The sequence below is a fragment of the Brachyhypopomus gauderio genome, chromosome 12 (assembly GCF_052324685.1).
Source record: "Brachyhypopomus gauderio isolate BG-103 chromosome 12, BGAUD_0.2, whole genome shotgun sequence".
Classification (NCBI taxonomy): Eukaryota; Metazoa; Chordata; class Actinopteri; order Gymnotiformes; family Hypopomidae; genus Brachyhypopomus; species Brachyhypopomus gauderio.
In genome coordinates this window covers 22,325,414-22,469,592 of record NC_135222.1, presented here as the reverse complement: position 1 = coordinate 22,469,592, position 144,179 = coordinate 22,325,414, and the positions used below count along the sequence as shown (strand labels likewise).

The 144,179-nt window shown below is 41.0% G+C and overlaps 3 protein-coding genes and 1 long non-coding RNA gene across 10 annotated transcripts; 1 reads left to right on the top strand and 3 right to left on the bottom strand.

Moving 5' to 3' along the window:
• Positions 1-45,004: 45,004 nt before the first annotated feature.
• Positions 45,005-91,170, bottom strand: LOC143528471 (uncharacterized). Its single transcript, XR_013134464.1, has 3 exons — positions 91,044-91,170; positions 65,990-66,082; positions 45,005-45,468 (listed from the first exon to the last, which is right to left on the bottom strand). It is a non-coding gene; the product is annotated as an uncharacterized LOC143528471 (long non-coding RNA).
• Positions 91,171-93,958: 2,788 nt separating this feature from the next.
• On the bottom strand, positions 93,959-104,905 carry mfsd8l1 (major facilitator superfamily domain containing 8-like 1). 3 transcript variants are annotated; one of them, XM_077023866.1, is made up of 11 exons: positions 104,057-104,905; positions 102,213-102,398; positions 101,943-102,005; positions 99,573-99,692; positions 99,312-99,391; positions 98,911-99,220; positions 98,713-98,786; positions 97,713-97,926; positions 97,251-97,373; positions 96,642-96,772; positions 93,959-96,431 (listed from the first exon to the last, which is right to left on the bottom strand). In XM_077023866.1, the coding sequence occupies exons 1-11, from the start codon at positions 104,130-104,132 to the stop codon at positions 96,357-96,359; spliced, it is 1,452 nt and encodes a 483-aa protein (XP_076879981.1). In that variant the 5' UTR covers positions 104,133-104,905; the 3' UTR covers positions 93,959-96,356. The 3 variants fall into 3 exon arrangements, with proteins under 3 accessions (XP_076879981.1, XP_076879983.1, XP_076879982.1); XM_077023868.1 differs by having other exon boundaries at positions 104,268-104,905; XM_077023867.1 differs by lacking the exon at positions 93,959-96,431 and having other exon boundaries at positions 96,638-96,772; positions 97,251-97,323.
• A 136-nt stretch (positions 104,906-105,041) lies between these two features.
• On the bottom strand, positions 105,042-106,820 carry polr2h (RNA polymerase II, I and III subunit H). The gene is made up of 6 exons (XM_077023869.1): positions 106,608-106,820; positions 106,349-106,441; positions 106,042-106,125; positions 105,717-105,810; positions 105,559-105,642; positions 105,042-105,429 (listed from the first exon to the last, which is right to left on the bottom strand). The coding sequence occupies exons 2-6, from the start codon at positions 106,419-106,421 to the stop codon at positions 105,312-105,314; spliced, it is 453 nt and encodes a 150-aa protein (XP_076879984.1). The 5' UTR covers positions 106,422-106,441; positions 106,608-106,820; the 3' UTR covers positions 105,042-105,311.
• A 34-nt stretch (positions 106,821-106,854) lies between these two features.
• Positions 106,855-139,332, top strand: armc9 (armadillo repeat containing 9). 5 transcript variants are annotated; one of them, XM_077023860.1, is made up of 26 exons: positions 106,857-107,225; positions 107,913-107,998; positions 109,339-109,464; positions 110,187-110,357; positions 111,683-111,838; positions 112,011-112,103; positions 113,917-113,941; positions 114,175-114,332; positions 114,481-114,579; positions 115,011-115,046; positions 117,645-117,679; positions 118,281-118,392; positions 118,831-118,923; positions 119,718-119,808; positions 120,113-120,236; positions 121,450-121,589; positions 122,391-122,467; positions 123,064-123,138; positions 123,376-123,466; positions 123,766-123,827; positions 124,495-124,593; positions 125,215-125,324; positions 127,914-128,038; positions 129,548-129,650; positions 130,823-130,977; positions 137,548-139,332. In XM_077023860.1, the coding sequence occupies exons 2-26, from the start codon at positions 107,924-107,926 to the stop codon at positions 137,568-137,570; spliced, it is 2,454 nt and encodes an 817-aa protein (XP_076879975.1). In that variant the 5' UTR covers positions 106,857-107,225; positions 107,913-107,923; the 3' UTR covers positions 137,571-139,332. The 5 variants fall into 5 exon arrangements, with proteins under 5 accessions (XP_076879979.1, XP_076879975.1, XP_076879977.1 ...); XM_077023862.1 differs by lacking the exon at positions 130,823-130,977; XM_077023861.1 differs by lacking the exon at positions 115,011-115,046 and having other exon boundaries at positions 106,858-107,225.
• The last annotated feature ends 4,847 nt before the right edge of the window (positions 139,333-144,179 follow it).

Below are 144,179 nucleotides of genomic sequence, written 5' to 3'. Positions count from 1 at the left end.
TTAAAAAGTGATTTAAAACACCTGTAAAGCTTGCAGTATTCTCTAGAACACTATTACAGAGTTTAGAAACTGTATTAAAAAAGCAATTAAGTTGTAAGTGATTTATGGATTAACAGAATGGCTGGATCCTTCATCTCGGTAAAGCAGCTGGCATGGACTAATGTTGGAGTGTTTACTAGTCACTGCCATACAGTGTCAAACCACATCAGCAACTTTATTATACCGGACATATTATTTCATAGGTCCTGAGAAACACTAACGAAGATAACTTTGGACATCAAACATGTTTTGGTTGACAAACCAGTATGTGGGGTAAGTAGAAAATTGTGTAAATTGGATCTTTCATAAAACTCGTAAACAGATCCTTTAAACAGATCCTTTTAATGACACTCCTTTTCATGCCCACCACAACCCACCTCAAAGTACAAAGTTAGAGAAATGCAGCAGACTCAAATGAAAGAGATATGAGGGTTAGTGTACATTGCCCTCATCATCCCAAACATGTAGACAAAGCAATGGGGCTGTGAAATTTGCCTTCACCTGGATCAAGATGGATGGAAAGGGTTCAGCTTCTTTGTGTCTCCTTCTGTGATAAAGAATCTTCCATTCAAGGTGCCTGCAGTCCTCACTCTACTGAGTACCTCCTCAAAACTAGTACTGCAGAGATATGAAGAGTCTGAAGTCCCTGCTAAGCAGAACAGTGTGTTAATTTTCATTAGTCATGGCTCAAGCGAGAGTCACTCTACCGTATCATAAGAGGAGAGACAGACACAGCCCTCTCACGCTCACTGATCAACTGAGAGGAGAGGCACACACACAGGCATAACTCATTTATGTCTTGTGTTACACCAAAATGACTACTTTCCTATTGTGAAACCAGGTATTGCAAAATAAAGGGCCTTGAATTTAATGACAATATCAAACCTATTATTTTCCCATATAATTTTTCCTTATTAATTTTTTTGAGAACTCACTGTCATTTTACTAGCCATGAATGGAACATATATCATCTTTGCCCAATACATGTTTATTTTTTCAAATAAGATATGAGAACTAAAATTGTGCCTCTGTGAATCAGTCTGAAGTTGTTTGTTTTATATATTTGTCTGGTTCCTAAACAAAGCAGCAGATGAGGAAATTTGATTTCATTGGTGCATGAAACATTTGTATGTATGCAGTTATTACAATTGGGCACTCATACCCAATGACCTTTTAAAAAATTATGATTTTACAAAGCTCGACAAAGACAAACTAGAAAAAGAAAATTTAAAACCAAGTAGTTCCAAAATTGTTACAAAGTTAAAGAGCTCAGAATTTTCTCCGATTGTTCCTGCTACCAGTTTTCAGTACCTTAAACATTCTTGTATGGTATTTATTTTCTGGTGTCTAAAAATGGTTTTACACTGTTTAATGCTTGATTAAGAGTTGACAGCTCTTTGCACAGTCTGCATCTTTGGTCTTGTCTGATGTGATATAACCTGCTTTGACTGAACTGGTGTTTATAGCAGAAATTGTCCGTCACCTTGACTGCCTGTTAGTGGTTCCTTCTATGGCTGGACTAATTCTGCTTCAATAGTATTCATGTCTACCATCTGTTTAAGACACACTGTCCTCAGCTCTGCTTGGAGGCCATGGCTTGGGTGTAGTTATCGATGTGTTGTCTCATCCCAGACAGTGAATTTTACACTTTGTAAGCTCATCTGTTTATGGCTTTGATCTTCTTATTACTCCCATTTGACTTCAAGGCTGTTGAAGACCTGCATTACTCTGTGAATATACTCTGATTTTGGTGTCCTTCTGCTTTCTGCCTCATGCTTCCCATGTGGGCTCTTATAATTGTATTGAATTTATAAAGTCTAGACATTCATATGTCTGTGTGTAGCACTCCATCACATGCTTTTTTATACACAGTTCAGTGAAGACTTGGTTGGTCTGTTTGGTTCTGGTCTAGTCTGTGATCGAAGGCATTCTCCTAGACCATCAGAATAGACCATCAGAATTGCCTTATAGAAAATGGCAGCGTATAGGATTGTATAAAATTAATTTTAATATAGTTTCAGTAAGGACATGATGTACCATGTGGTAACACAGTATCATTAAAATGTTTAGTATAAAATAATGTCAGTTTATGACAGTTGTATCAGTCACTAACTCCGAAGTAAACAGTAAACTTTAGGTCGAATCACTCTTTGTAAAGTTTTGTCTTGTAAACTAAAACAGTGTTCATGAACCATCTTTCAAATTATGTTCAATTCTGAATAAATTGGAGAATAAATTAGTAGCTTTATTTCAACTGTGTAGTTACTTTGCAAACTGTTAATATCAAATTATGCAGAAACACCACTGCTGCTCATGGATGCATTTCATCTACTGAGTCTAGATAAATGGATTTCTGTTTTTATGTTACCCTACAGGGCAGCAAGACTTTTAGTGTTTTTGTTACCTTTCAGGTCTTCTGTGAAAGGTAGATAAACAAACTAGGGAGCCACAGAGACTAACACTTAGGATTAATGGAGAGTGAGTTTTAAGCTTCAACATACATAGTTGAGGATCCTCCTGTTTAACGTTAACAAGTAAACTTCAATAATTCACAGAACATTCAGAGCATAGAATTTATATTAGGCCAGGTTCATATTTCAAAAGGGGTCGATGAAAAGTTCCCCCCCTAAAAGAGAGCAATTACTAAACCCATTTACATTTAGAACAGTGGCTCTCGGCGATTTCCACACGTGTCTTCAGGCGGGCTACGCCTGCTGGTGCAGTGCAGTTTGCAATAACAAGCGCGAGAAGACTGGGGACAAAACCTGCAGGGGAGAGTAATGGCGTCTGTGGGGGTTTAATCAGACCTGGTGAAAGTGTGGCCGTGGCTCTGGGTTGGAGGGCTGCAGTGAAGAGCAGGGTGGGCCTACCACACATCTGCTCACTTTCCCTTTACACATTATTCCTTCCTCCGCTACTTTATCAACTCATTTCAGCCAGCAGACACAGCCATGTCCTTTTCTACCTCTTTCAGGGAGCTTCATTAGGTTCTTTTTGTGTAGTTTTCTAAGGGTCTTACAAAAAACATTTTTTTTATGTTACATTGTATTCTATTATAGGTTTCTAATCTGTTTTTAGGTATTTCCAAATGCATATGTAAATTATTCTCTAGAATCCAACCTAAATCAAAACCTGTGCTCCTGTAGCACATGTTTTGTGTCTTTTGTCTATTGGTCTGCAGGCATCTGTCTTTGCTCTATGTGGAAAGTTCTGTAGGCCTGGAGGAGTTAGAAGTGAATGAGGATGAAATGAAGATAGTGGGGTTGCAGTTTATAAACAGTGTATGTGTTTAATACGCAGTCCTGAAAGAAAGTTCAGGTTGGCTCTAAAAGAGCCAAATGGACAATCTGCTTCGAAAGTCTACAAAGCCTGAGAGGACACTTTTAAAGGTGAGACGGCTTTTCTTTCCCTGACTGCACATACAAGATGGAGCTTCATTTTCACAGCAACGTTTGTGTGCTGCCCACACTCTGATGCGACAGGCTCCAGCTGTTCCTGAACTTTTGCGTCTCTTCCGGTCAGAATGCCCCCTTCGCCCCCTGTGCTGCTGCCCTTCAGGACCCCTTCTCCACTCTGGCATATTTTATCCTCTTAGAAACGCCTGTGCATGCACACTCACAAATCCTCTCCTCTTTCTCCAGGTTCTAGCCCATTTCTACCCACACTGTTGTGCCTCAGTGATCTCTCGTTTCAAGCCACACAGCCCAAATAGAAAAGCATGCATATGTGCCATAGGCTTAAAGGGGGGCTTCTTGGAGAAAAGCATTCCACCCCATTCATTCACCCCGTTCATTTTTCAGTAGTCCGTGCGGTGGTGTGCTTCAGTGCCCGATGCGCACCTAGTGTTTCCTGTACCATAGATGCTATGTCTGCATAGAACTGATTATGTTAGAAAGGCACACATTGTGGGATTTCTCACTCACTGTTAAAACAAGAATACCAATATCAAAAATGGAGGTTTCGTGTCACTGCACAGATCTGATTTTTTGATGAGAAAAAAAAAATCTTTAATTCAATTGTAGTCGGAACCTCCTGTACAGCCACAAAGAAGGAAATAGCTGTCGGTGTCTCCTCTTCTTATAGCATTACTCCCATAGAGACAATCAGACAAAGGGGAAGCTCAGTCAGAAGGAGAATGATGTGCAACCTGTCATAATTTACCCTAACTCCGAGCAGTACCTCATGGCATCATGGGCACGGTGGAGCGAGTTCAGCACGGAGCTGCGTAGTCAGTCTTCTGTATTGCTGCCAGGCAGTTTCAGCATTGAGACTCAGGCAGAGTGACGGAGGACGACCAGCGCTGAGCAATGAGGCATGAGCAGCAGATTAGCCAGACGCCAAGATCACAGCACAGCAGGGACAGTGCTGGGGGGGGGAAACCGATTTAAACGACGTGAGCTGAGAACCGTGACACACCCTGTCTACACAGACGCTGTAGCAGAAACAAATAGAGCCGCCATCCCCAACTGCCCACTTATTCTAGTGTTTAGGTCACACCTGACACAAGTCACCGTCTAATTAACAAAAACTTCGTACATTTAAAAGTGAACGAGTTAAAATGGGTTGCACTGGGCTACTCCAGGAGCAGGAAGACTCGGAAAACAGCTTTTATCATTCCAGCAGTCTCTCTCCGCAGGCATAAACCTTGTTACCTCCCTCACATCAGACGCACGACGTGATGGAACGTACCATGAAAAAAGAGGACATCAGACAGGAGGGGGCTGCTTCGTTCCCCCAGCTCGTCACAAGGCTCCATGCTCATGAATATTTGGTCCTGGCTTGTTGTTGTTTTCATTTATTTATTTATTTTTAGCAGCATGTCTGTTTCAGCTTGGAAGCGTGAGGACCTCTGCATTTTAATCAGCCAGCGCACTCGGGCAGAACAGGGCTGAAAACACTGTAGCCTCTCCCGCCTCCCCCCCCCCACCCATTAAAATTCCCCATGCGGCTGAATGGACAAATAAAAATAAATGAAAATGAAAAGTATGCTTAGGTTAAGTCTTTAATTTGAAGGATGACCTCTGGCTCATGGAGGGATTGGGAGTTATCTGGAGTTGTGGAGCCCCTTAAAGCTTCGTGGAACGGCGGGGTTAATAGCTGCTGGGAGGGAAATGAAGCACTTTAGGTAGCTGCTGGAAAATCAATTTGGTGGCTACGTTGTTCCGTACACCTTTGTCTGTGGTATCTCACCACATCTCTGCATATTTAGGCAGACAAAAATGGACATGCCGACATGACGTGTTTGTTCTGTACTACAGATCCTGTGTGCTGGTGCATTTAAAAGTTCTTAACTGCCCTGATAAAGGAACATAGACTGTGTGACTACGATCACTGTGGTAGAGAACATTCTTCACAGAAGACTACTCGTCCTGACTACTCGTCCTGAATTCACCCGCATGCGCATGTGTCTGGATGTGCACATGTAAGTGTGCGTGTGTGTGTCTGTACAAACGCGTTCTAAATCTGATGAACTGTTGTAATTTTATAGCTGTCCCTTTCTTGTACATCAGTGTTAAGCTGAGCTCGTTTAATGCACCTCTTGTACATAGTATGGTGGCTGTCTAATCCCCCCACACTGCACAACACACCACACTCATGTGTCTGAGACATTTGCACAACCTAGTGTGCTTACACGCAATGTTTTGTCCTATGTATAAAACACTAAAATGGCTTAATCTCTTAATAGGCGCCCAAAACCAGGATCAAACCTCAGCTCTCCTTTGTAGCCTCAGAGCTCACTGTGATTCTCCACGCTGAAGCTGACTTCTCAGTCCTGCTGTGTGCCCTCCAATTTAGCAGCTACTTGAACAAGGCCTCGCACCTGAAGGAAACGCACTCCTGCGTGTGTTTGTGTTTGTGTGCTGGAGAGATGAGACTGGGTTACAGCAAAGCCCACATCTGTGGCTAATCTGAAGATATTTTTTTTATCCACCACACCTCTGACAAGAGAAATGGGAAGATTATGGGGATAAGTGTGGTAACGTGTTATTGTCCCCTCCTGCTCCACTGAATCTGTGGCACAATTACAGTTTTTCTTCTGGTTTCTGAACTCATTGCTGTTTTAGATAATGCAGAGGGGAAAAAAATCTGTCTGGGAAGAAGTTTAATAATACCAGTAGAAAATGCATTAATATTTGATTATGCTTAAGAAATAACATATAAACCTATGAGCCCCCACATTTGGGGATGGATCCTTAAGGGCTAAACCATCTTAAACCAATTAATCACTTGCAAACATCTAATGATATTTTTAGATGCCTTAAATGAACATTACCCATGTGTTGCACACATGTTGCATCATGTTACAACTGACCTTGTTTTTGATGTAAATATTTTGGAGCTTAATTCTTCTTATTTATCCTTTACTGAACTAGAGCTGAAAGGGTCTGTGGTACTTTATGTCAATGATAAACTGGTGTTAATTTTTATTGACGCTCCAGCTAGCAGAAACAACAAGGAAATGGTTGTGGTTAGTGGTCACATACAAACACACACCTGGCAGAGTGGGTTAAGCCCAGCTTAGTGAAACAGGGACCCCACCCAACCCTCCACCACTCAACTGCTCCACCCATCCCCTGCCCCCTCAGAGGACAAGGCCACACCAATCCAATACACCCCTCCATTTCACACCTGAAGGTCAAACGGGGCCTGTGTGGACATGCACTTATTCAACTAAAAGAACCCCGTCTGAAAGCCAGATATGTGAATCCACAGATGGATGTTTACAGAGTGCAGGCCATGGTCAGATCTGGCTTCTATTTTAATTCAAGGCCAGTCAGTGTACTGTTGAAAAATGATGTTAATAGGCTATGATATAATGGCTCATAGCTTAAACAGCAAGTGTTCCTGGGAGACTTACTGCATAACATTTTTTCATACAAGATTAGTTAACTAACCTCAGACACATCCACGTGGTTTAAGCTTTGCTCCTAAAGCACTTTCACCATCTCCAGAATACCGTTCTACTGCTGCTCTACCAGCTGCCCTGAAGGGGGCGCTCCTGAGTCTCTCCAGTAATTTGACTGATTTGCAAGGTTGCTCTCACACATCCTGCGCTAAATAAGTAAGAGACGCACGGTGAAATGGGCCTGAATTGCGGGGCATTACCTCGTTAGGAAAGCCAGGACGCTGCTCTCTTCTCAATGTGCTGTGAACACAGGGCTAATGGCAGCACGACATCAAAGTAATAGTATAGCGATAGAGGCACTCTGCTGCTGCCTCTGTGCTCTTAATGGCCAGTTAAAACATTGTTAATCAAAAGCCGTGAGCACCGCATGCTTATTTATTCCAATTTGCTGCTCACCAGCTGTTAGTGTTAGTGTTCTTTCACACTACATCCCCACGAGGATGAAAATCACTCCCAAGCCCAAAGGCAGGAAGCCATTATTTTTTACCCACTTCTCTCACTGTCCAAACACAATTCACTATTAACTGGATTTACACATAGAAATAACAATTTTAAAGGGAGTACAGATGTATTCATCAAATCGAATATATGAGTAAATGAGTAAACGTAGGTACTCTAATTGTAAGCAAGACAAGTGTAAACAAGACTACTAGGAAAGTCTAGTTTTACTGGACTGCCAATGCCTGCCCAGTGTCAACAGTACGACATCTGAAACGCTAGGAAATCTCCTAAAGAATTTGAGTGGTTCTCTGTGTCTTACTTCTGAGAAAAACGTCTCAGTTCCTAGAGCCCTGCTATCATGACTACTAGTATGTGGCATAGTGTGCCAAAGTGTATTCATGCAACTGCTAATTACAGTCACAGATAACAGCCTTAAACATAAAGGCCCCTTGGATCTCTGGTTTATTTGCATTTCAGAAAACCGAAGTTAGGGACTCCTATAAAAGCAAAGTTAGGCACTCCTACAAAAAGACTCATACATTACCCTTGAAAAAATACAATGATACCCTAGCTTTTTCCCCCCAAAGTGTTTGACCACAGTGTCTAACAAATCATTGATATGTTAGGCTTAGAACCTTCACACATGCGTGAAGGACAGTGAGTAAGCCACACAGCCCAGGTTCACACACAAGTGTAGCAGACGAGCGTAGATGCAGATCACAAAATCATGCAGGGCTTGCTAACATTAGCTGGATAGGAATGGGGCTAGATACCCAGCTACCTAATAGACTGTGCTTAGACTACAATTAGAATTTCAAAGTGACAGCATAGTAGTAAAACAAAAAAAAAAAACACCTATACGTACATGCAGATGCAACCATATGCCGAAACAGGCTCACATCTCTTCATGCAACTTAGACAATAGCATTTACATTACATTTACGGCATTTGGCAGACGCCCTTATCCAGAGCGACTTACATTTTTATCTCATTTTTTTTTATACAAGTGAGCAATTGAGGGTTAAGGGCTTTGCTCAGGGGCACCTCAGTCATGGCCTGGGGATCGAACCTGCGACCCTCCGGTCACAAGACAAGTTTCCTAACCGCTAGGCCATGACTGCCCTTTACATGAAATAGGCCATGACTGCCCTTTACATGTAAAACTGCACACTGACACAAAACTGTTCCATTTTAGCAATCCTCGTGTTTGCAGCTACCACAAAATGACATGAATGTAAGATCAAGTACAGCAGATGTAGACACAGTCTTGTCTTAGTGCATGCTTGTTAGTTGGATACCAAAAATGTTAGATTGCTGAATGTAGAACACACATTCATGTAAGTAAATGTTAAGGTGAATAACAGGTGAGAAATTGCTACACAACATTACTGCCACAGTACATTCACACTACTTCATTTCTTTAGTTTTACCTACTACAATCACATCCCCCTCATTCTTACACTGGCTACCAGTACAATACAGGATAGACTTCAAGGTGTTACTACTGGTCTATAAATCACTTAATGGTGTAGGACCAGTGTATCTATCCGACATGCTGCAGAGCTATGAGCCAGGCAGAGATCTTAGGTCAGTTAGTCCTGCCAAAGGTAAGAACTAAGCAAGGAGAGGCAGCTTTTAGCTAGTATGCTGTTTCTAAATGGAACCAGCTGTCGGAAGACACTAGAAGAGCTCCAACATTAGATGTTTTAAAATCCAAAATAAAAACTTACTTATTTGGACTGGATTTTGTTTAGTGGAGGTAGCGTAAATGTAGCGTATTTTATTTATCTTTTAATTATTATTATTTTCTTATTTACTTTCTCTCAATTTCTAATTTTATTGATTTTTAAATTATTGTCTTAATAAATAAACAAACGCAGCTATATCGCTATATCTATTGACTGTATTGGTATATCTATATCACTATATCTACACTCACCGGCCACTTTATTATGTACACCTGTCCACCTGCTCATTAACGCAAACTTCAAATCAGCCAATCACATGGCAGCAACTCAATGCTTTTAGGCATGTAGACATGGCCAAGACAATCTGCTGCGAGCATCAGAATGGGAAAGAAAGGTTATTTAAGTGATTTTGAACTGCTGATCCACTGGGATTTTCACACATAACCATCTCTACAGAAACTGGTCCAAAAAAGAGAACAGAGGTCAGAGAAGAATGGCCGAACTGCACAACATGTTGAACCTTGAGGTGGATGGGCTACAATAGCAGAAGACCACACCAGTCCTGTCAGCTAAGAACAGGAAACTGACACTCACCAAAATTGGACAATAGAAGACTGGAAATACGTTGCCTGGTCTGATCAGTCTAAATTTCTGCTGCGACCTTCGAACGTTAGGGTCAGAATTTGACATCAACAACATGAAAGCATGGATCTATCCTGTCTTGTATCAATGGTTCAGGCTGGTGGTGGTGGTTCACTGGTGTGGGGGATACACACCACAAACTTTGGGCTTATTAGTACCAATTGAGCATCATGTCAACGCCACAGCCTTCCTGGGTATTGTTGCTGACCGTGTCCATCCCTTTATGACCACAGTGTACCCATCATCTCAGCAGGATAATGCGACATGTCGTAAAGCTCGAATCATCTCAGACTGGTTTCTTGAACACGACAATGAGTTCACTGTACTCGAATGGCCTCCACAGTCACCAGATCCATAAGAGCACCTTTGGGATGTGGTGGAACGGGAGATTCACATCATGGATGTGTAGCTGATAAATCTGCAGCAACTGTGTGATGCTATCATGTCAATATGGACCAGACTCTCTGAGGAATGTTTCCAGTACCTTGTTGAATCTATGCCACAAAGGATCAAGGCAGTTCTGAAGGCAAAAGGGGGTCCAACCCGGTACTAGCAAGGTGTACCTAATAAAGAGGCCGGTGAGTGTATATCGCTGTATCTATATCACTTTATCTATATCACTAATTATTCCTAAAATGACTCAGTGCTTTCTAGCTAATGTTAACTGAGAATCAAATGTGGCTAGATGGATTCCTCCATGATGCATTTCAGCAATGGGAATCAGTCACTCATTAAGCAAAAATGCCAGTTCTAGGGTTAGGGTTCAATATGTGTTCAACCAAACAGACTGTTAACAGCTTGCTGTTGCTGTAACATTACTGGTCCTTTGACTGAGGGCTTTAGCATCCCTTTAATAATGCTGCCACATGCCATACATCTTAACTTGGGCTACTGTAATGTCATTTAACGTCTACCTGTATTTGTATTGTGTTGGCATACAGTGAATGCATCACAACATATTTTCACCACTGTTTCAAAACAGCTAATAGTTTCATGCTATTTAAGGGTTTGTTAAATCAGCCTTAGCCAGGTGAGACTGAAGTGTAGTGATTTATAAGCAATAAAAGACTCCACTGCACACTTTATGATCCTCCTGTGGGGTTTTACTCTGCATGACCAACTGCAAAGCTCCACCAAGCCTCTGGCGTTCCGGCCTGAACACACTGTGCATATTCAAACCACATTCCCACCGTGCATTTTCCAGCAAGCCATTCCCAACAACACGCTTCCCAGTAGATTCCGCTTTTCTCTTTAAATCAATCACTCTTTCGGGAAACTATGAGCGCAGCCACGATAAGAACTCGGTGGAAAAGATAGCCCACGCAGTGGTGGAAGGCAGGCAGCCCACATGTCTCACACGTGCAAACCCCGCACGCAATCGGAGCTCGTAACGTGCGCTCAGTCTGGAGAGAGGAAACGGACAGCGGCGGCTCTCCTGCACGATGAGTGGTGTTGGGTTGGGCTGCGTCACTCACAGACCTTACACAGACACGAGGAAGGGACTGTACAGTCCTGCTTCTTTTGAAGGGGAAGCTCTTACGGCACGCTGCAGGAATGCATGCTGCCGACTGTGTGGCTATGGAAGAGCAGACCCTGATTTACTGTATTTAACGATGGATAAATAGCACGGTCTCAGATGGAATGCTGGATTACACTGCTCAGAAGGGATGGTGCGGAGGGTTTACAATCATTTCTTCAAAGGCAACAGATCTTGACAATGTACAGCAGGTCTCTGATTGATTTTGAAACCTGGCATGCACGTGTGCATTTGTGTGGCGATGTAACAAACTATGTTCTGTGTGTGTGTGTGTGTGTGTGTGAGCACATACTCGTGTGTGTGTGTGTGTGTGTGTGTGTGTGTGTGTGTGTGTGTGTGTGTGTGTGTGTGTGTGTGTGTGAGCACATACTCGTGTGTGTGTGTGTGTGTGTGTGTGTGTGTGTGTGTGTGTGTGTGTGTGTGTGAGCACATACTCGTGTGTGTGTGTGTGTGTGTGTGTGTGTGTGAGCACATACTCGTGTGTGTGTGTGTGTGTGTGTGAGCACATACTCGTGTGTGTGTGTGTGTGTGTGTGTGTGTGTGTGTGTGTGTGTGTGTGTGTGTGTGTGTGTGTGTGTGTGTGTGTGCACATGCTCCTATGTGGGAGTGTTTAGAAGAAAGAGAGAGGTAGCAAAGCCGTGTACGGAGCCATGTATGGCCTGGTAAATGGATGTCTCCATGAGTCATGATCTGCTGCTGTTTAAAAGACAAATTGGAACTTGGTTATAAGAAATGCACCCCAGGCACCCTTTCCAGTCGCCATTCTTTAGGCCGTGATTGAATCGATAGATGGTGCTGGATCCAAGTGGTGTAACACAGCTGATGGCAAGCTCCCATAATTCACCCGCCCTGCCCGAGCTAATGGATCTGCTCTGATGTCAAATGGAAAGGATATGAAGACACTGAGGCAGATAAACCTGCAAAAAAAACAAAGAGCCCAGTGGTAGCAACAGAAGAACCAGCCACCACCACTATACACTGCAAATAACCACGAAGCTCTTCTAGGTCATTTTCATTCACAAAATGTGAACTCAAAGAAAATAAAACAGGAGTGCATTCAAGAAAAGAACTGCGACCTCTAAATCCTCTTACCAAGCCTAAAAAAAAAAATTTCATTTGCATTCATATGTGATTCATCCAATTTCCTGAAAAATTTACGGTTGTGAGATTGTGCCTGCGCAAGATATGCAGATTTACAATCGTGCCATCCTGCTGGAAACAAATGCCAAATATCTGTAGTGCTAGCACTTTAGGAAATAACACATCTAAGCCAAAGTAAATAGGGTTCGGTCGGGAACTGAGTAGGTTTTAGTCTGGTGGGCAGTGTGGAGGACTTCAGTGGTCTTCATATGAGTAAGAGTGATGCTACTCTATTGTTGTGTTTAAAAGCTTTTATTATTGGTTAATTGCATAAATGCACATTAAAACTACACTGGTATTACTAGGGCCATTCCAAGTAAAGTGATTTTCAGGCTTCCCGTGTCCCTGTGTGTAACATCATTCACATACACATCAAACCATACATTGGGGTATGTGTTTACCAGTACGTTTCCTATGGGATAGAGTTGGAGTAAGATTTTTTTTAAATATTATATTTTTAATACAAAGCTCCTGATTTTACACTTTTTTTTTGGTCTAACCAAAAAGCATCTGCGAGAGGTTTTCTGTCGACCAGTCCATGGGTCCATGCTTGGCCTGGGAACCCTCTACCACTCTCCTCTTAAAGGAGAGATGGAGAAGAGGTATTACGGCAGGGGAGGGGCAATTACCTGAGCACAATTACTGTATCTAACAAGCGCTATCCATCATGTCGTCCACCCTTGCACCGCCTGCTCTGGGTGCGTTCAGCCTTCCTGAGGAATCGGACAGACACTCAGTCATCTCAGTCAGACAGCGCCAGCCGCAACATGCCAATTGAAAACATGAGCAGCATTCCAATGCACCTCGCTGTCCCTTCTGAGCACCCCCCCCACCCCCCCCCCCCGCTGAGCTCAGGCAGTCCCGCAGAGGTGTCTGGGAGAGGCAGGACGTCAGGGAAAAGTGAGCAGGCAGGGACGTCTAGTGGAGAGCTATCTAAACGACTCCTGTGGAGGGCAATTTGCTCAGCCCGCCAGCACCTCGCCTATCTCGCACGGTAAAGGCATTGACTTGTGGACTGGAAACACAGTGTCTGCTAATGAAGATGAAAGTGGAGGAGAGATCCTTCACTTTGCTTCCAGATAGGCCAATAATAAAGGACAATAATAAAACTTGTGCTCAGTCGTCTTAGATGTATGCATTCTGTTCCTAATTAGCCCACCACTAAATTCATGCCATATCATTTTAGGAAGCTTTGTGATTTGCTGTTAACAAATGTCTAGCTAAAAGACATCTAGCAATAATCCATCCAAAGAATCAAAATGACCTTGGATAGATGTACGTGGGTGAATGAGATATTCTGCAGTGGGAAGTCTGGGACAGCCAATCATACGGGCCAGTGAGGGAAACGTTGTTTTCCCCTGTAATGGGACAACAGTGTGCTCAGAGACCAGACAGGAACCTGAGACATGGGGCCTTATTTAGGTCACCCACGTTGGATTAGATGAAGATTAGATTGGCAGTACATTCCCCTTTTAATAGCACCTAGAGGACTGCTGTAAACAAGGCAAACCCAATCATCTTTTTTTTCTAACTCCTTCCTTTCTTTTACAACAGCTTGTCTGGGCCCAGCAAAAGGAGGAGAGGAGAATGAGAGACAAGAGTGTGTGGAATACTGATTGGACTTTGGGCAAAGGGAACAGGTGCTGTCAGACACAGGTGAGATGAGGGGTGGTGCTGAATACCTAATGGAGCTTTGAGGTAGCAACGGCTTGCCTGTGATTAATAATTATCCCTTGCTCACTGAAAAATCTCAGTGCGTGTGTGTGTGTGTGTGTGTGTGTGTGTGTGTGTGTGAGTGTTATCCGGTGCCTTAGCTCATCTGCACTCACCTAATACACAGAGCAAGCAGATACATATGTGAACTGTCTTTCTCCACTACGCTGAAGGCTCTAGAGGGAGGCTCACCTCACACTGTATACGGGAGTTTAATTACAAATAGACTCAGAGAAACAGCTGCACACACACACACATGGTCCCTGGCGCATATGTACATTCACACACAACAGCCCGATTGAGCTGATCTCTGCCCCCCGAGGGGCATTCCCTCGAACTCGCACTCCCTTCCCCCCAAACACACATACACACACACACACACCAGCACAATTAGCCCACACAACAAGGTGATGCTATCATAAAGGCAGCTCATGCTTCGCTGTGCATCTTTGTAGGACGCACACACAAACGTGCCCATACACATTCCCTGCCTCCTATCTCCTCACACTTGCAACCATCACTTTTAAAGTTTGATTTTCTGCCATGTCCATCCTGGGGTGAACACCAATCTCCCAGCCTACAACTACAACATATATGCTAAACAATATACAGAGCCAAAATTAAACCAGCACACATCACACTAAACAGACCAAACACAGTTAAGATCTACAACCAACATGGACGACACTAAACAGACTAAACAGACCTGAAATCTTGGAAAGTTTGAGGTCACTAACTGGTATGTGACTCTGTTTGTGAGGTCCGTTTATTGATGATGTATTTACAGAGGGTCCATCAATAACTGGAGCTCAGTCCACATGCATACACCAGCCTTTCCTGTGAACCAGGGATCACATGTTTCAAACAGCTCAGACTAAACAGGCTCAACTTCACTGCTTAGTTGAAATGTTGTGAATTTAGTACAAAATGCTCAATTTCTCAATACTCAATCACTGAGTTGCTAACTCTACACTGACCATTCACCCAGGTTCTGATCTAGGGAGGTTCAATGAAAAAACTCTTTTGCCAGTGCTTATCTGTCTGCCTTAGTATCCTGATAATAATCATTATGCGTGATGTTTACCCATACCTTATCTGTCTAATGCATTTTTGTTCTGTGTCTGTGCTTGGTTGTGTCTCTAAAACAGAACATGCTCTGTAAAGCAGTAGACCATGCAAATTTGGTACTGCAATAAACTCTTCTGTACAGTATATATAATCTATACAGCTACTTAAACCTTGGAGAAACTAAGCATTGGGAAGGGTGAGATGTAAACATAAACTGCTTCTCCACAGCAACATGGTGACAAAATGTTGTGCAATGATGCATGCATGCATAGTTGTTAGTGCACTAATGGCTTATTAGTACACTGATAAACTATTAAGTTCTAGTAGCATGATAAAGTGACTGTGCATATAAAGTGAGTGGAATAGAGTGATAGGCAGGTTAACTCAAGTAGCTGGGTGCATACAGCGTCGTACAACAGGTGAACCTGAGTAGTAGAGCTGAGGTCAGTATGCTCTCAATCCTGCTTCTGTAGAAGTTGCTGATGATGAATGTGTGCAGATTAGCCCTCTTCAATGTCTACAGGTACACTGTTGTACCTTTTTACTAAGGAGGTCTTCTGGATCAGGGGAGATTGTCAGCGATGTTCACTCCCAGGAACTTGCAGCTGTGCAGTCTCCACTGTGGTACCACTTATGTACAGTGAGGTATGAGGCATCTCTGTCCTTCTGAAATCCACAGTAATCTCTTTTGTGTTGCTGACATTAAGAGATTATTGACTTTACACCACAACTCTTGACCTCCTCTCTGTGGTCTCATCATTGTTGAAGATGAGCTCCTCAACTCCACCAACAAACTTTATTAGGTAGTTGCTGCAATGTTTGCTGGAAAGTCTGTTCTGGGTCCTGTATGTGTGATGCCTGTTGCTTCTGGGGTAGGACCACATACTGGTGTGAGTCCAGAGTAGGCAAGATGGAGTCCTTAGTATGAGCCATGACCAGCAATTTGAAGCACTTCAAGAATGCAATTGGCGTATGTGAAGAAATCAGGTAACTTGTGGGCCCACACCTTGAGTAGACCTTCAGAAATGTTGCTTGGACCAGCAGTTTTGCATGGATTCACTCTCTGCAGGGTTTTCTTCATGTCATCTGAGGTCATATGCAGTGCCTGTTCACCAGGAGGCGTGTTCCGCACCAGTGCCTGTTAGATGCTTCAAAATGGGTATAAAAGTAGTTTAGAGCAGAGGTTCCCAACATATTGCAACTCACAGTCCACTGAAACTATAAAACATTCCGCTGCCTATGTAAAATTTAACTGACCATTTAAACCCTAAACAAATACTAATGCTAGCTATTCACAGCTATGCTGTATTTCCTGTGTTTTGGCTTATGCGTGATTTTCTCAGTCAGAGACACAGTGGCTGCATCTCTTGTGGATGGAACAGCTGCAGGATCTTTAGTTGTGAAAGATGCTGTTTTTAACCATTTACCCAAATGATTTGTAAAACTCCCTCAAGGTGATAGAAGTGTTTCACTCAGACTCTCACTAATTAATGTAACTGGTTTGCCAATCCACCATCCAGAGATAGGCACTCGAGTGAGCGGCTCGAGTCAAAGTCACACTTAAGTCTCCTACAAAAAGATTTCAGACTTGAAACTCGTTCCTAATGACTTGACTCGACTCAGATTCGTCCAAAATGACTGTAACGTTCTGCTTAGTGCAGAGCATGGAGGCGGACACAAACGCTGAGAAGAGCGAGATTTATTACAGGGCATTCCATAATCGTAGTCGAAGTCACAGGCAGGGGTCACAACGGGAGAGCCATCCAGATTAGACAGGTACAGGGGCATGATCAAAACAGACACGAAACAGAGCAGGGATACACAGAACAAAGAGCTGATCACGGAGAATCAAAACACAACCGAACATAGAACCACGGGTAACTTCCACGACAGAACGAAACAACTAAACATCCAAAACCAAACATCCAAAACAACCGACGAAGGACAAGGGAGACTCAGGGGCTTATAAACAGGGGCGTGGTAACAAACGGGGAATCACGGAGACAAACGAGCAGGGCGGGACGAACGGGCACGGAGCACAGACATGAGGGAACCCGGAGTGACAGCTAAGGGAGGGGGCGAGGCTATACGTGACAATGACTCATGAACAATAAGAATAAATTCTTTATCCAGGCGCTGTGTGCGAGTTATAGAAAAAAACTTTTATTTTGCCATTAGTGATTTATATATGAAATATATTAAATCAAATATAATTCCTGTTTAAACAGCCTAACTGTAATATGTCTTATTTCCAAAAAGTTGACATGTCAACACTATTTGATGTGATTCCATCACTAAAATCCTCTACATGAGAACTGGACCCTTTACCAAAGTTTAAAGCAGGTTCTGAGCTCATTATCTAATGGTGTTCTAATGATAATCAGTGTCTGCAACTGGGAGAATTCTCTAATATTCTTAAAACTGCAGTGGTTAAACCAGTACTAAAGAACACCAATCTTGATCCCACAATTCTCAATAATTAGCAACCTATATCTAACCTTACTTTTCTTCGCAACATCATTGAAAAAGTTGTGTCATCCCAGTTGAATGATTTTGTTAAAGTAAACCCAATAAATGACACTTTTCAGTCTGGTTTTAGAGCCCTCCACAGCACTGAAACAGCACTAGTTAAGTTAGTAAATGACCTGAGACTGAATAAAGATGCATGCAAACTCTCTTTTTCTAGTAGGTTTAAGCTCCGCTTTTGACACTGTTCATCAAAATACTTGAAATACTAGATCATGAAATACTTCTTGATTGACTACAGAGCTGAGTAGGCCTTAATGGCTTAGTCTTAGGTACTTCCTCCTCCACACATCAAAAAATAAATTGTTGCATCCCCCAGGGATCAATTCTTGGGCCTTTACTATTCAACTTATATATGCTTCTGTTACCAAATATCATTAACAAACATTGTATTAGTTATCATCCATATGCAGATGACACTCAATGTTACATTTCTCTAGACCCTAAAGCCCTAAAAAAATGTACCTCAGTGTTTGAGTGCATGGGTGATATACAGACTTGGATGTCTGACAATTTTCTGCAACTACATAAAGAGAAGACAGAGGTTCTTATTCTTGGTAGTGATACATAAAGGAATGATGTTCATACTTATCTAAATCAAATTAATCTGAAGGCCAAACAATGTGGTAAGAATTTGGTCATCACTTTTGATAATGAGCTCAGCTTTAAATCACACGTCACGATACAGCGGCAGTTGTCCTGTTTTTGTTGCGTTGTGTTCGTCCCTCAAGTGGGTGGGGCCTATCAGCAGGCCATCACTTGAGGGTCGTTTGTCCGTCTATATATGTCTTGTCTTTATACCAGTTGACTGCTGGTTATTGTATCCTTAATTTGGATCATGTCACGGGTCTTTAGTTGGTGCATGTTATCATTAAACCCTCCTTTTTCCCTGAGACTTGGTGTGATCACTTCCTTTTTCATTCTCACTCCTCACCCGTCACAACACACCGCTTATTTTCACCTTTGAAACATTGCTAAGGACGAGATATGCTCTCTCCTGCTGATAGTGAAAAACTTGTCCATGCATGTATTACATCAAGGCTAGATTATTGTAACACAGTTTTATCTGCTCTCCAAAAAGAGCTCTATTTCTGCAAGGGTCCTGACCTGCACTCCACTGCACTGGTTTACCTGTCAGTTTTACAATGGATTTTAAGGTTCTGGTGATGTTCTTTACCTTAGTGAAATGATGGTTACATATGTTCCAGTCAGGTCTCTGTGTCAGGGCTGGCTCGGATGCAGCTCCTCCAGCTACCACAGGAGGGGGCTCGAGAGTCGGCACTAGACAGCGCAGACGCAATCAGCAGTGATCTGTCACACCTGTTGTCCTGGTTACTTAAGGAAGTTTGTAGTGATGGATCACTGCTGAATCGTTTTGGTTGACCTGCTGCCAGTTACTTCCTCTGGTGTCCTTTGTTTCATTTTGACGCGTTGAGTTTTTTCTGCGTTGCTTTTGTTCATTTTTCTCCCATGTTTTTACGGGAAGAACAATTTTTTGTTTCACGTGTTGAGTTTTTTCCATGTCATTTGTGTTTGGTATTTCTGTCACTGTGTGGTATTTCGTATGCTTCACGTTACACTCTCAGGTCTTCAAACAGTGGTGGGCTGACGTCATCACCCACATAGTTCTCTGTGTCCGTGGAGTACAGCAATGGCAGCAGGCCAACATCTTCCACCCCGTAGTATTCGTCTGAGTTTACTGATGGAGTAGGGCTGTTCCCTTCATCTAGGTAGTCCTTTGTTTCCTCCAAGCACACGGATTATATTGCTCTCACTCTCTGAAGCATTGTCAATGGCTTACACAGGGGGGCACGCGGGAGCGTGCACATCGGTGCTGCACCTTTTTCTAACCCCCCGGGCACCTTCCAGCCATGCTTGCCTTTCTGCATCCTGTGCAACTTGTCTTTCTGTCACAGCGAGAGCTAGACAGGATGCCGATACGAATGTACATGCAAATAGACTATTTGCAGAAAGCTGTGCAGTTAATGATTAGCACATGAAAACATTTATACAATGAGAGAGACTTGACACAAAGTGGACTCAACAAAGATGAGCGACATTCATGACACACACACACACACACACACACACACACACACACACACACATATATATATATATATCTTAAAATAAACAAAAATAAACAAGACCACAAGCTGTGAACTGCATGACATTAACGAGATGAGACACAGGTGAGATGGTGGAACGCAAACAAACTGAATCACACCCAAAGGAAATACATATATGAACATAAATACATACACACTACACATACACACACCCAAAGGGAGGGGTCAGGGGCTGTACCGTGACAATCAGTTCAGTAAAATTAAGTTGATATAGTTCAAGATGCTTCATCAAATTTCATAAAATCTTATTAATTAATTATTAAATACTAGGGGTGTGATGAGATCTCACAAGACATAACACCTAATGCGACTAATACGAGCAGGATGCAGAGACATTTACAGCACCACCACAGCTCAGTACTCACATCAACATATCTCACTTGAACAGAGGTAGCAGGGACAGAACGGCGCTTTGGCAAGTTGAGACAGCAACGGATATCGGGAGCAGTGTGGGGATGCTAATATGCTAATATGTGGAGATGCTAATATTCTTAAAAATGAACATGGCAGTGTAGTTGCAGCAAATTCAGTGACATATTTGGTCAGGCTCTGTTTGCACTATTTGCACTCTGTATTGACAGAAAAGAACTTTTTGTTTTGCACATAATACAGTGAGTCCCCACTTAACAACGGGTCCAGTTAACGGCGGATCAGAGTTAAGACCGACTTTTTATTTAATTTCGCGCGGTGCGGTGGGAGCACAGTGGAGTGTTGTGGAGTGTTGTGTATGATAAGCTGAGGCAGCTTAGCTTCCACCGCAGCCCATCTCGGCAACGCGATCTCTCTTTCTCACGCTGTGTGCACGAGAACATTGTTCATTTTTTTCTATACTGTATTTACGATCACAGCGTATCTAAATATACAGTCACGCTTAATGACGAAAACTGCTTTACGACACACTTTTCAGTCTCTAACACATTAAGCGGGGACTCACTGTAATATTGTTTGCGCTTGAAAAAAGGATAAATATTTCATATTTCACTTATTTTATTTGAACTTTTATGAAATTTTAATTTCAATTTGTAGAGGAAGAAGTTATTTAAAAGTACATGCTTATATAATGCATGTTAAAAGATAAAATAAACCATTTCAAAATGCATGTATAAATCAGTTAAATAAAAGTCTGTTGTCCAGTCATATAATTTGTAATTTTAGTGTTCTTAAACCCTCGTCTTGTCTCGTTCTCGTGAACCCAATATCGTGTCTCGTCTCGTCTCGTGAGCTGAGTGTCTCGTCACACCCCTATTAAATACATTTGAGATGACAGAAAGCTTACTTAGTAAACTATTGTTACAGGGTTGCCAACTCTCACGCATTGAGCGTGAGACACACACATTTGACCGTTTTCACACGCTCTCATGCCACACTTACGATATCTCACGCTGAAAAAAAATATGCAGTTTATTTACCTTAGATCCACATATATGATTCAATACGTTACTAGTTCGCTAGCTCTGGCGCCATCCACCGGCGATATAACACTGAATCTGTGTCCATTTTACGTTGCCCCCCCTGGCTCAAGCGAACGTCAAAAGTTGGCAACCCTGTTGTTATGTGTAGCTAGCTAACATTAGCTAGCCATTTAAAAAAATCCTTTAAAACATTGTGGGAAGACAACATGGAAACACAATGCAGCTTTGCACAAAAAGTCACCATACTTTTAACCCAATTCTCACTATTCATCATTGCACCTCTTATATTGGTGTCCCCCACTGTCAGCAGACTCTGTTATGTGTGTGGTATTTATGTTTGGTATTTATGTTTCACAGGTCTGTTTTAATTTATCTCATCACTCCACTCACTTTATTCTCCACACCACCTGTGTTTTATGACTATGTTCTGCCTTTTACAAACCACTTTTGTTGTACTTTGTACATCAGACATACATCAGACATACATCAGACATTGATGTATGTTGCATTTGTTTTTTGTTTTTTTTCATTATTATTACTGCACCTTCAAATTTGTTTTTGTTCTTTTAATTAAACTGCACTTGGCAATCCATTGGATGCCTCTATTTGCTTGCATTTTCAACGCCTGTGACATTACTAAGTTCAACATTACCATCTGGGCACATGAAAATAGCTATAGAAACATAACCTTATAAAACATTGTTGTCATTATCTTTTATTTAGTAAGAGAATCTTGAATTGAATCTGGTATGTAACAGGGAGCCAGTGAAGATCCTGGAGAACAGGTGTAATGTGATCATACGGGTGAAAGTGAGTTGTTAGTTAGTTAGTTGTAGTGGTATTAGTAGTGGTGGTAGTAGTAGTAGTAGTAGTGGTGTTAGTAATTGTAGTGGTATTAGTAGTGGTGGTAGTAGTAGTAGTAGTAGTAATAGCAGTAGTGGTGTTAGTAGTTGTAGTGGTATTAGTGGTAGTGTAATAGTAGTAGTGGTGTTAGTAGTTGTAGTGGTATTAGTGGTAGTGTAATAGTAGTAGTGGTGTTATTAGTTGTAGTGGTATTAGTAGTAGTAATAGTAGTAGTGATGTTAGTAGTTGTAGTGGTATTAGTAGTAGTAATAGTAGTAGTAGAGGTAGTGTAATAGTAGTGGCGTTAGTTGTAGTGGTATTAGTGGTAGTGTAATAGTAGTAGTGGTGTTAGTAGTTGTAGTGGTATTAGTAGTAGTAATAGTAGTAGTAGAGGTAGTGTAATAGTAGTGGCGTTAGTTGTAGTGGTATTAGTGGTAGTGTAATAGTAGTAGTGGTGTTAGTAGTTGTAGTGGTATTAGTAATAGTAATAGTAGTAGTAGAGGTAGTGTAATAGTAGTGGCGTTAGTAGTTGTAGTGGTGGTATTAGTAGTAGTAATAGTAGTAGTGGTGTTAGTAGTTGTAGTGGTATTAGTAGTGGTGGTAGTAGTAGTAGTAGTAGTAGTAGTAGTAGTAGTAGTAGTAATAGCAGTAGTGGTGGTGGTGGTTGAGGTAGTAGTAATAGTAGTAGTGGTGGTGGTAGTAGTAGTAGTAGTAGTAGTAGTGTAATAGTAGTAGTGGTGTTAGTAATTGTAGTGGTATTAGTAGTGGTGGTAGTAGTAGTAGTAGTAGTAGTAGTAGTAGTAGTAGTAGTAGTAACTGAACATCTTGAACCATTTCTTGTAGTGTTACTCTAATTAATATTATTTTGTGAATAAGAGTAATGTATGCAATTAGTCTGATCCACACATGAACTATTTGGTGTGAACAGGAGCTGTGAACAGAGGTTCCTAATTATGTGTCCGGGTCACAGTGGCCCACCCGGGGCCTGGCCTTCTCTCTCCAGCTGTTTCATTACTCCCTAAAACTTAAACAACCTGAACAAACATTATTAAGATTCTGTTCATGTGCTGTTGAGAGAATGGCAAAGGTCACCATTTCCTTAACACTATGACCTAACATGCCCACGGGTCACTGACAGGAGCAGAGTCTCTCTTACTCACACATACTCACACACAGGCAGTGAGACAAGCCAAAGCAGATTGGAAATAAAACCACATTAAAATGTGGTCCGTGCCTGGAAGGCGTGTGCTCAAGGCAAGAACTGTGTTCTGTGTATGGTTCCCTGTTGTTGGTGCTTTCAAGCAGTCCGCACAGATAGGGCAAATTCGAGCCAGGGTAGTACTGTAGCACTCTACCTATGTGCCATCCCCACCACCTGAGCATCAACCCTGGACTTGCGAGAGTTAACCACTGAGATAAGCAGCCAAGAGAAGCAAATGTCAGACATGTTTGAAGTGATTTGCAGTTCATGTCCCTCAGGCTGTATATCGTTAAACAGAACCCAGACTGGAGCGCTTGTGCCGAGGGACAGAGACACACCACCCCGCGCCAGCTGCTGCCACTACTCTGCATGCAGAAGCGGCAGTCAGAGGGCCACCAGTGTACGGGAGACGTGGAAGTTCACTCAACACAGTTTACTGCAAATGCAGCCCTTTCCAACAAACAAACGAGGGTTCTGGAGCTGAAATCCACTCTGTGTTGTCACCATCACCTTAAAAGAAATCGCAGGTTAAAGCCTTTCCACCTCTGGAGACAAAATTCACCCACTGAAAGGGTCCCAGTGTTTCTGTTTGCCAGCAGCGCATAAGTATTTCTCTTTCTCCATGACTCACAAGGCTTCTCTCAGTTTCTCGGAGTTTTGCAGTTTCTCTTGCATCCTCCATATCTCTGGTCACGCCACCTCTTTCTCCACCCTTATCACCCACTTAACTTTGTATCACTCCTTTGTGGCCTAGTCGAAGACAGCCTGTGAAGAAGCACTTTCTGCTAGGTGTCTGAATGCTCTCTGCTTCCTCTCTGTCACTTTTCCCTTTTTTAAGTCCCTCTCTGTGTCTCCCCTTCCCTTTCTCCCTCTGTTTTGCTCCATCCCTCTCTCTGAACTGTCTCCACCTCCCCACAGCAGGTTAGTACCAGGCTACTTCATGGCCACATTACTCAGAGTTATGACTACCGTGTTTACATTTCTACATGACAAATCCGACCCCTTCAAATACAGAGGCTGCCTATCAATTTCCACACAGCAATTACTACTTTTGCAAACAACAGGCATTTGCCCAAAAGTGTATAATGTGCATTAATATAAAAGGGGTCATTAGAACAGAGTATTTGCCTTTCAGACTCCTACAAAATTAATATCAGTAAAATAGTCAGTCTACATTAATGTGGTTTAACTGTTGCTCATGACTGATCTTGATAATAGGAATGATGTTTAATGAAGGACTTTATTATAGAAGTGAAATCAAGTGAAATCCCAACACTGAATTCTAAAATGCAGCAAGAACAACCATATCTATATTATCGATTCAAATCAACTGAGAGAGAAAAAATACACACTGCAGAATAAACAAAATCTAATCTGCCTCAGGTATGCATAAACTAAAACAGGAATCTGATCCCCAAAGCCAAGTTGTGCAGTGTGTTATCAGATGGGGGCTGCTGTGAGCCTGGCACTGTGCAAGAAGTGCACACACACACGCAGCTTCTACCTCCACACTGGCCACACATGGCCATCCCAGATAAGCACAGTGGGGTGTTTTACACACGGTGAGACGCCTGTTGTGTCTTGGGGTGAACCAGCCAGCGTGCGATGCTCAAGAGCAGCACGGTGGATCCCTAGTGCCTTTCAAGTCTCGTTCAGCCAAGCCTACCCTGAGATCTGATTACAAATGGAGCATAAGGCAATTTCCAAGCAAATGTAAACAATGTTTGTCATTCAGTTCAGCTTGGAAGATCATGTGGTAAACCACAGAGTCAAACAGTCCGCACGGATCAAGCCATTCTAACTTAACAGCGCGTGGAATTGCAGAATATGAAGGCAATTCGTGTGCACATGTCACTTTTAAACTTTTAATTTCTGATTCAAGGGGACCTGGTTTTATCGCCAGTGAGTTCAGCTGGCATATCTGAGTAGCAAACCTCTGACCTCGGTGGTTCAACACAACAGACAAAAACAAGCCATAGTTCAAAGACATACTCTCTCAAAGTTCCTTGGGTGTCTGTTTCCTAAGAGGCTGTGCTCGTAATGAACCTGTTGCCAATGTAATAATGATGAATATTTCCCAAGCAGGAAGAAGAGGGGTGTATGTGTGTGTGAGAGAGAGGGGTAGTGTGTGAGAGAGATAGTGAGATACAGACAGAGAGAGAGGGGTAGTGTGTGTGTGTGTGTGTGTGTGTGTGTGTGTGTGTGTGTGTGTGTGTGAGAGAGAGAGAGAGAGAGAGAGAGAGAGATGCAGGAACTGAGATGAGGCCGAGTGAAGAAGTACAGAGATTATGACTGTGGCGTACCTTCATAAATCAAACAGGAGCAGTTCAGCACTGGGAGGCGGTCACTACTATATTACATACTGGGCGGAGCCACACAACACAGGCTTGTCACTGCACCAAGGACTGCTGTGGATGATGGAGTCATGAAGGGGGGATTTTGGCCATTTTAGCTTGTTTACTTTGATTCTGTATTTCTAGATGTTATGTCCTGTTGCAATGATGCCAGGCTTTTTTCATATTAAATGTACGTGCGCTTTAAATCACGGCCACTTCTGAAGTGGCAAGCAGCTAAGTGCAAATTTCCTAAAACCTGCCTTGAACAGCAAACGAAACCCTTGTTGTAAAAGCCATGATATCAGCAAATTTATTTCCTCCACCCACACATGAGTATCATGTCGGCTAGAGAAAGAGAGCGTCAGGGGCCAGGCGGTGCTCTGGGACTGCTCTCATCTTTACCCAAACTCCTCCATACTCCATAACTCCTCCACATGTTAATGGACTCTGGGTAATGTGTTTGATAGGGTTATTATTTCTAGAAGACAACACTGCAATTCATTCCCATTTTTTATGAGCCCAGCACAATGCTTAATCCTTACAGAGAGCGGCACTAAAAGAAACCCAGAGAGCATACCCCAAGGAGGGGGCAGATCAATCATTCCAGCTTGTTTCCGTGTCGAGAATCGAAGGCCGATGCTTCTGCAAGTCAGGGAGGCCCGGCTGTAAATTCACGCCTACTGCTCTCAGTTTTACGATCGCGGTGTTCCTGGCCTGTGTAGGCCGCCTGGGCAAGATGCATCATTCATTTGCTCGGGTGTGTATTTATTCCTTGGCTAATTCAATTACCGACACAGCAAAACGCACCACAAGCTTCTAAACCAGATGATGCCCAGTGAATGATCTTTCGATTCCCTGTTCGTTGGCACGTTATTGAGTGCAGCCTGCGAGCCTAAGTAATACAGAAAAGTTGAAATTGATTTGAAGTGAGAGTTCAATAAGGGCATTGCTTCGGAACAGAGGTTAGTGTACTCATCAATTCTGAGCTGTTAATCTGAAGGCCATCTGCACTGACTCAGCATGTGGACCATAGGCTCTCCATCCTGCACTGGCATTATTTATGTGAGGCCAGAGAGGCTCAGAGAGTAGCCATTGAAACAGCACAGGACATCTGATTTCACTTACCCTGGCCGGCAGCAGGGTGAAGACAGAGATCCTCCCCATTACTGCTGTTGCCTTAACGGCCGTCATGTTGCTTCAGAACTGTTTAATGAAACCCACAAACTGACTCGGGCAGCTTTTCGTCTGCCTCCTCTTTGAACATTTACAGTGCACAGATGATCAAATATGGACTGGCTCAGTCGATAGTGACTATTTGCTGTTGTAGATGGACAGATTTACAGAGCTAATTAAGATGAAACGACATTTGATGAACACTCTGTACAAAGCTCCGCATGCACGGGCTGACTTTTTCGCCTTTGGCCAGGCTTGCTTTTTGAATTTGGAAGTTACGACATTTGGCGTTTGAAGAAAACTAGCAATCAATGACAGTCAAATGTGTATAAACGTGTGTTTACATGTTTTAGTTTGTGCATTTACTCAGATCTCCATGTACTGTGCTGATCAGTGCAACTCTGATTGCAGTTCTGTGGGATTTTCCTAAATGAGTAAAAGACACTGATGTAGGCTGAAATGTCTGCTACATCTGTTCCTTAATATGCTAAGCATAAAAGTAGGGGGTATAATCTTTAAGCAGTTTCCGAGAATAGAAAGCTGCATATGATGTAACCTAAAATTGTCTCGTTTTTTAATCATCAAATAGAATAATAATAAATAATATTAGTAATTGCGTGAAAAATGGAAAACCTTCCAAAATATAAGGATACTATGGAAGCCTAAAGATTGCATTTATGCATCAGCGAAGGTAATACTGTAGAATATCTGACTGAGTTACCATACACTGCTTTACATTAACACCTACCACCAATTTGCACCAAACTGTAGACTCAAATAACCACATAGTCACTGGACACTAAGACAACCCTGAGAGATCATATTACGTTTGCATTGTCTTGAGCTCAGCACAAAATGTAGTTCTTTCTTAAACATGGCCTATTCACCCAGTTTTCAGATGACTCATCTTTACACCTTCCATTCCATTAGTACTGAAAGACGTGTGAAGTGCAAAGTCTCAGTATAGTCACCTGCAGTCTCTCATCACAGCACTGATTTAATCCATGTTAGATTCTGTGCTTGGCTGACAGTAGAACTAGGGGCAAGCCCTGCTGTCATTGGTGAGGTGTCACTTGAAGAGTGAAGGCTCTCGCAAGGCATACTGCTGTAAATCTGGAATAATCTAGCCCCGTAACTCCCATTCAACTACAGTGCAGTCCCTAGTGGACAAGGGCAATTGATATTTGTTATTTGGGATCTGTCATAAAAGAAGATTGAACTTGAAACAAATGAGTACAGTTAGATTCTGAGGTCAAAGTGGAAAATGTAAGGTGTGCATTTATATTTACATTTGGTGAATCATAGAGCCTAGAGGTATTCAAATAACAACCCTCAAGATCAGGGGCGGATCTACGGGCGGGCCTGGGTGGGCCAGGCCCACCCTGATTGGCAGCTGGGCCCGCCTAATCACAAGCTCAGAATACAGTTTTCCGTATGAAAATTAATGAAAATAAACTATAATTGCTGCAGGATGGCGCCTAGCGCACGAGTCATTTAATGACCATACACCCCGCCCACCCCAAACAACTTTCGTTCGCCACCCCCACCCCCCCCCCCCGTCAAAAACTTTCGTTCGTGCTTGCCCACCCCAATTTCACTTTGGCCCATCCAAAAACTGCCGGCTGCATCCGCCACTGCTCAAGATTCTACATATTTTTCACCATCCCTTTAACTAGGAGTCAGGCATGAAGTGGAAAAAATATTTTTATATTTATTTTTGTAGAAGGGATTACAAAATCCACAACTGTTTTGTATTGGTTCAGTTATGAATACCACTTATTTCAGGAAACCATGTTTTGTATTTGATTTCTTGAATACTTTAATAATATATTGTATATTAAAGTTTAATATACACATCACAAGATGCAGAATATGATAACAATACCTATCAAGTCAGCTTTCAGTTCCTGCTTGTTTCAGTTGCTCTCCAGTCTTGTCTTCAGTAAATGCAATGTATGCTCAGTGAGGTCCCGCTTGGATGACTCACTTGAATCTGTTAGCTCAGTTAAAGACATGATCAAAAAACACAGCACCAGTCTTTAAGTCATGTATTCAAGGAAACAATCAACTAGCTTGTAAGCACATACAGAATATAAGCACATACAGTATATTTTCAGCATTTGGGCGATACCCTTGTGTAGAGAAATTAACAGAAGTACTTTGAAGGCTCTATCAAATACATATTCTAATGTTACAATAGATAGGTCAGTGTTAAGAATATTAAAAAGATAAAACCATAGCCAGAGTGGAACGAAGACACTAAACAATATATATTGTTTAGGGGTGGGACGTGATTTAAAAAATTTATCTAATTAATTAGAAGCTTTGTAATTAATTGATCGAAATTAATCGCATTTTAATCGCATTTCAGTATTTATCATGAAATATTAATTTAAGTTTGAATGATGAATGAATCAATGAACATAATCATAAACTTCAACATCTTGTTTATTTTTCCTCCAGTCTACTACACAGACCAATAGATGAGTGCAGAAAACAGAGCAAACAGTTTTCAGAATACTGGAAATTCTGACCAAAAAATGTTGTTTAATTTTGGAAGTTTTGCTCAGGATATTGGAAGAAGAATTGAAGTAAATCAGAAGATGTTTTTTAATGCCATTTTAGATGGTATACTTTTTCTTTAATTTCCCAGGCATCTCCATAGTGCCTAGAAGTGGTCTTTTGCTCAAAGCAAATGACTGGATCTTCCATTCATCATCTATAATATGAGCTGTCACACCAAGATAATTCTTGTTGCTAACAGAGGTCCAGTGATCCCCAGTCAGAGCCACATTTGTGGCGCTCTTCATAATAACCTGTTTTACTTCCCTTTCCTCATCATACAGCTGCTGGATTTTCTTCGACATTGTCTTTCTGGGCGGCAGTTCGTAACTTGTATCAGTTGATGCAATTTGCAGTGCTTCTTGTAAGCCTTTATCTTCGACCACAGAGAGCAAACAACACTGCAAATAATGTGACGTGTCAAGTATAAATGCCTCCGCCGCTCGTGGGAGGTGTGCGAAGTCGCATGCTACAGTCACTCGTGAAAGTTTAATCAGTCTTAATGGTCCAATGAAGGTCATTTAAAAACCATTTCCTCACTTAAAAAAAAAAACCCGGGACGCCCGGGACAGGATGTGAAATACGGACATGTCCCGGGAAATACGGATATTTGGTTACCCTATCGTACTAGGAATACATTTAGCAGCTAAGTACTGACCTGCGCGTTAGCCCCAACATATTTTGCGTTGAGGTAACGAAGGGTGGAAGTGCTCCTATGATAAGCGAACTCCTTCCTACATAAAGTGCAAATAACACTATTTGTGTTTGTACTTCCATTTGGAAGTTCCCATCCACCAGCGTAGCCTCTTCAGTCATCTCCATCATGATCTTATTGTGCGTCCATATAATCTGTCTGCCTGGAACTCATGCACTGAGAAACATTCCACCGTGCAAAAGTGTCTCATGCGTTAAATGCGTTAAAATGCATAATTTTTTTTAGTTCGTTAATTTTCCTGTTTTAATTAATCAAAATTAACGCGTTAACATCCCACCACTAATATACACAGCCCATCTCGGCAACGCGATCGCTCTTTCTCATGCTGTACACATGCACAAGAACATTGTAATAAATAAATAAATGTGCCGTATTTTTGTCATTTGTGATTTTTACACCGCAATCGAAATTTGTCCTCCGCTTTTAACCCATCTGTGCATTTAGAACACACACACACACACTAGTGATTACTAGGGGGCTGTGGATCACACATGCCCAGAGCGGTGGGCAGCCCTAGCCCGGCACCCGGGAAGCAGTTGGGGTTAGGTGCCTTGCTCAAGGGCACCTCAGTCATGGCCTCAGGTCTGGGAATCGAACCCACGACCCTCCGGTCACAAGACCAGTTCCCTACCACCAGGCCATACAGAGTATACAGTTCTTTCTATACTCGGTATTTACGATCAAAGCGTATCTAAATCTAGGGTCATGCTTAACGACGAAAACTGCTTTACGATGGATTTTTCAGTCTCTAACCCGTTAAGCGAGGACTCACCGTACATTTAACTGAACTGATCAGTTTCTGAACGGTGCCTGTAGCATTTCATGTGCGACAGTTTTGGCTTTCAGCCGGTGTTGGTCGAATTCCGACTCCCTCGTTTATCCGCGCATAAAGACGCTACAGACTATATTGTCGATTTATGTTTCTATGCATAAATAGGAGCAACACTTTAATTATCCATCACAGCAAAGCCACACTGGCTCAAGGGTGGTAATTATTTTAAATAAAATACACACTGGCTATACCGAAGTTCACCTCTGACCACGACTTCGCAGTATTACAGCAGTATTATGTCTAAATATCTAGTTAGGACAAAACTAGACTGATCAATGAACTAAGTTATAGTCACTGTAACACCCTAATATCATCTGTAGTGTCTTTATGTGTGTGCAAACGAGGGGACTCGGAATTTGGCACAACACATGTTGGTTTGAAAAATCTTCTCCGTCGTGCCTGCTGCTTGCTTGTGCTAAATGAAATTTAGCACAAGCTGTTGTTCTTCTTTGATTTACAACTTTGACCTACCACCTGATTCACTTTCTGCTCTGCCACCCTGACGGGTGAAGAAAAGTCTACAGAAAAGCCTCACCTCAGTATAAGCCGCATGGTTCAAATCGTGGGGAAAAAAGTAGCGGCTTATAGTCCGGAAAATACGGTACATTCCTCTAAAGACACTGAATCTCTAACCTAGCTAAGTGTCAACTTATTCTGCCATTCTCTTTCCCTACTAGTATCCATAAAGCTTGTTCTATTCCATAATGTGTCTGCCAATTCCTGTGTATGTATCCCACAGAGCTCATAGATACCATCATAGTCATCGCAACACCAAGAACCTAATTTACCCACAACTGTCACCACAAGCACCAATCACATTGACTGGAGGACTCTGGAATTGCCAATCTGCTGTCCAGAAGGCTGACTTCATCTCAGCTATTGCATCCCTCCACTCACTACACTTCCTGGCTCTGATAGAAACCTGGATCACTCCGAAGAACTCTACAACTCCGGCTGCTCTGTCCTCTGCCTTCTCATTTACTCATTCCCCATGGTGCCTTGGAAGGGGTGGTGGCACAAGTCTACTGTTATCTCCACGGTGTCGTTTCACCCAACTTTCCTTCTCAGCTCTTTCAAATTCTTCCTTTGAGTTCCATGCTATCAGTGTATCATACTAATCTTCACATCATTGTGATTTATCGCCCTCCAGGTTCCCTTCAGAACTTCATTGATTACCTTGATACCCTCCTCAGTTAATTCACCATTGAACCAAACCCGTTCATTCTCCTTGGTGACTTCAAACTTCCATCTGACAAACTATATTCATCTTGCATCCTTCCATTGCTGTCGTCATTTGACCTCACCATCAACCTGTCCCCTTCGACTCATTCTGGACCTGGTCTTTACATGAGCCACCAGAACATCGGACATCACAGTCACCCCACTTCCCCTATCAGACCAGCACCTTCTATCCTTTTCTTTATCCCTACCTGCTATTTCCACTTGCACTTCCTCCGTACATTCTTCTTACTTTCACCCAAATCTACGCTCCATCAATCCCTCAACACTTGCTGCTACTATTTTGTCTTCCCTGTCTCACCAGAACTGTCTGTCTTCTCTCTCCCTAAATACAATTACCAATACTTTTCTCTATATGCTCTCTTCATCCATCACTCTTCTGTGTCCTCCCTATTTCAGGCTTAAGAGATCTGTCCCATCTATCCCCTGGCTAAGTGAAGTGCTACGCAGCTACAGGAGAGATCTAAGAACTGCAGAGACATGGTGGAAGAGAAATTGCCTAGATTCAGACCTCAGCTCATATCAATCTCTCCTTTCCAAGTTCCCTTTGGAAGTCACATCAGCAATGTCAGCCTACTACAGCGTGAAAATTTAATCATATGCATCCAACCCACGCAATATATTCAGTATTTGTCCTTCTCTCCTTAACCCTCCATCACCCCCTCCTCCATCCTCCTGACTCCTGTCATCTTCTTTGAAGAGAAAATTGCAGCAGTGCGTCAGTCCTTCTCCCCAGTTCCCAACCTTCCTACTAGTATCTCTAACGCAACACTCAACTCCTTGGCTTCTTTCTCCCCTCTCTCCTCAGACAAGATACATCAATGTCTGACTTCCAGCAATCCTACTATGTGCCCGCTGGATCCAATTCCTTCCACGCTTTTCCAGAATAAGTCAAGAGATCTCCTTCCATTCATCTCAGCAATCATCAACAACTCCTTAGTTTTGGGTCATGTACCTACCGTGTTCAAGACAGCAAGGGTGGTACCAATCTTGAAAAAAGCAACACTTGACACCTCTGACATGGACAACTACAGACCGGTATCACTTCTTTCTTTTCTATCAAAAACTCTGGAACGAGCGGTCTATGACCAATTATCTCTATTCCTCAACCAGAACCAACTCTATGATCCTAATCAGTCTGGCTTCAAATGGGCACATTCAACAAAAACGGCCCTCAAAGCAGTGAATGAGAAGCTCCATGCTGCCAAGGCTAATAAGCTATCACCAGCTTTAAATTCTAGATTTTTCTGCAGCCTTTGACACGGGCAACCACAACATCCTACTCTCCGTTCTTTCTAGCCTCGGTGTGACTGACTCTGCTTGGAAATGGTTCCTGTCATATCTAGAAGACCATTCCTATCAGGTAACATGGAGAGGATCCACATCCAATCGATGTAAACTCTCCACTGGAGTCCCCCAAGGCTCAGTCCTAGGCCATCTTCTATTTATATACTCATTCCCTTGGTGACATTATTTTATCTCATGATTTCTCTGATTTCATCATTGCTATGCTGATCCAACTAATTATTTCCAACTAATTATTTCCTTCACATATTCTGACACCCAGGTTTCTGGGCATATATTGGCATGCTTGGCAGATATTGCTTCATGGATGACTGCTCACCACTTGAATCTCAACCCTAGCAAAACTGAGCTTCTGGACATTCCAGGAACCCCAAACCCACACAACGACCTCACCGTTTCATTTGAGAACACATTGTTAACACCATCAGAAACTCACCATCAGAAGCCTGGATGTAATGTTGGACAACCAGTTGCCTGCTCAACATGTTTCAAAGCTGACCAGATCCTGCAGATTCTCCTCTGCAACATACGGAGAATACAACCCTTCCTTTCACAGGAAGCTACTCAAGTTCTTGTGCAGTCTCTAGTCATCTCAAAGGTGGACTACTGCAATTCCATAATTGCAGGTCTTCCTCTACAGGTCATCAGACCTATACAACTAATTTAGAATGCTGCAGCACGACCGGTCTTCAATCTCTAAATCTGCTAAATTCCATAAATGTAAATTATAGAGATGGAGATGGTCTGGCTTGCCAGTGGATGTGCTGATGCCTGTCAGGGCTGGCTCGGATGCCGTTCCTCCAGCCGACACTAGAGGCTCCCCAGTCAGTCCCAGACTCAATTAGTTCAATCAGCAGTGATCCGTCACAACTAAAAGATAAATAGACGGTTCAATCAGCAGTCCCTGGCTACTTAAGGAAGCTTTTTGTGACGGATCACTGCTGAATCATTTTGGTCATGCTTCTATGCTTTCAGGCCTTCTCTGCATTCTTTATCGTTGCGTTCCGTTGCAAGGTGTCTCACCACCTTTCTCTCTCTTATTATTCTGTCACTCAAGTCTCTATCTCCTGCGTCACACCCTGGCCCATCTCAAGTTTTCCTCCACCTGTTTTACTTCCTGTCCGTTATACCTTTATTTTGGAAAGGTTTTATTTGTTGCGGCATGTACTTACTTACTTACGTACGTACTTACTTCCGTTTTACATACTTACTTCCGTTTTTCCAAGTCTTTTGAGTTGCCTTTGTTATTTTTCTCTTGTCTTTCTACGGTTGAGTTTTGCTTTGCACGCGTTGAGTTTTCCATGTTGGATGAATGAATGAATGAATGAATGAATGAACGTTCAATTTATATAGCGCCTTTCAAGATACCCAAGGTCACTTTACAATTTTAACATGGGTACCATTCTAACACAACCAATCACACACTGGCGAGAAGCGGCAGCCAGCAGCCCCCTGGAGGACTGAATGAGGTGCAGGAAGGGGGTAGAGAGGACAGACCCTAGTGACAGAGCACCATCCACACCCTACAGAATCCAAAACAGAATTGATAATAGTTGGGTCTAGGGCTGCGAGAGACAAGATACATAATGCAGCATTGAATCTACATTCTTTTAATATAACCCCCAGCGCAGAGGTAAAGAACTTGGGCGTCACAATAGACCCAGATCTCTCGTTCGATACACATATTAATAATATAACTAGGGTAGCGTTCTTTCACTTGCGCAACATTGCCAAAATTAGAAACATTAAATATTAGTGATGCAGAAAAACTAATCCATGCATTCATATCCTCTCGTTTAGATTATTGCAACAGTCTCCTAGCTGGATGTTCTGGTAAATCGATAAACAAACTCCAGCTGGTTCAGAACGCAGCAGCACGAGTTTTAACAAAAACTAAAAAGTTTGATCACATTAGTCCCGTACTATCGTCATTACACTGGCTGCCAATTAGATTCCGTATTGACTATAAAATACTTTTATTAACATATAAAACGCTGCATGGCTTAGCTCCAGACTATCTTAGTGAACTTATTGAACAATATAACCCAGCGCGTTCACTTCGCTCGCAGGACGCTGGGTTATTAACTGTTCCTAGGATCAAAAAGATCACAGCAGGTGGAAGAGCCTTTTCTTTTAAAGCTCCACAATTGTGGAATAATCTTCCTGCCTCTATTCGGGACTCAGACACAGTCTCAATGTTTAAAACTCGATTAAAGACTCATCTGTTTAGTTTGGCCTTTGATTAATCTGTTACATATTTACTACATCTCGTATCTTTTCTCCGAGGTTCACCTGGAGAGTAACATTGCAGTCGGAGCCTACAATACCAGCATCGCTGCTCCGACACGGAATGAAAGCCTGGCGTTCATCAACAGACATTTACAGTGACAATATCATAACCCAGAACTTTCATTTTTACCTTTACTTAGTCTGATTGTGTGATTTGTGTGTGACTTGTGTATTTGTCTGTATTTTGTGTAATCTGTGTGTTAACGGGCCGCCCAATGGAGGATGGGTTCCCTTTTGAGTCTTGGTTCTCCCGAGGTTTCTTCCTATTCCCCACTATCTTAGGGAGTTTTTCCTCGCCACTGTCGCCCTTGGCTTGCTCATTAGGGTTCTGGACCCGTAGTATTGTTAACCTTTTAAATCCTGTAAGGCGCTTTGTGACAACATGTGTTGTGAAAAGCGCTATACAAATAAACTTTGATTGATTGATTGATCCACCACTGGGCATACAAGCACACACACATTCATGCAGACACTGAGACAACTGCTTTTTATTGAACATGAAGAGACACAGACACACTCTGGGAGAATTTGTCATGGACTGCCAATTTACCTAACCTCCATGTCTTTGGACTGTGGGAGGAAACCGGAGACCCCGCAGACACAGGGAGAACATGGAAACTCCACTCAGATAGGGACTTGAACCCCAGACCCCAAGACCCCAGTGCTGAGAAGCAAATGTGCTATGCAATCGCTTTACAATCAGCACAGGTACAACCTTTTTACAACCAATCACACAAGTTGCTCACAGCACACTCTGCACCAGAAACCTTAGCCCCCCAGGGCAAAACCCAGGACAGAGAACCATCCACCTCCATTCTCATACACACAGACAACTATTAGACATGTGACACATTTCTCTTCATCCATGTTTTACTGAATTAAGCCCAGGAGTCAAAGTCAAAGTTAAATTTATTTATATAGCACTTTTTACAACACGTGTTGTCACAAAGCAGCTTTACAATTGTATGGGTGCAGATCCCTAATGAGCAAGCCAGAGGCGACAGTGGCAAGGAAAAAAAAGTCCCTAAGATGGCAGGGATTACGAAGAAACCTCGTGAGTACAAAGACAATGAACCATGACACCTCCAGAAGGCTCAATAGAAAGACGTCCAGCCTCATCCCTGTCCAAATGTCATTTTTAAACTATGCTGCACCTCTTTTAGCACTATGCCACTAACATGTTTAATAGTCATAATCTTTTTTCATATCCAGTATGTACAAATTAGATAGATGACATCAAAAGTTATATAACTGTGTAATTTATTTAATGTATATTAAACTGAAACATTAACAGTTACATTTTAACACATTTATTCAAAAGTAAATTTCTCTTCAAATAACACTGCCTCCAAATGCGTTATTAGATTTTTTGTTTTTAAGAACATGGCCTGTCAAAGTTGGGAACATGGTGATTTTCATTTGCACAAGCAGAAAATGCATTTGAAAAGCCTTCACACTTCTTTTATATTGTTATACTTGGATGCAATGAAAGTTATCGATATTGAAAATAAGCTGTTAATAAAATAATTATGTATGTATCAATGTATGCTGATGCTTGTTGAGAGACTGACATTGCACCCAAAATTGGAAGCAGGCTAATGCAGGATCATACAGTTTTCTCCACAATGAAAGTCATTGTTAGAACAAAAGCGTTTTCATTTGCCCAAGCAATTATCCATATGCATACAGTAGTGACACTGTGCCATTGCCTTGGAGAATTTACAGATTTTGAGACTTTTGTGGCCTTCATCTTTTTGTAATTGTCCCATGTCAGCCTAACAAGAACAAGGACTGAAAGGGTGAGAAAGATAAATTGGTGTGGCTCGGCGCAGTGGTCTTCTCTTTCTCCAAGACTGCTGCAAATCATGGGAGATACAAATTATCCTGTCTCACAAATGAGTTCTGTTTATGTGTCAGGTCCTGGACTGGCTGTCTCCATCTTTTCCACTCACCAGCACTCTGTCTCTGTCTGCCATTGGTTGAGCCCATTATTGGCACTAGTTGGAACCCCCATGTCTTTCAGCTGGAATCTATACAGCTCTTAGATCTGTGGTATGGGGGCCAAAACCTGCACTCAATTACACACCAGCTGGCTACAAATAAAATGCCTAAAGAAAAGCATACACTGCCATACACCAAATAAATAAATAAAAACTTCAGACAATCCATTAATTGCTGTAAAAAGGCTTATTGTTAGGGTGGACTACAGTTTTATATTGTTCATCCTTCTGCTGCTCTCACTAATGAGGCACATAATTATTCAAAAGGGGGAGGAGGCTCATATGGGCCCAGAACATTACTCATTCGGTTTTGTGGTTTGTTTCATCTATACCACTGTTATCTCAAACAGCTCACATCTTCCCAAGCTCTCTCTAACCATGGAACAAATATTTGCATATAAGCCATTGCATGCTTTCACTGTCTCACTATTTCTCTCTTTCTGTCTCTCTCTTGCATTCTTTCTTTTCAAAGATAACATTTTCCCTACCTCCTATTTTTTTTTTCTGGGGAGAGAGAGAGAGAGAGAGAGAGAGAGAGAGAGAGAGAGAGAGAGAGAGAGAGAGAGAGACGAGGAGAGATTATGAAGATGGAGAGTGGAAGGCAATGTTAGGAGAGCTGCAGGAAATAAATGAGTGGTAACCGGAAGTGAGTGAGAGTGAAGGAGGGCGAGTGAAGGAGGGCGAGTGAAGGAGAGAGTGAAGGACAGAGTGAAGGAGAGAGTGAAGGAGAGAGTGAAGGAGAGAGTGAAGGAGAGAGTGAAGGAGGGCGAGTGAAGGAGGGCGAGTGAAGGAGAGAGTGAAGGAGAGCTGCCATAATCAGAGAGACAGTAAGGGTGTGAGGGATGGTGGGATCAGAGTGAGCACAGGACAGGAAATGAAAGGGGGAGCAGGATATATGACAGTGGAGATGAGTGTGGGGAGGCACAAGAGGGGAGATGAAGGAGTTCTGTGGTGTTTATCCTGTCTGTATGTGTCACTAAGCATATGATGATGAATGGGAGGTTAGCATGGCTGAGTCTCCTTAGTGGATGCAAGGCAGTGCTTGAGTCATTTACTTCTAATTAATGCTCACTTAATATAAAGTCTGTTAGTCGCCCTCAACTGATCCATCACTCCACACTCAGGTCTGGGCATCACCCACATTTACAGCTGTTATGCACCATCCATCCATCAAAAGCCCCCAGAAGTCTCTACCTGCCATTAATACCCTACAAGGAAGTATTTTCTCACTGTCCTGGGTTGGAGAGAAACCAAATCTTTCATTCTGCCTTACAACAGTTAGCATAGCAGCTCTCTTCTGCAGTGCTGAAGCTCATCATCACTTAACCCCAACACACACACACACACACACACACACACACACACACACACACACACACACACACACACACACACACACACACACACACATAAACTCAAAAGAAACAGAGCCACAGGCACAAGACACACTACTATGAGGCTGTCAATTATCTCTCCTGAGAGTGTGAGCATACACTGTCACTAATGTTTAGCAATTACCCAGCTGAATGGAAAATGCTCTGTGTATGATTACTAGGTCAGGGCCACAATAATGTCTAAATTAGGTTGGAAAAGCCCACCTGTTTATTACCATTACAGTATTCATTGCTGCCTAAACATCAATAAAAGTGCATACAAAGTAGTACAGTTTAGCTATTAATGAAGCTCCGAAATAATGTGCTCAATTTCTACAAGGGCTTTTTACGGGTCGGATCAAGTCTTAGGGCTGAAGACAGTAAGTAATTAAATGGAACAATTGGGGGGTGTAAAATTAGCCTTCATGTCGTTAGAGCTGGATGAAGAGCGTGTGGGGGGGAAAAAAGACCTGTCTGTGATGACTGATGAGGAGAACCAATTAAAAAAGGCGAGGGGGGGGGGGGGGGGGGGGAACAGGAGGAGCTGTGCGGGTGAAACTGAGGATGGATTTATCTGAGATAATGAACTTCTTAACCTCGACTGATCTCCTGGGACCTACTGAAGGATCCTACAGGAATAGATCTTGGGAAGAACACGTTATTCTGAAGACAGGAACAATACAACCCCTCAGGCTGCCATTTTGTTTGTTGCTGTACAAGGATTTGATAGATCTAGTAGAGAGGACATACTTGTTTTTTACAGCAGAACCTAATAAATAATCTAAGGTTAGATGTTGTTCTGTCTATCGTCCTCAAAGTAAGTAAGATGTCCTGATGAGGTTTCTGAAAAACCATCATAGGGAATACACTATGGTAGCACGGAGTCCGTGAAACGTCCACAAAATAGAAAATATCTTTTTATTCCTGCATTGGCGAAGAAATGCTGGAGATTCTAATTCTGAAGTCAAAAAGCACTGTGTGGGCACTCGTATGACTAGCAGCTAGCCAGTACTCTTCAGCACACAAATGAAACACAACCCTTACAAGTCTCCCACACATGTCTATGCAGTCTGGAGCTATTCCAGTCTCTTCCATGTCACAAAATCAAAGGTGCACTCTAATGCTAACACACTATTTTATAACCAGTCACAGCTCCGTATGACTTTTTCATTGTTTTGTCTAGCCTAACAGCACAAGTGATAATATTCCACTCTTTTCTAAAATGGATACACAACCCCAGACCTGGAGATGTCCTAAAATGCAAAGTTCAGTTCATACTCTAACTCAACTCAAAAATTCCCAGCCTATCGTGATCACATGTGCTCAAATGCTAAAGGATAACACAAAGTAATGCAGACCCTAGTTTATATAGCAAAGTGTTTCCAATTAATAAATGTTTCCAATAAAGTGGGTGGTGAGTGCAGTTTGAATAAAGGCATGTTATTTTATTTCCTGAAGCCAAATTCACTCTGCCATGTTGTGTTGTTAGTTATCGTGTTTCCCATTGTTATTAGCCACATCCATTTTCAATGTCTTATGATATCATTGATCATATTTTGACTGGGTGTTGTATGAGCGCCAGTGAAATGGATGTGCTCAAAATTAAGCCTGCCAAAATCGTGCTAGGAGTGCTCAGAAAACACAGACTGTGCACTGGTGCTGCTCTGCTATCTTGTCTGAAGCTTCAGAATTTGTGTCTGGAAACCATCAGTAAAATGCTGCGACTCCATTTCTTGGACCAGCAACAGCCTACAGAGAGGAGGACTTTCCGTCATAAAAATGATTTGTTTGTCCTCAAAACAATGCAAGACAAATGTGAAGAAAAATGAACAGATCATTAAAAGACCTGCTCTGCCTTTTGTTGCTTTAAGCTCATCACAGAATCCAAAAAAATATCACAGATGAGCCACACCTTTATTAACTGACCACAGAGGAGCCAAATACACTCTTCGTCAATATTTAAGAGATCCAGAGTGTTCTGTCAGCTGCCAAAGAAACCATCCTGAATGTGAGTGTAATATCATTCCCATCTCAAACTGAAGAATGTTGTTAAAGTCAAAGAGTATAGGATAATTGCCTGTCTCCAAAATATTGTAAAAATTCCTTTAAGTGTTTATAGTCTAACAGATTTTGATTCCAACTTCATAACAGACACAAAGTGCTTACAGCAACCCAATAATACTGCTAACTGGACAAGCTCACAAATTGCATTAACTGTACAAAAGATCTCAGAGAAGGCAAAAATTCTACACATATTCATTTCTACACATATTCACAGAGCTCAGGCCAGCTAGCTAGAGCTGAGCCTTCATTAATTTTCACTGTTAGCGTTTTGGTCAAACTTATCTACACGGTGTGAGGTGGTCAAAAGGTTGCTCAAATGATGAATGATGGGAACAGGCTTCTGGCATAGCTCAAATTAAGGCATCTTCAGATGTCTCTTTCAAGACCTTTCTCACATCAACAAGAAAGAGCAGCCATGCTTACTTGACCTTCTGTCAACCATACCTTATCGCTCAGTTTTTGTTTGAAAATGCTTTTCAGTCATTTCAAAACATATCTCCTTCTCACATACAAGAAACACACCAAAAAATACATAACCTTAAATTTCCAGTGGACAAAGTAGCTGACAAAATATTACTGTGGTTCAAACATTAGCACTGACCAACTTAAATGATGATTTGAAACAAATTTACATTAGCTCTTCTTACTAGAACAGGTTCTCATATCAGAACAGGTTTTCAGTCCAATCCTTGAGGACGGCAGCTAGACCAAGTTTTTTAAAGCTTCACCTCCCAATATATAGGATTTTAAGTATTTATAGTTCATGAAATCTGTCTGAAAATACTGTAACGAAGAGCGGTACAGCCCTTGATTAACTAGTTCAGATGCATGAGGGGCTGGAACAGAACAATTACCTGGATTAGCTAGAGGTCATGAATTGCTGGTCTAGGCTGTTATGTGATCATCTAGAAGCTTTTCCTTCAGTTGATCTGGCATGACAGGTGTAAGAATTTATTCTGCCTCAATTATTTATTTGAGTATATGTCAAGTTAGAAGTCATTACATTGCTACCATCTTGTATGTTTGTGCAGATGTAATAGTATATGCAAAGCATCCATGCAGTTTATAAAATTTGCAAGGTTCTCCCTCTGTGCACAAGCCTCCTGTGTGGAGTACATATGGGGGTCACAGTTATGTTTCCCCTTAATGGAAGCTCCCAGCACTGCTGCATGAATCTTTTACGTCAATCACCCTTCTTACTCCACAAACATCTCTGTGTAGTTCTGAACCTCCATAGACTGGCCTTTTCTCCGTGGTATTGTAATGAAAGTAAACAGTGTATTTGTGTCCATCACCCCTCACTGCCATTGTCACAGACCCCGACATCACTCTCTTCCAACCAGGCATGAAAAAATAAGGCCCAGGTGCTCAAGGTGAAAGACTTATGAATATTGCAGGCTGGCTGGCATTAACTATAAATAAGAATAGGTGTGAAGTCCCTGTGACTTTTGTCCAGGCAGAACAGGGCCATACAGACCAAACAGCAAAAAATTAACACAACCAATTGCCTCCTAGAAATTCCTCCATGACCAGTGCTATTCTCAGCATGCAATATTCTTAGTGTCTCATGTCACCAAGCGGTCCTGTTGTACTCTGCTCACAGACCTGGAATATGATCTGAAATTTTGAGGACATGAGGTTACAAATGTTTTCTCTTTTCATTTTTAGTGCTCTCTGTTCTTGTGTTGTCCATTATAGTGCTACACAATTTTTTTTTTTTTTTTGTAATTGCAGTTGCACACACTTACAAGCAGGGGACATTTTTTAAAGGGAATGCGCTGTTTCTTATACATGATTCATCCCTTTGCATTAAACTGTCCTATGACATCTGTGACATCTCTGCTGGGAAGAAAGGACTAAGAAACTTAGAGTGGTACATACAGGAGCCCGAGATGTGTTTTCTCTCTCTCTCCCTCCCTTGCTTCCTGACACTGGTTGTACGAAGCGCAGCATAGTTGCGTCTTGCCGTCTCAGGAGAAGTGCCTCCTGTTTTAGAATGTCACATGAGCACTGGGGTGAGCCGGCTGAGCCCCATTATGATGAAGTCAAAAAATGTCACGCTGGCTCGGCGCAGTTGGTGACTGCAGGGATGAATTGAAAAAGATGATGCAGAGAGATGCATGATTGTCACCATCTCCTCATCCTTTTTGCACTGTATTGCAACTTCTGACAGTCTCCCCTCGCTAAACTTTGCCTTTCTGCCTGTCTGTGACCACCAAGTTAACGCTCTCTGATCCAACATACACACAGATATGCATGCACACTTGTGCACATGCACACACACACACATGTGCACACACACACACACACACACACACACAGACTGGTGCTCTGCAGATAAGGGGGACTGTATCTCTGGAGCCAGGTGTGCTGTCAGCAGTGACTTAAGACAGTAATCAGCCATCTGAGAAAACAAACGACAAAGCTCTGAGCACTGTTTATCTTTTCACTAAATGCAGCCTCTCTCTTTCCTCAGAAAACTGTCTCAGCTAACTACACTTTTAAAGCAACTTAGATTTTTACTTTTTTTTTTACAAAAAGTGGGCTCTTGAGTAATACAAAAACAACATCAGTACTGAAAGATCCTTGTTTACCATAGCCATACCTTTGGTCCAATTTGCTATAGGGCTTTGTTTCACATGGTAGTGGAATCAATGGTCCTCACTGCCAAGTCAATCTTTTGGAAGTTATATCCTGGTTTTCTTCAAAAGCAAAACCATATTTTTTAGGCTACAAAGCAAACCTACAGGTATTTGTGAGAATGACTCAAGCAGAAAATAGAACAATTGGTATACAATGGCAGGCAAATCCCTCATTGGTTCATTCCAGTATGTGTTTGCTAGAAATCTGTGAGATATGAAAATCTGAGGATTTGGTGACTCTGTGTACAGAATTGGACCCTGCTATTGTGGCAAGCCTTCATGGTTACAAAGAGTGGAGTGTTTATGAAGGTGGAACGTAACTTGCCATATCCCCCTTTCTAAGATATGTACTGTGTATTGTTTTCTTTCTCCAAGTGGCCCTTTGGGTGGTGAGAGAAGTATATTACTGCTTTGAGTATCTACCCATGGAAGCACAGTATGACAAGAAGCAGTGGGGTGTGGTGTGCACAACTGAAAGTATACAACATAGGAATGGTCATGGGGGGATAATAGTGTGGCGCTCCCCCCCCCCCCCCCTTATGAGCCAAGTTTCCACCCAGTTTCCTTCCAAGAACATTCCGCATGTTTAGTTATGGACATTTAGACTGCTCAACCTTCAATTCACGTGTTTTCTTTTGCCATTATTTTTTCTTTTCACTTTAGAGTGCTTTATTGGTTTCTTCTTGTTTTGTTTTGTTATTTTACCACCTTATTTGCAATGTATTACAATTTGTTATTTAGCTTGATGATTGCGATGTTTCTTATTGCTACTTTTGATTTTTAACATAATTTGCAAGAGAAATTCTCACCATTTTAGAGTAGTGGCAGATTCATTTGTACATTGTTTTGTACAAGTTAGATGCTTCCTTACAAGTAGATATTTTAAATGGCTTTTAATATGCTGGTTTTAGGCTGATTGTTTCACGAAGTTAGGGACCTTTGGTGATGTGTTTTTCTCCTGCGTTTCTCACCACAGGGTTTATAGTGTCCAATATCTGGCAGGTGCACAGTCCTGGTTGGATTGTTGTTCTTGACTATGCTCCCTGAGATTGAATGAAGGACTATAGAACATATCATAATTCCAGGATGTACTTTTTATTGAAAAAAAGAGACCATCACAGACTCAAGGAATTTAAAAGATAAAGTTTATTAGGTTGTATTGCATTGGCATGTATTGACTGGCTTGAACAGCATTCTGGATTTTGCTTCTCTACAAGTGTGACAATAGAAAGTTGAGGTTGAAGTTGGGAAGGCTCCCTTTAAAACACTTCAGTGGAATTTGTCAACATTAAAATTTTTAAGAACAACTAAAGAATGGCAATGTGCTTAAAGATCGCCTACCTGATTTTCTTACTGCATACCCCCAACAAAGTAACCTTGCCACATTTTTCTTGCCATAGTTCAACAGCATTATCTGATTTACGCCTAGAAGAAAAACCTGTGAATATACAGCATGACCAGGGTGAGTCAGAGGCCAATGTCCAGCTGAGGGAGATTAAGGGTTTAGTTCCAAGTCATTTTGGCGTCCCATATGACTCCATATTTTTAGATTCCACATTTGACCCAGATTTAAGTGTACAGATTCAGGGATACCTCATGGTGAGTGGAAGGCCTGAGTTGAGATATGAAGGTTGGGACAGTTGTGAGGTGCCCTGGAAGAGAAAACAAAAAGGAAGGATTAGTGCTGGATGCAGGTAGGCCATTTTATCATCATAATTGATAATTAGTTGCTCTGCCACAGCTCTCAATTTGGCAAAAACAACAGTGGCACATCAGTGGTAGAGAAGTCTGCAACTTGCTCGATTAACCTTTCACACTAATCGAGTGAAAATTCAAAATAAGGACTCGTCAGCTTACCTTTTGAATTAATCTAATGAGCTTCCAAAATAAAAAGTATTGAGCACATACATGGAAGTATTGCAGAGTTACACAACATTGCATGTTAAATGTCCCAAGGAATGTCCATAGTGCCACACGCTTGTCCAAATGTGGCACACCCTTATCCAAGACACCGGTCCATCATCAAGAGCATGCATCATATATACAGGGCTCTCAAGTCTCACGCATTGAGCGTGTGACACACGCATTTGACCGTCTTCACACGCCACACCTCCGATTTCACACGGCGAGAAAAAAAATCTAGTTTATTTACCTCCGATCCATATCTATGTCGCCCTCCACTGGCAATCGATTGCGATATACAACGTATACAACCCCCCCCCCCCCCCCCCCCCCCCCAACAACTGACGTTCGCCACCCCCCCCCCCCCGTCAACAACTCTCACACTCTGGCATGAATCCAAAACTTGGGAGCCCTGATATATATATATATATATTATTATTTTTTTTGGTAAAACAAAATAACAATGTTGGACATCTTACAGAAAGACCAGAAAATTCCAAATGAAGTTATAATATAAAATTAATATTATGTTAATAATAGGATAGAGATGTCCAAGAGGCTAGCTAAGCTAACCATGCTAGCTAAAACCCTACACCAGGGTTGCCAACTGTCACGCATTGAGCGTGAGACACACGCATTTGACCGTTTTCACACGCTCTCATGCCACTCTTCCGATATCTCACGCCGAAAAAAAAATCCAGTTTATTTACCTCAGACCCACATCTATGATTCAACAAGTTACTAGTTCGATCTGGCGCCAACCACCGGCGATCGATAGATCGCAATATAACACTTAATTTGTGTCCATTTTACGTTCGTCGCCACCTCTCCCACCCCCCCACCCCCCCGCTCAACAATTTACACTCGCCACCTCCTACAGGTTAAAATCTCACTCTAAGCGAACGTCAAAAGTTGGCAACCCTGCCCTACACGATACTGAGGAAGTTCTAAAGTACTTAAATGCTCTAATACTGTTTATCATCTAATATTTGTACTCACAAACGAGTCCTTCATATATCTTCGTAACTGTTGTTCATGCTAACTTCCAGTTCAACTCTGTACTCAAACAACTGGACATAAACTCCAGCCAAAGAAAGCCTTTTCTTTTCAAAAATAATCATGTTCAAAAGTATACGCAATCAAAATATCAACTAACAAAATTATCCACGACTGCTTCAGTTTCGCCAAACAGAGTCAATTTGATGTGTTCTGGAGAGTGTAGCTTATCTTGGCTTAGGCTACCTTAGACTAGCATGTTTACAACCCAACTGTTTTGCGCATGTCTTTGTCAGAGACAAACATTAACTAATCATGGCAAGTGAGGTGTTAATCTTTTCAGCTTGGAGTGAACTATTGGCTAGAACAGCTCAATCACTTCAAAGGCGTCAGTTGGTCGCTGTAGAGGCTTCTTGGTTGACCCACTACCCCTCCCCCTTTCACAACAGCAGGCCGCTGTATCTTTGCAATTCGAGAACAGATGTAACACAACGCTGCGATGTTACTGAGAGGTCGAGAATTGTTTGTTGTTCTCAGCAGAGTATTATGAAATTTTTTGCAATGAAGTGAGCAAGAAAATAAAGGTATTTACCAACATATTATCTACTGTTTTAGAGTGTGATATTGAAGCTTTGTTAGTAAATGAATTTTAGATGACAAATTCTGTGTCCATACCTCGCCCTGGTGCTGTCCCGTCCTGTCCATTCCCTTTATCTACTCCTGCCTCCGGTCCAGCATCCCCCATCCCCAGTGTCTGTCTGCCCAGTCCCTCCTCAGGACTTCACAGCACTGAGTTTGGTCCAGTCTCCCCATGTCATGTCCCCGTCGGCCTCTTTGCCTCCTCCTCCTTCTCTGTGTCTCTCCCTACAATTCCCGACCTCTCGGCGACATCGCAGCATGTTGCAGAGAATTCTCAACATGCTCTGTAATACACTCTAGCCCTTCCAGAGCATTGTTTGTCAGATCCGGTGAAGTATTCATTTGTTTTGATAACAAGGCAGCCAATTCATACAATAATTCAAATGCAACTTGTATGTTGTGAGGGAGTGGTCGGAAGCTGACTCAATTTGAGGAAGTACTACTAAACTGTTATGTCAATACCAAACGATAAGATCAAGTCTAAAGTACGGTTACACTATGCGTAGGACCACCACCACCACCACATTCTGAGTGATACCCACTGAATCAAGAATTGCATAAAAGTTTATTCTAAAATAATCAAGTATATTGTTAAAGTGGATAAACCAGTTTTTGCAGAAGCGCCCTGTTTGTGGATCTGTTTATCCACAAAAAAGAACTAATATCGTCAAAAGTTCTTAAAACTCAAACACATCACAATGATTGTATTTTTTGAACTAGTATCCTGCATACCAACTTTCAGACACCTACACGCAACTGTTTCGTTTCTCGCAATGCGAGAAATCCCATTCTGAACATACCGTGTTTACAACATGTGGTTTACACGTGCAACTTATGATATATAAATACATGAGAAAATAGAAAGAACCTGAATCAACCTGACTCCAATACCCAGAATCCCTCACTTTCCCCAAACTGAACAGCCATAATAAGATCATCTTCACCAGATAATTGATTACAGTTCTGGTTCTGACTTTTGTTTCTGTTCTAGTTTTTGTCCCTACCCGGCTTCCAAGGATTTTGTTGCTTGAATTCACCTGTCATTACCCCTGCCTGTTCTTTACCTGTCTTTGGCCCATCTCAACATTTCTGAATTCAAATTAAAAGCCTTTGATCTGCACGTTTCTCTCCAACTTTGTATCGTTGCAGAATACTTTGCCTCCAAGCAGATGGCAGATCAAGAGGACCTGAGACAGGTCGTCTCCTCGCATGTTGTATGCTTGGACAGCACCAACAACTGCTCGAGGATGTCGGTCATTCCATGAATGTTGTGGTGGAACAGACCGAGCACCAGGCTCAAATGGCGGACTTAGGACAGACCATGCAACAAATCACGTCTCAGCTCCAATCCCTGTCGCTCATTGTGCAGAGAGAGGCGTCATCTGAATGTGTCATACTCACTAATTCTCATCAGGAACCCCTGTCCATAAGCAAACCTGCGAAGTATGATGGTGCCCCTAAGCAATGTTGAGTAGAGGTGTGCCAAAAAATCGATTCATATATCAAAAATCGATTCTCATTTACTATGATTCAGAATCGATTTTAAATGTCCCAAGATTCTAAGTTGTGGTGAAGTCTCAACCTGCCCGGTCTTCATTTAAGGCAAAAATATGGGTTCATTTTGGTTTTTACCGAATGCCGGGGAAGACCGAACTGGACACAATGTAGCTCGTGTGCAAGGCTTGTGTAACGCGGTGAGCACGGGAGCGTTAATATAGAGAAGGGTGAGAGATAATATAGAGAAGGGTGGACCCAAGTGCCGGCTCGCAAGATCAAGACGTTTGACACTCGTCAAATGTATTAGCGAGAGGGAAACGCGCACAGCGACCCAGAACAACAAACAAAACAACACGGAAGACTCGACGCGAGAGAATAGAAACCAAAACCGTGAGGGCACGGAGTAAATAGAATTAAAAAAACAACGCGGAAAATACAACGCGTGAAAAATAACACTCAACCCTAGAGAGACGGGAGGAAGAAACAAAATATAAACAGTAACTAAAATACAGCGCAGATAAATGCAACGCGAAAACGAAACCAAGGACGCCAGCAGAAGTAACTGCAGCAAAATAAAACCCTTCCCAAAAATAAAGGCAAAACGGATAGGAAGAAGCACAGGATTGGGAAAACTTGAGATGGGTCAGGAAGCGATGCAGGAGATAGATACTCTAATAAGTAAAGAGAAAGCATAACAGAGAGAGGTGGCGAGACACCATTAAACGATAAGCAATCACAGAGAAAGCAGAGACTGGCTGAGAACGTACGGTTATGCCGGTTTAGTCTGGGACTGACTCTGGTGGCCCTAGCGACGGCGGGGGGAACTGCATCCGAGCCAGCCCTGACAGCTTGCAAAATGAAGCTCAAGAATTTTGGTAACACAACAAAAACCATTTTATTTTACCAAAGCACTTTATTTTTGTTAATTAAATGAAAGACACTTAATTTAATAAGATCATGCAGATTTTATAGATTGAAGCAGATATTTTTATAAATCAAATCGTTTTTTGAATCAAAAATCATTTTGAATCGAAAATCGATTTTGAATCGAATCGTGGCCCCCAAAATCGGAATCGAATCGAATCGTGAGATAGTAAACGATTCCCACCCCTAATGTTGAGGTTTTTAACTGCAGTGCTCTGTATTTCTCCGGCTACCCCAGCTCTGACCAGGAACGAATAGAGTTTTTCTACTCTTTACTGGTAAGGCTCTGGACTGGGCTACTGCAGTTTGGGATACTGTTCAGCGAATGTCCTATAGTGAATTTAAGGCTTTATTTGATCATCCTTATGAGGGTAGAGCATGTGGAGAGAGGCTCCATAAATTGAGACAGACTAATCGCTCTGTGGCTGAATACGCCAAGGAATTCCGCACTATTGCGGCAGGTAGTGGCTGGAACGACCCTGCTCTTATCGTGGTGTTTTGTAATGGTCTTAACACAGAGGTTTTACACGAACTAGTCTGCTGAGATGATGACCTTAATTTGGACCTTAAAACTTGTTGCGCTGGCCATTCATCTAGACCAGTTCATCAGAGAATGTCGAATCAAAAGATCTGGTCAACGTCCTTATGTTCAAACTGCAAATATTATTACTGATTTCAAATCTATGCCACATTTGAAGAATTCACCAGAGCCCATGCAGTGCAATTCTGCTCGTCTCATGGATGAGGAAGGTGCATAAGAGAGGGTTTCTTGAGCGGGTAGCCCCTGTTTCCTAAGTAATTTAACAATTACCCATGTTTTAAATTAATTATTCTAAGCTGGAAATGTCAAAGGCTTTTATTTAAATGCTTTAAATTTGTTGCTTACCAAGAAGCCACCCTTCACGCACTCTGCTAGCAAACCAAGCTGTTTGTGAATTTCCCCATTGCGGGACTAATAAAGGTTTATCTTATCTTATCTTATCTGTTTGTAAGGATGTACGAATCATGGGTTGATCCAGGCCAATGTGCCACTACATTAGTAAGGCACATTTTTGCATCACAGATTATTTGCACGTTTATGGAATTAAAGTGCTTTCTATTCACATAAGCAAATTTCTCCTCAGATGGTGTCTTTATAGAAATGTATGTTCAGGTGATCGCTCTGATTACATTAGCGAAACTGACTATCGCTGCAAATTGCGCTTTAATGTTTGCCTGGTGAACCGCTTCATATGGGAACTTTATATACCTAGCTGACATGCAAATGATCCCATCCAAAACAGCTGGCATGGCATGGCTCAAAGATGACTGGGACATCCCTGACCGGTGTGCCAGTTCTCTTTGAAACAAGCCAGTTGCCAGGAAGCCGAGCGTTGTCAGCACCTGTAAAGGAACTGGCAATGTATGACTCCACATGTTTCTCTCTCTCGAAAACTGGACCCAACTTAGCACAAGAGGACAGCTCTTGGAAATCTGAAATGGCTTATAAGCCAGTCATCATCATGGGCCAAAATCATAATGGTCACGGAAAACTTGCTCTCGGCGAATTCGGTCATTAGCGATATCTTCCAGTAATGCCAACGCTACCATCTCCCATCTCCTACCATCTCCAGCAAAACATGTCATGCCTGTTAATATAATCTAGACTATATGGAAAAACGTTGAATGATTATTTCATTATTTTACACAATAAGGGCTTACTACAATGTGTTCATTTAATTGCATCACCTCTAAGTGTCGCTAATTGACGAAAACACATTAGAAACATGCGTACGCCTGAAGTGAAAGTGTCGTGGGGGTACGCACTTTCTCACGTTCAAATCACATTTAGCACATCTGACCGCTAGGTTACATAGCGTACTCAATGTTTTTGTATGTACGTACCGTTTGTACATGAGGCCCCAGATCACTACGTGATGCTGGTGGAGGAAAATGTTTCCTGACTCGCTCCTCCAAAACACACCAAAGTGGCTCAATAATATTTAGATCTGGTGACTGTGCCTTCAGGATACAATGTTTGAACCATTGGATGCACATGGTCCTCCAGAATGGTTCGGTAGTCCTTGGCAGTGACATGCCCATCTAGCACAAGTATTGGGCCAAGAGAATGCCATGATATGGCAGCCCAAACCATCACTGATCCACCCCCATGTTTCACTCTGGGCATGCAACAGTCTGGGTGGTACACTTCATTGGGTCTTCTCCACACCAAAACTCTCCCAGATGTCGGGAAAACAGGTGGACTCATCAGAGAACAATACATGTTTCACATTGTCCACAGCCCAAGATTTGCGCTCCTTGCACCATTGAAACCGACGTTTGGCATTGGCACGAGTGACCAAAGGTTTGATTATAGCAGCCCGGCCGTGTATATTGACCCTGTGGAGCTCCTGACGGACAGTTTTGGTGGAAACAGGAGAGTTGAGGTGCACATTTTATTCTGCCGTGATTTGGTCAGCCGTGGTTTTATGTTTTTTGGATACAATCCAGGTTAGCACCCGAACATCCCTTTCAGACAGCTTCCTCTTGCGTCCACAGTTAATCCTGTTGAATGTTGTTCGTCCTTCTTGGTGGTATGCTGACATTACCTTGGATACCATGGCTCTTGATCAGTGTTGCGAATAACGACGTTAAAAATAATGGCGTTAGGTAACGGCGTCATTTTGTCAGTAACGGGATAATTAATAATTAATTACTTTTCCTGTCGTTACAACGCCGTTGACGTTACTGGTCATTAGAAGCGGTGCGTTACTATACTGATATACTAACAGTAATCCGAGCGGACCGCTGCCCAGGCTAGTGAGGAGTAACAGATCTCGATAGGTCACAGTTCTCGGTGTAACACCTGTTTAACTTAACAAGTCAGTAAGCGATTGGCTAATGCAGCATTATGGTAGCCAATCAGAGCCAGTGTTTTTACACGCGCGCCTAAATACTACAGTGACACGACACAAACGGAGAAGAGGCAGAAATGGCGAGTCAGGAGCAAGCCGAGGAAAAATTAACATTTTCAAGGTAGCGATATAAACATTATTTAAGAAAATACTTGAAGTTCCTGAATGTCTACCAGACTGGGTATTTGATTTATTTAATTAAGAATAGAGGTTTTATTGTTAAGTTTACTTCTATTATGAACAAACCAGTTGTCTCAGGTTGAGAGAATTTAATTTAATTTGATAGATGTAAATGCACTTTATATAGTGTAACTGTTTACTTTTGCTTTTATTTTTTACAAAGATTTGGGATTTTAAAGGATTTTATCCTGCACTGGTCTGTGGATGTGCAATAAATATCAAACGTTAAACACCTTCCTGATCTACTCATTTCAACTGACTGTAAAAACTGCTTTTTCAAAAAAAAAATCCTTATTCATTGGCATATAACTTTTTTTAACTGTAACGCAAATAGTTACTTTCCCTGGTAACGAGTTACTTTTATTATAGAGTAATTCAGTTACTAACTCAGTTACTTTTTTGAACAAGTAGTGAGTAACTATAACTAATTACTTTTTTAAAGTAACGTTCCCAACACTACTCTTGATACATCACAAAGACTTGCTATCTTGTTCACAGATGCACCTGTATATTTCTTTCTTTTTGCCGTTTCTCTCTACTTCTCCGCCTCACCTATCAGTTTCTCTATATTTTTATTCTTGTCTTTCGCTAGGTTACATCTTCCGCAAGCTCCCATCCGGTCTCACTTTCAAAGTTAACTGGCTGGGTGGAACCGGCTTGGTGGTATCACGTGGTATATAGCCAAACTTGCATGCAATTAATTCGTAGGTTTCTTTGGACGCGTGACCATTACTGTAAGGACTGTAAAAGCTGCACTGTAAACCATAAAGTGCTCAACAAGATTTTATGTTGTTGTTTCTGTTTTGGTACCAGATCTGGACCGAGGTCCACCTATTAGTGACCTGCGGTATAGTCAATGCAGAGTACATACGTCACAATTTGGAAGAATTTACCAAGGACATAAGCTCCTCATGACCTATTGGGGAAAATAACTCTAAAAGAGCATCAGAGTTGACCAGGAAGCTGCCAGAGTACAGGGTCTGAGCTAGAATGACCATTTTTTCCCCTAATATTATCTTTTCACTACATAACTTCATAAAACTATTAAGCATTCCTGCAGAATTAGGATTTGGGCATGATTCCCAGTCTTGATAGAGTTTAAATATCTTGGATTGTTTTTTATGTTTTTCTATTGAAGATGATATGTATGAAGATGTCCACGTAATGTTGCAAAGATGTCAGCCAGGACAGTCCCACAACATCCAGAGCCTTAAGGAACTTGGGGTGGACCTCATCCACCCTTGGAGACTTGCCATCAAGGAGTTTCACAACTATCCTGGTCACCTGGGCAAACTCTCGTCTGCGTCCCTCAATTCTGTTTCCTCTATGGAAGGCGTGGTGGTGGGATTGAGAAGATCCTCAATGTATTCCTTTTACCATCTAATGACATCCCTAGTCGAGATCTAGCTCCTAGCCTCATTGTATACAGTCGGGAACCGCTTTCCTCTACTGAGTCACCTGGCACTGTATACAAGACAACAAAAAGGTTGAAAATGTCAAAAACCATTTGAGACACAAGTGTGAGATACCAATGTCCTGTTGAATATGCCCCCCCCCCCCCCCCCATACCATTGTAAGCTGAAGTAAATAAGTGCATCTATAATCACTTGAGCTGTTTCTAGAACGTCACAGACAGCTACTGGGTTCTGGTCTATGAGCACATGGTCATCAGATAAACATTTTTATTTGTTTTGTTTCGGTGTTATAAAGGACAGTAATAGAGTTCAAATTGGATGAAGCTTTATGTGAGCATGCATGTACATATAATGGTAGCATGTTATCATCTCTGCTTTTCATGCTATTACCATGTTTACACTTCATATCCTTTGTAAATAAATAACTGTATATGCAACATGATGTAGACCTCATGTCACACTTTGTTAATGCAGACTTTAGTGAATGACCTGCATTGATTGTATTTGTGAAGATAAATGTATTTCCATCAGCATGTCCTTGCATCAGGCTGCCCCTTTACCCTTGGTAACTAAGCAACAAGGGCACATCTTGACATCCTGTCCTCCTCTGCTGCCAGAAGACTCGGACTGGGAGAGGGGTTTGTTTTTCAGCAGGACAGTGGTTCCAGAGAAACAAGCAGGTGTGGTTGAGAGGCCCACTCTGAGTCCAGACCTTAATCCCACCAAAGACACTGATCTCATACTCATCCATCACCACTCAACTAATTACACAGTGACAGCAAGGTTGTCCTTGGGAGGCAAATGTTTTTAAATGACATGAAAGCAATTTTTCCCATTGCTGTTATTTATTTGCATGAATGATTCTATGAAAAGCAATGTGTGGCTCTCAAATCATAATTTTCTAATCTGTTCAGATTTTAATACTCTTATAAGTGAAGAATGCAGTAGGGACTTCATAGCGTCATGTGTGCTGATCTCACAGAGAGGTCAGCATATGAAATCTTCCCCCCCCATCCCCTCCACCCTTTTGAGCAGTGTAACAGGTGTCTTTGCTACAATTTTCGTTATGAATAATTTAAAAGGTCCTTCCAGCTAAAATGAAGGTCCTCACTCTTTAATAATGGAGTACATTTTTACCACATTGTGTGTGTGTTGGGTGGGGGGGGGTCAATTATTTAAAAGCAATATAGCTCGGAAAGAGGTTAATAGAACTTTAGCTGGCACTGAAGTGCATGCTGGCTGGATTGAGGACATGGCTGGGTGTGGAGGTGAGGAGACATGGAGGTATGGAGGTGTGGGCTACTGCAGGGAGACAGAGAGAGACAGAGAGCAGTAGCCTTGGCTGAGAGAGCACGGAGAGTGTTGGGTGAGGGGGCATGCATGAAGAGAGACCGAGCAGAAAGAGAAGAGTGGTCCGGCCCAGCCACTGGAACTGAGAGGTTTGGAGAGTGTTATCAGCTGCTTCCTCTCACAGCACTGCCGATCTCCGTCAGAGCTCCCTGAGCACCGAGGATTGCTCTCGCTGGGCACTGCCTGTCATCGAGATGAGCACACTCCTACTGAAACCTGCTGCCACTGCTAATTAGAGGTCGCCCAGTTCTCTGCTTGTTAAAATGTAAACACACAAGTACACACATACACACACATATTGAGGAATGCACATTACTATATTAAAACACTAAATCTATATTCTTTGTGCCCATTTTTAGTTTTGATCTTATCCTGTATTTGATACTTTCTGTGTGCTTCCCCTAAAAGTCCCCTGAGAGCAACGGCTGAACCAACATTTATCCAGATATGTGTCCATAAAAGTAATCTTTCATCCACTCTAGCCTGCAGCCACAGTCAGTGGGAATTATTCTGTCCCTCTAATCTTTCATTCCTAAATGATCTACTGATCTCTTCCATTCATTATGCAATATACAGAGGACAGAATTTAACTATCCATGTCTATTAATGTGAACATTACACATTAAATGACCTCATTAACGTTAATTAAATTAAAGACAGTCTATATATGGGAATGATTCATTCACGTTCTTGAGTGTAAAAAGTTTCAAACTCTTCCTTACATAATGGCTAAATAAATAATAAATCATGTTTGACCATTTTTATTGCTGAAAATGTTGACACCAGACAGCTTTTTTTTAATTGCTTGAGCCTGGACCGCAGTAATTTTAAAGCAGGCAGAGTCAACTGGAGGCATACATTCAAAAAGCCTTGAGAGCATGTTTTTTTTTCTTTTCACAAGAGCAGTTTAAACCACTTTCCTTATAGTTCTTATTGTTGTCGTTGGATCATGATAGGAAGACAGCATTTGACCAAGTACTGATAAGGGGCAGGAAATGTTTGGACAGTTATTGTAAATCCTGCAGCTCCCCCTAGAGATAAGTCCCTGTAACACGACAGAGAACAGGCAGGCCCTTCCTGACGCTGGCTATGAATAATAATAATAATAATAATTATTATTATTATATTAATAATAATCTTTGCATCTGTGTCCGATATCTTCCAAGGTCTGTGACACCATGGTTCTCACCAGTCATTAATGAATCAGAATAAGAAATACTTTAATGATCCCAGGGGGAAATTGCATTAGCCACATTTCTAAAATAACATTGATAACTTTTTGCCAAATACTATTTATTATCCATCAGTGTCACAGACACACGTCACAAAACACACCAAAATATGGATGTCGGGAGTAAAATAAAATAGAAAATCAGAGACTTGTAATATGGTTGTTCTTCAGAAACAACTTTGCAGAAAGCAGTCAGATCTCACAGTTCAGACCAGTCCCTCGAACAAAGATCAAAGCCTTCCTGTCTGCCGGAAGCTACATTCAGAATACATCTTCTTCACAGCAATTGTGAGTCTCTCTTTGACACTGGAGAGCTCACACTTCAACACAAGTGAGCCTGTTGTTTTTGGACTGGCTCACCAATTGGTCTGTAAAAGTGCTTAAAAAGAAGAAAAGTTTTCTTTATTCCTACTTTCTTCTGAGAATTTTTTTTACTTTTATATATTTTTCCATTTTTGGTTGTGGCTTTATTTTTTTATTTTTATTTTTATTACTTAATCCCTGACATGTTTCTAGAGGTTTTGATTAAGAGACACCAAGGATCCTTTAAAGGCCATTAGAGAAAGGCATGAGGAACATTCCAAAAAGTTATTTGCTCCAGAAGGTTCATGAAGCCATGTTCAACATTGTGTGTGTGTGTGTGTGTGTGTGTGTGTGTGTGTGTGTGTGTGTGTGTGTGTGTGTGTGTGTGTGTGTGTGCGTGCGCGTGTGTGTGCGTGTGTGTGTGTGTGTGTGTGTGTGAACTACTATGTTTTTATAAAGCAGTAATTAATATAATTACTCGAGAATGAGTTCAACCCAAGTCCTCAGCTCACAGCTGAATGTCAGAAATCTCTGTTTCCCTGTTTCCCCAGTAAAATTAGATCAAGGGAGTTGAAACAGCCTGGCGCTAGTTCACTTTTAATGAATGACTCCAATTATTACATGAGTAGCCTGTATCCATTTCCAGCTAAAGGACATTTCAACTACACTGTGGATCACATGCTCAAATAGCACCATGAATTGCACATTTCTAATTCAAATAAAGTCTATCCAAATACAGTCAATCCAAATATAAAAAACATGATGAATAAACAAGGCAATATGAGGAAATATAAAGAACGGTGGAAGATCTTCCCTGCTCTGGTAATGGAAAGAGAAGTGTAGGAGAGAAAGATACAAGAGGAAGGATATGGGGTGGGGGGGGGGGGATGTAAGAGAGAGTCAGAGCACAGAGCATGGAAAAAAGCAGAGAAAGAGGAATAAGCGAAGATAAAGCCTGAAAAAAATGGAGGTCGGCTGGATCCTGTCTCCCTCAGCAGGATAATTTGCCAACAACTTGTTCATAACAGAGGGTGCAGAGTATGTGAAATGACAGGCGACTAGCATAGTCCTGCTATCTCTCACATAGCTGCATGACCCTGACCCCCGATCCCGATTATGGGGAGCCAGTGAGTCTCGGAGAGCTGGCCACACTTCACAGAGTGAGTGAATTAGCCCACTCACCCCACAGAAATGCTACAAAACAGCGTATCACCAGCCTGAGAGGGGAGAGAAGGGAGCAAAAGAGAGAGAGAGTAACATCATTTGTAGTTACATGCCAATCCGAGAGTGGTAAGTACATGTTTCGCCTGGGCTGGGTAAGGCTGCTACGTGTTTGTTTTAGTTGGAACATGGGGGGAGCCTCGTCTGAGCCAACCACACACCTGAGGGCACTAAAATCTAAATCACTCACCAAATTAAAGCTATGTTTACAAAGCCTTGTGACTGCAGTTCATCACCTTTTAATAACATAATGTCTTTTCACTTTTTCCTTCAAGATTTTTTCCAAGGAATACCAGAGGAAGTTGTGTGAGATTGCCCTTGCACAAGCCTGATACAGTCAGACTAAACCTTCATATATATATATATATATTCCTCCAGCCAGAGAAGCAGCCATGTTTGTTCATACAGTGCTCTTCCTGACTGGATAGTGAGTGCTGTGGCCATGAATCCAGCACCCTGTTCTCAGACCAGACTGCCATTAATTATGGCAGAGTGTGACTGCAGTTTGCTATGACACTGTATTGATGAGCTGTCACTAGTGGAGTCTGTTTGACTTTGGATGGACTGCACCATCTGTTCTTCTCTCTGACCAGAGACAGCAATGTAAGCAGCCCAGTGCGTCTTCCAGGTGAGCTGTGTGGAGTTATGCCCACAGATTCCTCTGTCAGCAACTGCAACACACTTACTCACGTTACCTGGATACATGTAATATCTGTCAGTAAAGAGGAGCAAAACTCGCCTGTCCAATCAGTGATCGTTTACAGCTAACACAGTTTGTGTGTGTGTGTGTGTGTGTGTGTGTGTGTGTGTGTGTGTGTGTGTGTGTGTGTGTGTGTGTGTGTGTGTGTGTGTGTGTGTGTGTGTGTGTGTGTCCATGGTGTGTGTCTCCTCTGAGGAACCTTCTGAAAGAAAGGAAAGAGAATGAAATATGTCTTTGCATTTGGCAAGAGGAAGGAGGTATAAATCAAGCTAGGGCTAAGTCAGGGCTCAGGCTAACTCAAGGGAGAAGTCAGACTCCCCTTTTCGCTAAGGGCAACGTGAGTCAGGCAGCATGAACTGCATTATCTCATCCTCTTATCAGCTTTAATGGATACAAGACTTAATGGCTAGTCAGTTGAGGAAATGCCCTTTGAGATGGGGCCAGATTCTCTGAGATGCGTGCGTGTTGTCTTCACAGACTGTTGGGGGCCATTTGGCGTGTGTGTGTGTGAAGTTGACTAGCCAAATGTGGTGAGTTATGAAGGCCCTGCTGTGGCTAGCAACTGTGTTCTAGAAAATCCTGTCATCAAAGCCGAGATGCTGCCATATTTTCTCTTTATGATTCGTATTTCTCTCCTGGGCATACTATACATATACATATATTTACTGAGAGCCTGCATGGTATTAATTTAGAAAAAAAGTGGTACAAATGAATAATTTGAATGGAAATATGTGGATGCCCTATCAGAGGCCCCATGAGCAAACTGATCTGTGTAAAATGATCATTTCTGTAACTGTAACTGGACTCTGCTACATTAAAAGTTCTGAATGTGCTGAAGATGTTAGAGCAGTTGAAAATGTAACATAGTCCACCAGCATCATTTCATTATTACCATGTGAGCAGTTAGCCAGGACTGCCGTCCATATAGATCCACATCGGGATCCAGCCGCGAGTGTGTTGTCCCGCACAGAGGCCTGCGGGACCACAAGAGAACGCGACGTATTGAGGGTCTCGGAGAGTGGGAGGTGATGACTGAGATCCATAATCTCCATTTACCAAAGGCCAGTGAGGGTACAGCTCAGGGAGAGAGTGACGAGTGAGGAGGAGTGAGGGAAAATAAATAAATAATGAGGAGGAATGAAAGCAAAAGAAAACAGTGACAGAGGGGTTATGGCTTTCCTTTTCATGACCGACTTCAAACAGAAGGATGCTGAGGAGATCTATTGTATGGAGGAAAACAAAGGCGAAAAAGAGCATGGGGGATTAACATTTTAGGGGACATAAAGCAGAGAACAGATGTAAAGAGTGTGAGTGGCTTTGCTATTTAATGAGTATTTTTTGAAGACTGTGCTTTAATGAAAATGTGAATAACATAAATGAGTAAAGATGTCCACAAATACATGTGGGGTTTTAAAGAAAAATAAATGTAAAAAAGCTAACAAATTTACAAAGTGGAATATTTTTATGGTTTAAAGCTGCATATGTTTTGCAAAACTTTTAGTTCCTTTCAAATTATATTGAATATAAGGTTTTACAAACAATATTATTAATCTTCTAGTTTATATATATATATATTCTAGCTGACCATTAATTTGTGTCAGCAAAGCTGATGCAGCTTTTTCTCCTTTGCAGGCCTTTCAAGATGCACGATTAAATGTAGTGAGCAGTGATTGGCTGTTCATTCTAGTGCAGCTGTGCTAGCACACAGTCATGAAACTGGTCTTAGCAGGCAGGCTAGCCAAAAGATTTACATGGTCATCAATATTTTATACAGCTGTACATTTTGTACCGTTTTGTGTAAATTATTGATTACCCACTACATATAGAATATTAGTGCTGATGGCGTTCTGAACTCAGGATCTCAGTATATTTCAGTACTAAGGGTGAGATCCGAGCCTTTGAAAATATAAATAAATGGTGGCCACCATCAGGGGATCTGGCAAGTATGAATATGATCAAAGTCTTCATGCCATAAAGAGATCTCCACCTTCTGCTTTAGATATAAAGTATCTTATAAAATTTAAAGGACAATGTTTAACTCTGAAACATTCAGAGTACACAAATCTGAGGGACTAGAAATTTCAAAATGTTAGTGATACACAATACCTTAATCACTTTCAAAAGTCACTTTCTGGGTAACAGAGTAGATTTTCATATACAGTAGAATGAACTGGAAGGATTCACAATCCAAATCAAATCATGTTTTGATTTGTTTTTTAGTTTGAATTTAAATTAGACATGTTGTTTTCAGAACTAGCTTTAACTTAAGGCACTAAATAAATGTGAAATGTAAATGTGCCATATTTTGTCAATTGTGAATTTGTCCTCCGCTTTTTACCCATCTGTGCAGTTAACACACACACACACACACACACACACACACACACACACACACACACACACACACACACACACACACACTAGTGATTACTAGAGAGCTGTGGTGCACACATGCCCAGAGCGGTGGGCAGCCCTAGCCCAGCGCCCGGGGAGCAGTTAGGGTTAGGTGCCTTGCTCAAGGGCACTTCAGTCATGGCCTATTCAATTTTATTGCTGTTTCATAGTTTACATTTTGCACTCTGACTGAAAATTTCCAGAATACATTAATTAAATCTGCTATCATGATGAACATCCTGCCTAGTGCAAACTAGCCCCTGCCGTTTATGTGCTTACACAATCTCTTTAAAGAGGACACACGCCTGCATGCTGCAGAGTGAGGGGTTTAGTGTTGTCATATCAGGATCATTAGTTAAATGCAAAAGCACTGCTGTGCTGAACATTACATTCAACACACATCTTCTACAAGTGTGTGTGTGTGTGTGTGTGTGTGTGTGTGTGTGTGTGTGTGTGTGTGTGTGTGTGTGTGTGTGTGTTTCTATAGATTCTACAGACAGCAAGGTTAATGGTACAAAAATATATAAAATACATACCAAGGAATTTATACATTATCTGATCTGTGAAATTGCTTAATAGTAATTTAATTCAATTAGGTAAGCAGTTCATTTTATTATGCTGAAGTAAAATGGTTGTAAGTAAAATGCTGGATTAAAATCTGGTTGTAATTAATATCATTATTTAGTGTGTGATCTGGAGCCTACAGATTGCAAAACTGATTTTATATCTGATGCATTGGGAGCTTATGGACAAACAATATTAAATGATTATAGCTATTCAGAACTGGTGTTGTATGCTGTAGCAACCCCAAGGCACAGTGCTGGGAAAATTTAAGTACATTATAAAGTAATAAAAATTACAACAAATAACTGATCAAATTACCAAATGTTACCAAAAGAGTAGCTTAACTGTTCAATTGACTGAAGTAGATTTCTAACTCTGGAGGCTGCATGGAACCTGTTAAAGCTTCATCTGGAAATATTTATTTGGAATTAATTTTATTATTCTGACTAATTCCATTGTCCAAGGTTGGGAAGAAAGTGGTAGTGATCCACCAGCTCCTCTCTGCATGTACTAGAACAGGGGAATGAAATGGCACAGTGTGAGAAAATGCCTCTCCCTGATCTATACAGTGTCACAGCGTCTGAATTTGCTGTGTTTGTGCGGTAGAGGATTTTAAGGGTGAGGTAAGAGGTAGAGTGAGCTGGATGGCAAACAGTTCATCCTGAAGGTCATTACTCCTCTCCCTCTTCATGTCTGGGTTCGAGCTCTCACTCCACGGTGTCTGTCCCCACCGCAAACACTCCACATAGTTTAACGACTGTCAAGGGCCTCCAGCCCTGCGAACCCTTGCAACGAAACCGAACGTTCGCGAGCTGGAGAGGAAGTTCCACGTATAAAAATTTCCGGGGGGATTCAGAGCGGCTCCGGTTTGTGGGATTCGCAGTGCACTCGGGCAGAGGGGAGATGTCTGGGCCACCTGCCACCCCAGGAAAACTAAACACTTGAGTACGCTGGAGATGTTGGGAAAGAGGGAATTAGCCATTTTGCACATTCCTCATGTCCATGTGAACATGCTTGAAGTCTGACCACCCATTCACTTTTCAAGCTGGAGAAAATGTGCAGACCCAACAAATCAAGTTTCAGTGACAGAGTTAAGAGAAAACAATAATAAAACTGGTCAAAATTCACGAATGCCTTATCTCTCTGTCTTTCTCTTGTTTCTTTTTAAAGCTGACTGGGTCTGCAGGGCAGAGGAGAAGAGCTAGTCTAGAAGCCAGGGGTCTAGAGATTGATGGTGTGAGTCTGCACAGTGTAAAGTCTGTGTGTTTTTTATTTCTCTCTCTCTCTCTCTCTCTCTCTCTCTCTCTCTCTCTCTCTCTCTCTCTCTCTCTCTCTCTCTCTCTCTCTCTCTCTCTACAAGCTGTTCTATAAACACACACTGTCCTGCTCTACAGATGACATGGAGATGAGGCCAGGACCCCTTAGTGTTTATTGAAGCCTGAGCTGTTTGAAGATCCGTTTTCTTTCCTCCTTCCTCTATGTGAAGCTTCTCCTCAACAGCAAACCCTCTTTAGTTTGTTTAGTGTGAAGAAGTCACTGGGGCCAGGAGAATGTGTTTGTTGCAGTGGGTGGGGCCAGGAAGTCATCTTGCATATGTGTGTGTGTGTGTGTGTGTGTGTGTGTGTGTGTGTGTGTGTGTGTGTGTGTGTGTGTGTGTGTGTGTGTGTGTGTGTGTTTTGCAGTGGGTGGGGCCAGAAAGGGTGGGGCAAGTCTGAGCTCTAAGGAGAGTGTTGTTTTTGCTCAGCTTTGGGATTGTTGCCATGGCAACTGTTTGCTCGTCCTCAGGTTTATTGGGCTTCAGAAACGCACCTCGGTAAGGAGGTGTGTGATTTTCTGTGGCTTGTTCAGGGATGGCTGTACAGCAGCCAGAAAGCGTTCAGCACATGTAGCCATGCCTTGGGGCTGACGCGCTGTGCTGGGAAGCAAAGTAAACTGCAAAGCAAGTCACATCTGGCACGCACAGAACAGCAATGAGGACATGTACTGTACGCATGCGAGCAGCAGGGGTAAGAGAACACAGTAATGAGGGCATGTAGCATATGCTTCTGAGCAACAGGGATAACAGAACACAGTAATGAGGGTATGTATGGCATGTGTCTGAGCAGTGCAGCTAACAGAACACATCATGCCAACTTTGTGAATCAACTTATAGCATAAACAAACTCATTCTATAATGTCAGCACATTAAAACGTGGAAAATAATGTGCATCATAGCTCGCAGTGTTTGATATATTCAAATTAATCACTGTATAATATCAAACCTCCATGTACAAAACCAAATAATACATAAATAAATATATTCTGTAGTAACAGATATGGCCACAGTGAAACCAGATTTAAAGACTAAGGGGTTTGTGGGATACTTTGCCTGTTGCTGTGCAGGGCGCAAGGCTTTAGCATGAGCTAGAGGATTGCACACACGTGGTGAGACACTCTGTGAGACTCTGTGTTTACATACAAGGGGTTAATATGGAATAGAAGTTAAATGACACATATAACATACAATAAGTCTGGAGATTATTTTATATTGGTTTACATAATTAATTGTTTTTGGCCTTTTGTACTTTGTGCTTGTTAGTTTGTAAATTAAAAAGCTAAATAATAATAATTTGAAAATAATAAATAAATCAACAAATAAACAAAACATGTTTAGTTTTAAAATTTTAAAGAAATGTTTAAGTTCATTAAGAACTAGCTGAAGACGACCAGAAACAATCGGTAAGAAATAAGCTGAGCATGGAAATCCCAGTTAACGGAAATACCAAATTCTTTTCTAGTGTTTTCTAGACTTCAGAAGATGAAAATTACTAGCATGCCAATATCTTAACCACAGCTATGCATACACACACAATAGAGAGAGATGAGAGAGTTATGTTAATCAGACGATCCACACCTATACGTTTTTCAGTGTGTCATATCTCATTCCATATCTAGCACTAACCATATGTGCTATGTTTTGCTGTCTTCAGAATGCACGTAAAAAGACTTGCACACCATCTCCCCACATCTCCACTCATCCACCACTCCAGTTCTCCTTTGATGGGATTAACAGTTTGCTGACGTCACCCGGCGTGCTGCACAGGAACGTTCTGGATGCTTTTAGAGTTCTGGCACATTTGGAGTTTGGTTCAGATCCCGCAGAGTTCCTGCGCTGCCTGAATTAACACAGGCTGAGAAACAACAGCAGCAATGGGCAGAACAAACACACCGTGGAGGAGGGAGAGCAGCCGGACTTCAGCCTTCGGCTTCTCAACACCCCAGGATAGTAAAACTGTCTGTGTGTGTGTGTGTGTGGGTGAGAGAGAGAGAGAGAGAGAGAGAAAGAGAGAGAAGGTCTAATCATGAACATACTGTGTGGATTCCCCCTCTAAATACCTCAGTGGCTGCTCTCATTCCCAAAAGGGCGAGGGTCACCTGTCCATCAGCAGCTGAAATATGGCCACTTATGTTGGCCATTTTCTCATCTGCCAGGGTTACTCGTCAGCAGTGCTGAGGGACATCACATGGAGACCAGGACACACCGTTTACTGGAACTCCCTGGCCTTCCTCTCTTTATTATCAAACTCGTGAAGTAATTGAGGTCACATCTAATGAAGACATGAAGATAAGCCTAAGATGACATTGTCCCCGGATTCTGAGTTGGTTAAATCAATGCCGCTGTCCTCGACCCAAGGCACTGCTTTATTTCTCTTCTGTGTACTTACAGTACATCCTTCAGTTCGTTTCACTAGTACAATAGTTGTGCTACAGTCAACCTAAATTCAAATTCAAATGGAATTCAAATGGTGGTCATTATTTTATTTGTAAACGTCTTTAATGTTGAGTGATAAAATATCTGAGCACATAACCACAAATTTCTAATCATTTCATCATTGTGGCAACAAGCCCAAAACACTAGCTTTTGTTTCAACATTATTGCATCATTAAACAGGCCATAACTGATTTTCAGTTTAGTGTTCTCACCTTATTCAACTCAGCAGGTCATCATCAATACCCCGATGGGCTCAGTCAGGTGTACCAATGAAGAGAGAGCTCCACGCTGTGCAAAGCTGTGGCCTACCAGGAATGAGAAAGACGAAAGTTGCCCCATAGAGCCAAAGGTCAAAGATGAAGGTCAACTGTGTGTGTGTGTATGTGTGTGTTAAAAGCCTGGCTGGTCTGCAGGGGGAGAACTGATGGAGCTCTGGAGTTTGTATGCTGCTGGGAGCCAATGAACATATCTCAATGTCATGCAGGCTGTCACTGGCAGCTCTCTGAGTGTTTATGGAGGTGTAATTGTGCCAGAGGTTTGACATCACATGATAAAGGCCAGGCAAAGAGCTTTGGGCTGGTATGGGCCAGGTTGTTCAAGGGAACATCTTTACAGTATGTATTCTCTCCTTCTATCTCTCTCTCTCTCTTTCTCTCTGGAGCTCAGTCACACACACAAATACACGTTCGTGAGCTTGAAGAACCGCTCTTTGTACGATGTCAAAAGAGCTTCAGATTATACTGAGTGATTGTTCAGAGGAGAGTCCAGAACAGTCCATTATATGAGTTACTTCTGCCTATGGCCTCTATAGCAGCTGAGGTAAATAAGACAAAATTAAAAAGAATATCTGTAAGTAATTAGAGGAAGGATTTTTTTTTTTTTTTAGTATGCTGTAAAACCGCCAAAGTTTTTTGATATTGATATCTAAAAAGAAAGCTGTTCAAATGATTTCACCATAAGCAACATTAAATACTGTATACTGTGGTAATTGAGAAAATAAACATTAGCAAATGACTTCATTTAAAAATGTAATCAAACATGTAAAACAACACAAAGAAATCGAAGAATTCTAGGTTTTGAGAAGAAAGCAATTAGATTTAACAGTTTTGTTTGTATTCGTGCTCTAATTCTGGGTCCAAAGATTGGAAATGTAATGTTTATTTATATTCAAGCATGAGTTTGCACTGGTTCAAGACATCTGCAGTTCAAAATATTTGTTGTAACCATTTAATTAACTGGCTGATTAATTAAACAATTCTGTAAAAAAACAATATGGCCTTGTATAAAATCTGTTCACCTGTTGTGAATTTGGTATGTTGATTATTTTCATATATGACATGAAAAACTAATTTATTCTTTTTCTTTCTTGAATACATACTGTCTTATTAACTTAATATAGTTCTCATATGCTTCGTTTATTGTGCAGTACAGAATAGGATTTAGCAGAAATGCTGTCATTCTCACACCAGACGTGTGTGTATGTGTGTGCGTGTGTGTGTGTGTGTGTGTGTGTGTGTGTGTGTGTGTGTGTGTGTGTGTGTGTGTTTAGACCAGCCAGCGTCCCCGTGTCTGCAGAAGGATTTGCAGTTCTCCCTTGGGACTCATCGTCTGAGGCAATGAGTGGCAGCTGCTCGAGCTGCTCGTGTGTGTGTGTGTGTGTGTGTGTGTGTGTGTGTGTGTGTGTGTGTGTGTGTGTGTGTGTGTGCACAGGCTTGGGGGCTGGGGGTGGAGAGTTGCTTTTGCTTGCGATCATCTGTTCTATCGCACAGGTCATTCTGGCACCCCACCCACAGTGTCCACACACACGCATATGGACATGCATACATGCACAAACATTCATCACAAAACATCACACACACCCACACACAGACACCACAACACTTATGACAGAGAACACCGCATGCACATTCATCACACAAACCTCACACATATCCAGTGTCACACATTGACAAATGTCCAGTAAATACTGGCCCAATATTCTCCAACAAATACAAATGTCCAGTAAATACTGGCCCAATATTCTCCAACAAATACAAATGTCCAGTAAATACTGGCCCAATATTCTCCAACAAACTCAAATGTCCAGTAAATACTGGCCCAATATTCTCCAACAAACTCAAATGTCCAGTAAATACTGGCCCAATATTCTCCAACAAACTCAAATGTCCAGTAAATACTGGCCCAATATTCTCCAACAAACTCAAATGTCCAGTAAATACTGGCCCGATATTCTCCAACAAACTCAAATGTTCTTAAAATAGCAATTCTGCAGCCTTTAGAACAAAAACAAAGAACAGCAAAGCCCCCAAAACACAGTGTGGACCAGACAACATATTCTAAAAACATTCCAACAATCACATACAGGTGTAGAACCCCAGCCCAAAGTTTGGGTTTGTTTAATAATGTTTAAACAGTGTCTTCTGTTTTACACATGAATATCAGTGATGGAGGAACAGGTTAATTGATGGTTCTGTTGAAATGTCCACATTATTCCACAGAGACTGTGAAAGGTATTGTGGTATGTTTCCCATCAGAGGGCTTTCTGAGTAAAGCTTTGTTACTATTGCAGTTGCTGCTTGCTGATAGCCGTGTCCTGAGTGGCACCCAGCTTCAGTGGATGCCATTGCAGTGTGTGTGTATGTTGGCAAGAGATCCAGGCAAAGCTTGGAGAACAACAGTAGCGAAGAGGATACTGTGAGAACACCACACACACACACACACACACACACACACACACACTCAGTGCCAAATTACATAGGCCTTCTAATCTGTTCTAATCCAGGTTTGTGCAATGTGAAAGCCCACTCGGCTTCCAGCAAACAAGCAAACAGTGTCTCCCAGAGTCTGAGCCTATGACCTTAGGATATGACAGAACAGTCAGGTTTTTAATTTTTAAAAATCAGCTCAGTTCCGAGACAATACAATTGTCATATTCGTTGGATCATCAAAAGGCAAATCTGCATTGACAATGCACATAAAACCAGAAGCTTCATAATCACCTACTCACCGTTAAGGACACAGTGTGCTTCAGACAAACAATGTTTTTTTTATATGTGAACACATGCGATTGTGTGTGACCAGACTGAAAATAGGCAGATTACCAGAACAAATACCAACTAAAATAAGTGTTCAAATAGGGAGCCTGTTCAGTCACTAAGCAGTCTACTCATAGTTACTGTTGGTTTTAGTCATAGTTACTGTAGTACAACAGTGAATGTTAACAAAATGTGACGAGCTCAAACTTTAATACTACTTTAATTTTTACTGCCAGGCACAAGTATAGAAATATATCATTATTTTTAGTTACGTAAAGAAGAGGAATAACAGTTTAAAACTGTTGTGCCTTATTTTTTTCATATGTAACTGGTTGTGAAACAAGAAAAAAACATATTTGACTGCACTGTGACAAAGTTATGGGCATTGCTCTCTTTAACCTGCTCAAACGATTCTAAGATAATTAGATCATTATTCCAATACCATTTTTTCTGTGTGTCTTCTCCCAAAAACAGAGTGGAAAGCCAACAGTGCCACCAAGAGATATTTGTTATGTGCTCTTTTTTATCATCCTCATTATTATTAATATTTCAGTTATTCCTCACCCTGCACAAACCTTTCTGACATTGTGTTTTTCTGTGGGTACACTGAGCGAGTCCAATTTAAATTGAATTTAAAAAGTGCAGATGACACACAACAGGTGTCATCTTGCACAGATTTCAATAAACAAGGACTTGCTGACAGTATGAAACATGTACAATACACACAATACACAATAGTAAGAGTCTTTATGTCAGCAGACAATCCACAGACAGTCCAAGCCCATCCGATTCAAAGCAATTTAGAAAGTGAATGAAAAAAAAGAAAAAGAATAAGAAATGTGTCATTGTTTGGATTGATTGTTGGAAATATTGAAAATACACAGAGTTTGTGTTTTGCAGGATAGAACTAGCAAAAAATTTAGTTCATCTCTTAAATGACAAAAACAATCAATGTTGCCACTCTGAAAAAGTACATTTTTTTCTTAACATTTTTTAGGAGTTTTGGGGGTACTATGACACACGCAACCCACCCCCCTTCAATGATCGACACACATCGCCGCCACCCCCCCACACAACCACCCCCCCCCCCCCCTCAAAGATCGACACACGCCACTAAAAAATAAATAGGTAGATCTTTCCGACTTGGTCATCTTATAAGTAGCTCGCAAGCTGAAAACTTGTGGGCACCCCTGATCTAAAGTCATTCTATCACACACAGGCACAATACCCCAACCCACCATTTGGGGCTTGTTTGGACAGTGTGCACTGGGCGAGAGTATGAACAGTGCATCTGGGTGCAGCAAGGACTTAATAATAGTGAGATAATAGTGAGAAAGCCAAGCACAACCTCTTAGAATTCCTTTTTGCGTATCAGTATATGATCTGGTGATCTGGTGAAATTAAGTACATATCATCTCATGAACATCATGAAAGTACATGAACAACAACATACAACAGATTCCAAAAATTAAGCCAAAACAAAGAAGTTTTGCAGTTGTGTGAAAACTAAATAGCCTACATGAAGTTCCATGAATTAATAGTTTATGGAACCACCTTTAACGGCAACAAATTGAACTAATCACTTTTTGTATGACATCACTCTCATCATTCTAGTGCAATTTTGCCCACTCTACTTTACAACTGCCACGGTGATCTAGTCCCTCAGCTTAAGGGACATGCCCACATACACCCACACACACCTTGTTTGTATGGGTGTAGAACCTCAAGCTTGGCTCGACTTGAAACTCCATGCTTAAAGTCTCATGGAAGACAAAGCTCCAGACTATTTTCCGTCCTGGCTCCAAGATGGTGGAACGATCTTCCATTAGCTGCTAGGACTGCAGAGTCTATTGCTATCTTCAAGCATAGACTGAAGACTCACCTATTTGTTGAGTTCTTACCAGAGCAATAACTCAGCTGATACCACTTGCCGTGTTCTTAAATTGTATGTCTGTCTATGGTTATTTGTGCTTCTTGGCAAATGCCTAACTTGCAAAACACTAGGTAATGATATTGACTCCTGTAGTTTAGTAGTAGTCTGACTCAATGGTATCTTGAATTCTGGCCTATCTGTACTATTTCGTAGGATGTATTCTGTGATCAGAAGCAAAGCACTTTGTAAGTCGCTCTGGATAAGAGCATCTGCTAAATGCCGTAAATGTAAATGTAAATGTTTGTAGTGCATACTGTGCATTGTTCTACTGTGTTTTCATTATGGATGTGTCAGTGCCACCTTCGCCCTCAGGCCTTCCTCCTGTTACAGAATCTGTAGCCTAACGGGAGCGGTGCAAGAAGGTGACCAGTGTGTCTTTGTGGTATAGTGCAAATTATACTTCGCCTACCGACCGTCTTCGCCCAACCACACCAAAGTCATGTTTGTCATCTGGCGACTCATATGGAGAGCCTACTCCTGGGAGGCGACTTTGGTGTCCGGCTCCACTCCATTGCTGCAGGACCCTGGATTCCTGGCAGAGTTCAAAGGGGTCTTCCACCGTCCTCACCAGGGGAGAATTTGCGTTTGCGGGCAGTCCTTGCTGCGCCTTCGGCCGGGCTCCCTGCACAGCAACTCCAGACACTGGTGGCTGGGACTGGCTGGAACGATCCAGCCTTTGTGGATGTCTTCTGACCCTCAGAGCAGGGAAGAAATCGACTGTATATGTGATCATTTTGTATATCTGGCGATTATCTTGTATATCTGGTGATTATCTGTATGAGGCATTCATCCAGTTCCAATTGCAGCTTCTGCTCCCATGGAGCCAGAGAAGCTGGGCAGCACCAGGTCCTCCCCATCTACATCATGCTGGCAAAGAGGGAGCAGCTGGGTGAGCAACAAGCCATACCGACAGTTTCATACCATTCTTTCGCTGTGCCAATCAGACCATCGTGGCCTGGTCTCCCTTGTGCAGCAAAGTGCATGTGCAGCAATGTCCAGCTCCTCCCGCACCGTGAGTGGTATTGTGCCATCGAGCTAAAGGAAGAGGGGGTACCCCCATGTTTTAGGGTGTACCTGCTGTCCCAGGAGGATGAGCTAGTTATTGAGAAGTACATCAGGGAGGCTTAGCCCAGGGATACATTCACCCCTCCACCTCACCGGCCTCAGCCAGCATCTTCTTTGTAAAGTAAAGAGACGGGTTGAGGCCATGCATAGATTACAAAGGGCTTGGTTTCCTCCTGGTACCTGTACCCACTGGGTACCAGCAGCTCAAGGATGCTAGATAATTCACCAAACTCAATATACACAGTGCCTATAATCTCATCCGTATTGACTGGAGGATGAGTGGAAGATCCCCTTCAGCACAGCCACAGAATATTATGAGTTCCTGGTTCTTCTGTATGGCCTCGCCATGATTCCATCCATCATCCAGGCATTTGGGGGTCCTCAGGGAGTTCTGGGGTAGATCGGTTGTTGCTTACATCAACCACATATTGATCTATTGAAGCACCCACTAAGGAGCCTGTCTCACTGACTCTGGTCATAGGAGACTCTATCGTTCAGCACGTGAAAGTTGCTATTCCTTTAGGGGCTCCAGCAGTTACAGTCAGTTGTTTACCGGGAGCCAGAGCACCGGACATTAGTGGCAACCTTAGACTGTTAGCCAATAAAAGATATTCGAGGATAGTTATACATGTAGGGGCCAATGATATACGTCTGCGTCTATCAGAAGTGACTAAGGCTAACATTAAAGATGTGATTAAACTGGCCCAGATGATGTCCGATGCGGTAATCTGCTCTGGCCCCATCCCAATGCGGCGCGGTGATGAGCAATACAGCAGGCTCACGTCGTTAAACCGCTGGATGTCCAAGTGGTGCTGCGAAAATCAAGTGGGCTTTATTAATAATTAAGTTCAAGGCCAAGCCTGGTCTTTTAGGCAGGGACAGTGTCCACCCCACCCGGGATGGCGCCACCTTGTTATCCTGCAGCATAGCCCATAGCCTGCTAGTTAGTCGGCAGAGAAGTATTAGGAGCTGCTGACAATCCAGAGTCGCAACCAGGCCACAGACAATCGGGCTAAATCTGTCTGCAAGCTGCCAAGAGGCGTCTCCAAGTTCCCACAGAATTGAGACTGTGTCTGTGCCCCGGGTTAAATTAAATCATAGGAAAATAGTCCGTCCTAAGATTTTAACTAATATTCAAACCTCACGTCTGATTATTACTACCAATATGACCGATCTGAAAATCGGATTACTCAATATTCGATCGCTCAATTCTAAAGCAGCTATTGTGAACGAACTTATAATCTACCAGAAAATTTATATTCCATGTCTAACAGAAACTTGGATTCAATCTGGTGATTATTTAACTCTAAATAAAGCCACTCTTGTGGGTACATAGACCAAGCTTGTTAGGCAGAGCAGGAGGAATATGTATAATCTATTGAGATTGTTTAGAAGTTCATCAGAAATACTTCAATATCTCTAATACCTTTGAAATGCTGTCTATAAATGTAATTAGTCCATCTGAAAATAAAAATGCATTTTCCCTGACTAATGTGTACAGACCACCAGGGCCTTACTCAAGACTTCCTAAACCATTTCACCGATTTTGCAGCAAATTTAGCGGTATGCAGTGACAAAATAATAATTGTAGGAGACTTTAACATACAGGATCCACTGACAAGGGCTTTTACTGACTGTCAGCATTATACAAAATGTAATAGGACCTACTCATTACATAATCATACCTTCGATTTAATTTTAACACTGGGTATCGACGTAATATAAATACGCTCTCGCAAACCGCAGCAATCTCCGACCACTATCTAGTCCAATTCGAGCTTCATCTTAACCTAAATACCCGCTCGTCTCCTCAGTAGTGTATAAATCACTTGCTTACAGAATACCTGCATATCAGCTCTAGATATAGTAGCTCCACTCAAATATAAAAAGGCTAGATCTAAAAAGCTTGCCCCGTGGTACACAGACCAAGCTCAAAACTTAAAACAAACAGCACTAAATTAGAGCGAAAATGGTGATCCACTAAGCTGGAAGTATTACACTGCCTGGAAAGCACGCTCAGAGTACTTAGCCTCACTGATAGAGTATAATAAAAACAATCCTAGATTTCTTTTTGGTACTATTTCTAAACGTACAAAAAAATCAAGCAGGCGCAGAACCTCAGATACTACTACTATACTATTACTCACTAGTAATGTATTTATTGATTTATTTGATAATAAAATAGAGAATATTAGACAAAATATAAAACCATTTATTGGTAATCCAACTGGTATGTCATCTGGTTTGGTCTAACAGTATGCCCAAGTCATGTAAATTAGCGGTTATTAAACCTATGATCAAGAAACCAAATCTTGATCCGACTGTACTATCTAATTATAGATCCATTTCGAACACATTATTTGTATCCAAGGTCACAGAAAAAGCTGTAGCCCAGCAATTATGCTTATATTTGCATAGGAGTCACAAATTTCAAAAGTTCCAATATTGATTTAGGCCCCACCACAGTAATGAAACAGCCCTAGTCAAAGTAACAAATGATCTTCTCCTTGCCTCAGATCAAGGTTATATATCTCTGTTAGTGCATCTTGATCTTAGTGCAGCTTTCAACACAATAGATCACAGGATCCTGCTAGAACGGTTAGAACGCTGGGTTGGAATCTCAGGTACAGCCCTTTCATGGTTTTACTCTTACTTTACTAATCACTGTCAGTTTGTAGAGCTCAATAATATTCCATCCAATCGTACAAAAGTGAAATATGGGGCCCCACAAGGCTCCATCTTAGGACCACTATCATTTACATTATATATGCTACCATTGGGCATAGTTATAAACAAACATGGTGTCAACTTTCACTGCTATGCAGATGACACTCAACTTTACATATCAGCCAAACCTGATGACAAACACAGTTTAGGAAAAATTGAGGCCTGCGTAAGAGATGTTAAATGCTGGATGTCTCTAAACTTCCTCCAACTTAATGAGGACAAAACAGAATCATTAGATACATACATAGATAATACTACTAGGATAGCTTTTCTACATCTCCACAACATTGCCAAGTTAAGAAATGCATTATCACAGCATGATGCAGAAAAATTGGTGCACGCCTTTGTTAGCTCCAGATTAGACTACTGTAACTCATTACTGTCGGGATGCTCAAATAGGAATCTAAATAAACTTCAAATAGTTCAAAATGGCGCAGCCAGAGTTCTGACTACAACTAGAAAATTTCATCATATCAGACCAGTTCTATAAGCCCTGCATTGCCTCCCAGTTAAATTTCCATATTTATTTAAAAATTCTTCTAATGACTTATAAAGCACTACATTGTGCTTGCTCCTGATTACCTCCAGGAACTTATTTCCTACTATTAACCCCCACGTCCACTAAGATCACAGGGTGCTGGCCTCTTATTAGTTCCAACAATTAATAAGGTAACAGCAGAAGGAAGAGCCTTTTCTTATCTTTTCTTTGTTTCTCCTCAGCCCATCACCTTAGAGAATTGCATGGCTTATGGGGTGCACAACCTGCTTGACTCCCGAAGACAGGGTAGGCAACGGAAGTAAAGGCAACGTCCTGGGGTTGGCCCCACTCTCGAAGGCTGGTGGGGTCCTTGGAGAATCCATCACAATGAGCCATTCCATCAGCTCAGACACCCACATACACCCACACACTATGTCCCTCCCTCACTCCCAATGACCAATTAATGATTGGTTAAGCAACTGTGGTTGTGGCATTGGAGATCGGCAGCTCCAAAAGAACAAAACAACGAAACCTAAACCTTCCCGTTAACGCATACTACAGTTCCCTACACACTCATACAAAAAGAAAATACACAAAACTTACCTAACTACCTACCAAAAACAAAGATCAATGAAACATCAAAGAGAGCACAGATTCTCCGTCCTCCAAATATACTCTATACATAGATGTATCTAAATATAGATGTGTATCTACATATATCTGGGACAGCCAACACAAGTTCGAGTACGATCTCCCAGCACAAATCAAGTCTGGCAAGGGGGCTGTGTAATCGCCGCCACCATCCAGGGCTCCAGTGCCTTTATACACGTCAGTAGCCAATCCGAAACAACGTGCAGCCAATCCGTACGACACAGGTGGACCGACATGAAGGATGACCAAGGAGCAGTGCTGCCTTTTCCCGTTGCAACAATGTTGAATCAGTTAATTGAATTTACAAACAAAACACGGTTTTTTTTTCATTTATTACTGTCCCATGTCAAATTCCGTGTATGTGAAAATATACTCGGCCAATAAAGAAATCCTGATTCTGATGAGATTTGTGGGCATTTGTGGATACAGGTCTCCAAAGGTCCTGCCACAGCATTTCAATTGGGTTTAGACTTGGTTTGTAACCGCCAATCCCTTGTGGATTTCCTAGTGTGCTTGGGATCATTATTCTGTTACATGACCCAATTCCAGCCAAGATTTAGGTGTCTGATTGATGTCCCAACATTTGATTGTAGAATATAGAATGTTATGCAGAGAGATTCATAGTTTACTCAATAACTGCGAAACAAACATTAATCATTACCCCTCCACCAGCATGCTTGACAGCTGGCATGATGTGGTTGTGCTGACATTTGATTTCACCAAATGTGGCATCACTTTGGTTTCATCTGTCAAAAGAACATTGTTGCAGAAGTCTTCAACTACGTTACTTTGTTCTTTTTAGAAAAAATAGGTTTTCTCCTGGCAACCCTTTCAAACAAGCCATATTAGTTTAGTCTAATTTTACTCTCATGAACTGAGCCATATAAAATCTGAGATGTATCTCTTGGGGTTTTTTTTATTTCTCTGAGTATGGCATGGTCTGACCTTGGTATAATTGCCTTAGGACATACAATCTTGGGCAAATTGGCTACTTTCTTGAAATGTTTTACACTTATAAATACAGTCTTTTTTACTGTAGAATGATGAACTTCAAATTGTTTGGAAGTGGCTTTATAACCCTTCCCAATTGCTTTTTTTTACACTGCTTCTGCATATTTGCGTAGTTGTTGTTCAATAAATAATGACATGGTGTAATTTGTTATGTGTTATTGCTCATCTAGGATTTCTATGTCCTGATATGCAAAACCACTTGCATCTCAAGTCTCCTGGCACTACCCTCATGTTCTTGTTTTGTCCTGCCCCTGGCATGGAGGACTTTGCACAATCACTCATTTCCATGGCCGTTCATTGGCCACAGCCTGTTCCTGTCCCCGGTGTTGTGGACGCCACCCAACCTCTTGCTGTTCCTGGCATTGTGGATGTCACCCAGCCTCTTGCTGTTCCTGGAGTTATGGATGCCAACTGAGATCTCGTTCCAGGTATGGAAGACACCACCTGAGTTCCTGTGGCCATCCTCCCAGCCTGTTTCTGTGCACCACAGCATGCCTGTACCCACAACATGTGACACACCTATGACTACAGTGACTGCGTCTCTGGGCCTGGCGGACGCATCACTGCCGCTGCAGATTCACCACCCTGTGGCCACACCCCACAGATTCACCACCCTGTGGCCACACCCCACAGATTCACCACCCTGTGGCCACACCCCACAGATTCACCAGCCTGTGGCCACACCCCACAGATTCACCACCCTGTGGGCACACCCCACAGATTCACCATGATTCTAGTGTCTCTGCATCCCCAGATCTCTGTGTTGATCCTAGTTCTCATTCATGTGTCTGTTCCTGTGCCCATGTCCAGCCTGTGCTGGTGTCTGTTTGGTCTGTGTTGCATTTATCGTTGCCTCGTCCTGGTTTTCCCCTCTGTCATGCCTACTTCCGCATCTTTTTGTGCTGTGCCCCTTGTCCTCTCAGTCAATCTGTTTTTTTTTGTCCTCTGCCCTTTTGTCATTCTGTTCATGCATCTGCTCCACGTCTGCTCATGGGTCTGCTCTTATTGCTCATTGTTTTGTTTCTGTTGTTGTGTCCTCAAGCTTCTGCCGCTGTCTTGGATCCATTTTGTTTCTACCCCTGATTCTGCTTCGCCTCCTGCTCTGGTGCCTGCTCCTCGTGTCAGCCCATGTTCTGGTCCTGGTCTGTCTGTTCCTGGGTCTGCCTTTTCTGTTCCTGTCCCTTGCTCCACACCTTGCCCAGTGTGATCCTGTCTGTTCTAGTTTTCTTTCAGTTCCTGTTTTGGTTTGTTTGCATGCTTCAGTGCCATCATCGGTGTCTCGGTCTCCTAGGTTACTGCCCTAATGACTTTGGTTTGCTTTGATTGTTCTCGTCCCTTGCATCCGCCCTTTATGAGTTCCACCTGTCTTTAATTTTACTTCATTTAGTTGTGTTTTTATACTCTGTGTTTTTCTGTTTTCCACTGATCATTGTTCTAACCAATGTTGTGTCTCTATGTCACTGTCTCTGTCACTGTGTTTTATTTATGGTGTTTATTGCCTGACGTCAATGTATTCCTGCGTGTACTTGTTCTTAGTTTATTTTTGTTACCATGTTTAGCTTTATGTTTCTGTGATTATATATTCTGAATCTGTTCATCTTGGTGCTGTTATATTTCGCTCTGCTACCCAAAGAGCCCAACTGGGTAGCACTTTATTAACACACTCTCGTCTCTACCGTAGGTACATAACACTCCCGCACATTCGCTGCTTACGGTGACACACCCAATGACGTCCTTGTAACAACAATCACTATTGTAACAGGTGCGCTGATCCTGGACTTATCTACTGACCCTGATTTGCCCATAATAAATCTCACAGCTCTTCACAGTATTTGTGTCCACCAGTTGGACTGTGTATATGTGTATGTTATACACTATATATAATAATAATGATAATGATAATAGTATATATAGAATCCAGGTAAGTAATGGCAGTGTATGTGGACAATATGTAGAGAAATCAAACGTTGTAGTGAAGAACACAAAGTTTCCAGAACAAGACAAACAGATAGAGGCCATTAATCGGCTGTGCAAGCAGAGTGCTTCAAGCACAGGAACTCTGTCCAAAACACCCTGTTTCTATGGAAACTTTGTGTACTTCACAACAATTTCTAATATTTCTAAGTGTGTATATATTGCAACAGCAGCTCTGCAGTAACTGCTTCCGAATGAAGGTCAAATACATCACACAGGCCAGACAGAAAGGCCTAATAAACAAAACAGAGCTAAAGCACAACATATTTAAAATAAAGATCTGAGCATACTCCACATAAATCAGTATAATTATATCAGCAGTATAAGAAAAGTATGATCATGATCATATTCGGAAAACACAAAAAATAGCTCCAACACACACACACACACACACACACACACACACACACACACCTAAACACACACACACACACACACGTATGTATATATAGGTGTTATGCTTTCAAAGCTATCTTCACTTAGACACAACACCACTGCTGTTCCTTAAAATGAGAGGTCAGTAAATCTGCACTGGTTTCCAAGTCAAAAGTTCAGGAGCAATTGTCTTGCAACTGTGACAGCCAGAGCAAATTATTAAGTTACAGCATGAAAGATTAATAGACATTTGAAATTGTTCTGTGTCTGTTTGGTTCTTTTTTAAAGCAATGTTTCCCAACCCATTTCTCAGGGACCTTCAGACAGGCCACATTTTTGTAATATCCCAGCTCCCAAAAACCTGAACCAAGTAGTCAGAAACACTGAATCCATGTCCAGTCATGCTGGCAGCTGGGGGAGAGCAAAAATGTGGCCCAGTGCTGGGGATCCCCGAGGACTGGGCTGGAAACCACTGGTATTGAGACATATTCAACACTCCTTTTATCAGTAGAGTGAAGGTGGTCAAAGGTCATACAAACTTGAGATTCTTGTCAGAATTATTAACATATCATTTAAACCCAAGGCAACTGAGAGGCATTTCAGTCCAAAAGGGAGGAATCTAAGAATCCTTTATCAAAAGAAGAGACACTGTGAAATCACCAATGCAGAATTAACTCTTACAGGGGCTACCTTTTCCCGTGTTGTGAACATTGCAAGTTTTATCTGGTGTTTTTCTGTTGCTTTAAAGTTATAATCTATTTAAACATTCAGTGACACATAAGTTACCTAAAGAAACTTCCCATCTTGGGGAGACTGATAAAGACTCTAAGATATTCAGAAAGTAGTAAAAACAGGCACTGAGACGATCAGGAAGGGATAGTCCACATCAGTGTTTATGGGATGATTAAATACTGTGAAATGTAGCAAATATAATTGCAGTAAAGTCTCATTCTGGGACAATCCAAAAGACAGCTGTTGGCAGTCATAGCTAGTTACTCTGGCTGTCACCTATAATAATAATAATAATAATAATAATAATAATAATAATAATAATAATAAATGAGGAAGAGAAGAAAAAGAAGAAATCAAATGTAATTAGGTATGTTTCGTGTTTGTTGTGTGGGGGTTTTACTGTGTTTTTCTCCTGCCAGGCCTTTTTCCCCTGCTAAAACTGAGTGGCTCCCTTCACCTGCTAACCAGCATTGTAGAGATTCAGGTGCATACAGAACAGTCAGAACTGCCACCCCACAGCGGCTGGATCAGGTGTGTGCCAGGTGGTGCGTGCCCAGCCGAGCTCCTCCCCATGAACTTCTCACCCCGTTATGAGTCCAGGGTGGGGTGGAGCGCCTGGCCTGGCCCTGGTCCAGCCCCCTTTCCTTCGCTTCTCCACTGCCTCCCCCTCCCTCCCCATCACTCACCACAACCTTCAGCACGCCAAGCATTCCTGCTGTTTCCCTGAGTGACAGGTTTTAATAACATGTAAAAATAATTCTCCATTATTAAGGGTCTACTAATGAATTTTTGGGTCCTTGTCAAGAGCAGGAGCTTAGGCCAAGCCAGCGGCTTCTTTGTCTTGGTCTCTTTTTTTTAAAACCCTTGTCAGGGAAGAGTAATGGCCTGGTGAATATTCACAAGTGCTCAAATACCTTCATTGTTAACAGAGCACTCTGTATCTTAACTGTAGCCGTTGGCTCAAGCAGTCTCGCCATAGCAGGTAGCACGTAAACAGAAGCCTTGAGCAGGTCCTGTTGTAGATCCCAGACTCGCATGTGGGAAACCACATGACTTTGGGCTGGCTGGACAACCCGCCCCGAAAACACGGAATAATAGCCACTCTTATTCGGAAATTCGGCATGTAATTTAACATTAACTTAGCTTTAGCTAACAATACGGGCATTACCGCCATGTCTAAGAATGTGTGCTGAGCTGTGATCCCCGCCAGTGATAAGGGCCCATCTGCTCAGATCCCCCATGAGGCTTTAAGTGGATCCAGACCCAGGCCGTCACTTGTCCTGTGCGCCATGAGGCCTGTGGTGGATTAGCCTAGCATCAGCCGGCAGAACTTATTATTGCAGCTTTCCAAGGCTGAGGACTGTCCCTTTCTTCTTCTCTCTAGTTTCCTGGCAGGATTAGAAGCAGTGCTTGTTTCTCTGTTAGCTATCAGCACATCTCTGCAGACTTGCAGAACTCATCAACATCTCTCTCTACCACATTTTCTCTCTCACCAGACCAGCGCCTCTCTGTGTGTTAATTGGTCTGATGTGCCAGTGAGAGGTGAGATTTGCATTTTTTTTTTTTCTGGTTTGGTGGATGAGGTTTTGTGAGTTTTTTTCATGGTAGAGTTTGTGGATCAAAGACTATAGGACAGGCGGTGGTCACCCACCAAAGGCTCAAAGGATATAGGACAGGCGGTGGGCTGTATTTCTGTAGAACCGTTTCAAAGCTCTTTCTCTTTTTCTTAATGAGCCAAACTGCAGCTTATCCTGCACATCAGGAGGAGATATTTATGTCAATTGCCACTCTATTTACCCTGAACATGAGTGCATGTACAGTGCCAGACAGTTTTGCCTTTTAAATCAACCACTCATTCATACAGATTCAAGTGTGCTATCAAATGGTGCTGAATAATGAAAACACAGTCCAAAACATCCAGGGGATCCAATACGTAAGAGCACAGGTGCCACAGATGATTATCCACAAACACACTGACCCCCCCCCCCCTTTTCCCTTTCACCTTCATGTTAGCATATCATCACAAATCATAAACATGACAGAACGCATCTACATGACAAGTCAGGGCCCTGAGTGTGCAATGCCAAAATAAGCTCATCTTGTGGCCAATCAAAAACCCTCAAAAACATGTAAACAGGAGGGTTGCTGACAAGGCATATTAGCAGTGACATGGTATGAGTGGCCAGCCAGAGGGCTTGTGACTCTGTGACCAAGCTCACAGATCTGAGCTCTTGCTGCTCCGCGGTGGCCTGGTCATCCGCCCAGCCCTGTCTGTCGGCCACTCAACCCACCAGCCTGACAGTCAGTTAAGCGACTCTAATTACCTTGGAGAATGGGCTAAAAGTTTACTTTTTTTTCCTACTTTCAGTGCGTGCGTCTGTGAAAGGTGTTTTTAGGGGGATGAGGGGATATGCAGGAACGACAAGGCGTTTTGAGACATGCATGTAGATGTGAGCATGCTTGGCTCTGGCACTTTCTGCTTCAGTCCAAGAAATCGGGTCTGTACCCAATTAGCCACAGTCTAATCATGTGCCTTCCAGCCTTGGCTCATGTTAGCGGGAGTGAGGAAGGAGAGAGGAAAAGAAACAGAAAAAAAAAAAAAAAAAAACTCAAACAGGAACCTGAGCCAGCGAATTGTTCTGTGAGGCGATCTGGCTGGGCAAGTTCAAATAGTCCTAATTGAATCTGCAATGAAAATGCTGGAGGTTCGTTTTGGGAGAGACCACCTTCATCACAGGCCGTGCTGCACCACTCTGACCTATCTCCACCTATAGCTGAAGCACTTGCATGAGGGCCCGATACAACGACTGCTGTCAAAACATGCTGACTGAAATGTGCAGGCCCCGTATCCTTGCACACACACTCGGCAATGCACAATTTCTTTTTCTAATTATCAGGTTTATGATGGCATTTATGCACTTGGCTCTGTTCTGCTGGGATCTTTCCAGATTTGCAGTTCATCATGAGGTCATCACTCACTATACTTCTTTCAACCACTCTCACTCTCTCTCTTTTCCCATCTTTTTTCTCTCAATCTTTTCTCTACATTCCTCGTAGAGACTGAATCAACAGAAATTGAACCTGAAAGCTCACGTTCTTGATGTCAGGTCACATACTGCCCCCTAATGGCCACCTGGATATCATTCATCCACCCTGTTCTAAACACGCAGGAAGAATGCAATGTTGCGCAGTTTATTAAGATTAAAGTTCTGGTCATGGCCTGTTTGTACAACTTGCACTTCATTATGATATATGTTTGTCATCATTATCTATTGACTAAAACAGCAACAAATCAGGATCTTGGCACTGGAGTGTTTGGCACAAACCTTTGGCAAATCCAGAGGGAATATCTGGGCAGGGTAATTCAGTAAAGGTTTAAGAGCAAACTGTTCTATACTCATGCACTTTTGATGAGTCAAAGACAGTCAAAGGCAAGCCCCATTCATTTATTTGAATGCTAGCATGCCAGCACTGTGGCACCATCACTATAAATATATCAAAAATAATCTTGTCGGGATGGCTATTGGCAGAACAGTGTGTTCCAGTATGGTGCAATTATGGCAAAATCTGTGTTCTCCTGGAGCAAGAATGTTAAAAGCACCTGAACTGAAACTAATAATACAAAGTGAGTGGACAGAGTATGTGGTCATTCTCACAACACGTCCAGCTCAGAGTTCAGCTCAGAGTTCAGCTCAGAGTTCAGCTCAGCAACATACCACTGCATGGGAAAATTACAGCACGAACCCTTCAAGAGATTATCTTATAAATATATTTTATTTTTATTAATAAATATGGAGATTTTACATTGTATTCTCATAGGCTGCGTTGTTGACTGTGTTTAATTAGACTGTAAGACCGTTATAAGAGATGATGTCGCTATGTTTGTGATTCGGTTTTTAGTGTGGCTTATGCACATGAAAAACTGAACATGTCTGACATCCACACATACTGTTCGCTGATGGTGGTGGTGGAGTGCAGCCCAAAAGCATGAACCCCTACCACTTACAATCCTCTTCACACCCGCCTGTCAGGCTGAATAAAGAGTTGGCCAGAAACCCATATTTAACATTTTGATTTCATGTAGTTTTTATGTATTTTCTCCTTTTAGGTAATATCTAGTGGATTAATATTATTTGAAATGAATTTGTGACAAATGTAATAAATTAATATTGTATGCTATGTTTCTTATATCCTTCTATAATAAATACTTCTCTTGTGGATTCTTTTTTAGGTTGAAGTTTAATGGGAAGTGAGTGTATAGATATTTTAGGTTTTTGTGTATTTTCTATAGCTTATATTTTTTCAGGACAGACTTTGAAGCAGGCTAAATGTGTACAGATACATTTAAAATAGCACTAATAATAATAATAGCACTAATATTAATAATAATAATAATAATAGTCATTCAGTTCTATAAGTAACTATTATTAAAAATTATACTATTAGTGCAGCAGTTAATTATGAGAGTAAACACTACTAGAGAGAGCACTCCTGAATCACACTCCTTCTCAAAGGGACTTTGTGCACTCTGTACACATCAGCCAACTCTGAACCTTCTCAGAACAGAGAGAGGAGTGCTCCTCCAGATATTCACTCCTATTTGGATTTGGATTAAATGTTTATATAAGCAGAATGTCTTGAAGAGAAATACTTATGAATTATATTTTAATTATTATTATTAATAATAATAAGGCTTATTGCTTACAGCTTATTTTCTAACTATTTATCTACTTCGTTCCTCGGGTTATAATCCAGTGTAGGACATGCACTCTTGTGAATCCTTGTTGTGAACCATAGTTCATGTGTATTTGATCTGAACATCTTGTTCATCATGGTGGTTAAGATTGACAACAAAATAAAGCTTCTTTAATTCGACTAAATAAACTTACCAAGCAAAAATTTAAGAAAGAAAATATACAACACTTATAAACCAAATACAGCACCTTAAAACAAAATACAACACCTATCAATTAACAGTCTGGGTATACATTTTTTCTACACCACTGTACTGTAATTAATCAAGATAGAGAATTTATTTGATATGTGACAAATATGTAATTTGTTAACTTGGAAGTTGTGGGTTATAGATTATTATCCAAGCTCAGACATTCCTTAGGTATTCAGTTGACTACCTTTTAGAGGACTGACATGTATCATAGCAAATACAAAAATAAAATAAATTATACCAATATGTGGCAAACTCTCTCATAGCATACATGGTTCATGGTTCAGCAAAAATACTACACAAAAAAGGACATACATTTCAATTCATTCTTTACAAATGGTACTTTTTGTAAATTTTTGAAAATGCTATTTTTGTTCAAGTCTAAATATAATTATTAACTAATCTTGTGTAATAAATGTGAGCTTATGTGGTTTATTTGTAAACTGCAGCGAAATTTGATTTATTTGCAAACTGTGTGTATTGTGCATGTGTATTTTCTGTGTGGGTTTGTTGCATGTGTGTGTTTTCTGTGTAAGTTTGTTGCGTGTGTGTTTTCCATGTGAGTTTGTTGTGTGTGTGTAGTATTCTCAGGCTCTGGACTGACCTCTGTCTCACCTCTCACGGTGGCTGCCTGCTGTCATTCTATCCATGCAATACACTCCACACATGTGTACAGAGGAACTGGCTCTAGGTCTCTAGCTTTCTCCTGCCTGCTCTCTCTTACACACACACACACCACAGCTTGCCTGTATTACTCATGCTTGGTGGAGCTGGGTAATGGTCATGCCTGTTTGTCAGTATTTGTCATTGTTTCCCACACGCTGAGATACACAAACGTCCTGCGGGCAGGACGTGGCTCAGGGCAAGTGAGCACGCTCAATAAAGCACAAACACAGGAAGAAAGGTACACTGCTATTTTCAAATGTGGGCCAGCCAGCCATTTACGGTGAGAGGCAGGAGTTTGTGCTTGAGCGGACTGCTCCAATTACGCCTGCCTCCCGGTTTACTCCACAATGAATCTGTAGATGGGATCATTTTTAAATAGTGCTTTGAAGACTCTGTTCCCTGTGTGTGTGCGCGCATGTGTGTGTGTGTGTGTGTGGGGGGGGGGGGGGGGGGGGGGGGGGTCCTGTTAGCCTGCAGTACAGTACGGCCCTACAGCGATTGCAAGGGTCTTACTACGGTGGCCTCTCGGACCTGAGTCTAGGCCCCGACACAAAACCATTCAAACTATTTATGCCCAACTCACCCACACGAGGAGAGAGGAGTTACTAATCACACTCCTACTGAGCAAACCTCTTAGAATGTCTTAAAATATGACTCTATTGTATGGGCATAATTATAATCATAAGGCATTTGAAATTTTTTCTGCATTTATTTTAATGTACTATTAAATAAAATAATCCCTTTTTTTATGTACAGTCGGATTACTTAGTTTTACTAACTCAAATACAATTTAGATTAGCTAGAAGATTTCCTAAAACATGACATTTATTTCAGTGAAAATTTATTATTTCTACAGTCATATAATTAGATCCAAATCAGTATATTATCAGTATATCTTATTTTCACCTTTATATATTTCCTATATAGCTTCCTCTGCAATCATAATTGTGTTTCCTAATTTAGTGTGCTATAATAATGTCATACAATGAGCCAGAGAAAACAAGGATCTTAATTAAACTCATTTCTGCATTTTTTCTTTTAATAATAATAATAATCTTTTTTTTACTGACATCTTTCAGAAACACAAAGGAAGTGCAGAGCTGCTGTGATCTGGATGTGGTCATACAGGAGATATAAAATCACAGTTCAGTATGTCATAACGACACCACTGGAGGCCAGACTGCTTTCACATTGCTCACGGATTGCTTAATATAAGTTGAGAGTGATAGCTCCTTAGAGGGTTAGGGTTAGAGAGAGAGAGAGAGAGAGAGAGAGAGAGAGAGAGAGAGAGAGAGAGGAGGGGAGAGAGTGGATAAATAACTGGCACTGGGTTCAAATCTAAGCAGAGCATGAAGTTGAGTTTCTGCACTGCTGTAGTAAGTTACTGTAGTTAGCTGTAATTTTCTGCTCTAGTTATCTATGCAGCTTCTGTAGCTACCAGCTCTAAGTAGGTAGCTCCTGTAGTTAGATGGTTTAGATATATGTTGCAGTTAACTAGGCAACTGCTTTAATTATTTAGTTATGCTTTAGCTGTTGATGTATATGCTTTTATAGTTGATGTATATATTTGTTGTACCTGATATAGTTAGCTAGGTTGATACTGTAGTTATAGTGCACGGGTGGGTTTCCCGAAACGTTCGTAGCGCTAAGTACTTCGTAACCTCGTATGAAACGTACGAGGTTAAGAACTACTTAGCGCTACAAACGTTTCGGGAAACCCACCCCAGAAGTACAAATCATTTCAAAAGTTTGGTTAAACATGGCAGCAAACATATGGGTTAATAACTACAGTGAGCTGCTGTATTTATTAGTCCTAGATATCTAAGTAGTTGTAATTACTGCTATAGTTAGAGCACATGTCCTGTCAGTGAATAGGAACAAAAAAAGAGGTTAGCCTTGATATTTGAAACCTTCTGCATATCATTCTAACCCTTCCTGAAAGAATGAAGAGCAAATGCTCCCATCATCCACCAGCACAGAGAGCAACACCACTACAGCCAGAACTGGTCACTGAGAGTCTACAAAGTCTACAGTTGCCCTTAAGTTACCCTGGGGTAAACAAAGCTAAGTGTGGGTGAGAAAGAGGTTGACTCTTCTTCTGCTAGAGCTGCTGGAGTCTCTCATCCATCCCTCATCCATCATACTCTGCATCGGAGATCCTGCCTGCCTCAGATACACAGGGCTCCAGTACACATGACCCTGACTAGCAGCTGTGATAGGTCCTGATACAATACTAAGAATGCAGGCAGTTTAGATGTCAGTTTAGATCATCTTGTAGCCATACTTCATATTTCGCAAATAAGAACAACATTCTGTACACTGAAAAAAATAAAGCATTGGCTCAATGTAATTAAATTGAATTAATCAATCACATTTTTTTTTCATTGAATCAATTAAAAAAACTAAATTAATTTAGTCATGAATTAAGTTTTTTGGATTGAGTCAATGAAAAAAAATTCGTGTGATTATTTCAATTTTATTACATTGAGCCAATGCTTTATTCAGTGTATAGATTCCATAAATGCTTCCAATTACATGGTATGTCTCATAAAGACACTGTGTTTTAGAATATCTTTAGATTTGTATTTAGAAATATTTGTCTGCATTTAATGGAAGTAAACATTAACAGGCCAGTACCTATCAAAAACAATCTAATGGCTTTCAAGTTCTTTAAATATGACATGAAGTGGTATTCCAAACTCTTCTACTGTCCAAACAATATGTTGTTTTGCATTTAATAAAAATCAAATATTAATTTTAAATAGCTTAAAAGCCATCACTGTAGTTCAGTAACTGTGAACAGTAACAGTAAATGTATATATGTAAAATATATACATTACAAAAAATGTAAAATATATAGTATTACTAATGTAAAATTCATATATTATTGCTTATGTAAAATACAAATATTATTGATCATATAAAATAGTGGTGCAAAATCTCTAGTGGTGCATTTCTGTTAATAAAGTCTGGATCTCATATTCAGCACAGTCTTTGATTCTGAGGTAAAGTCTAGGGTGGATGAGAGGACAGTAAAGGGTACTTTGAACACAATACAATCAAGAGCAAGTCATGATAAGTTCACTTAGAAATTTAAAGTCATTAAAAATTATTAAAAATCTTATACACATTATATACATTTTCTAATCATTTGCCAGATTACACTCATTTTAAGTTTCTAAAACAAACCCATGCTTATTTTTGCCAGATGCAAATATACATGCCAACCACGGATTACTTGAACCAAGACAGTTGGTTAGAACTGCAACACCATTACCTCATTCAAATGAAGCACTGATCACATGCTTCTGAACGTTGTTTTTTCCACTAAGTCTCCACTCACCACGTCATTGTGGAAAGGAATGCAAGCTAGGGAACCAACTGACCCCAATGGCAAAAGACCGCAGAACAACAGATTAAAGAGATGGGGTATAATTGGGGCTCCGGTTTTTAGTCAGAATTGTGAATAGAGGGGGTTAACACAGGGGTCAGTACACACACAGCTTTAACACCTGCTTGGCTCTGCTACACTGGACCAGGGTCATTAATGAATTGACATTCTTGCTGTTCAGGGAGCAGCCAGAGTGTAGCTGGCACCATGTAGCAGAGTGTTGCATGTGAAGGTGTTCAGATCCTGCTGCATTTTGATCGAGACTGAATCTCAAACTGAAAAGCTGAGGGCCCCTTTATCATTTGCGAATGAGGACGGGGTTCAACGAGATCAGTGGTTCAGTGTTGCAGGACTGCTGCTCAGCGAACAAACAAGTTTCAGCAAGAGGGCCAGGGACTAATCAGAGCTGCTCACCTAACTGTATTTAATAAGTGATTGAACAAAACAGAACCGTCTGATCACATCAAACTGCTACTGCCTATACCAAAGTTTCTCAGGTCAGTGGTTTGTAATGAGAGTCCTCCCCATGCCAAGCGCACACACACACACACACACACACACACACACACACACACACACAAACACACACACACACCCTGTGTGTTTCTCCTTCATCCCTTTTTCTCTGTCTTCCTCCCTGTCTCTAACTGTCTCGGTATCTCTGTGTAAATCTGTTCGTTCACAGATAATACCTGGCCAACTGTTATATTCGATTGCAGCTTTGCAGCTTTTCCATTAAGTCAAGAGGTCATCTAATCAAACAGCAGTATGGAGTGAGATTTCTATCTATGGCCAAAACAGGATTATGTCTCGATATGATAAAACGTAATTGCACAGCTTTGGAGAGAGACGATTGTGGCTGGAAATCAGGAAGAAAATTGAGCACGGGTAGATTAAGACTTAGATTTACTAGCATAGCTGAGGCTGAAGTTATAATGTCAAAAGCTGGGTAATTACTTGGTCAAAGAAAAAGGCTGCAGAGGGAGAAAGGGGAGGCGGTAAAGCAGCTAGATCCAGCCCTGAGTTCAGGAACACACTGCAGACACGTTTAACCACACAAATACAAACCAGTAGGTGCAATGTGGTTATTGCATACTTTACAACATTCCAACACTTTGAGTTCACTATTATATTAATAGGCTAGTAGAAGATAATTACTACAACATTACTATAGTAGTATCAAACACTGGTCTATCAGACTCAAAAACACACAATTACGATAAAAAACGTTTGAAAATTAATGACCTTTTATGGCCACTAAAACGAGCACACAAGAGAAAGTCTAGCATTCACTCATGTGTTCCAACATCTCCCCGAGAGTCTGACACTCTCTCTCTCTCCCTTCTCTTTTCTTTCCCTCTCTCCATCTTTGTCTCCTCTCTCTGTTTCACTCTCTCCCCAGACCCCTCCCTTCCTGACTGTGTTATTCTCGGTTCAGTGGTAGGGCAGTGGGTCATGGCTTCCGCTTGATTTTCACACTGTTCCTCCACAGAAATCCATATCAACTTAATCCGGGTTAACAATCTCTGGGTCTCGCTGGGCGGGCTCCTGTCAGCTTTGGTGCAGGCGTCTCGTTAGTGCAGGCCTCACGGACGGGACGCTAATCCCCACACCCACTGGGGGAACAGGGCACGGGGTGCACATGGGCAAGTAGTAACCATCACAGCAAAGCTGCACCAAGGGGTAAACTATCACCCCAACCTTCACAGAGGCCTCATTGGGATTTTAAAAAACAAAGGTGACATATCTGTGCCTTTTATGGTGGTTTGCTCTAATTCTTCAAGGTCAGTCTATGATACGCTTTGGCAGCTGCAACTTTATATACATGCCAAAATAACTGGGCTTATTGGGCTAGGGTGGGGGGGGGGGGGGGGGGGGGGTTAGTCCAGCAACCTGCCAAAGGTAAGCAGGAACATGAGGTTATTCTAGGGAAACTCCTCACTTTCCAAAGGACACAGCTGTGTGCCATTTTTAACAGAGCTCTCACCCATCTGTAAACCATCGTGCTTTGGATTCTGGGCTGATATTTTCCTCATTAACGAGTACATTCTTTACTTTGGTCAGCACTCAAATAAGAATAGTGAGTAAATTAATGTTTCACCTCCTCCACTTTCAATGTCAAGATACTCATTTGTCTTCAGACCTGGATGCTATATAAGTTGAACAAATGCCAGGCACCTCACCACGGCCCAAACAGCTACACTTGCTCAAACAAAACCTGAAACACAACCTTCCCACATCAAAGTTGTGCATGTAAAATGTCTCTTGACATTCTCTGCTTACCTTCTCCCACTTCCTTTATTCGTACACTTGCTTCCTGACGTCTGGTGGGAGCACACACAGCCATTAGCACATGCATTGCTTTTAAAAGGGCGCCCTCGTCTACACAAAGCCTTACACTAAATCTCACACCTCCGGCTCAGAAGAAGGATGCGTGTGGTGTGTGTATTATTAAACACACACATGAGTGTTTCTGATGCACTGACACTATCCACTTCACAACTTTCAAGTGCCTGACCATTTATATTTGACCTGAAGCTCAGGGGATTTGCCATGAGATTACCATGACTACCTCATACCAGTGTACTATCTACATAATTCATAAAGCACAACCTTAAGTGCTCAGATGGGTGCAGTGTGATCTTGAGTAGATTTTGCTTTGAGAGGGAAAAAAATGTAGGAGCAACTGCATTATTAAAAGGCTTGTGCATGACACATGACGGATCTCTGTTGAATAAAAGTTACACAAAAACATGATGTCTTCTGACAATGCTTTGATGAGTATGGACGCATACAGAAAGTCTCCATGCCCATCGATAGGCAGCTTACAGATGAAGGGGAGGAAAATGGAGGAGACCTGCTGTGTCTCAGTGTCACCATGGCAAAACACAACCACCCACCTCTGGCATACAAACAGCAGCAGCACGGAATCATCCTCAAAGGATCTATGGCCCACCTTCCTATGGGATCAGACATGGGTCACGGCTTGGATAAGCAATGTATCATTATTATTATTATTATTATTATTATTATTATTATTAATAATAATAATAATAATAACAATAATAATAATGAGGGTACAGTTAACCTTCATTCAGTTGTACATTTGTCCTCATCTGTAACTGAAAACATGGTTCTTTTTAGAGCTGAGGTGCCCAAAATACCTTCATAGGCACAGTTTTACTTTTTTGTCACTTGCTCAACTCAACTCAACTCAATTTTATTTATAGAGCACTTTAAGAACGGCAGCCAACACAAAGTGCTGTACATAAGATTTGAACATTTAGACATAAAACAACTAATAGCATAAAAATGGATAAAACAATATTAACTAAAACTGTAAAAGGAATCAATAGAACAAATCAAACAATAAAACTAAAACAGTAAAAACTAAAAACACATACAAAGTCTCATGGTGTGTTAAAAGCCAATGAATAAAAGTGGGTTTTAAAACTTGGTTTTAAAAATGGACAGTGAAGGGGCTTGTATAACATGCAGTGGTAGGTTGTTTCATAATCTAGGCGATGGAAAAAGCTCTACCCACTCTGAACTTATACTTTGACCTCGGCACCTCCAGAAGCAGCTGATCAGCTGACCTGAGGCACTGAGCAGTGGTGTGGGGATGGAGCAGCGAGGCGAGGTAAGGCTGGGAGAGTCCATTTAAAGATTTAAAAACAAATAAAAGAATGTTAAAATGAGAGGGAGGCCAGAATAGGAGTTATGTGCTCTCTCTTGCGTGATCCCGTTAAAAGTCGGGCAACAGCGTTATGCACTAACTGAAGACGTTTGAGAGAGGACTGGCTGACTCCAAAATAAAGTGCGCTACAGTAATCCAGCAGAGACGTAATGAAGGCATGGATTACCATTTGAAAGTGCTTGTGTGAAATGTTTGTCTTTACTCTTTACCCTAAATGTACCCTTGCCAGCTGCCTCAAATGGAAAAACTTAACAACTTAACAACTGCACCGATTTGGTGGTCCAATTTAAAATCACTGTCCATTTTAAAACCCAAGTTAGTGATAGTTTGCTTCACATATAATGTCCAAGGGCCCAAATTAATAGGGGATGCTTCACTGGAACCACTAGGACCAAACACCATCACTTCTGTTTTCTTTTCATTAAAATTTAAGAAGTTTAAAGCCATCCAGTCCTTAATATCATTTAGACATAGCAGAAGTGGTTTTATAGAGGCATCTCTCTTCTTAAGTGGGACATATATCTGGGTGTCGTCAGCATAACAATGAAAATAGATGCCATGTTTCCTTAAAACAAACCCAAAACCCAGTGGAAAAAAAACTCAGTGGAAGCAGATACAGGGAAAAAAGTAGGGGTCCTACGATAGAGCCCTGTGTAACCCCATATGGCATGGGAGCTGAGGAAGATTTAGAGCCAGGGAAGGTAACACACAAAGTTCTGTCTGTCAGATAGGACTTAAACCATTCTAGAGCACTACCACAAATGCCCACTAGGTGCTGCATCCAGGAAACTAAAATATTGTGATCCACTGTATCAAATGCAGCAGTTAGATCCAGCAGGAGAAGAATCACATTGTCACCAGAATCATTGATCAGGAGAATATCATTAAAAACCCTTGCTACCTTCTGCAGCTCATATATAGAGATGCCAAAGTATCATTACTGTTACTACTGTAACATGATAGATTCTTTAATATGATATAATTTAATTAAATAATAAACTTTCTTGGTTTGTACCTTGACATTATTGGAATCAAGGATTAAGAAATGATTTTATTTATTTTTAAATTTGATTTAATTTTTTACACGGTACACCAACTTGTAGCTTATTATCCATTATTGCACATTTGGAGCCAGGTAGGTATAAGAGCAACACAAAAATAAAACATAATAATAATGGATGAAGTTAGTATTATTATAGTGGCGTGCACAAAGAAGGCTTTGAAGAAGGCAGCAAGAAACAATACAAACGAACCCACAGTGCATGCTGCAGTTATTAATATTATTAATCATTATTACTCATATTACTTCAACAATGTTTGGCTATTTCTGCCAACCCCAAATTAATAAATAAATACATAAACACCCCAAGTGCAATGTCATATTTCCCTTCCCTAATGACAGCCTTGCTTCAATGTTAAAGAGTTCACTGAAATGCCCCAAACCCTGCTCCCAGAAAAATGGCACTTCTAGTCCAGGTTTTTAGAAATGTCATATGTTGTATTTTGTTTTTTTGTTGTTGTTGTTGTTTTTAGTTTTTTTTCAGGTCTGTCCAAAACGTCCTGTTTTATTTTAACGTTTATTTTATAAAATGCTATGTTTTAAATCAATAATTTTTCAAATAACAGGTCTCAAAATTTTCTATATATAATGAGAAAATATTTTAGACTTTATGCTATGTAACATTTTAGTTTATGGTAACGTATGTTATGGCAGGTAAGTATTTTTCAAAGGAACAGAGGAAAGGGGAAAAAAGGAATTTACACATAAAAGGCTTTTGAAATTATGTATTTAATGGTATTTGTAGAATTACTGTTTAAAATATTAGCAATGAATACTAAATTTATTCAAGTTCAAAGTTCTAATTCAAATGTAAACAGAACTTTGCCACCAGTAGTGTTGTGCGAGTTATTTCCTAATACTCTCAAATCATGTTATTTTGTGCAAAATTGCATTAATGATTAATATTAAACTGTGATGGCTAAAATATATGAAAAGACTTTTACAATAATTAATAATCCTCAAGTTGTGGATTATGGATTCTTGTTAAAGTGTTAGATTTTTTTTATATGCTAAATGTTATTGTTCTTTGAGGATCTTTGACTGCAGTTCATAATTGCACAAACAAGTGAAGGGCTCCCTCTTTAGTAGGACAGATATATTGCACATTGTGACCAGGGGTGGGTTTCCCGAAACGTTCGTAGCGCTAAGTACTTCGTAATCTCGTATGAAACGTACGAGGTTAAGAAGTACTTAGCGCTACGAACGTTTCAGGAAACCCACCCCAGATTAAAGCATCAACTCTAGCTCTTTTGAGGCAAGGTTTTACCTTTGATCAACAGGCATTAAAATGTATATTTAATATCAATGTCCAGTTGTCCCTAGAATTCATATTACAAAGCCGAGTTTGACAGCTTTCCACAGAATGATGATGGAAAACTTCTCGTCTACATCTTCATGCGATGTAGACTTCAGCATTGTTTGCAGCTGGGAGCACCTGGCTCAACACGTTGAGCTAGTGGAGGTGAGCTGATCACAGGATCAACTCTAGTTCTTTTGAGGCAACGATTTACCTTTCCTCCGCAGGCATGAAAATGTACGTATAAGTGAATATACACATTTTTGTGAAGGACAAATGTCTTGTTGTAGTTTTAGAGCAGTAATTTTTACTGTTGCAACATTTTAAAAATTATATACTGAACAGAATAATTTATAATATATCAGCACATACTTGGATACACAGTGGATATATTCCCAGTATCACAAATATTAAATATTACATATAAAACCCAAACCAAACCTTGCAACATTACAAAACATTTAAATCAACAACAACTATAAAGTATTTGGATTACATACCAGAGTAGATCCTCCTGTGCATACCACAAGCCTCAAGGGAAACTAAACAGAGGTGTTTGATTGGATGGCACCCCTCCCACCTGAGAGAGGTCTAACAGGGTGAGAGGGGTGTAACAGGGTGAGAGAGGTGTAGCAGGGTGAGAGAGGTGAAGCAGGGTGAGAGAGGTGAAGCAGGGTGAGAGAGGTATAACAGGGTGAGAGAGGTAGGGTCCAAGGTCTTGTCCACTCTCATCAGCTCACAGGCAACAGCACAGTCCTCGGCAGAACAACAAATAAATACAAACAAAGTTTTTTACACAGTTTAAAAATGAACAGAAACCTGTAAGATGTACTGTAATTGAATCAAAATGGAATCTTAAGGGAACATATAACTTATAAAATTAGCCAGAATATCATAATATTCAATTTTGGAGGGGAAAAAACCACCTACATGTTACTACATAACATCCAATAAGTAATAAAGTAGTAATAAAGTATTGTTGAATATTGTAAGTTTTACTTTGTTCTCCAGAAAAAGCTTTGCCAATAAAAAGAAAACTACAAAAAAATCACAACCTCTATGAGTGGTAATGTTTGTAGTTAAACAAGTATCACCATATTTCATACATCCAGTGCCCAATCCAAGTAATTAAGACCTCATGGGCCTTAAATAAATAAAAAAATCAATAAATACATGCAACTTTTAAAACTTTTTAAATGCTTCAAAGTAGCTGAATTGAAAGTAATGCTTTGAAGTTTCTGTGGAGCCCTTGATTGCCTGGTTAACACATTTGATGTGTTAAGAAGGTGACAATGGGCCCTTTTCCACCGCAAAGCCACAGTTCTGAGCAAACGGTGTAACCATTCCAGTAGTGTGTCCATATGGAAGCGTTTCAGCAGAGTGCTTCTAAACCACACTCAGCCAGGGAAAGGAAACCTCAGGCGATTCTTGTCCTTGCTTCTGGTGTTAGACAACTGTAAGTTCTGTGAGTTTTTTAGGGCTTTGTCTTGTGTTGTTGCTATATTGCAGCTCAGGCAGAGCAGGTCCTGTATGGGAGGAGTGTCAGTCCTCTGAGCTGTCTGCATGCTCCACCATAGGACGTTCCACAAGTTGCTCATAGGAGACAGCCATCATTATCTGGGTGAAGTTCACAAAATGCCCAATAGAGGTCAGTGCTTCTCAAAATTCAGTCCCATTTCCTTTTTGAATTTGATTGATTTATGTTCAAAAAATTAATGGTGCTATGTGTGGGAAAAAACACATTCCTCAGAAATCTAGACCTCAAATTGTTTTTATAGGTTAATTAAGAAATTTTATAAAAATACTAGTATATACATAAACACTTACAGTAAGTAGTGCCAGCAAGCCCATCATCACCCCCAGCATTAAGTATAGGTTAGAGGTCAAACCTCCTGCCCAGAGTGGACCCAAGATGGTTGCCAGCCCTCCAACAGAGCGTCGTATCCCTTGGCTAAAACCTTCACATACGCACACATGAACACACACACACACACACACACACACACACACACACACACACACACACACACACACACACACACACACACACACACACACACACACACACACACACACACACACACACGGACTCTTACTAACATTATGCTTATTACATAGAAATACCATGAAAATGAATTAAAGACTATGCCACTTCAGCAGGAAACTGAGCAGTTCCCCTTAGTTCTGGTATTTTGCACTTTCTACATGGAGAGAATTAATGTTCATATATTTTTGCTGTTCTATCTGATTTGAGCTTTTATTAATGTGCAACTGTGACTTCCTTAATCTGCTAATGTGTCATTATTACAATTTTTAGTCTTCTGTTGTATTATCACTCCGCTGTGCATGCCTGAAGAATCTCCTCAGTTCTAAACACTCTCTTCAACGTAACATCTGCCTGGTGTTCTCTGAATCTGTTCTGTCTCTTGGTCTCACCTTGCGTCTTCTCTGCTGTGATTTTCGAGAAAAGGGACACCTGGGCAACAGCTACAAATGGAAGACCCAAAACCTGGAGGAACACCCCAATAATGAACTCTGCCAGCTGCCAAGGAAATCCACCTACAGCAGAAGCAGAGGTTTGTCGAACCGCTGGGGACAACCAAACATCACCATCCTGCTCTCAGCACATTCAATACATCCCTTACCGACGACTTCTGCCAAACACAGAAATGAATAATTGCTTTTTCAAAGAACCTTCCTTTTGTTACTTCATGTCATGATTATCTTAGGAGTGAATGCGATTTGGCAGTAAATCATGACATCTTATGCATTTGAGCAGTATTTGAAAATGCACCTCCCAGTTTAGTGGATTTTAAGCAGAGCTTGAGTGCTTACTGTACAAGACTGAAAAATCACAGGTAAAACAGGTCAGCCCTTAAAGAGAGGAAGGACACTCACCCTGAGGGTTGGCAAGGAAGATAAGGCACCACACACAGGAGATGTTGCAGAGGATGAGGCCCACGGCAAGCACCACCCTCTCCTCCACCCGCTTGCTGAACCATCGCACAAACACAAAGCCAGCAATCACCTCCACTCCACACAAACAGTACATGATGCTGTTCTCCAGCTCGCCGAAGTTAAAGAACCTCTGAGTCAGGGGAGTCACCATAGTCTACAAGCCAAGACAGAAGACACAGTGAGAATACAGTCACCATAGTCTACAAGCCAAGACAGAAGACACAGTGAGAATACAGTCACCATAGTCTACAAGCCAAGACAGAAGACACAGTGAGAATACAGTCACCATAGTCTACAAGCCAAGACAGAAGACACAGTGAGAATACAGTCACCATAGTCTACAAGCCAAGACAGAAGACACAGTGAGAATACAGTCACCATAGTCTACAAGCCAAGACAGAAGACACACTGAGAATACAGTCACCATAGTCTACAAGCCAAGACAGAAGACACACTGAGAATACAGTCACCATAGTCTACAAGCCAAGACAGAAGACACAGTGAGAATACAGTCACCATAGTCTACAAGCCAAGACAGAAGACACAGTGAGAATACAGTCACCATAGTCTACAAGCCAAGACAGAAGACACAGTGAGAATACAGTCACCATAGTCTACAAGCCAAGACAGAAGACACACTGAGAATACAGTCACCATAGTTTACAAGCCAAGACAGAAGACACAGTGAGCACGTGCAGGACTTTCACTCTGAATGTTTCGGGTAGCTATAGGATACAAATCAACATTATACTGTGCATCCAGAAGTAGCTCACCAATATCTATATTAAAATGTATGTTTATTAAAAGAGCAGCATAAAGTGTGTGTTTGTGTTTGTGTGTGTGTGTGTGTGTGTGTGTGTGTGTGTGTGTGTGTGTGTGTGTGTGTGTGTGTGTGTGTGTGTGTGTGTGTGTGTGTGTGTGTGTGTGTGTGTGTGATTACCTCCAGTGCTGTCTGGTTGAACAGTGTAATAAACTGGGCAGCAAGCAGCACTAGCACCTCCACTTTGAGGAACTCTAATGATGAAGAGAAATAAAGAGACAAACAAACAATCAAAACTAAAAACAGGGTCTAATGCAGAAGAGTGCAGTGAGACAGGCAGTATATCCCCCCCTAACCTGCCAGTGCCACATCACTCACCTCTACCTGCACTGGAGTATTTGATGGGGCTAGAGTGGACCTGTTCGACTGGAGGGCAAGGTGAGGCCAGGTCCACATTTGCCTCTGGCTTGACCGTGGAACAGGAGTTGGTGAGCGCTCCATAGCAACCCAGGGGTTCATGGGGCCTGACCAGTGGCCTATCTTCCTCCTCCTCCTCCTCCTCCTTCTCCAACTCTTCCTCCTCTCTTGGCCTAGTGATGGTTGCCGTGATAATGCACTGGGAGTCGACGTCCCAGTACATCAGCAACACCACCAGCTGCATGAGCAGCCATAGGGCACACATGAAGATCTGTGAACCAACACCAGAGGGAAACTGGGTATGTGCAAATAAACGGGGCGTGTTGCACGTGTATCTCCACGGTCGTGCTTCTGCGAGTTACCCCAGGTGCCGTGTACTTGTTCACCACAAAAGGCCCCAGTTGGAAGTCGCACAGTCTCAGGAAGATGTTGAATGCAGGACCTGCAGGACAAAGCACAAGCAGCCCAAGTCCACGCAGCATCAGTACTACACTTACATGAACATAACAGCCTGATCCAGAAAGAAATGTCATGAAAATAAATACCCAACAGCTGTGCACACAAGATACCAAATGAATCACATAAATGGTGATGTTATAGCCTAATTAATTTAATGTACTGACCAATTAGCAGGCCAACCTGGCGACAAGCCATGACGGCAGCGAATACAGTGGAGCGATCTGCTGGGGCGGTGCTTCTTGTCAGGAAGCCAAAGATGGACGAGCCAGCACCAGTCCCAACTCCTGCAGCAAACAAGCATCAATTGCATCAGCAGCACTGTTACACCAGGCGAATACAGGCACAGTACCATACACACTCACTGGCCACTTTATTCGGTACACCTGTCCAACTGCTCATTAACGCAAATGTCGAATCAGCCAATCACATGGCAGCAACTCAATGTTGAGCATCAGAATGGGGACGAAAGGATATTTAGGTGACCTTGAATGTGGCATGGTTGTTGGTGCCAGACGGGCTGGTCTGAGTATTTCAGAAACTGCTGATCTACTGGGATTTTCATGCACAACATCTCTAGGGTTTACAGAGAATGGTCCAAAAAAGAGAAAATATCCAGTGAGCGGCAGTTCTGTGGGCGCATGTGCCTTGTTGATGCCAGAGGCCAGAGGAGAATGACCAGACTGGTTCGAGCCGATTGAACTGCTGGAACGGCAACAGTATCTCAAATAAAGTAAGTGCAGAAGAGCATCTCTGATTGCACAACATGTCAAACCTTGAGGCAGATTGGCTACATCAGCAGAAGACCACACCGGGTGCCAATCCTGTTAGCTAAGAACAGGAAACTGAGGCTACAATTTGCACAGGCTCACCAAAATTGGACAATAGAAGACTGGAAAAACGTTGCCTGACACAACAATGAATTCAATGCACTCGAATGGCCTCCACAGTCACCAGATCTCAGTCCAATAGAGCACCTTGGAGATCTGGTGAAACGGGAGATTTGCATCAAGGATGTGCAGCTGACAAATCTGCAGCAACTGTGTGATGCTATCATGTCAATATGGACCAGACTCTCTGAGGAATGTTTCCAGTACCTTGTTGAATCTATGCCACGAAGGATTAAGGCAGTTCTGAAACAAAAGGGGGTCCAACCCAGTACTAGCAAGGTGTACCTAATAAAGTGGACGGTGAGTGTATATTGCCAAAAGTATTTGCTCACCCATCCAAATGATCATAATCAGGTGTTCCAATCACTTCCATTACCAAATGTGTATAAAATTAAGCACCTAGGCATGCAGACATTTGTGAAAGAATGGGTTGCTCTCAGGAGCTTTGTGAATTCCAGCATGGAACTGTGATAGGATGCCACCTGTGCAACAAATCCAGTCATGAAATTTGCTCATTCCTAAATATTCCACAGTCAACTTTCAGCTGTGGTAGGCCACGTAAACTGACGGAGGGGGGTCAGCAGATGCTGAAGCGCATAGTGTGAAGAGGTCACCAACTTTCTGCAGAGTCAATCACTACAGACATCCAAACTTCATGTTGCCTTCAGATTAGCTCAAGAACAGTGCTTCATAGAACGGGTCTCCATGGTCGAGCATACTAATTGAGAGAGCGTACTGTACTGGTGTATTGCAATACAATGTTGAATATTGTAAGTTTTACTTTTTTTGTTCTCCAGAAAAACCTTTGCCAATAAAAAGAAAACTACAAAAAAAATCACAACCTCTATGAGTGGTAATGTTTGCAGTTAAACAAGCATCATCATATTTCATACATCGAGTGCCATACATCATCAAGTGCAACGCAAAGTGTTTGGATGCAGTGGTGTAAAGCACGCCGCCTCTGGACTCTAGAGCAGTGGAGGTGTGTTCTCTGAAGTGACAAATCTCGCTTCTACATCTGGCAATCTGATGGACGATTCTGGGTTTGGCAGTTCCCAACTTTGTGGGAACAGTTTGTAGCTGGTCCCTTCCTCTTCCAACATGACCAGTAAGGTCCATAAAGACATGGATAGCAGAGTCTGGTGTGAATGAACTTGACTGGCCTGCACAGAGTCCTGACACCCCAATAGAACACCTTTGCGATGAATTAGAGCAGAGACTGAGAGCCAGGCCTTCTCGTCCAACATCAGTATGTGACCTCACAAATGCGCTTCTGGAAGAATGGTCAAAAATCCCCATAAACACACTCCTAAACCTTGTGGACAGCCTTCCCAGAAGAGTTGAAGCTGTTCTAGCTGCAAAGGGTGGACCAACATCATACTAAACCCTATGGATTAGGAATGGAATGTCACTTAAGCTCATATGTGAGTCAAGGAAGGTGAGCAAATACTTTTGGCTATATAGTGTAGCACCACACAGTGCTGTTACACTTGGCTAACGCAGGCCCAACACCATTGCATTGGGCTAACACAGGCACAACACTGTTACACTCATTACATAAGCCCAACAATTCTACATTGGACTAATACACAATTCTCATGCACTTGTCTACCACAAACTCAGAAAATATAAGATATTTAGTTTTACCTGCAACGAATCGGCTTCCGAGCAACAGCCATTTAGAATATCCCATGAAGTACATGAAATTACCTAAAACAGAGGAGGCAGGCAGAGGGTATAAGAAAACAGACAAGATAAATGTCTTTTTACCATCACTGTGTTTCTTCATAAAAAGGTATATACCAATGCTGCTGCTACATAAACTGCCTTTCCAAAATTTACAGTGCTTACAGTTCTACTTATGGAAGCGAGATTTGAATTAAGTTTTTGATATACTTAAGTCCAGCGCATCCTTACCCACTATCTCAAAGCAGTTGGCGAACAGTATGATGTTTTTGGTGGTACGTGTTCTGTCGGACCAGTGGCCAAACAGAGGGCCTGAGAGCAGCCCACTGAGGCTGAACGCCGACAGGCTGAGCCCCAGGAAATACGGCGCAGCTTCAAGAGTCTGCAGATATCGCCATATCGTGGGTAAAATCACAGCTAAAGAGCAAGTGTGAAAGAGAAAACCGTCATCCTACTGCATGTTAAGCAAACTATTAAGTAGCCACATGTCAACTGCAATTTAACCATGTAGTGAAAGTCATCTGCTGTGATTTAACCACGTAGCTACAGTGAAGAATTGGAGCTAGTGAAGACGATAAAGCCTGTTGTGGCCTAATGGGGGGAAACTTTCCAACTTTCTCCTGGTCCATTGATAGTGAAACATAATGTGCTGCCTGTGTCAGTATAATGAGCAGATTTCATTCTTTTCTGACTCGTGAAACTGAAACACATGACATGCGGAGTAAATGAACTGCAAAGAATTTTGACACGCGTTAAATTGCTTGATTCAGAAAGAATTTCCAAACAATGTTTTGGCTAATGTTTGTAACTACATTAGCATTTTTGTTCATTTTATTATTATTTTTTTTCACTAGGGATGCCGAAAATAAAATGCTTGTAACTCATTTAAGCTGACTTTCTTTTCTAACATCTTCATACATTTAAACATAAACTACTCAAACTCTGATTGGTGTCCTTGTGAAAAAAATCTATATCTACTATCTCAAAGAAAAGCTGTGTCATCTTTCTTGACAAAAAGTGGCTGCAGTAGGATTTCTTGGATTAATGAGGCTAGATAATGTTTTTCACTTTAGGGGATAAATTCAGATTGAATGGCCCTCCAGATGATGGAGAGTGCAATCCTCAAGATGGAAGATGAAAGACCACCCCGAAAGGTTCTTCATCAGCTCCAATTATGTCTGAGTTATTGCACAGAAAGAAACATTAAATGGTGCACAAACGTTTCACAAGCAAATAGTAGCAAGACACAGTTCGGTCAGTCACACTGCATAGATGCCCACAGCAGATATTGAGCAAACGGTTGCGGCAGGGGTTAGAGTTGTTCTACAGGGCATGGGACCACTGACAGGACCTGTATCACACCTCCCACATTTGGATATGGGACTGTAGTCCAGTGAAGACTGGGAAAGAAGAAACTTGACTCTTTTTGAACAAAAAAATTCCACACTTCAGTGCACAAGAGAGGAAGATACATCAACTTCATCAGAAGCAGAGGTGTATAATCCAGGTTCAGAAAGTAAAAGTCCTCACCAGAATTTTGTTCAGGCTTCCTGGATTGTGTTGATTCCACTCATTTTACCTGGATTACACTAATTAGAAAATCTAGCAAGCTTGAGCAAAATCCTGGTGAGGACTTTTACTTTCTGAACCTGGATTATACACCTCTGATTCAGAAGTGGGTTTTGCCCTACAGCTCCAGATGCCCACCTACAGAATACATGGCAAAGCGAACGAAACTACATTACTTGGAAATACATTCGCAATTAAGAGTCGGTCTATATAACAATGAACCTCTCATGAAGTAAAAGAGGTGCCGTACTAACATCTAAACGAACATAAATAAAGCAATCGACATCAGCTATACTGAAGGTTAATCCCAGGTCTCTCTGGGCAGATGTCTGCTCTGTGTACAGAATGAAGGACATAGATGAACACAGGACACCTAGAGAAAAATACTGAGCAAGCAACGTTGTTTTTACAAGCAACTAGCTAACTAGCTCCATAAGGAAATCTTCAAGGAATACCACATTGTAAAGTTACAGATAGATCTAGCTAGCTATCCAGTAGGTATTTACCGTATTCAACGCCGCTTAGTAGGAATATAAATCCAATTGTAAAAAATGTGAGTTTGCGTTTCCGTCGATAGTCCATTTCTTCTGTTAAATATTGTCAGTTATATCAGAGTTAAACATATCGAAATGTCATTTTCAGTGTCTATGCAATCCATGATACATGTGTTCAATCAGAACCAAAAAATGCACCATTCTCCATAATGACATCCCAAACCTCTGAATGAAGACGTGTGGTATGATCAGAGACCGGTCTCTGGCTGTGATACTTATTCTGGTCTGCGTCTTGTTTATGGAAGTTGACGGTTCCGTCCACCAACCGCTGATAAATCACGCACATTCAGTCACACTTCAATATCGAGCTGCGCTCAGAGGTTCTCCTACATCTCCGACATGATCATCCGCCATCAAACGTTTATAAAGTTCGTAAAGGACACATTACAAAACACCAGTTAATCACAAATGTCACATATGTCTACGGACTCGAGACAGTCTGGTGTAGCTTGATGCCGATGATAACTTCCGGTTCCTAAACGATCTATAAGTAACCTTTCCAAACGTTTTGTAACTTCATAAATACGCCGAGTGCAGGGATATAAAGTAACCACTGCATTATCTCAGAAAATACTATCTCGGTGTTACCAACTAAAGAAACGTGGACGTCCACCCAACCATGGGACAACGTTACTAACTTTTCCTTTTCCAATATGAGCGTGTATATGGTCATTTGACTGTCCTGTGACTTCCATTAGATTACAGCACTGATGTTGTAGGTGCACACACTGCAACCTTTGCACCATCTTAAATTTAATTTTTATCTCGGCTAGAACAAACTTTCACATATTTTCTGGCAACAGACCGAAATGCAATAAACAGCATTACTCACAACACTAAATTCAATAGGTTTTCCAAAGCCTGCACACACAAAATAGTAGAATACACTCCTAGCTTGATAAAGCGGACATGGTCTGGTCAAATAGTTATTTGGCAATTAAATTACATGATAAGATGTTTTTTGCCACATCCACATTTAAACATTTTGCATGTAATTTTAATAAAATGCAAAAGCTAACAAATAAAAAGTTAAAGACCCATACATATAAAACGGCTTTATTTACATAATTAGCATCAGGTGCTCTGCATTTTGTTTTTGTTGTTTTTTGTTTGTTTTTGCTTTTAAAAATAACAAGTCTAAGAGTTTCTCTTATTGTTCCACAAGAAAGCACAGACGGTCAGAACAGCATAATGCACATGACTTCTGTTAGAATGCTAGTTTCTTCATGAGTAGATAGACTCTGGAGTCCACTTCAAAGCCATGCAAGTTGTTGGCATCCCCCTGTAGTCGCATGAGTAGGCCACCGTACGAGACATACGCAGACCTGGGGATGGGGAGGGGAATAATAAGCCAGTCTGAAGTTTCAAAACATTTCCAAGTTGGTCTTGCCTGTGTAATGTAAATGCATTTTCAGTTAAGCACGTTTAAAAGAGAAAACCAGTACAAGACTCACAGACGTGTAGCTGCTTCTGTTGAGGTCTCATCCCCCTCAATCTTATAGGCCTTCCCATACATTACATAGTCAAACTGATCTGCTCTAAAGAGAGACAACACACATTAGTGTTGAGCACAGTGTACATGTTTGCAGTGATGGTAGATGACAGTAATTACCTGGATGGTCTTTCATCTTGAGGATTGTACTCCCCATCATCCGGAGTACCATCTTCATACAGTGTGCTGGCTATTACCAATCTGAATTTATCCCCTGAAAATGAAATCTGGCCTCATTATCTGGTCACCTAGACCAACTACAGGCATTTTCAGCACTACATGCATTTTTTCAAGACAGTACAAGAACATATTTTACATACAAAGTGAAGAAGGCAATGAAACTAAACACTCATTAAAAGTAGTTTACTAGTATAATGCAAGCATAAGGTTTGGGTGATAGAAATTATAACAGTGTAGTAAACACAGTCAGTAAAATAGACCTTACCTAGATCAACAGGATAAATCTGAGTATTCACATCCAGGATGAGGTCCATTTTGAACGACTCACTCTCACAGTGAAGTCGAGAGACTAAGAAAGAAGAAAGGGAAGATTCTGACTATGTAATGTGACTAAGAGCAGCGCTGCCAAATACGTTGCATGTAAATCAGTATCGCATCACTGTCCATTACATTTATTGCCTCATATTTCATTTTTTTCTAAAAAAAAAGAAAAATTTCTTTAAAAAGAGAAATACTCAGTGAGATTTCTGATTAAATTTAAATAATCAACTCTGACTGCCTCCTGGCCTCACCTCTGTCAAACTTTTTCCCATCAGGATCAATATCTTTCACGTCAAAAATGTCTTCAAATAGAATCCCAGCCATTCCTGCCGGCTACTGCCCGTCTGCTCAGGAAAGTCAACTAAACAATTACTGTTATATCAGATCAACGAGGATCCTATTAGTCAGTATTGTATTTAAATTAAGCGGGGAAAAAAGCGAAAGATAAATGTTTAAACATCAAAATATTAGCATGCTGGCTAATTTAGTTAGCTTAAGTTTAGTTGTTACCGGTTATGCTTGTTTAGAAAAAAAAAACTGTTTTCTCCTAAGCCACGTAGCTGCAATGTTTCTAAATCCTATATTATATCCCAACACTCGCGTAAATATCTGAAAGTTTGCATTCAACAGCAGCTTTCATTCGTGTGTCAAATATCTGAATGGGACGCTACGAGCGGCGCCATGCTACAACGTGCTTCACCTTTGGCCTTTACAGCCTCACAACTACTTCCGTGTCGCAGTACGCCAGGAAGCAAATAAAACGGCGCTTTATTAAAAGATTTCACCATACACTCGTTTTCCAGACAACGTTGCTTTCCCGTTAAATTAGATTTGCTGAATAAAACCCCGATCTATAAACCGCCTAATTTCAGATTATAGGACTTTTTTTAGTATTTACGACACTTTAGGGTGATATCCGGCTGCTCGTTGCTAGGTGTCTTTACCACAGCGTCTTCCTGGTGGTAACTAGGGTAAAAACAACACTGTAGTCTCACCAAGCTGAACTAACTGTCCCATTTGGTCAACTTTAGTGAATATAGTTACACCTTTTGAGATTTAAGTGTTTTACTAGTCTGATAGAAATGTATAGTGACATTTTATTACCACAAAGGACTATGTGTGATTGAGGTAAGTGTAATCTTGCTAGCTTAGATAGCTAGCTAGCTACAGTGTTTGATAATAATGTATGACCACAGAATGTGGCTAGCTAAGTTAGCTAACTCATTTATTTTTAACTCATGTTTTATTGCATTCTCCCAGTCTCAATAATTTTATTTATTTAACGCTGCATTACCGTACAATATTTATACAATATTACTACATGCACATAATGGGCAGTATTACTAAATTCTTGCTAAACTAGTAAGTTGTTTTTTGCCACAGCTAGCTAGCTGACTAATTAGTGGTTCTGATTTGTCCGTTAGCGAAGTAAAGATTAAGCAACGATAACTGTTTATATGATTCTGAATATGTATTATAACTTACTGTTCGTTTTGTGAAATAGCTACTCTGGGCAGTGCTCACCTAGCTGTGTACAAATGGATGTAGCTTTTGGAATAATATGGCATTTCTTAGGAATGGCAACCAAGTTAAAACAATATAACTTACACTTATAATATATAATATAATATACCCTTAAATTATTATAATAATTTATATTAATAATTGGAGTTTGACAATTCCTTTTGCTTTATTTTGACTGCCTGCAGGTTAATTAAATTAAGTTTTGCAGGAGTATTAATACTAAAGTGGCCACTGTACTTAAACTAGAGTTTTAACAACATGACCATAATTATTTTTCTCTTATTTTAACAGCCTGGGGACACATGAACTCCAAAAACAGACAAGAGATGGGGGATGTTCTGGCAAATGAAGCAGATCTACTTTTGATGATCAAAGAAGTAGGTTTATCTAATATTGATGAATAGCTGACTATATATATATATATATATATATATATATATATATATATATATATATATATATATATATATATATATATATATATATATATGTGTATATATATATATATATATATATATATATATATATATATATATATATATATATATATATATATATATATATATATAATGTTTTTTTTTCTCTATGTATATGTGTTATGTGTTTGTAGCCTATATGTATGGACATCTATACCTCTCTCATGAACTGCGAAACCAGTTTACCCACGGGTACTAATAAAGTAACTTGACTTGATATGGCTATACTATATGGCCACAAGTATGTGGATACTCCTTATTTATTATTATTATTATTATTATTATTATTATTATTATTATTGTTGGTTATTATTATTACAGCTATTTTTATTTATATAGCACTTTTTACAACACATGTTGTCACAAAGCAGCTTTACAAACACATGGGTCCAGATCCCTAAAGAGCAAGCCAGAGCAAGGGAGACAATGGCAAGGAAAAGCTCCCTAGGCAGACATTACGAAGAACCCTTGGGATGACCAAGACTTGGGTGGCCCAGTAGCAGTAGCAGTCCATTTTTATAGCGCTATATCTAGGCATAGCAGTTCCTGCAATGTGGATGTCGGGCCTCAGGTAGGTGACCGCATGACCACATCTGCTGGGGGCAATGGCGTGTCCACTGACTGCATCTGCAGTTATGAATTCTAGAAGTTTGGCTGTGTTAATTGAATTCCTTGTATTTGTACACTACGCCTCACCAGTTTCATATTTTTCCACGAGATTGGGTTGAAATCTTTAATGAATATCCAAAGCTCCCTTCACTTTAGCAACATTAAAACCAACAGAATACCAGGTAGCAGGTTCATCTACAGAAGCGCTTCTTTAGAACCACATCTTAAAAGTGTCATTTGTAATTCTGACAACCATGCTAAGATTAGCTATGAGGTAAATAAATGCCAAAGTGAACCACTAAGTGAAAAAGAAATGAAACAAAAGCAAACAGGCCAATATGCTTGAATGTTGATACATGTAACCTTTACACAGGGCCCACAGCTCCGCAGCTGTAATTAGCTATTGAATAATAGCTACGAATAAGGAGCTAACATCAGCCTGATCACGTGGTTTCTGGTTTCAATTGAGCTCTCTTACCTTGCACGCATGCTGACAGGGTTCAAGTGTGACACCAGCCAGCAGTTAGAGGAAATCAGTGATGTTTTGGCTTTGTATTTCAGCAGTCAACATGCCGAGCAATAATGCCATGTGTCTATAATCACTTGCTGATGTAAAATGTTATAATTGCCAGTACCTCAAGTTCTGTGAGTTGGAAGAAACAGTGAAGATCTTTGAGAAGGAGTGCAAGAGCAAAGGGAAACCTGTTCCAAAAGCACCCAGAAACTCTTCAGGAGATTCCAAAACCTTCATCATTCAGGTATGGCAAATTGCATTGCTGAAAGAAAACAATTTATGCATTGTGTTAGCCTTGCATGCTCACTGTGATTATCTTCATATTCATAACTTTATGCAAATCTTGAGCCAAGCGACTTTCAGATGGGTGTGTAATATTGGTTAATGAGGTTATAAATCCTGATTATGAGAAAGCAGTGGGGATGGGCTCAGTTCAGCGATTTAAAACTCAGGCTGCAAATTTTTTTATACAACAGGGCTTGAGATGTACCTCAAATGTCTTGTGTTTTGTACATAACAGCTTTAAAATGAAATAATTGTGAAGAATTAGATTATGGAAATGTATTTATTATTATTACTATTAGTAGTAGTAGTAGTAGTAGTAGGAGGAATATTAATAATGAAAATATAGTATAAGTAGAAAGATAAGTTACTTTATATAAATTAGAAGATATTTGAACCAACTATTAATAAATTATAGGTAAATTATGTTTGCATAATATAAACAAAAAGTTGAAATAAATACACATATACATGGAAAAATGGTTGTCAAGAGCCATCGTGATTGCTAAACCATTATATATATTGTATAATAAAAATAAGATAAATAATTAGCATAGTATATTATTTTGTATGTGATTATGGTTTTTTTTATTATTAGGATTATATTAAAGTGTGGGTTTGTGTTCTCTTTATTCAAGTTTCACTGATATGTACTGATTTTAGTGTTAATTTTTGCATCTTCAGAAGGATCTGCTTGGCTCATTTGAGGATGGAGATATGAAGGTATTCTTTGAGCTGTGGGAAGAACATGTTCCCGAAGACATCCGGGACAATGACCCAGCCGTCCGTAAACTGGAATTCTACTTGCACATTCATTTTGCTATCTATCCACTGAAGAACTCTGTTGGAAGACAGGTCTGCTTCACTTTTGTTGTGTGCTTGAAATGTTAGATAAATTATTTTATTTATCGTGATGTACCTTCTCTAGCCAGCAGATGTCCCTGCAGAAGCAGAAACCTCAAAAGGAAGCAGGCTTGTTTTGGGCTACTTTAGTACTATGACTGAACTAGTGTAGATCCCCTAAGACAGAAAGCACGCTTGCTTCCGCATGCTACTGAAGTGTATTAGGGTTAACGGTTAACAAGTAATCTGCAGTGTATAAGATCAAGTAAATTTCTCAGGACAGACACTACCCTAAGACGTGTAATGGTAATGATCATAATAATAAAATCTTGATTTATGTAGCATTTTTGAAATACATTGTTTACAAAGAGCTTTACACAAAATAAAATATTAGATTCTGAATGACACAGGTAACCAGTGCAGTTCTTTAAGTGTTGGTGCAACACGCTCTCTCAACTTTGCATGAGCTTGAGTCTGTCTGCTGCAGTCTTTATTCTGAAAGTTTTTGCATGTACGAGATTTTCACCATCAATCACTTAGAGGATTCTTCTGACCTTGGCTATGTTACAGAAATTATGTTCTAGAGACAATACTAACATGATGTTTAAAGCTCAGTCAAACATGACGCATAGGTTTTTGATAAGGTGTTAAGAATTAACTGATAGGTACTCCAGATATGTTGTGACGTCATGAACGTGCTGCATGCGCTGATGAACATTCCCAATGATAATGAATTATCCACCAGGACCCATCCAGGACTAGATGTCTTGTTGACAGTTAAAAAATCATGTCAGTGGGACCCGTAGCACAATTGTGCACAATTAATACAGATTAAACAAACAGATTTGCTGAGAACTCTCCCCAGTGTGAACATACAGAGAATAAACAATCTTGGTCCCAAACATGAGCCCTGGGTTGATACAAAAGGATACTGTTAAAGAAAATTTTATCATTTTAAAAATTGGGGTACCAGCCTCTCAATTACCTTACCTAATTTTGGAGAAATAGTAGTTGTGTTAAGATTTTATGGTTCTAGTTTTACTCTTCAGAAGAGGCCTGATAAATGCTGTTTTAAGACTGAAAATCTATTGTTTAAGTGACTTATTAACAATATTAACATTGACATTCAACAGTGCACTGAAAACTTAATTTTGTAGGTATGAGGTCTAGGGGGCAGTTTGTGGTCATTAAGAGTCCATTTTTAAACAGTTAATATTCTGTTCTTACTGTTACATTCCTCTTGTGCATTAAGTGTTTGTCATATCTGAATGAAAATCTCTAACCCTAACCTTTATAAAGTTCTGGTATCTGATCTTAAAGAGACTATGTTCCTACAGGATAAAGCTGCGTTTGATGAGCAGATGAGCCAGTTCAGGCACTACCTAGAGACCAGAGGAGCAGTGCTGAGTCACACCACTGAGTTTCTGCCCTTCTATGCTCTACCCTTTGTGCCCAATCCAGCACTGCATCCGTCATTCCAAGAGCTCTTCCAGGTGCCCTGTAACCAACACCACCCCACCCCACCTTCTCACGCTGAATACACATCTGTAGAGCTGCCTTGTCAACTATTGCCATTGCAGTGTCATTATGTTATAGTTATAGTGTACACTCTGTACTGTCTCCTGTGGGAGGTTTAATGTGCATTGATCTTTTGTTTCAATGTAGGATTCCTGGGCACCAGATTTAAAGGAAAGGCTTGAGAAGCTTTTGGCTCTGACACTCAAAGCCTCAGCTAGACCACGGCTGCTCACTCTATATGTATCCTTACTTTAATTCCTCACATTGTGGGAGCTGATCTGCCTTTGTAAACGCAATATGTTTTATTACATTACTTTAAAAGCTAAATGTTATCTGTGGTTTATGATATCAGTTTTAGCCATTTGTTCATCATCACACTCGAACAATGAAAACTAGCTACAATTTTCATTTACTTTCACACAGTATTGACACAAAAACAGATGAATAGCAAATATCCAACTTCACATATCCTGTCCTTTTTTTATAACAATTTATTGGTTGGTATGGTTTATTAAAAGCTTATATTGTACACACTTAAGGCGTATTTGGAAAGGATTTTTTAAATATTTTATTTTTACATAAGGAGGTGCGGTAATGTAATTATTATTACCTTGTTTCCTGATTGTCCAAATACGCAGTCAGTCATTTTTACTGAATTTACACTTTTGCCTTGGTAAAGATTCTAGCAACTGTTACCTATTACAAAATGACCAGTAAAAATAACCTCAGGTAATTTTTTTCCCCAATCGAATTGCCATGTCAGTAAATATTCTGTAATATCCTGGGGATATTAGTTTTATGCTTCTTCTAATGCACAGCACTCAAGGAATCATTTACTTGTCAAAGGCATTCTGAGAGGAGCTACACTTCTGGTAGCTATAGGTACTACATGTAGGTTATGTAACCTGCTCTTGTTAAAACCCAGGATGTGGCTGTTATAACCTGCTAAATTAAATATCACCATTTTGGATTGATTACGATTTGTGCATGATTGCAGACAAGTAAGGGAGGTATTTAGACTCAATCCATGTGTCCTGGATTATAATAGTCCTAGATAATAGCCCTAGGTAATGTGTAATATTCCATGTGTCCTGGTTTATAATAGCCCTAGGTAATGTGTAATATTCCATGTAACAATAACATTTTGTAGTTGTGACCATTGAGGCTAGCTACATATGTATGGATTTTGGGGTTATGATAATGTATAAATTGAGTAGCCACTCCTATTTCTGTCATTATATACCAAAATATTCCAGACATCCTTCCCATTTAAGACTAATCCTGTCCATATCGGGGTAAAGGAGGAAAGTTAAGTTGCCATATTTGTCAATTGTGATTTTCACCCCATTGGAAATGTACCCGTCTGTGCAGTGATAACTAGGGGGCTGTGGTGCACACGTGCCCAGAGCGGTGGGCAGCCCTCGCCCGGCGCCCAGGGAGCAGTTGGGGTTAGGTGCCTTGCTCAAGGACACCTCAGTCGGGCCTGGGAATTGAACCTACAACCCTCTCCGGTTACAAGACCGGTTCCCTAACCACCAGACCATAACTGCCCCCCCCCCTTTTTTTTTTAAAGAACTCCATAAAGGAAGAACAGAATTAATCAATTGTTTGGGTTTTTTTCTTCTTCTTTTTAAACTTTAAGCTTCTCAGTTCAAATAAGAATGTAAGCTGACTTTGGATCCTAAGTTCAAGGATATGTGTGGCATTAAACAATTGGCAGCTATATAGAAACTGCATACCAGTTTAGCTCATTGTTCACTGGATGTGAACATTGTGTGCCTTATTCAGGACTGGGATCATTTTGGGCAGTGACGTTTTTAAGCTTATGATGTGTGTCCTCTGTCTGAAAGAGGATCAGACTGGTGTGTGGCACTAGTGTGTATGTTCCATTGAATGTGACAAGTCCTTTTCATAGATAGGCTGGTCCAGAGCAAACAGGATTAAAATTAGTCTGCACGATTGAATGGCTCAGTGACAGTTCATAATGACGCAAAAGTAAACAGAATGTCTATGCAACATTAAAGTAAGTGTTTCCTTAGCTGCTGCTCAACAGCGAGAGAGTGCAAAAGAAAGCAAGGGTAATGACCTTATTCAATATTTATGCTTGGTTGAATATTTGACATCTTCCTTCTCTATCGATGACAAAATAATGTGTCTTTTGTGCATTATTTAAGTAATGCATTTCTTTATTATTTATTTGCTTGATTTACTTTGATTCTTGTGCTTGTCTGTCAGTTTCACGTACTACTCCGTTTGTATGTGTATTTAGGAATTGAGGTTGGTGATTCTATGTGTATTTGTGTGCACGCAGACAGCTGTAAGCAGGTGCAAGCCCAGCTGGCTGACGCTGAGAAGAGGGCTGCCAGCTACATGAGGAGGTTCAACAAGATGCAAGGCGACTACCACAACCTAATTGGCGTGACTGCTGAACTGGTGGACTCGCTCGAGGCCACCATCAGCGGGAAAATGGCAAGCGACGATCTCCCTTTGCTCACAAACACATAACACGGGCGTGCATATGGTCACAGTCTCACACACGCAGGCCTGGCAGGACCCAGGCTACTCACAACCTAACCTAAGTAATATACGTGCTTATAGGACTTGCGCTCTGTCACAGATCTCCCCCGAGTACCTCCAGGCCGTGTGCATACGCCTGTTTAACGGACAGATGAGGCAAAGCGTTGCTCAGAGCATTGACTTCACAAGGCCTGGCACAGTGAGTCACAACGCACGCACGAACACACACTTCAACAATGACTAACGTGTTGAATCAAAGGCTAATATTTAGTCATGATGAATCGAGTTTGCCGAAGCTCATGTTACAGCTCTGATGTTTCCACATCAGTTTCATCACCTTCCATCAAGTTCCTATGCCTGTTGTACTATTTCATGTGAGGCAATTTTCTGGGCAAAATTTCATTATGTTTTTTGAAATTTTATATTTAATAAGAAGCATATAATAAGTACCAATGGTAGTAGTGTCAAGAAACATTTGGGTTCTGTTGAAGTTCATTCATACTTTTGTCTGGTCATTTACACTTTTTAGCTATCAAAAAAAAATCTTCCTCGAAATCAGATTATTCACCATTATTCTACACAGTGTGTCCTCAACCACTTCTTTGTGTGTGTGTCTGCCTCTGTGTGAAGGGATATTACTCTATGACCCCCTATGATGATGGATATGTAAGTTGCTGGCGTATCTTCGTCTCTCTCCTTCTGTCTCGCTCTCCCTTGCACGCATGTCTCACTCGTGCCCCCCCCTCCACACCCCTGCCCCTTTACATTTGTCCTTTTGTGTGAGTGCCAAATCCCAGTGGCTCCTCCAGTGCTTTGCCCTCTGTTTCTTGAGATGAATATCCTCAGAATAAGAGTACTACTCTTTGTTGAGTTTGAACGCAGGGTAACCCCCGCAGGGCATGCATTACTTAGCATTTAACATATCTACCTGCCTCCTCCTGTCCGCACACCCAAGTAGTCAGGTGTCCAGCCGTCTTGTTTTTGCCCACTTTTAGACTGAAGTTCCTTGTTTGTGCTGGAAATCAGCCAAAAATATCACAGTTACCTCATATTTAAGGTCACTAAAAAGGCTTGCAGAGCCCGGAGTCACAGGGTTGCCAACTCTCACGCATTGAGCGTGAGACACAGGCATTTGACCGTTTTCACACGCTCTCACGCCACACTTCCGATATCTCACGCCGAAAAAAAAGAAAAAAAATCTAGTTTATTTACCTCTGATCCACATCTATGATTCAATTAGTTACTAGTTCGCTCTGGCGCCAACCACTGGCGATATAACACTTAATTTGTGTCCATTTTACACCCCCCCCACCCCCGGTCAACAATTTACACTCGCCACCTCTACCAGGTTCAAATCTCACTCCAAGTGATCTTGAAAAGTTGGCAACCCTGGAGTCAGCTCGTGACCAGCAGCCAACGGCTGCGTGTGGCAGTGTCTTGGGTGTGATGGGAATCAGCGAGTCTTCACTCTTCGTGGGAAGAGTACTCACGCAGTTACTCGTGGGAAGAGCACTCATGCAGTTACTCGTGGGAAGAGCACTCATGCAGTTACTCGTGGGAAGAGTACTCACGCAGTTACTCGTGGGAAGAGTACTCACGCAGTTACTCGTGGGAAGAATGCTCATGCAGTTACTTGTGGGAAGAGTACTCACGCAGTTACTCGTGGGAAGAGTACTCACGCAGTTACTCGTGGGAAGAGTACTCACGCAGATACTCGTGGGAAGAGTACTCACGCAGTCACTCGTGGGAAGAGTACTCACGCAGTCACTCGTGGGAAGAGTACTCACGCAGTTACTCGTGGGAAGAGTACTCACGCAGTTACTCGTGGGAAGAGTACTCACGCAGTTACTCGTGGGAAGAGTACTCACGCAGATACTCGTGGGAAGAGTACTCACGCAGTCACTCGTGGGAAGAGTACTCACGCAGTCACTCGTGGGAAGAGTACTCACGCAGTCACTCGTGGGAAGAGTACTCACGCAGTCACTCGTGGGAAGAGTACTCACGCAGTTACTCGTGGGAAGAGTACTCACGCAGATACTCGTGGGAAGAGTACTCACGCAGTCACTCGTGGGAAGAGTACTCACGCAGTCACTCGTGGGAAGAGTACTCACGCAGTCACTCGTGGGAAGAGTACTCACGCAGTCACTCGTGGGAAGAGTACTCACGCAGTCACTCGTGGGAAGAGTACTCACGCAGATACTCGTGGGAAGAGTACTCACGCAGTCACTCGTGGGAAGAGTACTCACGCAGTCACTCGTGGGAAGAGTACTCACGCAGTCACTCGTGGGAAGAGTACTCACGCAGTTACTCATGGGAAGAGTACTCACGCAGTTACTCGTGGGAAGAGTACTCACGCAGTTACTCGTGGGAAGAGTACTCACACAGTTACTCGTGGGAAGAGTACTCACGCTCCCCCGCACCAGAACCTTCAAAGGATTTCAAATCATTATTGTCATTGACATTATTGTCATTATTAGTCTTGTACAAATGTCCGTTGGGCAGACAGGCATATATTGCGCCACTCGCGTGCGTGCATATTTTAGTGTCACCTGAAACAATGCACAACCTTTTAACTTATTATTAACTTATTGGAAATTATTAAACGTATTAAAAATTATTTTGTTACAATAGCTTAAGGTGCCACCCTTTGCCTTTTCTCTGTAGAATGTGCTCACATTCCTTCGCATTAAAATGCACAAAAAGCATGAATCCTGGTTTTTTCTTTTGTTTGGGTTTTTTTTTTTTTTTTTTTTTTTGAGCAACTTCTTGACCAAAGAATGGCAGATGTAAAGTTCCTAATGACATCCTGGAGATGGTCCAGCAGTGGCTTGCATGCTGAGCTTGATGTGAAACCTGAGCCCATCGTCAGGTGCAGGAATGACCGCAGAGAACTTCATTAACCCCAACCCCTGCCCATGAGGAATTTCAGTTCCCTAACTGCATGATAATATCAACACAAACAATTCTGCATGCAACCCAACAGTTTGTTGACTCACAAAGTGTAGTTCTCATAACCTGCTCGTGGCAACTGGTAATTACTGCCAAATAATTGTTTTGTTTTGTTTCTTGTACTCATTGGCTGAAAAAGCTTGTGAAACAATATCAATACAATCAATGCCTGTTTTGAAACAATATCTGTTTGTATGGCTAAGATGTATTTCTAAGATCCAAAATGAAGCTGACCGCAATATGTGGCTACATGCAGACCTGTGCCATATATATAAATGTGTGTGTGTGTGTGTGTCTGTGTGTTTGTGTGTGTAGGCCTCCTCTATGTTACGAGCCTCCATTGTCGCCCAGTAAGTACCATCTTCTACAGTCCTGTTAAAAGTGAAGATTGAGGCATTTTGTGAATCTTTCATAAATGAACAGCTCTTGTGCGTACGATTCCCACTGTGTGTGACCAATATTCTCTCATTCCATGATCACTGACTAACGGTGTTGCGAAAATAACGGCATCATTTTGTCAGTAACGGGATAACATAATTAATTACTTTTCCTGTCGTTACAATGCCGTTACTGGTCATTAAAAGCGGTGCGTTACTATATACTCTATATTTAATTTAATTTAATTTAATTTGATAGATGTAAATGCACTTTATATAGTGTAACTGTATACACGCGTATAACTTTTTTTTACTGTAACGCAAATAGTTACTTTCCCTGGTAACGAGTTACTTTTATTATAGAGTAATTCAGTTACTAACTCAGTTACTTTTTTGAACAAGTAGTGAGTAACTATAACTAATAACTTTTTTAAAGTAACGTTCCCAACACTGCTGACTAGTAATGCTGGCTAATGATGCTGCAACCATCTTCACACGTCTGTTCCAGTACGGATGTCTGTGTGCCAGTGTCTGTATGCTGGTGGCCCTCCTCATTCCACTGTCTTGTCCTCAGGAGACCCAAAGATGTGCCATTGCTGCCTTCTCTGGACTATGAGAAGCTGAAAAAGGACCTGGTGACTGGTTCAGACAGACTCAAGTCTCTTCTGCTCCAGGCACTACGTTGGGTATGACTACTACCACCCCACCTTGCAACTCCCTTTTGCGAAACCATTTTGAGATGGATAGTTCAGGTTTAGAAAATCCAAAGTCCACAAAGACATGCATGGAAGTCTTCTATCAGAATGATCAGTTATTTGGGAGAGTCTTTTCTTTTTTCGTTTAATTTTGCATTGTACATTTTGACCATTGACAGTTAACTGAACTGGGAAACATAAAAGGAATTTATCAAGTAACATAAATAATTGGTGTTATCTGCAATTTAAATTTCAGGACAATCTTGCCAGTAATTTGTCTTTATGTTCTATTTATTTTTGTATAGTGTTTTGTATAGGGTACAACCCCTGCTCTCTGCACAAGTCCAAAGCGATTGTGTTGGTTGTTGAGTCACAAATGCCTTTGCAGATGCATGACACTGATGCTGGTTGTGTACTTTCGTATTTTAGAGGCTGACACGTTCCCTACCGGGGGAGCAGAGAGATACCGTTCTTCAAGCTTTCATCAGTCATGACCTGCTAGACATCAACACTGCCAAACAGGTGCTACCTATAGTATTATTGTAGTATTATATATATATATATATATATATATAATTCCATGAAAATATAGCACTAACACTAACAGTAGAACAGTAGGCTATACAGTAGAAATATAGTAGTAACAGTATTTCTAGTGTGTCTTATTTAAAAAGAAAGGAATCATACCACACTGTGGTACATTGTTATAACCAGTAACCGTTCCATCCTTGGTGATACACATAGGAAGGCTGTCAGCCAGCTTTTCACTCGAGAAGTACTCGTCACAAGTACCAACTTCATCAGTGCACATGTCTAACTCACAAAGTGTTCCACATCCTTCTTAGCTTCAGGTTTTCCCCCAGGTGTTCAAGAACCTGGATGAACACGATGAGCTTTCAGTATCCACTCAACATGATTTTGGATCCCAAATTCGAAATCATGCTTCCAGATTGAAGTTATATGTGTATGTAGCTCTTGCCTCAGTTTCTCTTTGTCTCAGCTCATACACCACAGTTCCGACACCCACACGGAGACAAAATCACAAAGCCAGTTTCACTTGGTTTTGTTTAATGGGTAATTTGATAAGAAGCTGACACAGCTGACCGCGAGTTCAGTAACGTCACTGGAGATTTTTTTTTAGATTGTCATTGAATTCTGAAGAACAAAAAAACGTCAGCAAATGTCCTTTTTCAATGTGATGCCGTTAGACCAGCATGTGTGTTTCAGGCAAGCTAAAGTAAACGGAGACTGCTTAAACACCAAAACATTTCTCTGTCACACACACTGAAATATTGAAAGGCCTCTCTGATTTGCAGGAGACCGTGCTCCATCTCATCAGATCAGAGAATCAGATGGTGAGGCAGTATTTGGCTCGACTTATTAATGCCTTTGCATCTCTGTCAGAGGGTAAGAAGCAGTGTTTTAGAGTTTTGCTTTAATAATAGTACATATACAACATAATCTGACATAATATACAGTGGGGATAGTTGGGTTTGGGTTAAGATAGTGGGTTGGTTATGTGTATGGGTATCATTTTCTAAGGTTGGACTGGAATTGGGAGTAGATGATTGATTTATGGGGTATGGTTTGGGTTGGTGTAAGATTATTATTAGGCTGTAGTTAGTGCTAGGTGTAGGTTATTTGTAGGTGGTTAATGATATGATAAGATGCTAGTGTTAGGATTTAGCTTAACCAGGTTTTGTTCTTCCAGGCCGCATGTACCTTTCTCAGGTACCGTCTTTGCTGAGACTACTGGTGGACTGTCTGCATACAGAGAAGAAGGACTCAGTGACAAGAGAGAATGTTCTGGGAGCCGTGCAGAAGCTTAGCCTCAGGTATCTCATCAGCCACATTTGTCACAAACGTTTAAAACATTTGCACTCTTAATTCTGAACTGTATGTTTGTATAAATCAAAAATCGTATTCATTTTTCAATCAGTCCCCTTGTCAAAAAATATTTGTATATAATGATTTTTACAACACATGTCTGAACATGTTACATGGCTGAACATGTTAGTCCAGAGTTGACATCACCTGTGTAGTAGTCTTCAAATAAAAATAAATAAAGTGAATAAGTGAGAGCCAGAGAGTGATCACGGCCCTGAGAGCTCCCAGAGACATTACATTAGCACCCATACTGCATTCCACCTATACTACCCATATCATCACAAAGCTGAGGGAACACGTTAAGTGGCTGAACAAGTGTCAACATCTGTTTTCCTTCTGAATTCTGGTAAGACTGAGGTGCTTGGACCTCTAGCTCATACGTGTTCTGGGCATACTGTCCAGCCTAAAAGCTTTGAGTGTCTGACATTCATTATGAACACCTAAGGTAACAGAGCCCACTTGACAACAGTTGCACAATAACTTATACATTTCCAACACTACTCATGGCCATAAGCACATTGTCTCCATACTGCAGCTTCGAATGTAATGTTCTCACTGAATGTTCTATACTTGTATTCTTAATGATGTTCTTAATTAACCTTTTCAGTTCTATATGCGTAATGAATTAATTTGTTTGAAAATTTGGTATGTACCATAACCTTTACCTGTGTGTGTGCGCGTGTGTGTGTGTGTGTGTGTGTGTGTGTGTTAAACCGACACTAAAATGTAGGCTTTAGTATTTTCTTGAGTAGAGGTATAGGAATATGCATTACTGGCATTTAGTCATGACAAATGAAACACTGAGCCAAATTTGAATCTTGACATTCATATCGTGTGCCAAAACAAATCTGAACATGCTGCCAGCTCTGGTTTATGTACACCAGACTGACAGCTTGACTCGGTGCCAGGAAGCGCTGCTTGAGGCGGTAGGTATATAAGGTTCTACCCAATCTATACACAAGTAACATATTGAATGAAAGCCTGCAGCTCGTAAACCACAATAAAAAGCATTGCTTGAACTTCATTCATTTGTTTTTTTTTATTTCATGCACAAAAATAATTCAGATGTTTTTTTTATATTTTTCTAGATTCTGAATTTTAATTGTATGTTTGTGTGTGCGTGCGTGGGTGTGCACGTGTGTGTGTTTGTATATTGTTTAGACGTGTCCATCAGTCAGCTCTGATCAGATATGGGCTGATAGAGTGGCTGGTGGATGAACTGCAAGACTCTGACTGTCTTTCAGACTACACTCTAGAATATGCAGTAGCCCTGCTTATGAACCTGTGCTTTCGCACGCAAGGTACTGAACTTCCCTTCACTTATTAGGTCTCTTTTATTTTGCTCCCGTTACCCATTAATTACACAGGTCAACAGCATTTTTGGGGCCAAAGATATTTCAACGAATTTAGGGTAACTTTGGGGTGCTGATTCTGAATATGTCATCAGTTTTGCCAGATTGGCTCAAGTTTTTGAGATTTTTCATGAAATGTGTAAAAAAAACACACTATGTGTGGTGCCCAAGACTTGTCTTGGTCCCCAAGCATAACCCCAAAATAGGCCAAATACACTTTTTTTATGAAGTCTGTTATGTTTCTTCTATGTTTTTGCAGTGTATATTCACCACAAATGTAACAGAATGTGTCTGGATCGTTATTACAACTTCTTCTTGTGCTATAAATGCTATATGCTAATGCTATATAAGTGCTATAAATAAGATACCAAAAATCTCAAAAACTTGAGCCAATCTGGCAAAACTGATAGCATATTCAGAATCAGCACCCCAAAAATACCCCAAATTCATTAAAATATTTTGGGCACCAGTAAATCTTTTTTTTTTTTGTTGACCTGTGTTATCATAAACCAGCTTTAATGTATGTTTACTGTATAGACTTTCTACATTTTATAAATACTAAAATTAGTCGCACAAAGTTAGTTGCCTTTCAGTGACCCTTAGTATAATATAGAATATTTTTTCATTGAAGTGTGGTTTTTTGCCATCAATGTTAGTCATCATCAAAACACTAATAGGACACGTACATTTTGACTGTGTGTAATAAATCTCAATAAATGACTGGGTGAAACACTATTGATCATGTTCCAGGAAAGAGACAGTGTATGGAAAGAGCCAAACATGTATTAAAGGTTCTGACTGACCTGCTGGGACATGAGAACCATGAGGTACCTTTTAATTTGCTGAAGTCCTTGTGTTTGTTTGGTCACTCTTATGTGGTAAATTTACATGAAGAAAAAAAAAAGATGATCAGTTTGTTGAAGGTCTTCAAAACCTGTTGAGCTTCTAAAAGCTTTTTTACTAGACCTTTTCAGAAATAGTACAGTCAACTGTGTGTTATTGATTTAACATGGTTATAACCATTTTCAATGGTTACTCCCTTTTTACTCCCTTCCACAATTTCAATTTACTCCCTTTTAAGTACTCATATTCAGGCTTACTTTTCAGTTGCAAGAATTGGAATATAAATCATCAAATTCCCCGATACGAGATTGAGGGCACCCAGCATGCCAATAATTGAATTACCATGTTTATTTTTTTTTTGTTGTTGTTGCTTTGCTACATGTTAGAAAAGAAAAATTTCTAAAATTTGTGTCAAATCACAGTGAATTCAGTGCTTGCTGATTTCTTTCGTTTTCATTTACAAAAAGTGGACATAGTCAGACAGTCTGTTTTGTCTGAAGCAACCAAAAAAGTTGACCATTATATTGAATACACCAAAGAAGTTTTTTATTACATGTTGACATTGTGTGTATGTGTACAGATCCGGCCCTACGTGAATGGAGCTTTGTACAGCATTCTTAGTATTCCAACTGTTCGGAAAGACGCCAAAGAGATGGTGAGTGTTTAACCAAGACTTGTGACCCACCTTATAGTCATACTGTTAATAATCTCTGGGTCTTTTTCAGGCACTGTTGCCTAACATTCCTGTTTATTGGATAATGCTCTGAGGAATAATCTCAACCAAAACCACATTTCAACAGAATAACCAATTTAGATACACACAAAAATCGTTCTTTGTGCATTTCCACATGTCTGCAACAATAAGTGATGGTGATATTTCACTGGGTCTTAGAGTATGGAGGAGATCTTGGGCTGCTATACTAAAGAGGAGAATCCTGAGATCAACGGACAAATTGAGTTCATTATCAAACAACTCAACTCTGGTATGAAGGACCAATGGATGTTAATTTTGACGGGATGAGTACAGTACCATACATTCTTTTTTTTCCATTATATAACCATATTTATAGAGGGAAGGAGCGACATATGTGTGTGAAAAGAAGGGTGTGATATTTACTCATTCAGTCTCATTCAGTGTTACTGAATATTTGCTTTGCTTTTTTTCTCGTGTGTTTTTCTTGACGTTAGTGTAACGATAGTGTCATGTTACTAAAACTAACTGAATCCAACGTCACTACATACACACACCACAATTCCTCATCACACTGCTTGCTTTGTTCAGAAGAGGTACCGGACCGTGAGATAGAGTCGGATGATGAAGAGGATGATGAGGAGGAGGAGGAGGTAATTTGTGAAGTACAGTATTCTGAAAATGTGTAAGCAAGATGTGTGTGAGGGCCCTATTCCCCCCCTCAGTGCATGCAGGGTGTGTAGTGTTGGCTCTTGTTCTTAACAGGAATTGTGGGCCCTGGCTATTTCTCATGCTGCCGTATATTATGGATTGTATAAGACGTTGTAATGTAATATTCTCATGTGTTCACAAAAACATCTTATCAGACGTGGTGTTCATAGGAAAGTCAGCTCATTTTCATGTTACCGAAGTAACAAAATTGCACTTAAATATGCACACACAGTGTACACAACATATGCCCACATGAACACTTGGTCTCTCAATTATTTTTACCCCGCAGACTGCACATTTCTTTTACAGTTACCACACAACCATTACAGTTGCAAAAGTGAACCATGGGCATTAAAATTGCTGATTGATAGCAAACTCAGGAGTAATGAGCTGCATACATAAAACATTTTAATAATAAACTTTTCTCAAGCTTTCTGCATTTAGTAACCCGACAATGCCTACATTAGTATGACCTGTTAATCTGCTCCATGTTTTCCTATTTGACAGATGTTTTTTTAAAGCATATTTCTACTGCTAATCTATTTTGCTTTGCCATTTTTCAGTACACCACAACTAACCATTTTAATGTGATCATCCCAATATTAACAGGAGGATGTAATGGAGGCTGATCTGGACAAGGAAGAGGTTCTCCAGCCACATCCTAAAGAACTCTTTGGGGAGAACCTGCTGATCACAGATTATCTGGGGGTATGTGCTTCACAGCTCTACAAACCCCAATAATGGAGAGGTTTATGCTGAGATGGCTGATGAGCAGTGCAGGCCACATGTTAGTATTGTAATTGCACTTAAGTCATCAAGAAAAAGACTTCAGACTCATCCAAAATAACTTGAACAATGAAATTCTTCCTTTTTGTGTTTATGTTGCTATTATTCCTTACTTCTCTTTGGGAGTAGTGAGCGGGACATCAAAGAAAAGTGTCAAATTTAAACAAAGAAAGGCATGGCTTCGGTTGGAGTACCATAAGTGGTAACCTTTGGCAATAAGGAGTTTAAAATCCTTGGACATATAGAAGAACGGCCACATGTAAAAAATGTGGGGAAATACATTAAAGACACTGGAACAACCACATCAAACTTCATAAAGCACTACACTACATCTAACATATAAAATATATATTTTCCATCTCCTGTCCCTAAGCTTATCTTGGTATTGACTTGAGAGTTGACTTGGGCTCTAGCCAAAAGACTTGTGACTTGATTTGTACTCCAGCCTAAACACTCATGATTTGACTTGGACTTTTATTTTGCAAACATCTCTGGTTGCAGGTAACTGTGTGTAGTGAACTATGTGTCTCTATCCTGGTCTAGATCATGACAAATATGGTGAAAGTCAAGAGGAGATGGAGTGTTCGCTCCTCTCAGACCATAGATGAGCCTCTTCGGAGACCTGTCACACCAAGCTCCCACAGGAATGCCATGTAAGAGTCCTAGTATGATCGTAGCTGAGACAAGACCTGCTAATGCACTCGATTCCACTTTCTGTGAAACATTGTTGTTTCACTGGCTAAATGAAATTAATGCTGATAATAACAGCCTTTTTTGAACACCCAACAATATTTTCCATTTATTGTTTTAATAATGTAATCTTATTGAGTTATCGATGAGATGTCACAGATAATAAACTACAGACAATAATCCCACACATTTAGTAGTCATATGCGCATATCATGTATGAACTTCACTCCACTGCATTATACTATTGGTAAACTTGATTTGAAGTGTCCCTTTGGTAAAGGTAATGTACTGTACATTACCTTTGACTGAAGTTCATTTGAAACTAAAAAGTAAGTAAAAGTTGTTAAGCCAAACTGTTAAGTTGGCTTAACAATAACAGTGACATTAAGAGTTTAGTAAGTATGTAAACTTTATTTATATAGCACCTTTCACAGGTACAGACCACAAGGTGTTTTACAAAAAAGATAAAAGATAAAAGAAATAAAAGATAAGATAATCACTGAACGAGTGCAGCACATTTACACATCATATAATACATGAACAGCCATGACTACTAACTAGCCCATTTATGACACCTTCTAGTTGGGGTTTTTCGAAAGAGGCATTCTACTGAAACTGCTCTCTTGAGAGTTTCAAATGATCTTTTAATGTGTGCTGATTCGGGTGACCGCTTAAATGTTGTGTCATAAATGTTGTGTTTCTCTAATATTGCAGTGAGTTGGTCGGTCACCACCTTCTCTAAAATGTTTGGCAAGAAGGGAAATTTTGATATAGGTCTATAATTGCGAAGCACTGCTGGGTCTAGATTTGTTTTTTATAGAAGCTGAACAGTGACGTGTAAAATAGGAAGGAACACACAGGAGTGAAAAATTTACAATAGCCAATATGGCTGGGCCAATACTAGGTAAAACCTTCAATAATAAGACAGTAGGTATCACATCCAGAGAACTACTTGATGGCGTTAGTTTCTTAATCACATCCAGCAAAGTTTAGTAATATTACAGCTATAGCATGGTGACTAAAACATATAAAAAGAGATAGCAGGTGTTTTAAAATTATTTGAAGTCGGTGAGTAAAGAGTGACAGAGGTGTGATGAGTGATTTCTATCATGCATTTCAATCATGCAAAGCAAGTCTGGTCGATTTATCTTGATATCTGACAAAAGCATTTTGAAAAATTGCTCCATGTCAATCTATTGGAGAACGTGGTTGGAGACTGGGATGAAAAAGAGTTATAGTTAAAATCACAAGCAACTCTTTCGGGTTTTGGACAAAGGCTTCTAGAAAGGCTTCTAGAAAGTTTTGCATTCTAATTTTTGTGGTAAGAAGAAAATAGCAAGTTGGCTTTTTTAAGGCAGTTGAATGAAAAACAGATACTTTCTAAGTTGGCTTGATAATTACACTGCTTATGAAACATTTATTCTTGATAAAATTCTTTGTGTATCCCTTTTTGTTAAAATATGACAAGATGTCAGTTTTCTTCCCTCTGACCGAGTGGTTAAAATAGATAGATAGATAAAATAGACATTTACTTTTATTTTACTATAGCAGCAGCTGGAAGTGGAGTCTAAGACTATACGATGGACACATGGAGCTTGAATTGAAGTGAATTCCAAAACTGAATAGATAACTAAAAGTGTTCTCTAAACTACTTAAAAACATTTATGGTTAGGTTATATGCTTGTTGTTCATAACCACAGATATCAACTCTCAGACTGCTACAGAGATTCAGCCCTGTGTTGAATCATATAGATGCATTCAGGATAACTGAACATGAGGCTTGGAACATATTTGCGTATATCAGCGTATGTATTTTCCAGAATAAACTACCTGTAATTTCATTAAAGCTAGTAAGATAAACTTGCCTGAAAAATGTACTTCATGGCCTGGAATCACAATCAAAGCAGGAGCGCAACATGCACTGATTAAGGTGTGTTTGTGTTTGTGTGTGTGTGTGTGTGTGTGTGTGTGTGTGTGTGTGTGTGTGTGTGTGTGTGTGTGTGTGTGTGTGTGTGTGTGTGTGTGTGTATTGGTAGCATTTGATTAAACAAGAATGAACAGCAGAATAGTCAAATTGTGTTTGCATTCTCTTTAGTGGTTTCTACATGCAATGTTTAGATTTTATTCCAATGTGCACAGTACAATTGAGATAACTACCGGTGTTGACTCTGAATAATTTCATAAATCACCTAAACAGAGTCTGCATTCACTAGCTAGCTCCACCTCTCCGCATGCGTATGTAGTATTGTCAAATTCATCCATTGGCCATTTGTCTGTAGCAGAACGAAGTTGATATCCTTGCCCACAAATCAAACAATGCATTAGCAAGCAAACAGGATATTACTTCTTGTGCAGGTTTCTCCTGGCAGTCATGCTGGCAAAAGCAGTTGGCCCTGGCCCTTTAACATCTAGGTTGAGGTGTTTGTGTGTTAGCGTACCTTTGTATGCTGTGTGTAAATGTGTTAATGAAAATCTAATCAGATATAAAAGCTAGACTGTAGCAAGCTATTTATGGTACTCTTGGTGTGTGTGTGTGTGTGTGTGTGTGACAGAGATGGCCGAGCTGCTCGTTGTGGAGTGGAGCCCTCCAGCTCATTTCTTTCCCCTACTACCTCTTCTCCCCCCACCCGTAGTGGAAGTCGCCCCAGCACAAGTGATTCCATCCGCGGTGCTCTGAGTAAGTGCCTACACACTATTCATGTTATGCCTTGCCGAATCACCCACCAACACTGCCAGCATTTCCTATGCTGTATGTTAACAATATTAAACAAAACCTGACAATATATAATATAAAATAATAGTTGTCCATACTTCTCTCTTGAGGGACTGTAGAGATGAGGTCATGGTTTAACTTCTGATAAACGTCCCCTGTCTTTCTGTGCCAATTTAATTTCCTCTTGCTTTAGGCTGGAGTGATCTCCACACAGGTCCTCTCCCTGTGCCTTTCCTTCCAGATGCCCCTTCAATCAGATTGATTTGATATGCACCCCAGTGCCATCAAGCAGGCCTCTTTTCTGCCATGACTGTTGTGTTTACTGCAGCAGAGTGTATTTAGCACTCATGCTAATTTAAGATATATAAGTATTAGTTACGCGTGTTGTCATATGCAGAGCGTCACTGAAACCCATTCTGCAAGCTCTGCGTAGTAATTGCCATTCTGAGCTAACAAGCACTGAGCTATGTCTTTCCCCAGCACAGACTTGCTGATTGTGGTCACCTCTGACCCCATATACACCCAACATCTTGGCAAGCTCTGCGAAGTCTCGTTTTCTAAAGCCCCTCCACGTGGGGGAAATTTATTAAGGGTGTATGCACTGGTTTCAGATTTAAAGCTATGAGTGTGTGTTTGTAAATACTGAAAATTAAAAATTATGAAAACCTCTACCACTAGGACTTTTCTGAGAGGTGTTTAATATGTTTTGAGAAGGTGAGCTTTAGATGATCTCTGCTGGCTCAGGCCTGACCTTCCTGGTAAGGACTGCTACAGTCCAGCTACTGTTACTGTTAGTGTTACTCTAACACTACTGTTGCCATTTATGGTTCCATGTCCCCAGTCCCAGTGAGTCCCAGTAGATACTGGGAAACACTGAATGGCTGTCTCTACTGTGCGTTTATGCGTCAGCCATCTTAGAAGCAATCTTAGAAGAACTGCACCCTCTTGGTACACTCGTAGAGAACACACCCTGATTTTGATTTGACACACTGGACAATGAGAGCATGGCAGGGGCGTTCAGCCACACTTCACTCCGAACTTCACTTTTCCCCCGAACTGACACCTGTCTTTCAGAGGAGTGTAAGTGAAACCCTGAGGTGACCTGATTTTGTTGTACTAACATGAATTAAAATGAAACTGGATAATATGGCCAAATAATACTGACACATCTAATATGGACCATTTCAGTAAAATCTTTTAAAAGCAAACCTCAGTCTAAACTGACCATACCTTTTGCACTGATGTTTCCTATCTCTTGTTGTTGTTTTGTTTAACCTGCTGGAACCCTGACAGAATGCCTCACACTTCCTTAATGATATCAGTGGAGTGAGAAGTGTGTGTGTGTGTGTGTGTGTGTGTGTGTGTGTGTGTGTGTGTGTGTGTGTGTGTGTGTGTGTGTGTGTGTGTGTGTGTGTGTGTGTGTGTGTGTGTGTGTGTGTGTGTGTGTGTGTGTGTGTGTGTTTTGATCTCCAGACTCTGATTGCTGGCGTTCCTCTCAGGAGTCTGGGCTTGAGGGTTCCTTAGGGGCCAATGCCCTCCGGTCCGACAACCTCGAGAGCAATGGCCCCTCACAAAGGTGGGTGTCACTTTACAGAGACACACACAAGCCCACAGTTACCTTGAATACTTACTTTCCCTCTGGCATGGGGTGGCAGACAGACGGGAGACTCGTGGTGGGAGTGGGACATTCCTCACAGTCTCCGCTGTGGAATGTGAGCTAGACATTAGTGGCAGAGCTGCAGCCTATACCTCAGCTCAGAAAGGAAAGGGCAGAGAGAAGGGTTCAGGACGGAGGAAACGAGTGTAGGGACAGAAGTTCTTAGGGGCATGAGATTGAGGCAACTGAGAAGATGGCAAAGGGTATGATATGGAAGTCTCCGGAAAAGGGGAAGAGGAGCAGGAGTCTCGAGGGAGGGGAGAGGAGGAGAGGAGAGGGGAGGTCTCAGAATAATGGGGGTGGCCAGAGGGGAGATCTCGAAAAGGGGGTGGCAGGGACTACAGGTTGACCCAGCAGTGGCTGTGACATGCCTCTTAACCAGACCTGAACAAAGAGCTGATTGAGTTGGACTGGGCCATGCCACCCAGGAGAACACGACTCCTCCTGCTTTTGGCTATACTGAATTCGGAGACGGTACCCTGGCCAAAAGCACACTGCAAGCCTCCCAATACTCGTGGATCTCAGACCCCTTTCCATGTGAAAAATGTGTAGTCCTGTGTGACTAGTGGCTTTACTGGCCTTTCTTAAGAGTCCATCAGGCAGAGCTCCCGCTAAGATTTCCCAGCTATCCCTGCATGAATTTAATTCATGCCTGGAGCTCCTTCACTCTGGACTTACTGAGTCTGTCACCTCACACTTAGGTACCAATGAGCTGTGATAGATTACTGGCATCCATGCACTCTTACTCTGTGTGTGTGTGTGTGTGTGTGTGTGTGTGTGTGTGTGTGTGTGTGTGTGTGTGTGTGTGTGTGTGTGTGTGTGTGTTGAGGGGGTCTTAAGGGAGCATGATGCACAGTGTTATACCTTCTGTTTTCCTTCACTCTGTATGGTGAGCAGCACACCCTGGCCTGCTTTGAGACCGTATTTTTCTCATTCATGCCTGAAGGCAGTTAATCTGACTAATACTGCATCTGGTGTATGTAATCTGATTCCACAGTATATTAGTATTAGAAGTATTAGTATTATCTTGCATGCTGCATCACAGATTTGTACACGTAATGGCTTCTTCTCTCATGACTCCTCCCCTTCAGTGACTTTGTGGGCCAAACTAAAAGTCAGCGCATGTCTGGTGGTGATACAGGCAGTGGGGGGCGGCTGAGATCCCCTCTTTTGGGCCCCCAGTTCTCCAACAGTGAACCTCAACAAAGCAGCAGCAGACCCAGCAGTGCTCCACGCAGCACTGGCAGTGAGTCCCTCATCCATATACCATCAGCACCCTGCTCCACTCCTCCACCAATACACTACAACTCTTTCTGCTGCAGTCATCACCAGGGCTGGGTTATAGTGGACTACATGTAACAGTAGTGTGTATTCAGAATATGAAATGAATTATCTGTATTCAGTCCTTGCAATTTTGACCTTCGCCAACATCTCTCTGCCTGCCTACAATCTTGCCTAAATTTTACAATAGATGGAGTGTTTCTCCAGGGCATCTTAATTTTACCAGAGATTATTTTAGTTACCTTTGGTGCCACAGCATCAGTACAGTTCCTAACTCTGTGTGTGAATGTTTCAACTAGCTCATTCCCATTTTCTGAGAGAGGAGGGAGGGACTGTATCATGTCTGTGAAGGCCACGGCACTGCCAGCACTGAGATAACGCTTGGTTATTGTACGCTTTTCACTGAGTGTTCTAGTAGATAATGACATATTGAAAAATACACCAAAATGATCTGAGATTGCAGCATCAGTAATTTCAGTATTATTAACCTCTATGCGTTTAGAAATGATCAAATCTAAAATGTGGCTGTGCTTATGAGTTGGGCCTGATACATGCTGTTTGAGATCAAAAGAGTTAAGCATCCTCATGAATTCTGAAGTGATTGGATTTGTGGATATATCCATGTGAGTATTAAAATCCCCAGCAATCAATCTGCTTACTGCAGAATGCTTTATGGTAAAAACATGCAACACCACCACCTCTCTTATTTACTCTAGAGACATTAAAATAGTTAAAGTCGGGAGCCGAAGCTTCATTTAGCACTATTGCTCCATTGCTATCAAGCCAAGTCTCTGTTAGAAAAAGAAAGTCCAGACAATAATCTTCAATTAATTTAGCTATTGTAAAAGACTTGTTTGTGAGTGAGCGGACATTTAGTAAGGAGACTTTGAAGGCTTGATGTGGTTGATCAGCATAGCTTACATCACTTGTGCATTTCACTGGGATCAAATTTTGTTTGTTACAATGTTTTGTACTACTATGTTTTCTTCTGATTACATTTTTATTTCGATTCTGAGAGCCATGCCACCGGCTATTTAAAATAACTGGAATGTAACACTGACTAGGAGCATGGGTTCCAGTGTGTCAGACCTGAGAAATCACTGAGTGTGCAGGAGAAGTGGGTGAGTTCCTACAAGACTGCAGACTGTAGTGTTGTAGAACCTCTTCAGTCTGCTGGAGTTTACCTCTGAGACTGTGGACAGATTCTCTGACAGGAGATGGTGAGCTCCTGCGACTGACATTACTGACGTTACTGCTGGCGGTTGGGTTGCAAGTTCCGCATGTGAGTGATTCCATACATTAGATTGTCCAAAAGCATTTGAGTCCCAGCCCTGTTAGGGTGAAGCTGATCAGGTTTAAAAAGCTCAGGACGCCTCCAAAAGATGTTGAAATTGTCAATGAAGTTTACCTTCCGATGAGCACAGGCTGTAGTGAGCCAGCTGTTTAGAGCCAGCAGTCTGGTAAAGTGACCACTACCCCAACGTGCAGTTGGTATTGGTCCAGAAATTAACACTTCAGACTGGGAAAATGCCAGAATGTCGAGCAGATGGTTAAAATCCTGTTTCAGAATCTCAGACTGTTGTTTGTAAACATCGCTAGAGCCGACATGCACAATCAGTCTTTCCGTAGCTGGATGATCATGCAATATGTGTGGAATCATGGGTATCACTTCACAGACAGTAACACGAGGAAAGCAAAAGGCCTTAATACTGTTGCTCCATACATCTCTGAGTCCCCAATGAACAGAGTTTTGGGCTGTGGCGGTGTTCCTCGTCTCCTTTCACCGTTAATGCCTCGGCGGCTAACATGGTTAGCATCCCTATGGCTAACATGGTTAGCACCCCGATGGCTAACCCTATTAGCATGCTTGTTAGTTAACCATCAACTGGCATGGTTTGCAAGCTGATGGTTGGGACGTGTGTGGCCACACTGATGGCTAAGACTCTTAGCATGCTTGTTGGCATGCTGCCGGCTAGCACGGTTGGCAGCCTGGTGGTTGGTCCGCACGTGGCCAGAGTTATTTGCATGCTGTTGTTTAGCAGCCAGTCTGGACTTGTTCCTATGATGCTGATTGGGGTGTGCTTGATGTGCTTGATGTCCTGGATGCTTGATGCTGAAACACCCAATAACACAGAGAAATGTCACAGATGTTGTATCTGAATGCATTGTGAAATTAGTTAGTTGGTTAGATAGAATAAATGGATAAAGCTTTCTTACCACACCCAGACATTTTGACAACTCAATCTATTCCACAAAACCAATAAATAAAAAATGCATTTTTAACTTTCATTTGTAGTCACTGGGGGTGCCTGTCTGACATTCACTGGTAGACTGTTCCAAAACTTTAGCACAGCAACAGCAAAGCTAAGATCTCCTTTTACTTTAAACCAGGACCAGGGGGCAGTTGAGAGTACCGGTAAATGAAAAGAAGATCTTTAAGATACTGAAATGGTATATAGACAGAGCATGACCCTAATACAAGTAGGAATGTAATTATTTATAATTATAGTCTATTGGAAGTACATTTTATTGTCTGATGGAAGTACATTTTAAGTACTTAAAATACACTCTATTTAAAGTCTACCCAGACAATTCAAACACTGCTACAGCATGGTGGTTTGTGTTGGTTTTGTTTATTCAACATTTGCGAGTAGAAATGCTGAAACGGTATCAGGTTCTGTATAGTTGTAAACATGTATGTGCTTTCATGCATACATATTTTGTGCATACATTTTTTGAGTGCCTTCATTTATAGATGTTTGCAAAGATTAATGGTCAAGACATTTGTAATTTAGTGGATTTTGTGACTGGAATTATGGTTACATCTGACTGTATTTCAGGTCAAATCATGTACATTTTATTTATATATTTTATTTATATAGCACTTTTTACAATATACACTATATTGCCAAAGATATCCGTTCACCTTCTTTGACTCACATTTGAGCTTACGTGACATCCTGTTCTTAATCCATATGGTTAAATATGATGTTGGTCCACCCTTTGCAGCTTTGACTCTTCTGGAAAGGCTGTCCACAAGGTTTAGGAGTGTGTTTATGGGGATTTTAGACCATTCCTTCAGAAGCACATTTGTGAGGTCACATACTGATGTTGGACGAGTAGTCTGTAGTGATTGACTCTGCAGAAAGTTGCCAACCTCTTTGCACTATGCGCTTCAGCATCCACTGACCCCGCTCCGTCGGTTTACATGACCTACCACTTCGTGGCTGAGTTGCTGTCTTATAATACAGCTGACAGTTGGAATATTTAGAAGCGAGTAAATATCACGACTGGATTTGTTGCACAGGTGGCATCCCATCACAGTTCCACGCTGGAATTCACGGAGCTCCCGAGAGAGACCCATTCTTTCACAAATGTTTGTAAAAACAGTCTGCATGCCTAGGTGCTTAATTTTATACACCTGTGGCCATGGAAGTGATTGGAACACCTGATACTGATCATTTGGATGGATGAGCGAATACTTTTGGCAATATAGTGCATGTTGTCACAAAGCAGCTTTACAAGTACATGGGTCCAGCTCTCTAATGAGAGTATACCATTGTACGAACAATGAATACCATTGTTCGAACGCAACTCGTATGTTATGAAGGAGTGGTCAGAAACTGTCTCACTTTCAGGAAGTACTACTAAACTGGCTATGTCAATACCAAAAGATAAGACCAAGTCTAAAGTATGATTACAATTATGCATAGACCCCACCACATTCTGAGTGATACCCACTGACTCATGAATAGCTTGAAAGTAAATTCTAAAAGAATTATGTATTTTCAAAGTGGATATTAAAATCTCCAACTATAAATACCTTATAAGCACTATATTAGACAGGAAGTCTGACAACTTGTGCAAACTCCTGCTGTAGCTGTAAGTAGACACTTCATGAACAGTCATATGGTCGTCTGGCCGAGTCCAGATTTCAGTTAAGCAAAGCATACATAGCTTATGTTTGGCAATTATTTATTAATTAACAGTATTTTAGATGACAAGGATCTTTATATTTAGTTATCCTAATTTCAGATTAAAATGATTATCAGTAGTAACATAATTGAGTTTAATATAATTACATTTTGTCCACAAATTTTGTTTGCTGCCTGGCCTCAGCTCTGGTTTGTCAGTACCCGTTAACTTCTACTCCTACACTGTCACTGTTAAGCCTAGCGAATATGCTAGCAGAAATGAGCAGCACCCTCCCAAGATGGGTGAATGCCATCCTGCTTCAAAAGGTCATGCCTTCGAGGTCTCAAAACTCGAACCTGGGATTTGGCACACTTTATACCTGGACTCATGCCAGTCAGTCTCTAAAAGGGTCCCTATTCTGTACCTTTCTAAAAAGTGCATTATTCTGTTTCTATATTGTTTTTTTTTCTGTGTTTATTGTTTTTATACGTGTTTCAGGGAAATGCAATTCTGGAGGTACCAGGCACTTTTAATTAGTGATTCATTATTACATCCTGTTTCCTCTTATTCTGTGTTAGCCTAATTATATGTGGTACAACCCTGTTTATAGACTATTTGTCGTGTTTTTCTATAGACTATAGTTTGATGCTTGGTTATTGGTTATAATTTGGCCCCCTTTTTAAATCGAAAACAATTACTATTTTACTTTCTGTGAATGTGAACGAACAACTGTACACCATTCCTAGGTTACAGATTTTGAATAGTTGCCCAAAGCATTTGGTTCCAAAGGTCAAGGCTGGGTTACAGAGTCCACGGGGAAATCTGTCCTGTCTAATGCTTCAAATAAAGTTTTTCCTCTACAAAAAAGTACTGCTGCAAAATATTTAGTTGGTCATGATCACTAAACCCATGTATTTTCAGTTTAGAGTATGGATTTCATTTGAACTAATGATTCTAAATTATAGGGGCTGAAGCTTCCTGGTTTGTGGGTGGTACCTGCTAATATTAGAGCACTCTGCAGCTTTATTTCAGTAGGATCTTTGTGCCTGGTTGTGCCTTGTACAAATTTAATGAAATTATCTTGCTACACCTCATACTCTATACCTCACTTGTAGATATGCACTTTACTATCTATAGAGTGTTTTTTAAGTGTTGGTACCCTTGATTATATTTAAGAATTTCCTATTTTAGTCCCAGTGAAAAACACTAAAATCATTTGTCTGTTGTACATGTTTGTATCAGCAATTCTCCAGGAACTCTTACATATACGTTTATATGTTTGTCCTCTGCCAATTCCCTTTGTTGACTCTCAGATCCCAGGTAAACTGAAAACCACCTCACAGTCATTATTATTGACCTTTTCTTCATATTATTCACTGAACCTATTACGTACAGAGTAGCATGTACACGTGAGTATGTGGGAACAGTGGCTGCTCAATACAGTCTGCAGTCAGAGAGAACACACCCTGATTTTGATTTTGACACTCAGGACTATGAAAACACGGCAGGTGCTTTCAAAGCTTCTGTCTTGCCGAGCTTCAGGGCTCACAGCCACACTTCACTCCTGGTTTTGAACTGACGTGTAGCTCTCAGAGGCATGTAAATGAAACCCAGTGGTGAGCTGAATCTGTTGTACCAGCATGAATTAAAATGAAACTGGATAATATGGCCAAACTACGCTTACTCATTCGACGTAGGCAATTTATTTTAAATGCTGTCTACTAAAACTGCAACTTCAAGGCTATTGTGATTTCACTTCCAGTTCATGGATGCTTCTCGGCTCACATTACAAAGATCATTCTTACACGTTATTAGTGTGAGAAAGTTTGTACACGTTGTTGATTATTTATCATTGTTGGTGCAATTAAACGTGAAGAATAAATGTTGACTGCCCTATTTCTTCATGTGGCACCCCAGCAAGATCCATTATTGCTTCATGGTAAATACATGTCGCTGAGGAGTGAAAATGAAATAAACAGGGTGGGGTACACAATATTACATTATGTAACAAGACATTATTCTGTTACAGAAAAAAAGAAGCTATAAGATTACTGGTATTCCTGAAAAATATGGTGTTTACTAGCAGGATTACATTACAATTGAACAATGATCACTTCTTTATTTCTGACCTTTTAAAATGGTTCCGATCAAGTGCGTCAGCATCAAATATGGGCCTTTATTTAAATGCTTGTTTCCTGGTTGCCTTTGGGCCTTTTACTTCATTCCCTTGCAATTACTGACTAGAAATCAGTGTGTGAGATGTGTGTTTGTGCTCTAAGGAGAAGCTGCACGTAATGGCTTCATTCACAGTATCTGACCACCTAAGTGGATTTTATAGCTACCCTTTATGAAGCATATTGTTTTGCTAATCTAGTTCTGTCCCAAAACCATTGAGAAAGTCTGAACAAATTTGTGTATTGTTACTAGGTTCCTGCAAACCTGCACTTTCAGAATGAATGAGGTTCATGTAAAGCATCCATAAAAATCATAAAAATCATTTTCATACACAACATTTTATGCTGCTGTTTTACATGTACTCCTTATATTTACTTGTGTTTCTTTAAGTGTATGTGAGAAAGTTTGGGAATCCTATTCTAATGCCTGGTCTTCTGCCCTTTAGGTAACCAGTCCAACAGGAAGTAAGCAGGGGCTATTTAGCCATAAGAAGTCCATCTCCCAAGGACAGCTTCCTGTAACACCATACAGACGTTATCAGGGTCAGGCTGACAGAAAGAGTCGTGCGCCAAGGGGCGGGGGGAACACAATGCGTGCGATTGTGGCTTGAGCTGTTTGAGCCTCTGCCACTAAGCTGCTCTGTAACCCAACACGCTTCACCAATACTCTCATCGAACACTTATTATGCCAAGCCCCCTGTCCTCCACAAAGGGACATACCATTCTCACTTTTCTTTTTTTTTGCAGACCTATCAGCCAATAAATTGCGCCTTGTCACTTTATTAAAAGTAAGACTTTTTGTGTGATTTTAAGTAGAATCCGTTGCTTTATTGTTTTGTGGGTTTGTTTTGCTATTTTGTTTTGTGGGTTTTTAACTTTTATTTTAATTGATCTTTTTTTTTTTTTGATTGTGGGATGGTTTGGCATGTCTAGAGGCTAGTCAGGTTGTCCATTTTCTGGGCAGCTTGTTAATGACGACATTTCTCCGTCCCAGATGACACTGGGGGTTTTCCTGCTTTCCTGTTTTCCAAAGCACACAAGCAGAGTATGTGGTCCCCAACATTTAAGAGTTGCTGGTTACTAATGATTATAAGAGTGAGATGGTCTGCCTCCGTTACACTAGCATTGTCTTTGTTGTTGGATATTTGTAGGGCTTTCTGTGGCTCAGTGCTTTAATTACATCTTGTCCAAGCTCGTTTACATGTGATGTTTATTTTAATGATGTCTAAAGAAGTACAACATCTGTATTTTTCAAAAACATCTTAAAAGAATTTACAGCTATTTTACTGGATGAGGCCCTCTTGAACACGTTCGCTCAATGCTGCACCTGCCTTTCTGTTAATGAATTCTCCAACATACAGCCATTAGATCCAGTGCTAGTCATAAATCTTGCATTGAGCTGTATATAGTTTGTGCTTGGCATACGTAGAGCTTGGGTGTGTCCAGGTGACCACTCATGTGTAGTGAGTGCAATGCAGTGAGTGTATTTCCCCATCTCTTCCTATGGCCAAATGCTGTTTGCTAACCTCCATTTCTTCATCAAGTGTCAGTGTCTGATCTCTGAACTTCTGGCTGGATATATTTGGGTAACAGACCACTGTTTACTCAGATATGAAATAAAAAATTAAAAAACACACAAAATCAATAAAATTAAATTGATGTAGCTGAAACATTCATCCCACCTCAACACTGCTGTGTTGAGAATGAATGATCTGCTACCCAAATGGTCAAAAGTAGTCCTGTGGGTTCAACAAATTGTGCGAGGTAACACATGTGATATACATGCAACTGTCCTCCTATAGGAAAATGTAGATAATTAAAGTGGCCCTTGGGTGTAGGTTTGTGTTTCTTTTAAAGTGTTCAGAGTGTATCAACAAAGCAGACCCTTTCAATAAAGGAGTCATTAATAAATTCATGAAAAATCATACAAAATGTATATTGTGTTTGAATTTAATGAATTTTATTTAATGAATGCAGTCTGATCTGTTGGCAGATTGCAAACATTAAATTAGCAACACTAACAAGAATGACATTGTTTTACAGTTTTTTCCCAAATCCTTGCAGATCAACTGTTCCAAGCCCAGTTGTTACCCGTACGGTTTAGTCAAACTTCATCACTGTTATTCTTCTTCTGTGGGCTTACTCTTTTAAAACCTTTAGTTGTTGCTGTGCAAGGTATATTTTGCTGGACTTGAACTGTGATATTTTTGTACATTAAATAAAAGTATCTGAATAAACATGTGGGTGTCAATTGCTTTGTGATTGTTTTAGGTTATTTCTGCATTTTTGTCTTTTTTTTCTTTACACTTTAAAGATAATATACACTTAAACTATCAATATGAAAACAATGGAATAAAGTGGAGGCATGACATCATATATCATATCATGTTCAAATTTCACATTTCCTTCAAGTTTTAACATTGAACAGACTTTAAAATTGAGTTTTTTTTTTTTTTTTTTTAGCAGATCAAAACACAAGGCTGCAGTCATTGCGTGCAGTGTTCCGGTCCAGTGGGATGTCAGGTTGCACTGGCTGTGTGGGCAAAAGCCCCATTTTTGCAGGAACCCCCCGTTCTGTTTGTCCTCCTGTAAAGCTGTCGGGATCTGTAGGGAGAGCTGAGCCTGCATCCTGCTGTGTGACTCTGCTAGCTGTGTGACCAGCTGCACATCTGTACATGGCAGGGGGGGTGAGGAGACATGTGACCAGCAAACACCAGACTGGGGGGGGTCTCTGAGGAGAATGTCTTTTGCTCTGCATGATGCATGTCAAATTGGAGGAAAGGAAGTAAGTACAAAAAGAAAACTGATTTAAACTTACACTTTATTTTTGTCTATCTCAAAGCATATCATTCTCACAGGAGTCTAAATGTTCAGACTCTAAAGCAATGTTCTGATATGGAGAAGGTGTTTATAAACGTAACTTTGAACGTGTCAACTATATTCAAATCACCTGTGGAATAAGAACTCACACATAACCACACCTGGTGTGAGAGCTCTGTGGTCAACCGGGTAGTGACTACATTAGGCGCTCTCTGTGTACAATTACAAACACTAAATGAAGGACACGGGCAGCATGAGCTCAACAGGCAGCGTGCAGGTGGCTGTTAGAGTGACCTGTGATTCGCTCGGCCATCTCATGCATGGGGAGGAAGAGCCAGTCAGTATCAAAACAAACACGCACTCGGAGAGACAATAGCAGTCATGAAGTGGAAAGATTATGCTGAGGGAAATCTGGGGTGAAAAAATGATAATTGCAAATCTATTCATTTTAAGCACAACAGGGCCTGGTGGCAGAGTGATGGCATTTGCGGTGCTAAAGGGCTTGTTGTTGCTGCAAGGTTTGTTTACAGGGCTGAGAGGTCTGTGGCTACCCATGATGCTGAGGGGAGGGAGATGTTGAAGACCCGCGAGGTCAGCGAGGTCACTGGAGCTCCGTCACCTGCTTCTATCTGGACGTGACTGTGTGTTTTAGTTATAAAAGATGATGACAAGTTAACGACAACTCCTCCACCTGCTCACCACCTCTACCCCTCACATTTTATTCTCTCTAATTTTCCCTCCCATCAATCTGGACTGGGTTCTGTAAAATATTTTGTTCAAATAAAACATTCTTTTTCTTTTAATTTAATTTGAACATTTTACAGTTTTGGTCTAACATACCAAAGTATAGTACTATTAAAAAGTTACATTAAATGTAATAAATTACATTTATTGTGTTAGAAATTGTATAATGAGTATATATAATTATTTCTCAGCCCCTTTGTATGCTGAATTAGCATACAAATCAGACAAAAAAAACTCAGAAACTCAGCTTGAATAGCTATAGTAGCATGTATTTAGTGTGGCCTCCCCTTACACCTGAGCAAATGCAGGAACCTGGCTATCTTAAACCTAAACGGAATGAGATGTGAATGGTGCAGAAGTCTCCCCAAAGAGTTCAAGATGTGCTTAGTGCCAATGGAGGTCATGTTCGTGTTTTTTTGTGTAAATATTTCCTGGATTTTCTGTTTGTATCTTAATGAAAAAAAATTGAAATAATTATATATGGACATTATACCATTGGTAAAATAACAAATCTAATGGTGCACCAAGACTTTTGCACAGTACTGTATATGTTACTATACATTTACAATGAGACACTAAAACATGTCCAATTATCACTACAATGTCCATACAGTCAGAACATCTGTCACTCACCTGGTGAAGCAGGTAGAGCAAGGTGCTAATAATGTCAATGTTTTAGCCCATAATAACATGGTGCTCCCTTTACTCTTGGGGCTACAGCACTGGTGCCTTTCTGATGCTACACATGACTTCTGATGCAGCAAAACCTTTTGCCATGTGAACTTTACTGTTGTGAATCTGTCAGAGCCACACGTTTGCACTGATCTGTTCATAAAGTCAGTACATGGCTCTGTGTGTGATGCACTGGTGTTGCCATCTCTGTATTCATCCTACAGTGACGGCTATACGTGGCAGCCTTGATTGCCATCAGCCTCTTCTGCCCCTCACTCAGGCAGGAAGAAGATAAGAGCATATTTGGCCTTTGGATCAATTCAAAAGTGTGCAGTGTGGCATATCTTCCTGTGGTCTTTCCTGAGCTGTCTCTGGATGACGCAAGCACAGATAACACACACACACACACACACACACACACACACACAAGCCCAAACTTTCCTTTTAATACTGACTCATGGTGAAAGCTAGTGAGTTAATCAAACATTTCAGAATTCATATACGATTGTTAACTCTCTGCTATGAGATGTGATGTGAAATGCCTGCATTAGTCAGGTTCAAATCTATAACACATATTGGCACAATAGAAACTGATTTTTACAAGAAGTATAATTTATCCATTAACATATACATAATAGAGTGAGGTGAGCCTTCTGGTTACTACTGTTATCTACTGTAGTCAATGTAAATGAGGATATAAATAACGTCCTCTCTAATGACTCCTCCACCTGTTGCTCCCATTGTGTGCTATGAAGGAGTGAGCAAAAGGCTAGTGAAGTATTTTCAAGCCACAAACAGGTCACCACAATTCACTACGGTTCCATAGACAACAATGTCATCAGAATGAGCACATATATTGAAAAGTAAAGATGACTTAATTTCTATTTTAATATTCTCTTCATGTTCTCTTCATACTCAATTTCTTTACAGAATGCACTTTACATTAAGCACAAAGGACATTTAGGCAAATGAAAATAGCTAAACATATGTAATTAGTTTTCAGTACTTCAAATCTGAATAATGTAGACAAAGTATGTTATATGTGATATTATAAGGATGCAATAAAAGTGATTAATACCACTAAAAGTTTGTTGTAAGACATTATGTCCTGTTATTCGATGCATAAGGTTATAAAGGGGTTTCAGCTGTGAAATCAGTTTACCAGTGTTGCTGTTTCAAGCACAACAGGCCTGCTGGAGGGTTAAAGGTGTTTGAACCACAGCTGAAGATTCAGATGTGTGTTAGCCCATCAGGCCACACACTGAACACTGGAGAAAAACATATTTCACATCACCGGTTTCCCTGTGAATGTCTGTCCAAGTAGCATAGCAAGAGGCTTCACTCTTCAGTCAAAAACATTCATCTTAAAATAGCTATATGTATGTTAATGTTTTGACCATCTTGTAGTACTCCTGACATTAAAATACATTTGAAGTCATTGATTATTAAACACAAATAATCTCTTCCTCCAAGAGCCATTCCTTCTCCTTGGCTTCCTCTCTGTGTAGGAGCAGAGGCTCACATCAGTAAAGCACGTCTGGCTGCTACCCTGCTCTGGTGTGTGTGTGTTTTGTGGGGAAGCAAGCAGAGCCAGGAATGGGGGGAGAATGGGGACGGTGTCCCAAAAGTGACAGGATGCACATGGCTGCAGCAGCATGGTAGGAGTACATCAGGAAACAGAGGGAGAAGGAGAGGAAGAAAGGATTTGGAACACAGCTGAAGTCTAGAGATTGAATAATTCCTGTTTTGGGCTTTTTTCCAGATTTCTGAGGGGATTGTAACTTCCTGACGCAGCACAGTTAGAGGAGGATCAGAAGAGAACAGCACCTTGTTTCCAGCAGCCTGCATTTCTGATCCTGGTGAGGTCACAATATTTGCTGCATGACTCCAGGAGTCATTTACTGTCCTGAGATTTGCTGACTGCTTAACTTCTGTTACACATATGCAAATCTTTAAGCACTGCCCCCAACCCATCTCTTGAGAAATGTCTAAAAAGCTTACCATCTACACTTCAAACGTAGAATTTAAAGCTTACTTTTAACTATATTACTTTATATGTAACAATGGGTGCTTTGCTTAAGTGCTTCCTAAGTACTAGAGGACACTTGTTAGGCTTCATCCATTATAAGGTCACAAAAGACAAAAGCAGTAAAATGGCAGTCACACCATCATACCAAACTAAAATCACAGTGGATCCATCTGAACGAAGTCTATTCAACATCATTTCACATACTGCCTAATGTTGTAAAAGGGGTAATGTCAACCCTTATTCTGATAATCATATAAGCTTTTTATTTTGATCCTTCAATCAAAATAAATGTGGAATCATTTGGGAGGTCAAATATGTAAACATTTTTATTCTATTTAAGCCTGATTATTTAGGTTCATATATATTTTTATCATGTCATTCATAAATTAAAAGCAAGTGTGTGACATATCAAAGTTAATCTTTCCCTTCAACAATATTTTTCCTTCAGGAGGCAGTTACTTTTCCTTCAATTACTGAATTCATAAGATATCATCCCATTTTCAAAACCCTTAGTCCATGCAGTTGTCAGTCGTAGCCTTGGAGATAGATGATAGCACTGCCAACACATGACTCAGCTCTTATCAATACATCTGTCAAGACATCAGTGGTGTTGGGAAAAGGACAAACTGTGCTGCAAACTGTGAAGTCCACTGGACTAGTTCTCCCACATGCTTGAGCAGGGCCGGAGTGGGCCCCTTTTTCAGCTCGGGAGTTTCATGCCCAAATCCGGCCCAAATTATTTTTCCCTCCCAATCGACCCAAACTAGAGATTGACATGAGCCGGCCCATCGGGAATCCTCCCGAATCTCCCGA

What these genes read in the sequence shown, in the direction of transcription:
- mfsd8l1 (XM_077023866.1), bottom strand. Translation starts at nt 104,132, where the DNA reads ATGGACTATCGACGGAAACGCAAACTCACATTTTTTACAATTGGATTT. An exon ending in ACTAAGCGGCGTTGAATACG is followed by an intron (nt 102,399 to 104,056) that starts GTAAATACCTAC and finishes CTTGCTCTTTAG; the next exon opens with CTGTGATTTTACCCACGATA. An exon ending in CACAGCAGAGAAGACGCAAG is followed by an intron (nt 96,773 to 97,250) that starts GTGAGACCAAGA and finishes GCGTATGTGAAG; the next exon opens with GTTTTAGCCAAGGGATACGA.
- polr2h (XM_077023869.1), bottom strand. Translation starts at nt 106,421, where the DNA reads ATGGCTGGGATTCTATTTGAAGACATTTTTGACGTGAAAGATATTGAT. An exon ending in TGGGAAAAAGTTTGACAGAG is followed by an intron (nt 106,126 to 106,348) that starts GTGAGGCCAGGA and finishes CTTCTTTCTTAG; the next exon opens with TCTCTCGACTTCACTGTGAG. An exon ending in ACAGAAGCAGCTACACGTCT is followed by an intron (nt 105,430 to 105,558) that starts GTGAGTCTTGTA and finishes CCCCATCCCCAG; the next exon opens with GTCTGCGTATGTCTCGTACG.
- armc9 (XM_077023860.1), top strand. Translation starts at nt 107,924, where the DNA reads ATGAACTCCAAAAACAGACAAGAGATGGGGGATGTTCTGGCAAATGAA. An exon ending in TGATCACAGATTATCTGGGG is followed by an intron (nt 124,594 to 125,214) that starts GTATGTGCTTCA and finishes ATCCTGGTCTAG; the next exon opens with ATCATGACAAATATGGTGAA. An exon ending in AGCAATGGCCCCTCACAAAG is followed by an intron (nt 129,651 to 130,822) that starts GTGGGTGTCACT and finishes CCTCCCCTTCAG; the next exon opens with TGACTTTGTGGGCCAAACTA.